The sequence below is a fragment of the Cavia porcellus genome, unplaced genomic scaffold (genome assembly GCF_034190915.1).
Source record: "Cavia porcellus strain 051 isolate PalLab524CR breed Dunkin Hartley unplaced genomic scaffold, mCavPor4.1 scaffold_6, whole genome shotgun sequence".
Lineage (NCBI taxonomy): Eukaryota > Metazoa > Chordata > Mammalia > Rodentia > Caviidae > Cavia > Cavia porcellus.
The window spans coordinates 1,798,747-1,941,401 of record NW_026947489.1 but is presented as its reverse complement, the minus strand read 5'-3'; the positions used below and the strand labels follow the sequence as shown (position 1 = coordinate 1,941,401).

At 48.9% G+C, this 142,655-nt stretch overlaps 2 protein-coding genes and 1 long non-coding RNA gene across 10 annotated transcripts; 2 read left to right on the top strand and 1 right to left on the bottom strand.

Annotated features, from left to right (window-relative positions):
* The first annotated feature begins 4,087 nt into the window (after positions 1-4,087).
* Positions 4,088-43,137, top strand: Nipa2 (NIPA magnesium transporter 2). 7 transcript variants are annotated; one of them, XM_063249805.1, is made up of 9 exons: positions 4,088-4,229; positions 10,923-11,040; positions 12,023-12,172; positions 17,166-17,335; positions 31,375-31,610; positions 33,142-33,279; positions 38,914-39,004; positions 40,302-40,462; positions 42,070-43,137. In XM_063249805.1, the coding sequence occupies exons 5-9, from the start codon at positions 31,472-31,474 to the stop codon at positions 42,702-42,704; spliced, it is 1,164 nt and encodes a 387-aa protein (XP_063105875.1). In that variant the 5' UTR covers positions 4,088-4,229; positions 10,923-11,040; positions 12,023-12,172; positions 17,166-17,335; positions 31,375-31,471; the 3' UTR covers positions 42,705-43,137. The 7 variants fall into 7 exon arrangements, with proteins under 7 accessions (XP_063105875.1, XP_063105877.1, XP_063105873.1 ...); XM_063249807.1 differs by lacking the exon at positions 17,166-17,335 and having other exon boundaries at positions 33,142-33,198; XM_063249803.1 differs by lacking the exon at positions 17,166-17,335.
* A 1,923-nt stretch (positions 43,138-45,060) lies between these two features.
* On the bottom strand, positions 45,061-124,654 carry Cyfip1 (cytoplasmic FMR1 interacting protein 1). 2 transcript variants are annotated; one of them, XM_063249799.1, is made up of 31 exons: positions 124,526-124,654; positions 95,333-95,450; positions 94,518-94,607; positions 93,448-93,525; positions 93,143-93,244; positions 92,014-92,195; positions 89,980-90,076; positions 89,768-89,896; positions 89,378-89,482; positions 87,545-87,636; positions 85,926-86,043; positions 80,368-80,490; positions 79,770-79,895; positions 74,006-74,172; positions 71,668-71,815; positions 70,405-70,558; positions 68,564-68,720; positions 66,113-66,209; positions 65,004-65,080; positions 64,790-64,898; positions 63,135-63,254; positions 59,011-59,210; positions 55,998-56,085; positions 52,626-52,769; positions 51,477-51,567; positions 49,969-50,099; positions 49,509-49,581; positions 48,885-48,979; positions 48,046-48,284; positions 47,508-47,655; positions 45,061-45,774 (listed from the first exon to the last, which is right to left on the bottom strand). In XM_063249799.1, exons 2-31 carry the CDS (start codon positions 95,447-95,449, stop codon positions 45,610-45,612), a joined length of 3,762 nt encoding a protein of 1,253 aa, XP_063105869.1. In that variant the 5' UTR covers position 95,450; positions 124,526-124,654; the 3' UTR covers positions 45,061-45,609. The 2 variants fall into 2 exon arrangements, with proteins under 2 accessions (XP_063105869.1, XP_003461129.1); XM_003461081.4 differs by lacking the exons at positions 70,405-70,558; positions 124,526-124,654 and adding an exon at positions 70,840-70,987.
* LOC134476343 (uncharacterized) lies at positions 124,624-133,100 on the top strand. Its single transcript, XR_010047888.1, has 2 exons — positions 124,624-124,751; positions 130,781-133,100. It is a non-coding gene; the product is annotated as an uncharacterized LOC134476343 (long non-coding RNA).
* The last annotated feature ends 9,555 nt before the right edge of the window (positions 133,101-142,655 follow it).

Genomic DNA, 142,655 nt, shown 5'->3' with positions numbered 1-142,655 from the left:
TCTGGCCCATTAAGCTATTTCTGCCCTCCTTACCTTCTCTATTGTTAAGCAACCGTTAATCTGCAATCACTATCCATTAGCTTCCATTTCTCAGACTTTTACATAAATGAAATTATATAAATCATTAGTATACATGCTTTGTGTTTGGCTTCTGTCACTTAAAATTATTTTGAGATTCAGCTGTGCTGTGTGTATCCACCACGCATTCCACTTTTGTTTGTTTTGTTTTCTGAGACAGGGTTGCACTATGTACAGTAACTCAAGCTGACCTCGAACTCACTGTATCTTAGGCTGGCCTTGAACTCGTGGTGCCACACACCTACCTCTCCACTTTATTCTTCAGCGGTGTTCTATTACACGGGTGTTCCAACACCAACCGTCTGTTCAGGCACTCTTAGATATCTGGCTTGCTTCCAGTTTTTTGGCTATTGCAAAGAGCTGCTGTGGAGCGTTCACTTACTAATGTTTTTGTGTTTATGTGCTTTCATTTCTCTTAAGTACTTGGGAGAACTCTCAGGTGATATGACTGGAGTATGTTTTAACTTTTTAAGGAACTACAGGCCTGTTTTCCAAGGAAGTTATGTCATTTTATAACTCCATCAGTAGTGCATGAGAAAAAATTCAAGTTTTAAGAGTTTGAAAGTATCTAGTGGTCACTGCATGAATAGTCGTGGTGTGAAAAATCATGTGCTGGAGAAATGACTTGGTTATTTAAGGAGCCTACATGATATTAAGAAGGGATATACGTACAGTAATACCTTGGTTCATGAATGCTTCTGTTTGCAAACAGTTCAATTCTCAAACAAAAGCTGTTCAAATTTTGCTTGTGTTCACAAATTCCCATCAGGTGACAAACACACCTGTGGCCACTTTCCCCAAAATCATAAAACAAGTCAAGCTTGTGAACTGAGGTACCACTATCTAACCAGTTGGTCTAAACACATATACAAAGCATTGCACAGTGTGATAGTGTCAGCTCAGAGGTCAGATAATGAACGTGAGAGTCTATGATAATGAGACGGTGCGTTAAAGGTGCAGGGTTCTAGCCAGGATGATCAGGACCCTGCATAAAAGAGCTGTAAGTAAATTCATTAGTTAGGTTTTAACTTCAATTCTAAGCATCATTGTTCATCTGAAGCACTGTTTTCACTGTGGTCTGCCCCCAAGGTGTCTGCTGGCCTCTTCATCAGTTTCAGTTATTGCTGCCTGCCATCATTTATTTCTCATGCACCTTTGGGTCAGTGGGCAGCTCTACTGACTTATACCACATCAGCCCAATCCTTGCAAGATCCCAGTTTTGGGCCAGCCAGCCAGCTGTAAGGAGGGCAGCCTTGCTCCTGACCTCACCACACAGGTCCACTTTTCCTGGCTGCATCTCATCATGGTTTAGGCTGAGAACTGCCAGGAGTTATTGATCATGCTCATTCCAAGGGCAATGCAGATTCAAAGTATGGAGCAGAAGTGATGTCACTGCAGGATGTGTGGGTGTGGACGGAAGATCAGATCCAGTCTGCATTTACCCACTACATCCTCGAAGACCACCCTGGCATCATGTGTCAATGTTTAATGTTACTTCTTATCTGACAATATCTTCTGACTAGAATTTGGCTAAGACCAAAGTAAGCAAAAGAGGTCTGTCCTCTGATCCAGTTCTAAGATGCATGGTTGTCTGGTGACCAACCTCACAGCAGGGTAAGTTTTAGTTTTTAAATTTTGTTTATTGGGTTTGTTTGTTTTGAGACACAGTCTGTGTAGTCCAGGCACACCTCGAACTTGCAGCTATCCTCCTGCCTCAGCCTCCAGAGTGATGACGGGATTACAGGCATGGGCCACCAGCCCTGGCTTCCAGATTGAAATTTTAAATTAGTAGCTGCACAGTGACCTGTACTAAAAGCACAGTTGTGTATGCAGTCTGAAATACAAAAGGCAAGAGTGTGAAACAGGGCAGCTACATTTCCTGCCCATCCTTCCTCCCTATGTTGGGATACTGGGAATAGAACCCGGGGTCTGGTGCTAAAACAAGTGCTTTGCCATTATGCTACATTCTTAGATCTTTAAAAAAATTTTGTTTTCGGGGCTGGAGGTTTAGCTCAGCGGCATAAGCACCTGCCTTGGAAGCAGGCAGTTGTGAGTTCGATCCCCGGTACCGATAAAAAGGAAACTCCGGCGCTTATGCCGCTGAGCTAAATCCCCAGCCCGACCTTTAAAAATTTTTTAAAAATATTTTGAGACAGGCCTTACTAAATTTCCCTGGCTGTACTGTAATTTTTTTTTTTTTTTTTTTTTTTTTTACAGTTCTAGGTTCCAGTCAATATGCCTCCCAGCTGTAGACATGGTTTAAATTGCTAAATTGGGCAAGCTGTGCTCAAACTTGTGATCTTCCTGCCTCAGCCTCTCAGAATGCTGCTAGGATCACAGGCTTAAACTACCACTTGTGAATTTGGTATTCCCTTGCCACAGGTTCCCTAGTCCACAGCTGTAAATAGAGACAGCTAGGATTACAGGTGTATGCCATCATGCCTAAGTATTTTGTTTGAGCAAGCATAGAATTCAGGTAAGGGAGATCGTCATCACAGATGGTTTGTTGTGTTTTTGTGTTATGTCACATCCCAATACCATATCCAAGAGACCTGGAATGAAGGCATCATTGATTTCCAGCAGTCTAATGCCTACTAAGTGCTCTTCCCTACTTATGAATGAAGTTGTCTGTCTTGGAGGAAATGGGTGCGTATGTGATCCTGGGAATTTCTCCATTGCAGAGGGCGGCTAGGAGATAGTCTAACAGTGGTTTTCCTACTCATCTCCTAAAAATAATTCAGCTGTTGTTGGAGCCGTTGAAGCTGAATACCCGTGCAGGGCTGTGGCGTGACTCGGGCATGGCAGAACTGAGAACGAGGAGACCTCAGGGGGCAAGAGAGGAGACCTCAGGGGGCAAGATAGGCCCCAGCTGAGGCCACCTAGAGACTTCCGGGATAGTTTTCCTTAATTAGCATCGTCTGTTGCTCTGAGGGGTCCTTGAACCCCTCCCGAGATCCTGTTCAGGTTTCCTGGGTTTTCCACTCAACTCCTAGCTTGTTCTGATTAAATACAGGCTGCAAGGATATAATCCTTGCAGTGGACTTTAGTCCTCCTGGAGCCCTAAAAATCATGCCATGTGCTTGTCTCATTCCTTTGGGCACCTGTCTGGGGAATTGGGGATCTAGGCACAGACCCTAACAGGCTGTTACCAGACTGGCTTTTCCTAAATCGCCAACTTGGACACAAGTTTGGTTTTTGTTGTTTTCAGTATTAGAGTGAAACTCGGGGTAACGCTACCACTAAGCTACAGTCCTAGATGGGGTCTCGCTAAATGGCCCAAGCTGGTCTCCATCATTCTGACTCCGCCTCCCCTGAAGCTGGGGTTAGTGGTGTATGCCACCAGTCGGCTGGCCTACCCACTTCCCCGGACCCTGAGTTGGGTATGCAACACCCCTACATCTCAGCCAGCTCCCCGTGCAATGCAGCTTCAAGTCGAGAGCTCCCCTAGGGCTTCCCTTTTTTTTTTTTTTTTTGTCTTTTTCTTTTTTATCGGTACCAGGGATCGAACTCACAACTGCCTGCTTGCAAGGCAGGTGCTTATGCCGCTGAGCTAAATCCCCAGCCCCTGGGCTTCCCATTTTAAGCAAGTCCTGCGTAAGACTCGATTCTGATCCCGAATCCGGCAACCGGCCGGAGACAAACATCGCCAGCTGCCCCGCTGGCTTCGGGGACCCAGCCCTCAGGACCTCACGCGAAAGAACCGGAAGCGGCGCGCGCCGGGGGCGGGGCCTGGCGGGCCGCCCGGCGCGCAGCGGCTTGCGTCATCCGGTCGCGCCCAGTCTCCGGGCGTCGTACGGGTCCCGGCAGTGGCGGCCGGAGGTCTTCCGGGAAGGCTCGTCTCGGCGCGCCCATGGCGGTGTGCCCGGCAGCGGCCCCGAATGCTGGCTCTTCCCGCTGGACGGCGAAGAAGGCGGCGGCCCCGCGAGCGCAGGCTGGCGCAGCCCGAGTGGGGGTGTGAGTCGCGGCCTGCGGCGGGCGAGACCGGCTCTCACTTCGGCCCGGAAGGGCCCCTGCGCGCAGCGCTCCCGGCGCGGCGGCCGGGCCGAGACGGCCGGCGAGGGCCGAGACGGGGCCCGGCGGGGCTCGCGGGCGGCCCGGGCTGCGCCGCCGGCGCTGCGGAGCGGGCTCCTCTGCCTCGAGGACTCTCGAAGGTGCGGTCAGTCAGGTGTAACGTTTTGAACTTGACAGTGTTCACTCTTAACTTCTGTAGAACGAGTCTTTAATTCCTCTTCATGCAGCGCAAAACTCAGTTTAGTTTCGCTTGTGCTTCTATTATTATTGTTACTCTTTTTTACTAGAATGTTAGCACACTTGATACAGGACTGCATCTTAAGTTCTGTTTCTCTGAGTTCTGTGTAGCTTGTGCCGGGTTAGCACTTTCCCCCCGACACCTGCCTCCGTCTCCTGTTCCTTTTCCCGTTCTAAAAAGATCTCCCTGCCTCCTAGTAGGCGCCTTTTATTTTGATGTTTATTTCTACTTTGGGATTCTCATATAAGAGAAACCATGCTATAAAACTTATGTGTCTGACTTATTTTATTTAATAATGTCAAGGTGTTCCCATTTACCAACAGAAGACTTCTTTATTCTGTATCTCAGAGGAATGGTACCCGGTATATGAATACTGTATTTTCTTTATCCATTCATCTGTTGTTGAGCATGCAGGCTGTTTCTAGGATTTAGTTGCTATGAATTGTACATCTATAAACATACGCATGCAAGTTTCACGGCAATTTGATACCTTTATCTGGGTTGGGAAGATATCCGAAACGGAAATATCTGAGTCGTATGGGATTTGTGTTTTTAGTTTTTTGAGGAATCTCTAAGGTGCTCGTTTGCCTTCCCACCAACAATGTAGAATGTCCCCCCTCTCTTGGAGCCTCTCCAGCATTCATTTGATTTCTGGATGATGGCCATTCTTTCTGGAATAAGATGGTATCAGTGTTGTTTTAATTTGCTTTTTGCTAATAGCCCGTCAAGAGTAACATTTTTTTCCTTATTGGCCACCTGTGGTTCTTTTGAGAAGTGCTATTCATTTCTGGTGCCCAGTTTTTTGATTGGGTCTTTTATTTTGAGGTTTTTAATTCAATTAGTGCTTTTATGAGGAAATATGAGGGTTGAGATCTTTCGTTCTAGTCAGTGGTTTGTGAGAGCATTACGTTGTGCTCTACTGAGCAGGTTGCTAGTACAACGAGGATGGAGGCTGTAACCATCGTTTAAAAAATACTGAGTAATTTTGCACAGTCTTGTCACCTACTTCTGTATTTTTTTCCTTTCCAGGCTGGAGGTACTCTGCCAGGGTTTAAAACTTTAAGTGGGAGTAAAGGGTAGTTTTTATGAGGAACTGAGAATGAATAAATCGTCTCTGTGTTTGAAAAGAGAGACCATGTTATATTTACATGTGGATTAAAATTTTAATTTGTAACTAATGTAAAGTTAGGGTTGGAGATTAAATTGTGTTGTATTTATAAGTACAGATTTTAAAATAATTAGCCAAATGACAAGGTGAAACAAATTAAACCTAATTTTAGATAGCAGTAAAAATCAAGCAGAACTCCTTAAGATTTGTTGTTGAGCACCTGTGTGTGTGTGTGTTTTTGTACTGGAAACTGAATCTAGGACTGTTGCACTGAGTTACATCCCAGTCTTTGTTTTGTGGCATAAATACCTGCCCAGCAAGCACAAGTTGAGAGTTCAATCCCTGGTGCCACCAAAAAAAAAAAAAAAAAAAAAAAATCCCAATTGAGATAGGATTTTACTGAGTCCCTAAACTACCCAGCATAGGCTTGAATTTGTGATTCTCTTGCCTCAGCCTTCAGCGTGCTGCGAATGCCAGAGGTATAGTCTTTTCACTCACTTTCAGAGTGGCCCGCTGCACCTTACCTTACCCCTGGGAGATTCAGTTTTGCTAACTGTGAAGTAGGAATGAAACCTTCTGGTTATTGTGTAGAGTAAAAATGAAGTATGAAGCTGGACAAGATGGTGTACACCTGTAATCCCAGCACTCAAGAGACTGAGGCAGGAGGATAGCCTAGAGTTCAAGGCCAGTCTGAATTGCATAGTAGAAACCCTGTCTCAAAAATAAAACAAAGATGTATTAAAATTACTAGAACTGAGTGGGGCAGAAGGTACTGGAACTCAACAGCCTAAGCAGATTTATTGGTAAACCTGGGAGGGACCTCTTTATTGGAGCAGAACTGAGAAAATGTCTCTTAGAGGCAGAAAGGCTCTTTTTGTGGTGTTTTTTGGCCGGCTTTTGAGGTTGTGTGTCTCCTCTGTGGTCTGCTGGCACCTCCTCTGGAACTGCTCTTGACCTAAATAAAATGCAGCCTACATTCCTCTAAGGTGGACAGTGGGCTTATTCCAACTGGCAGTGTCCCTGTCTAAGCTCTGTGAGGTACAGTTGGCCATTATTACTAGGGAGATAAAATAGTAAAAGAAAATTTAATTAGCTTTCTGTTATATAAAAAGATTTAGTCATATTTAAAGCACCTGATTGATTATATTGTTTTTCCATAGGTCCGTTTTACATTCCAGTTTATTGGGTTGGTGTGTTGTGCCAGTTGGTGGTGATGGTGGGAAAATGGAGATGTAAGTCAGAGGCTACAAAGTAGCAGATATGTAGGCTAAGAGGAGGGATCTAACTGTAAGGTGACACTAATGAAATGATAGGAGGATTTTTTATTAAGTAGATTTTAGCTATTGTCATTACAATGGTGGATACATTGTGTGCACTTTAGAAGTTTAAGTGACTCAGTGAGGACCTGGTGCTCACTTTGTGAACACTTCAGCCTGTTCCAGGCCCACAAGGAGATGATGTGAGTGCTGCACCCCTGGAGGCTGGCAGCCTGTGTACAGCACAAGAGGGGAAAAGAGGCCTGCCCTCCCCTTTTTGCTCTTGCTACTTTTCCTGTCTTCTGCCACCTTGAACTGCTGGCCCTGTGCCATGCCACCTGCTTGGAGCCAGCTCACTAATGACTGAACCTCTACAAACTCTGAGCTGAAGAAATCTCCTGTAGTATCATATTGCAAACCTCAATATACACAATAAAACTTTTTTTACATTAAATTTTATTGGTGCATTTTAGATATATACATATAGCGATCACATTTATCATAGAGAATTTGTATCTGTGCATGATACAATTTGTTTTTTTAAAACTTTTTAAAGTCCCTACTTGACACTGGGAGATGAAAGTTCTGTCTTTGTATAAGATGAGAACATTTTCCTCATTAAGCTTTCCTGCATATCTAATTATACTTGTTTTATGTGGATAAACCCAAAAGAAAATAGACATTCCTTGCATGATGGCCTAGTCATTGGTTGGTAAATGAGAAATTGTATATAGAATGTATATTATAATAGTTAGAACAAAGAAATGGTCACATGAAGCTCCACTTTGATGACTTTTATTCACATAGCTGTTACATGCAGTAGTGTGATGCATAACATAAAACCACAGTAGTGTATAGTAAAACTAGTAAAAATTACAGTATTATATAAACAAGGTGTACGGTACCAAAAAAAGACGTTGAGGCTATCACCAGTACATACAGAACTGAACCAAAATAAAAGAGGGATGGTATGACTGACTGGTGGGTCCGACCAAACAGTGCCCTTTGGTCGTAACTTCAAATGGTAGTTAAACAGGTTGCGAAATAAGGAGTGTCTGTACTTCGATGGTGGGGATGAAAAGTTATAACCTGGCCAATAAATGGGTTGTAGGTCCTTTTCATGTCTTGTGGACTTGTGTGCAGTCTGTAGGGCCCTTCAGATGGTCTGATAGTCACTTGCCTGTCCTACTGTGGTATTCCATGTGACAGCTCACACAAGGTCAGCCGTGCTGGCATTTCTTTTCCTTGGAAAAAATGCACACCTCACATCTTGGAGCCTTAGCACTTGTATTTCTTGCTGCTTTGTTTTTTACCGTCTCTCTCAGGTCTTAGCTCAGCCTTGCCTCCTCAGCAGGCCTCAGCCTTCCAATTTCCCGGTGCCCTTAACATGCATTATTTTCAGCATGGTGTTGAGCACTTTGCATTGCCTTTATTTTGTTTCTTGTCTCATCTTTCGTCCAGCCGTGGACAGAGTGTTGGTCTGTGCCATTTAGTGCTGTCCCCGTGCACCTAAATAATAGTCCATCCTCAGTCCGTCTCTACTGGTTGAGTAAAGCAGATTGGTAAGCTAGTTCATAGGAGCCGCGAGAAAGGGGTGAGTGTGTGTGTGAGGGCTGGGATGGGAATTAGAAGGTAGGTGTCCAGAAAGAGGTGCAGGTGGGAGGGTGGCGAATGTGGTGCCTTTGGGCCTGGACTCTTTACAGTGGAAGAAATGCAGAGGAGGGAGAGTGGGCGGAAGCTCGGGTGGAAGTGTGTCGCCCTCTCGACCTCGGGAGGACCTGGGGCGAGGGCAGTGTACTGTTGAGGAGTTTGGGTTTTTTGCTGTAAACCTGGAGTCCTAATCCTAAATTTTTGTTTTTTGGTGCTAGGGACTGAACCCAAGGGCCTACCTAACTTATGCTAAACATAATATATTTTCCTACTGAGCTACGCTCCTGGCCTCTAAATTTTTAAGCAAAAAATGAGATTGTCAGAGGTGTCCTTTCCCTTTCCCGTTCCCGTTCCCGTTCCCGTTCCCGTTCCCATTCCGTTCCTTTCCTTTCCTTTCCTTTCTGTTCCGTTCCTTTCCTTTCCTGGTTTTTTGAAACAGGGTCTCACTATGCAGTTGGCCTTGAACTCACGTTGTAGTCCAGGCAGGCCATGAACACACAATGATCTGCCTCAGCCTCATGAATGCTGGGATTCCAGGCCTACACCACTATACTCAGCTTTCTCTTTTTGTAATAGCCAATAATTTTATTTCAAGATAGGTTATTGGTGCTTTAATACGTTAACATAATAGGGCTCTCAGAGATGTGTTTCGTACCATAGGCTGGCAGCAGTTTGTGTCTGAGCTGGGTGAGGGTCAGGAGGTCGGGATGTGGTCATGCAGAGAAATGTGAGGCTGTGTTTTAAGACAGTCCATCAGCCATTGCTGGCACTGCTGTTTGCTTTGGGTGATGAGAATGGTAAGCCATTGTTAGAGCAGACAGGGCAGAAACCCAGCCCCGCTGGAAGCCTGATTTGAGCTGCCAGTTCTCTTGGTCCCACCTCTGGAGACTCCGGGGGAAAGGCAGAGGCTGGAGGCGAGACCAAGGCTGGGTCCTCAGTTGTGCTTCCCGCCCCTGCATGACACATTGCTTCATGCCTCTGTGCCTGTTCTCATCAGATGCCCATCCATGTATCTTTCCAAGGCCCGTGTAGGTAAGATGTCAGAAGGACTGTGACAGGGTTAAACGTGTGCAGATCCCCGACTTAATGCCCTACTGTGCGATGCGATGCTGTGGGATTGAGGTGTGCCGTTTGGACCAAGGGCCTTTTTCCCTTTGGTGCAGTTCTGTCCATCTTGTTGATAGAGCTTCAGTGTCCCTTTTTGTACAGTACCCCTTGTTTATACAGGACTCATTTTTGCTAACTGTACTGTGCAGTACACTACTGCAGTTTTATGTTCTGTGAAACATTACAGTGCTGCATGTAAGAGTTGTGGAAATAAAAGCACAGTCATCCAGTTGGAATTTCCTTTGACCGTGTGTTCAGAATTGTGTGCATACTACTATGCGTGCCCTTCCTCAGTCAGTGACTGAGTCAGCCAACGACCTGGCCGGAGGAACCTAAGTTGGTTGTTAAACCAGGAATGTCTGTACGTGTGGCAGGGCATGGTGGTGCAGACTTGTGATCCTGTCACCCTGGGAGGCTGAGGCAGGAGGTCTGTAAACTGAAGCCCAGGCCGTGTGACTTGGTGACTTAGATCCAGTCTCAAAAATAAACTCTCAGTGTAGGATTTTTCTCATGGCATCAGCTGGCCTTAGAAACAACATGGGGACAGCTAGGGATACTTGTCCAAAATCTATGAGGAAACCGTTCTGGAAGTGCTTCAAATAAAAAGCTAATTTCATGCATGTTAATGAGACTAATACTTAGAACGCAGAACCTTTCTACCCTAGTATAGTTTCTTTCTGTGCTTGGTGTTACCTTGAGCTAGATGTGGACAGTCTTGCTTTGGGGACTGTCTACTGATTTTGTCCTGGGCTTCCTTTTCTCTTCAGCACTGAAGGAAGTGTTTTAAAAACTTCCATGAAAGTTGGATGTGGCAGAGTATGCCTGTAATCCCAGGCGTCTGGGAGGCTGAGGCAGGAGGGTCACAAGTTTGAATCCATTCTGGGCAACTTTGTGAGAGAGATCCTGTCTCAGAATAAAAATTTAAAAAGGTTTGGAGCTCCCACCAGTGAAGACGTTCAGTTGTTACAATTTTGCTAACTTTGATGATTGTGTTGCTCACTGTTAGTCATTTTGCAGAGAGAGCCTGAGGATAGGTTTTCCTGTTAGAATATTCCATTTTAAACCTGCTCCTTAGGGTACCCATTCTCCACGTTACAGAAGAACATGAATCAAGTACATCAGTTTGCATTTTGAGTCTTTAGCATTGTTTAAGATTTGAATAGGTTATTTTGAGAATTTCTAGTCCGCATCTGTGGAATCTTTGAGAGCAGGGAACGTTGCCCATCTCAGAACTCCAGTGCCTGGCCCATGACAGCTGTTCCCGGTGTTGGCTGTGCTGATGGCAGCAGGCAGACAGCAGTTACAGGCTCTGAGACATTGCTCTTCGGGTCCTCTCAGAAGTAAGGTGGGCAGGGTAGCAGGTGGACCGTCGTCTTGGTTCAGGAACTTTTTTGAAGTGAAATTGAGCAAGTTTTCTTGTTCAGCTGTCTGTTTGCTTTATGGATAATCCTTACAAATACAAATCTCTGTGCAGACTCCCGGCTGTGATCAACCTTCGGTTCCAGAGGGGAAGCAAACTGTTACCAGATCTCAGGACGGCGAAGCAGAGCGTTCCTCTCTGAGCAGTCCCACCGATGCCCTGTTTTCAGACTGTAAGTCCCCAGGGGGATCATTCCTGTTCTTTGTTTAGTGGCTGGAGCCTGCCTTACAATTCGAAGGCTTGCAGATTTGCTACTGTATTTGTGTACCCAGACCTCTACCTGACCCTTACCCCTACCACCGCATAGGTTCTGCATGGACAAACTGCAAGTCATCTTAGTTCTATTTTATTAGTATGTATCCGCGGTACATAGCACTTTCATCGTGGGGAATTGGTGCATACACGGAACACATCTTAATTCCTTTACTTCAGCTTTCCTTCCCCTCCCTCCATAACTTTAACTTTAGAAAGCTTACATGAAACTTGCTTCCATAAATGAGTGTTTTCATGGAGGGGAAGCCACCATGAAGAACCACAGTGACTGTAAGGATCTCTTATGATAGTTCTCTCTGAAGACTGAACAGGAATTGAGAGTGAAACGTTTGAAGCTGCCTGACTTCAGTGGCCGAAGAGCAGGTAGTCAGGAGTCGGCACCACCTGCTCTGGCTCTGTCCGGCCGAGTGCAGAGCACCCCGGGTCCTGAGGCGCAGGCAAGGCCGACCTGTCATGGGAGTGGGGAGAAGGCCGTGGGTGGGCACAGTGGTGACACTGAGCTGCTGGCTGTCAGGAGGCTTGCTGGGAAATGAAGTGAGCGGGAGAGAGGTGGCCTGCCCTGGGTTCTCAAGGCTACATACACTGTGATGATAACTCAGCCAGTCCAAAAAAGGCCTTCTTTCTACTTTGTATGTTTGAAATTTTCTGTAGTAATAGATTTTTAAAAAGAGGAAACAAGGAAATAGGTTTTGAGTACCATCCAAAAACTAACTGCGGAAAATATTCATTTGTGAAATTTTGTAAAGTTAGGAACAGTTAATTTTCATTGACCTTAGAATAAAATTAACAAAAATCTGTTATGTACATTTGTTGCTATTTGTTTTTTGAGGTAGGTCTCACTTCTGTAGATTAAACTGATCTTTTTTTTTTTTTTGTACCAGGGGTTGAACCCGACTGCACGATTGCAAGGCAGGCGCTTATGCCACTGAGCTCAATCCCCAGTTAAGCTGATCTTGAGCTCAGAATCCCAGGCTGGCCTCGTACTCTCAGGGACCCTCCCGCCTCTGCTTCCTGAGTGCTGTGATTTACAGGTGTGTGCCACTATAACAAGTTGCTGTTCTTATTTGGATTTTGGTTGGTTGGTTTTATGAGCAGGGTCTTTTTTTTTTTTTTTTTTTTTTTAGTACCAGGGATCATACTCATGACCTCATACTTGCCAGGCAGGCACTTATACCAGCTAGCTTTGAACTCGCTGTAGCTCAGTCTGGTCTCAAACTCAGTGATTCTCCTGCCTCAGCCTTCTGGTGCTGGAATTGCAGGCCTGTGTCTCCACACCCAGCGTGTATGCATTGTTTTGGTCACCGCTTCGTGGCGTGACACTGACAATGGGAAGGTAGGATGGATAGCAGTTTCTTAGTCACCTCTATTCAGCAGGGGAACGGAAACACTGCTCAGGAGAGAGTGTGAAGAGCCAGCAGCCCTGGGGTGCTGTGTCTCTGCGTCTTGAGGAAGATGTGATGACAGCTCCCAAGCTGGCAGGACATGATGGACACAGGGGCCATCACATGGCGCCCGCTGGTGCAGCAGGCGTTGCTTGGTGTCAGGGTCTTAGCATTGGGAGCAGAGCAGAGAGGCCATTCGCTCGGAGTATGCTGGCCGGCAGAAGTCGGGCAGCAGGCAGTGCGTGTACCTAGCTGGGGCTCAGTGAAAGCGCGGGCTGTTACTTGGTATAAGCAGTTAGGGAGTCGTGTGTCCGTTTCTGAAAGTCAGGCACATGTGAGTAAAGACTGAAATTGGATTTGTGGCGCTGTTGTTATTCACTATACTGGAAATAGATTTATAGATAAAACAGTATTGTTTTTGCAAATGATAGTATTTTATTTTGTGGATTCTAGAACATTTGACTGCAATGGCTCTGTTTTTAAACTTCATTAGTCTATATTTGCAGTACCTGATTACATTGCTGGTGGGGAGTTGGTGCATGTTTGTAACACAGCATATCTTAATTCTTGTTTTGTCCCCTTTGTCTTCCTTCTCTTCCTGTTCCCCTTCCTGTTTGGAAAAGATTATTTGCCTTTTATTTTGCTCTTTACCCATATCTTGGGTTTCTCATACAGAAGAAATTATGTTTAACATCTTCCTGCTGGCTTGAACAGCTGGTCATACAGTATATGGGTGCCTGTTCCATTGGGTGACTTTTTAATTTTATTACATAGCAGTGGTTCAAGACATGTGGCAGTGAGACATATGAATTACAATCCTATCCTGAACATGTTAAACTTGTGTGTCTGATTTTTTTCACTTAACACTATGTTCTCAAGGTACATCCATTTACCAACAAATAACTCAAGTTTATCCCTACAGCAGAGTAGTTCTCTGTTGTGTATAAATATATAGTGCATTTCATTTGTCCCTGTGATTGTTTGCTTGTTTGCTTTTGGAGACAGGTTCTCACGAGGTAGTGCAGGCTGACCTTGAACTTGCTCTTGTGGCCTGAGGTGCTCTTAAACTCAGCAGTCCTTCTGTCTCGGCCTCCCTCCTGAGTGCTGGGATGCAGACGTGTGCCGCCCTGCCTTGCTCCATTTGTCTGGTCATGGGTGTGTAGGCTGCTTCCAAGATCCAGCTATAATGAATTGTGCTGCTATAAACATGGGTGTGCATGGATCACTGAGTGACATTTTAACTCTTTCAGGAATAGTCCTGAAAGGGGAATAGCTGAGCCAACTGGAATTTACAGTTTTTGTTGTCTGAGGAATTGCCACCCGCACAGTGACTTTACTAGTTTACATTCCCAGCAGCATGTAGAAGGGCCCCCTCCGCAGTCTCCCTAGCATTTAATTAGATGATTGCTTGATGGTGGCTGTTCTTTCCGGGGTAAGGTGGAGTCTCAGTGTTGTTTCACTTTGCATTTCTCTTAGCCAGCAGTGTTGAGCCTGTTTTCATGTATTTATTAGCCTTTTGTACTTCTCTCTCTGAAAAATGTCTGGTCATTTTAGTTGCCTATTTTTTGTTTGGGTCTTTTATTTTGGGGGAGATCTAGTTTTTTGAGTTCTTTTGTGATAGTAGCTAGCAAACATAATTTCCCCATTCTGTAGGTTGCGTCCTTTCCCCGTTGGTTGTTTCTTTTGCTGTGCAGAATCTTTTCAGTTTGTTCTCATTTGTGGACTCTTGTTACTACCTTCTCTTTTTTTTATCTTTTTGAGACGGGGTGTCACTATACAGTTCAGGCTGGCCTTGAGCTCACTTTGTAGCTCAGGCTGGTCTCAAACTCTGAGTGATCCTCCTGCCTCAGCCTCCCGAGTGCTGGGATCACAGCGTGCATCACCACCCAGCTGCTTGTGTTACCTTTTGTGCCACTGGGGTTCTGTTCTGAAAGTCCTTGCCTGCGCTTCTGTCTTTAAGGGTTTTATCTGTGTTAGCTTCCAGATTTATCTGTTGCTGTTGTAACATTTAGATCATTCATTCATTTTGATATTAGTGTAGTACATGGTGAGATACATGGATCTAGACTTAATCTTGTGTGTGTGTATACCCAGATTTCCAAATACCGTTTAGTAAAGAGGCTGTTTTTCCTCCAATGTGTTTTTGATCCCTTTGTCAAAATCAGATAGTTGAATGTATGTGTTTGGGGTCATTTCTGCTTCCTCTGTTCTTTTTCATTGGTTCTTATTTCTGTTTATATGCTGCTATGTTTTTGTCACTGTAGCTGTAACATAACTTCAGACCTGGGATTGTGATGCCTCCTGCCTTGCTAGGGTTATCTGGAATTGCTTTAGCTATTAATGGGTAGCATTGTTATTTGTATTTCATGATTTGGGATTGAACCCAGAGCCCTTACACTGAGCTACAAGCTACATCCCCCAGTTTTTTTTTTTTTTTTTTTTGGTACTGGGGATTGAGCTCACGACCTCACACCTGCCAGGCAGGCGCTTACACCGCTGAGCTAAATCCCCAGCCTTCCCCAGATTTTTTTTTTTTTTTTTTTTTTTTTGGTACTGGGGATTGAGCTCACGACCTCACACCTGCCAGGCAGGCGCTTACACCGCTGAGCTAAATCCCCAGCCTTCCCCAGATTTTTTTATTTTGTATTTTTTTCAAAGAAAATGATTTTTATTGGTATATAATGATCACATTAATCATAGGGAATTTGTACCTATTTGATATAACTGATTCTTTCCTTTTTTTCTTGCCATCCCTCTACCCTCTCTCCAACCCGTCTTTCCCTCTTTACCTACAAAAGCTTTGTTTTTATTTTATGTTTCTTTTTTTTTAATCGGTATGGGGATTGAACTCATGACCGCCTGCTTGCAGGGCAGGTGCTTGTGCCATTGAGCTAAATCCCCAGCCCCTTATTTTATGTTTTGAGACAGGGTCTTGCTATGTTGCTCAGACCCATGATACTCTGCCTCAGCCTCCCAGAAAGCTGAGATGCAGTTGTATGCCACCGTCCCTGACTGGGGCTTTATTCTTTAGGCCCAGTTACACACAGCTCCATTCACAACAAACATATATGAAGACACATTTTGAGGCTGCCAGACAGCAGGTGCACAGACTGAAGTGGGAGGCCGTGTGCAAGAGCTCAGGGGCAAGGGAGGCTCGTGCACGTACACAGGAGAACTGGCCACGCAGGGTGTGCAGAGCCAGTGTAAGTGCTTGTTTGTGTTCTAATGTTGCCGTGTCTAGAGATGGCTGTCTGCTCCCACCTCATTCATGCATTGTCCTGGCTCCTCTGTCCCTGCCTGGGTTTCCATTCCTTTAACTCCTATCTCAGGGATGCTGGAGTTACGATGCAGCTAGCATCTGGGAACTAAAAAGGCAATACTTCAGACTACTTAGCTTGTCTTGCCTCCCTTTCTTTTCCCCTTTGCTCTGCTCTCTTCTCTTTCCATGTCTTCATCATCCAATTTTACCTGCGATTTCTGTTCTCTGCATACAGGTTTTTGTTTTTGAGAAATTATGACAGAATTTTCTTTTTCCTCTGTGCTGGCAGTTGAATCCAGTACCTTCACGTGGCAGGCAAGTGCCTCACTGACCAGTTTCCAGCGCCTGTGGGGGGCACGTTACACTCACTGTAGAAGGCCTGTTGAGACACAGTGGAGACCGTAGGGGCATCTGGAAATAAGCGCATATAGTGTGTGCACGGGCTGGCCTAACAGGGATGGTGCTGCTCTGTGTGTTTCCCTCTTGTGGTCAGTGGGCTCCCAAGGTGTTCTGGTCCTGTAGTGAGGGTGGGCTACAGAGGAGCAAACAGAAGTAGCAGGGGCCTCTTCAGGTCCACACTCAAAACTGGCACTGTGCTGCGTTAACCTGCCTCCCAATGACCTGAGCAAGGTGATGCCAAGTCCCAGATCAGTACGGTGAGGAAGAATAGTCTCACTGAAGTGTGTGAGAATCGTGATGAACCTCAGGGGCACATCAAGCACTGGCCATTCTTGTTTGAAGTGGTAGTAACTCAGAAAAGTGATCACACTGTTATTATGGTAGTGCATTGTGACTCCTTACTTGTCTTTTGTCTGACTTCCTGTTAAAGCCTAAAAGCTGTCACCTGTTAGAACTTTGTGCTTGGGATCAAACTCAGGGCCTCACATGTGCAAGGCAAGCTCTCTACCACTAAAGTGATACCTAGCCAGACAGTGCTCTCGCCATTGTATGCAGTGCGCTCAGCGTGATGTGTGCATCTGGTAAATGCCGCCTGCGGGAACAGAGGCAGTAGCTGCAGGGATTAGCAGATAGGCAGCTGCATTGCTTCCGTTAGGGACCAGGGCCTCGGAACCTGAAGACTGGAAGATCTTTGCTAGTCAGTGAAGGTGGGTTAGGTGGGTTAGTGGGGATCCTGCAGGTTGGTTCTGGGATTCAGTGGTTAGTGTAGGACCAGAGATCCCGAAATGTAGCCCCATGTGGTACTACACATCTGTTACCCCAGCGTTCTGAGGAATGGAGGAAGGACGGCAAGTTTAAGCCCATCTGGCCAGTTTTAGCAGTTTACTGAGACTGTGTCTCAAATGAAAACTTTAAAAGGCCCTTTTTGTTAAATGTTATTTTTTTCTCTGCTTTCCACACTCTGTTTTGTTCACTTGTCCACAGAGTTCATGAGGTGGCCCATGAAGAAAAGAGAAAGCAATGCAATCTGTGGTAGACTTCTGTTCCTGTCATGTTTTGTCTCATGGTCCTCGTGGTCACTAAAGTTCAGCAGGACCACATACCCTGTGACCCAGGAGATGTTGGTACTACAATTGGCTTCCTCTTTCAACAAAGTATGTGAAATCTGTCATCTCAACACATCTCCAGATAGGCTAAACAAATAAATTACCATAGGTTTATGTCCATATATATTTCTAATTAGAAAATATATGCATGAGAAATATTTGAATTTCTCTATGTAAATTATTCAATAGAGGTACTTCAGTGCATTTGATAAATGTATGATAAGCTAGATTAATATTCTTCCCTGAGTATTCTCAGCAAAGTTTTATTCTTTTATTTTTATTTTTTTGACGCTTAAACCCAGAGCCTTTTGCTCTGGGCTAGGTCCCCAGCCTTCTTATTTATTTATTTACACTGAGCCCCCTTCCCCTTATCTTTCTGTGTATTTCAGGCCGGCCTCCAACTTGAGATCCTCCTGCCTTAGCCTCCTGATTTTCAGGATTATACCTTCACACTTGGCTAGCAGTAATATGGACTATCAGCTCAGATTGAAAACATTTAAACAAAAAATGTAGAGCTATTGCCTATCATGTGCAAGGCCCTGGGTTTGATCCCCAGAATAAAAATAATAAAATACAGAACTAGATTTTATAAAATCAAGTTTTGTTGTTGTTGCTTTTTGTTACCCGGAATTAAACTCACAGCCTCATGCTTGCCAGGCAGGCTCCGTGCCACTGAGATGTATCCCTGACTCTATTTTTTTGTTTTCTTTGACGCTAACAGATTTTTTTTTTTTATTAGTACACGTTTGTAGTACAAAATATTTTCATTGTGGGTAGTTGGTACCTATAAATGTGCATCTTAATTCTTTTTATGTCCCTCCCATCTCTTGTCCTCTTCCCATTTGCAAAAGACCTATCTTTCCTGCTCCTTATGGTCTGTCATTCATGTGTGTGTGTGAAGGAGTGGGGGTAGGTAGAGGAGGGGAGAGACTGGGGAATTGATTGTATATGATTCCAACAAAAATCTAGTGTCAAATGGAACAACATCTAGAAACCTGAAGCATCTAGTAAAGCTGTTCTTTCAAAAAACCAAGTTCTAGTGGTAATAATTTGAATGTTTAATATTTACAGAGTGCTTAACATGAGGCAGACACTGTTCTGCAAACATATTTGTAGATTCCATAATAAAACAAAAATTTCTGCCCTCTTGGAGCTTATATTCCAGTAAAAGATACACATAATAAATAAATGCTTAGTCAAATCACATTACGGTAAGCGCTATGTATATATAGAAACAAGTGTATGCATGTATAGAAACAGGATTGATGAAGTTTAGTCAAGGTAGGCTTGGAGCAGCGTGACGGTTAAGCCTGTCAACCTGATTGGCTTGGGAACCACCTAGGAGGATAGTCAAGCACACTTCTGGGTGTGTCATGGAGATGTGACCTTGAAAACTGGTCCCTGCCCTCTACTGTTCTTTTTTCCTGGTGCTTTGCTTCCCAGTTGCCATGAACTAAGCAGTTTCGCCTGACTCTGCCCTTTGCCGTGACATTCCTGCCTTGGAGCCAGCGTCCCATGAGCTTAATCCTCTGAGGCTGAGCCAAAGAAACCTCTCCTCATAAAGTTGTGGGTCTCAGGTATTTTATCCAACAATAGGAAAGTGACTAATGTAGAATATTGGTGGTTCAGAAATAAGGTTGTTGCTGTAAGTATGACATAGGAGAGAAACACCCAACCTACTAAATGTCTGGTATGAGTTCGCGTTCTCTAAAATTGAAGAATGAATTTTAGGAACAGTGGAGCTTAAGAGTAGAATATATTTATTGAGAGAAAGAAAGCTTCTGACCGAGAGACACAAGGGATTCTGAGTGGGTCGCTAAGAGTACTGCCTTTTTTAGGGATTTTTATAGAGCAAAACTACAGGTCCAAGGTGAGGAAAAATGGGTACTTGCAAGTTGGGCATGACATGGGACAGAAGTGTGGTCAACCACGAAGATCACGAGTAAAATTGCTCAGGTAAAATTGGTTAAAGTGGGATCAAATGGGGAGGTGAGTCACCAGCAAGTGGTCATGAATACAGAGCAGGTCTTTTTTTTTTTTTTTTTTAAAGAGGGTAAGATTGAAACATAACAAAACAGATCATAAGGAAACAATTTTAAGAAACAACAGATTTCAAAGCAAGTCCACTGGAGATCTTCACTGTCTTATTGTCTCTAGTTTTCTTCCAAATAGTTGTCCCCATCTTCATACACACTGAATACATACTGAACATTATAGAACTAATCTAATCACAACAGGATGCTGAAGACTTTTTAGGTCTTCTAAGACCTGACATTGGGGAAGTCAATAATGACTACCATAATGTCTCTCATTCTCTTCGTACGGTAGCTGTCCTTATCTTTACGTATGCTGAAATTGAACATAACAGACTAGACTAATACTACTCTGAACAGTGAATAATAGTATTGCTAGATTTTATATCATAATGCTACAGAATTTGTCGATGTCCGCTCCCGGCCGGCAGGAAGGACACACGACAAAGTCTGGCAGTGGACAACCTTTTCTTTTATTTTCCTTCTCCGTACAGCCTGCCCTGGGATCGCTCCCAGCCGAAGCCTCCTTTGGTCCGCTCCCCGCGGCTCCTTTTGGGCTTCTACTTCCGGGCTTCTTCTTCCCCCCCAGGGGTGGCACCAGTATATATACGGATACAGTGTCCAATCATGTTAAAGTAAGCAAGGCAAGCTGATTGGCTAACATCATCAGTTGCCAGGCAGACTATATTGTTGAGCGGGTTGTTTACGCGGTAAGCAGGAAACTAACGTACTCGATGGGAGGGGTAATCTACCTCAGGCTTCACTCTTTACTACAGGCCTCACGTCCGCCAAGTGAGGCGACCGGGCTCGGGGCTGCGGCTCCCAACATCTCCCCCTTTTTAATTTTTTTTATAAATGTGCGCATCGTAGCCCTTTCTGGACTGGGTGCAGAGGCTTATGCCCTATGCGTAGGCCCACCGTAGGTCCTTGGCTTAGACCCTGGTCGGCCGTCCCATGGTCTGCCAAGGCCCTGAGGCCCTCGTCCTTTTTCTAGGGCCAGGCACAAACTGGACGGAACCTGGATGCACACAAGCTTGCACTCATTTCCTCTCCGTAAAGAAATCCCCTCGGAGAGAAATTTAGACCTGGGCAGCATCTAACAGTCCAGCGGCTTACGTGCAGGATGGGGTAGGGCCTGGCTTAGGTTGAGTCGCACCGGGGGAGTACGCTCTTACCCGTCATTGACTCTCCTACCCAGCTATGTCATAATTTTTTAGAGGAGGAGTGTGGGAAGCTCACCACCCCTAGACTCGGTCGTAGGCTAGGCGAGCGAGCCATGCATATGCCTGAGGATCTTCTTGTCCATTTCGGGCTACCGCTATTTCTATTCATCTTGTTGGTTGGTCTGTGATGGATCTCCGGTAGGGCAGGTCTGATCTTCAGTCGAGGGCTTTGTCGCCCGTGTCAGTCTCTCCGGTACCCACAGTGGTTTTCGTCTCGATTCCTGTGGGAAAACACAAACCGCGCCTCGGTTCCAGCTGACCACTGGATCCGGGCCCATCCATTGTCCTGTCAGGACATCTTTCCACTTCACCCACCCTTTATGGTTGGGGGAAGGGTTGCAGTGCTCCACAGCTGGGGAGCGATTATCATTATTTAAATTTAAAAAATTGTGTGTGAATAGTGCCATGGATAATCGTGCCTTTGGGGCCAGGCCTTGGCCTACTCCCCCTTTTTGTTTTTGTAAAATTTCTTTGAGGCTTCTATGAGCCCTCTCAATGATTCCTTGACCTTGGGGATTGTATGGGATACCATGTTTTAATTGAACCTCCATCATTTTGCAGAACTCATTGAAGGCTTTGCCTATATAGGCTGGTCCATTATCAGTTTTTAATATTTTTGGTTTGCCCCATGCGGCCCAAGCCGCCAGGCAATGATTGATCACATTAGACACTTTTTCACCTGTTTCTGCTGTTGCGAATATGACGTGAGAACAGGTGTCTGTGGAAACATGAACATATTTAAGAGTCCCAAACTCCTGTATATGTGTGATGTCCATCTGCCAAACATCACCAGGGATCAAACCTCGAGGGTTTACTCCCATCGGTATGGCAGGTTTGTATGTGGCACAGGAGTCACATAGTCGCACGATATCTCGTGCATCTGCTCTGGAAACATGGAAATGGTTTGCTAGTGTCCTGGCATTGACATGAAACTTATCATGGAAGGCACGGGCTCGCTCGATTGGTGTTAGTAAGGTAAAAATCCATAACGGGCGAGTGGCAGTGTCAGCAGCCGCATTCCCCTGTGCCATAGGCCCTGGCAGGGATGTATGTGCTCTTATGTGGGTGGTGAAGACCTTATGGTGTCTGTTCTGAAGCAATGTCTGGATAGACAGGAACAGTCCAGCCACTGTGGAAGTGGATCTAATTAAACCGGCAGTCTCAAGCACTTGCATAGCATTGACCACATACCTAGAATCGGAGACAATATTAATGGCTTCTGAGAACCGTTCAAGAATCATTTTAACGATCTGCAGTTCCACCACCTGAGGCTGATCAGGTTCAAATTGTATGGTAACCGGGGGCTTGCCTAGGATCACATAGGCGCCTATCCCCGTCTTGGAGCCATCTGTGTATATTGTAGTTGCTGGGACTAATGGCTCAGAGGCAGTAACCTTTGGAAAAATTATAGGGTGCTGAGTGACAAATGACAAGATAGGGTCTTTAGGGTATTGATTGTTTATATCCCCATGGAAAACACATCTCAGAATGGCCCATGTATCTATGCAGGCAGCCAGGGTCTTGATCTGGCTGGCGGTATAGGGTACTCGGATGGCTTGTGGTCCTGAGCCAAAATGTTGGACAGCTCTATCATGCGCTTCAAGGGCCAATGAAGCGACTGCCTCCGGGTAATGCTCTATGACTTTTGCCGGTGAGACCTTAGGGTGTATCCACAGTAATGGTCCTTTCTGCCAAATCACCGCTGTGGGCTGTAGACTAGTCTGTAGCAAACAGACATCAAAGGGTCGCCCTGGTTCAATTCTGTGTAAGGTAGCCCCACCTAAGGCTTTTTCCACTCTCTGTAAGGCAGCTCTTGCCTCAGGAGTGAGCCTCCTGTGGGAGGCTATATCTGGGTCTCCCTTCAGAAGGTCGAACAGGGATTTGAGATCTGAATTTGGTATATGTAAATATGGCCTAATCCAATTAATGTCTCCCAATAGTTTTTGCATGTCATTTAGGGTCCTAACGCCATCCGTCCTAATGGTGACCTTCTGTATAAGTCTGGAGGCGACACTGAGGTCCACACCTGCTGACCCAGGGGTGGCCCTTGTTGAAGGCTGCCATCCTGAGCTGTCCTGTCTCTGGGGCGGGGGCCCGCCTGTGAAGGGGGCCCCCTCTGGCCGTTTTTTGGCCCTCTAGCATCTCGTCCACAAATACGGTTGCCCTGAGCATCAAAGACCGACCTACACTCCTCAGCTTTGTGTGATCCCCTCTTGCATCGCCCACAAACATATGGTTCTTCATTCCTAGGGCGAGGCCTAGCATCTGCATTGTTTGGGCAATGACGTTTAATGTGTCCTGGCTCCCCGCAGGCAAAACACCCTTTAGCCTTACATTCCCCTTCTAACCCGCGAGGTCCCCTCTGCTGTACAGCCGCGGCCAGGAGAGCAGCCACTCCCGAGTTGGAGAGCGGCCCCCCTATCTCTCTGCATATCCTAATCCAGGCGTTGAGGTCCTTGTTCTTATGAGGAGCTATCGCTGCCTTGCACTCCTTTGTACATTGCTCGAAAATCAGCTGCCTTACCAGCGGTCGAGCCACTCCCGGATCAGAAAATATCTTATCGGCAGCATCTTGCATTCGGGCCACAAAGTCAACAAATGGCTCTGTGGTACCCTGAATTATTTTTGAAAGACACAAGGAGGCTGTTCCGGCACCACTTACCTGCTTCCAGGCGCGGAGCCCTATGGCATTGATTTGTTCATAGACAGCGCCGGGGAACTGAGTCTGATCATCAGCGTGCCGACCTTCTCCCATAAGCATTTCTTTGTTCCACCCCCGGTTTCCCCGATTGGCGTTTCTCTCAGCCTGCTCTGCAGAGAACTCTGCGTACCAGGCTCGCCAATCCAGGTAACTGCCCGAGGGCAGACACGCCTTTGCCAGCTGAATCCAGTCCGCGGGGGTGAGGGGCCCAGAAGACAGATTCTCTAGCATGGCAATGGTGTAAGGCGCAGTCGGCCCAAAGGTTGTAACTGCATTTTTAAGTTCTCTAATCTGCTTTATCTCAAAAGGCTCCCATGCATTGCGTCCCTGGCCCATAGCTACTTGTACAGGAAATATCCCGTAGGGGCCACTATCTATCCCAGGTGGATGTACCTCATGAGACAAGCGTCCCCCCTGCCAAAGCCGCCTGTAAAAATACCGACCCGCCGGCGGCGGAGCATAAGACGGCGGCCGTGATTGGGCGGAAAATGGGGGCCCGTGCATCACTTCCTGTTCTGGCGAAAGGGGAGGGAGCTCCCAGGCGGCCGCCTCGTGGCAAGGGATCGCCTCCCTCTCGCGCCGGGGAGCGCTCAGGAGCTCTCTACTCCTCCGCAGACCAGGTTGAGCAGAGCGCAATTCGCGGCGCAACGCTGGAAAAGAACCCTGTGACTCCTTATCGAGCGACTTAGGCTCCTGACAGCTGGTCTCTTTGGCCTCCTTGCCATTCAACTTTCCCTCGTCCTAGGAGTCAGACGACTCCGAGGCTAGAGCCCCGTCCTCCTCCTTAGCATCTTTGTTCCCCTTGACGGGCCCCTCTCGGGAGCTCCCTGACTGGGCCTGCTCAAATACCCTGCGTACTTTTGTAAGCTCTTGAGAGCTTTCTCCACAACCACCCTCGCTCTTAGTGTTGCTACCTAGCATGTTTCCCATTTTTTAATATGTTACTCACCGCGTGAGGCCCAAGGAATCCGCCACTTACGCGTGAGCCTGAGGGGAGTCTAAAAGCCCTGTAGGTGCGCGCCACCCAGAGCCCAGGCTTATCCCCAACTCACCTGTCTCGCAGCTCTGTACTGGAGCGTTGTCCGCTGTCACGTCTCGGGGGTGATCAGTCCCCGGGCGGGCCTCCAAATGTCGATGTCCGCTCCCGGCCGGCAGGAAGGACACACGACAAAGTCTGGCAGTGGACAACCTTTTCTTTTATTTTCCTTCTCCGTACAGCCTGCCCTGGGATCGCTCCCAGCCGAAGCCTCCTTTGGTCCGCTCCCCGCGGCTCCTTTTGGGCTTCTACTTCTGGGCTTCTTCTCCCCCCCCAGGGGTGGCACCAGTATATATACGGATACAGTGTCCAATCATGTTAAAGTAAGCAAGGCAAGCTGATTGGCTAACATCATCAGTTGCCAGGCAGACTATATTGTTGAGCGGGTTGTTTACGCGGTAAGCAGGAAACTAACGTACTCGATGGGAGGGGTAATCTACCTCAGGCTTCACTCTTTACTACAGGCCTCACGTCCGCCAAGTGAGGCGACCGGGGTCGGGGCTGCGGCTCCCAACAAGAATTAGCACTGGATTTCTTAGTGTCTCCTCTTCTTTAGAGTATCATTTCATTACATCATGCATTATATAATCTGTTCCTGTAAATTGTTTAGAAATTCTCCCCATATGTGAATCTCTACATGTATACCTATCCTTCCTGTATTATAGGGGAAAAACAGATCAAAACAAGGCAACAAAACAAATTTGTAATGAAATGAAACATGAAATGAAAAAGACATATAAAGTCATAATATTAGGTGATCTACAGTAGTTACTATGCTTTCTTTTGTTATTTTCAGTAGAATTGTTCACATCATCAGACATAATATAATTGAACATAGCATTATATAGCTATTTTAATAAAAACACAATTTTGGAGACATTGTAGGACTTCGAAAGCAGTTAATAATCAAACTAGAATGAGTATCTTATTACATCTTGTCATCTTCAGAGTGGTTGCCTCTACTCTTAGACTTGATACTATCAAGCATACCAAATTCGAATAAAATCAGTCCAAACAAAACAGCAGTCTAACAAATCAGCTTCAAATAAAATCAGTCGTACTAAGGCAATGTAAATAATACAGGGTTTCAGTTTAAGTTAATAGGAAATTGAGGATAGTTACCATGGTATAACCTGCTATTTTAGGGATAGCTGTCTGTGCCCTCAAATCTAGTATGAGTGGACAAACCGGAACAAAATAAAATCAAACTAAACAGAATAATAAGTCTACTGTTGACTTTTAAATTCTGATACACTATTAACAATGTCCTCTGCTTTCCTTTATTAGACAGTTCCTCCCTTTTCCCTTTCTCAGGGTGCTTTGTATATTTTGGGTCTCACTAGCTCCTTTAGTTTTTAGAGTAGAGGTTCAACCTGTTATCTATCTGAGTGTTGCTGAACCTTTTTACCCCTGAGCTTGATCTTGAGCTGTACTCCTTTACCTACTAAAGCCACAAGGCTTTCCTTCCTTCCAGCTGTGTAGTTCTGCACTGCACAAAAGTGTCATAACTTTCCAACCTATCTGCGGCTGCTGGATGAGTTGTCCCTATTTCTCTCTGGTTCCCTGTCACATACAGCATCATTTTCTGATCTTTGACTTTCAGTTTATTAACCCTCTTTCAAGTTGAGTGTATCTCCTATTCAGAGCTTCTCAATGGATCCTGCCTCCTAATCTACTCTGCCTGTGTTTCTTTTTTGTTAGTGTATCAAGGATATCTATATTAAAGGTAATAGTTTACCATCTCTGCCTCATCTCTGCTGTTATTCATTTTACTCCTTCATTCCACTGTCTGCCCTGTTATTGAGGCTTCTCTGCCTCAATAGAATCCTGATATTTGCTGGAATCCTGATATTTTTTCCTGTCTCTCTCTGGAAAGTCAGTATTTTTTGTAGGGTTGGTTTGGTGCCCATGAACTCCCACATTTCCTCCTTGTCTTGGAAACATCTAATTTCTCCATTAATTTTGAGAGAGAGTTTTGCAGGGCACATCAATCTGGGTTGGAGGTTATTTTCTTTCAGGGCTTGGACTATTTCTCCCTGGGCTCTTCTCGATTTGAGAGTTTGTGTTGATAAGTCTGTCTTTATTTTGATGAGTTTTCCTTTGTAGGTGATCTGCTTTTTTTTGAGACAGGCTCTCACTGTGCAGTTCAGGCTACCCTTGAGCTCACTTTGTAGCCCAGGCTGGTCTCGAACTCACAACAATTCTCCTGCCTCAGCCTCCCAGTGCTGGGATTACAGGCATGAGCCACCACGGCCAGCTTAATCTGCTTCTTTTCTCTGACTGCTTTTAATATTCTATTCTTGTGGATTTCTGGGATCTTGATTATTACATGTCTGGGTGTAGATCTGTTTTGGTTGTAGTTGGTTGGAGTTCTGTGTGCCTCATTTATCTGGATATCCTTTCCTTTTCCTAGGCTTGGGAAGTTTCCTTAATTATTTCGGTGAATAGTCTTTGTAATTCATTTGTGGTTACTCCTGCTTTTTTGCTCACGTTTTTTATTCTTAAGTTATAGATCCTCTTGTCGTCTTCTAGCCTTTGTATTGTTACTTCCTGGTTCCTCATTATTTTTAAGAGATCTTTTCTTTCATGATCACACATTGCAAATCTATCTTCAAATTTTAAAGGGCTAACTTTAGTTTCTGTCAAGGCATTTTGCCAGCTTTCAATGGAGTTAATTTCCTGGTAATCCCTTTGGATCTATTTCATGTATTCTAGATTTTGTTTATATTCTTCACCAAAGGTTTCTCTTCCTTTTCTGGGTTCCTCCATACTTCCATCTGTGTTTTCTTGGGAGGGGCTTAGCATTTCTTTAATCTTTTTCTATCTTGCCTCACTTAGATTAGAATATCAGCCTTAAGTTCATCTGTGAGGTCACAAAGGCATTTCTTTATGTCCGCTGATGTTTGGCTAATGTTGCATGATTGCTGCCCTGGTTCTCTTCTGTATTTACCTCTCCTGGGCTTATTTTCCCAGGGTCAGCGGCAGGAGTGTCTCTAGTCATGTTTCTGATCTCTTCAGACAGGTGTACGATGGAGGTTTCAGGCCCTCTCCGTATTGCTTATGGTTTTTCCCAAGTGTGCTGACTGGGGTTTTGCTGCCCTCTCCAGTTTGCTGTTATCTGAGGTGCATGCAGGGACTGTGGGCTAACCACTTTTCTCTAAATCAGTCAACTGGCGAGTGCCTTCGGCAACTTAGGCTGTGCTGTGGTGGTTGTCACAGGATCCTGACCGTTTCATCCTTGGCTATTGGGTCCCAACCAGGGGCGTGGCTCAGCCCAAGCAGATCCCACCAGTCCTCTCTGGGCCAGGGGCTGCTTAACAGGGCCTTTGCCTGTAGGGTTTGGGTTAGTAGCTCTTGGCTTCCTCAAGGTGATCAAAGGTCTCAACATGATACCCAATAGAATGTCAATCCCTGATGTTATCCTTAGGATGTGGCTACATTTGTTTCATCCTTTGTCTTTGTTTTGAGGTCTGGCCCACAGTAGGGAGTGTTTAAGTGTTTGTTTCCCCCTCATAATTGCAAGGTATCTAGTCTTGTGCACTGGCCTAGCCACATCTGACTGCCTATGATATTCTGTCTCAGCTGCCTATAACAAGTATACTTGGTGCTGTGCTTCTCAGAAGCCTTTTGAACTTGTGGCTGAGTTTGGAAATATTTGAGGACATGAGTCAGAGGAACACTGGGATACTTTAAGCAAAGCCCAATGGCTGCTTCTAGCCAGAGTGCTAGACCAGAATGTTAATAAGAATGTAGGGAGTTAATGCTGTGCTCCTGAGGTTTCAGACAGGAGCAAGGATTCTTGAAGATTTGTATGAACAGTCATACACATTATACTCTCTCATCAGAAAAAAAATTGGTCTATATTTTGTTCATGTCCTGAGGAGGCTGAGTTTGAGGGTGATAGAGCAATTGATCTGGTAGTCGAAATTTCAAAGCAGCCCAATGTTTAGGCAGTGTTATGAGTGCTGCTGACTACTTTTTGCCAGATCTGTAAGTGAAAACTGGATGCAAAAAAGCAGAGCTGAAATATCTGGAAAAGGTGGGTTGGAAAAAAAACCAGGTGTAAAGTTGGGGCCAAAGGACGTATGTTACCTGAAGAGATTAGCACAGTTAAAAAGCAATCAAGTACTTTGAACTGAGTCAAGAAGAAACATGCCTTGAGAGCATGTCAGGAATTAGCTGGACCCCACTTGTTGCCAGCTCAGCAGTATAAAGTGTAAACCTTTCACTTAAGATGGATTCTTCCGGATGAATTGGATATGAAGGTAACAGGATCAAGGATGATGAGACTGAAGGAGAAGGAAGTTTGGGAGAAAAGATGAAGAATTTAGGTTTGGATGTATTGAATTTGGGCTTTTTTTTTTTTTCTTTTTCGTTTTTATCGGTACCAGGGATCGAACTCACGACCACATACTTGCAAGGCAAGCGCTTATGCCGCTGAACTAAATCCCCAGTCCCTTCAATTTGAGCTTTAATTAGATTTCTAGAAATCAAGCAGGCAGTTGTATGAGACCACCTAAGTGAAAATGCTTATGAATTCTATTCATATCTAAGACTTTATTTATTTGTTTTTGTCTTTTTGAGACAGGATCTCACTATGCAATTCAGACTGGCCTTGAGCTCACTTTGTAGCCCAGGCTGGTCTCGAACTCATAACAATCCTCCTGCCCCAGCCTCCTGAGTGCTGGGACTGTAGGCATGTGCCACCATGCTTGGGTAAAAATTTTTTTTAATGAAACAAAATTTCAAAACAAGATAATTAGAGGGTAACAGTGGTAGTCCATTTTATATTGTTATCTTTAACTTAGTTACTCAAAGTACAAGATACCTTCATTTACTTATCCAAGTAATATTAGCACAAACCTTTCTTATCAATGAAATAAGAGAGACTGGTAGTATAACCATTTTATATATTTATATTATATATAAAATTTCTTTAAGCTTCTCACACTGGGGAGACAATATGTTTACACATGCAAGTCTGATTTATTTCATATGAGTATGGGCCTGAGTTGCATGCATTTACCTATAAAAGTCTCCAGTTTATCCTTCTTTACAGCTGAGTAGTACTCCATTGTATAAAAGGACTGCATCTCTCCTTCAGTTATTGCTAGTTTTATGTTTTTGTGAACAAGCAGTTTCATAAACAGAAATAGCTTTGTGTTTTGTTTTTTATTAGGTATGGAATGCTGCATCTGTATAGATGCTACCAAAATAATCATGAACATGCTAAAAGATTTAGGTTGTACAAGTTATACTTTTAAAAACCATATGCAGAGGATTTGGGTAAAAGTTGAAAAGTGACTTAGGCCAGGGATACAGGTCAGCAGCACAGCACCTGCATGGCAACTATCAGGTTGTGAGTTCAATTCCTGGCACCAAAAAAACAAAGCAACTCTGGATTTGTACTGAGTGAGCATGAGCATGAGGTGGGGCACAGGGCTGTGACCAGCTTGCAGAATGATGAAGCGTGAAGTCACAGTCCCCTTGAGATGGACACTGGTGAGGGATGGTGGGGTTCTACTGCACTCTGCTGTATGAGACAACTGTGATTCTTTTCTTTTCTTTTTTTTTTTTTTGGTCCTGGGGATTGAACTCATGACCTCATGCTTGCCCGACAGGCACTTGTACCACTGAGCTAAATCCCTGGTATAGTGTGATTCTTTTTTGATGAGTCTTCCTTTTCCATTTGACCCTGAGGGGACAGAGCTGTTTTAAGTCTGTTGGATCTTGATCTCTCTAGAACAGTAACATATTGCCAAAATATCTGTAAAAACGGGGTTGTTTTTTCTTTGAGTTATTGCCTTAAGTATCTTTTTGATCTGTGGGATCCCTAAAAGCCATGGCTCACTGACTCCCTGCTCTGAAGGTCTCTGCTGCTGCATTTTTTTTTTTTTTTGTCTTTTTCCTTTTTATTGGTACCGGGGATCGAACTCACGACTGCCTGCTTGCAAGGCAGGCCTTATGCCACTGAGCTAAATCCCCAGCCCCTGCTGCTGCATTTTTACTGTTAATGGTTTTGTTGCAGCTTTGCAGGGTGGAGGAGTCTGGGAACAGTAGCACTCCACCATGCTCACTTGGTGAAAAGATGTGGTTTGTTTCTGGTTCACACCACACCAGCTTCTAGGTCATCTGGCTGAACGTTGTCACAAAGTAAAAATATTTCATTTGCGCGAGACCCCCCTACTTGCTTGCATGACAGATCCTTAATTCTCCAGTACTTGGGGCACAGTTGTCATAAATTGGGTTAGAGGCAACAGGACGCAGCACATTGTTAAACCATCATGTTCACCAGGAAGAAAAAGTTATAAACAGTGTCATCACATTGAGGGCCCAACCTTCAGCATCATGCAGCTGCTTTTACTTCTTTTTTCTTTCTTTTCTGTTTTTTTGGTACCAGGGGTTGAACGCATGAGCGCACGCTTTCAAGGCAGGTGCTTATGCCTCTGAGCTCAATCCCTGACCCTTCCTTTTTCTTTACACTTCGAAAACCAAATTTTGAAACCACAAAGGTCTGTGTTCCTGTCCAAATTCTGCTTTTAGCCATCTCAGCATTCTGCAACTAATTGATGTGGGTGAGATTTATATGGGTCATTTGCTGCTAATGTAACTCCCTTTTCCGGAGCAGTTCCTAATGTGGTTGTGTGCGGTGGTTGTCTGTGCTGTGCCACCCTGGAATGCTTCCTGCTGGTCGCCTTCACATTTGTATCTAGAATTTGTATCCCTGCTGCCTGGCTTGTTCAGTTACTGCTCTGTTGGGCTATACCCACCCGCCAAGGCCGTGGCTGCTCTCCTGGCTGTCTAGCCCGCGCCTCCCGTCAGCTGTCCATCAGCAGGTTGACGGCCTCTGCTGGCAGGATCCCCAGTCCTGACCACCCCTGAAGCTCCCTCCTCTCGCAGCCTACACTCTGCTGGGTTTGGGGCTCGCACTTTCCCACCCCCTGCAATAGCAAGAATCTGTCTCAAGGGAAAAAACCTTATCGTCAGTCACAGTAATATTTTTCCTTTTAAAAGAGAAATGAAGTAAAATTTTGAATTGCATCTAAGCTGTGACAGTCATTCTATAAAAATATTATTTTATTTTGTGTTTCTAGATTCGAAGATGACATCAAACTCTCTGTAGATGCCAGCAGTTGCTGTGTTCTGTGATCATCAGTGTGATCCCCAGGAACTTCTTACGTAACAAACGAAATGAGCCCGGGGCGTGGAAAGTATGACTTTTACATTGGTTTGGGGCTGGCTATGACCTCCAGCATTTTCATTGGAGGGAGTTTCATTCTGAAGAAGAAGGGCCTTCTGCGCCTTGCCCGGAAGGGCTCCATGAGAGCAGGTAGGTGTGCTTGCCTTCTGTGCTCTGAAAGGACGTCCGTGTGAGCTCCGTGCTTGGGTCCTTGAAGGAAGGCCGCCTGTGTGCTTCTTGGGAGTGCACTGGAACCTTTGGACGATGCAAGTGTTATAAATGTTTATAGACACATAATCTATATTGAGAAGGATAAAAAGGTGTCAGGAGTTACGGCTCAGTCCTCATGTTACAACCAAAGTGGGAGCAGCTAGCAGTGCCACATTAGCATCCAGATGTGTCTTTCAGTTTCTCCTGTGCACAGAGGGTTGCTGAAGAGAACCGCAGTCTTACTGAAGCTTTCAGTGTGACGGGGTGATTCCGTTCTCCCGCCTCTGCCTCGTCCTCGGCCTGATGGGAACCTCACGAGTAGGCCCACGTGGCAGTACACATGATTGCTTTCTCTCTTCTCTGCCATCTCTGTGCTCAGACCTGATTCACCGGCGTTAAAACACACGACAGCAGACACTGTTGGCATTTACTGGACAGAGGAGGAAGTTTTTTGTGTTTTGTTTTGTTTTGTTGGTACTGGGGATGAAACTTGGGACCTTGGGCTTGCCAGGCAGGGGCTTATGCCATTGAGCTAAATCCCGGGCCCAGAGTAAAGACTTGTGTTTGCCAATTCTTCATTATTGACCCTGAGTCCTTCCTCCTTGTCCTTACAGCCTGTGCTTGTGAAGGATTCATTCACTTAGTTGTTTTCTTTTGGACAGTGCTTCAGGTGTAGACTGTCTTCTGACTTTATTCACGCGGCCACTTTAAGGCAAGCCACAGAAGACGAAGCCCAGTGTGCTGGCAGCTCCCGAGGCTGAGCTGAGCACCTCTCTGCCTTGCTGGGGCTGCAGTCTCTGTGTCAAGGGCTGTGCACACCCAGGCTTACCTGGGCACACTGACTCATTTGCTGCTACTGTTTAAAAGTTTTTTATTTTTTGCGTACAGGTATTGAAGCCAGGGGCCTTCACAATGAGCTGTATCCCCAGCTCTTTTATTTGTATGTGGAGAAAGAGTCTTGCTAAGTCACTGTGTAGCCCGGCCAGGCTCAGACTTTTGATCTTCCTGTCTCAGTCTTCTGGAGAGCTTGGGCTACTTTTTATTGGTTCATTTTCTTTACATTGAACTTGAGTTCATAAACTAAAAGGAGGAAATAAAAGCTAAATATAAGGATCGAGTTCTGTTTCTCAAGAATATAATACATTGTTAACACTCATGGTCCTCACATCCCCTTTTCTTTTTTTTTTTTTTTTTGTCTTTTTCCTTTTTATCGGTACTGGGGATCGAACTCACGACTGCCTGCTTGTAAGGCAGGCGCTTATGCCGCTGAGCTAAATCCCCAGCCCCCCTCACATCCCTTTTCTAAGGCAATCATAAAAGTAATATCTAAGAAATTGCATTATAGAATCATGTAGATATCTTTATTTATAAGTCAACATGTTAAATATTTTAAGATTTGTCATTGCTAATAGTGGTTGTAATTAACATGAGCCTGATCTTCCAAAGAAGTGAAACGTTTCTTTATCCACAGGTCAAGGTGGCCATGCGTATCTTAAAGAATGGTTGTGGTGGGCTGGACTGCTGTCAAGTATGTATGGAGAACATTCCAAGAGACTATTAGAGCTGTGTGTTAAAGTATTTGCAGATGATGTTGTAGCTTGCAATACTAGTAGGTTTTAAACTACTGGGAACTCTTGTTTTAATGAGTAAAACTGAAAATATCTTTAAACCTGAGAAAGTAACTCAGCAGTTTAATAGCTTGATTTGGATGACAAGACTTTGTTTCACCCACCTGGTAAAGCTATGTTTGATATAGTTGTGCATTTTTTAAAAATTCAGCTTTGCTTAAGAAGTTAATTTTGGACCGGGGATTTGGCTCAGTAGCACAGCGCCTGCCTGGCAAGCATGAAGTCCTGAATTCAATTCCTGGGACCCACCCCCGCAAAAAAGTTAATTCTGGGCCTTGTGTTGTAGTATAGTGATACGGTGTTTGCCTAGCATGTGCAAGAACCAGAGTTTGACTTCCCAGTACAACACAAAATGAAAAGAAGAAACAGGTAATTTTTTTTTTAATTTTAAAGAGGATAAAACCAAGGAAAATAAAAGAGAATAAACCAATAGAAATAAACCAGTATAAGTGATATAGGACTTCAAAACCTTATGAAATCAACAATAGTTACCATAACTTCAAAATAGCTACAGATACCTTCAGACATGGAATAGAAACATAAAAACAAAACAATGAAAGCAATAAAGAAATTCAAAACAAGCCAATAGTAAATCCAAAATGGCTACCATAATATGTCTTGCTCTTTTAAATACTGAAAAAGGTAATTTTAAAAATGAAGGCTCAAAGAAAAACGTGATTTTTTCAGTTCTTCCCTCTGTATATTTGATAAGACTGTCTATGCTATTTTGATGATTACTTTAAAAAGGCTTGTGGAAAAAGTTGTTCTTGAATACTGAATCTTGACTGTTCAGCAGATGTGTGTTGATGTCCTTTATTTTGGTGGTGGTGCTGTTGCTGCTGGAGTATTGACCCCAAGGCCTTGTGTACGCTCGCCAGGACCTGTGCCACTGAGCCGCATCCCAGCCCATATTGATCGGCCCGTGGACTTGGTGGTGTTCTAGGGCCGGGAGGGAAAAAGACCTACAAAATCCCTGCCCATTTGAAACGTACATTGTAGGTGGGAGGCAGATGGCAAACAGGTTATTGTGTGCATGTGTGCGTGGGAGGAAATGCTAAGCTGAAGGAGTAAGGGTGGGACAGAAAATCTAAAATGAAGGCTAGGTGGGTTTAACATTTTAAATAGGCAAGTCTTGCTTACTTAAGATAGTGTGGTAAATCCCTGACTTTGGAACACTGAAGTTGTGAACTTCCATAGGGGTACTGTATTGGACTCCCTTTCCAGGGCATGGACAAATCTGACTCACGAATGTTCTCCTTGAGCAGAACTCGTAAGTTGAAGACTTACAGTACCTGAGTAAAAGATATCAGGGACACGAGGAATCTGTCCGTATGAATATGCGGGTAGAACAACATTTGAAACAAGAGGATGATGACTGTGAAGCCAGTGGAAGGGACTGTGTCTCAGTGGTTAGCGTGTGACAGGTGGCCCCACCGTGGTTCCTGCCTCCTGCGTTTCAGAGCATAGTGCGGTCCCTCCGAGTTGTTGCTGGCCCAGAGTGGCAACAGGAGACCTGGGGAATGAGGGTGTGTGCCTTCCGAGACCGAATCACCAGAGGCATGGGGGCCGGAGGAGTCCTACGGGGTGACCACCCCCTGCCAGCCCAGCTTCTGATGGCTGCAGCTCTCTCACGGGTGACGGACCCTGACTTCCAAAGTCTTGACCCACAGACACTGTGAGAGTGAAGTTACTGGCATTCTTTCCCTTTCAAAAACATTGGCGTCTCTTTGCTGTACATAATGAACACAGCTATGATGGTCGCTGGTGTGTGTACAAATAGCATCTTGATCCTTTTACTCCCCCCCTCCCCGTTCTGTCCTGTCCCCCTCATCCCCAGGCCCCTCTCCATCCCCGCACAGTCATTTAAAACTGCCAATTTTAGGTGGTTTTTTCCTGTGACATTAGAATACTGAGACTTCAGAAAACATTAAAGAGGAAATGAAAGCAGTAAGAGCGAGGCGGGGGAGCAGGACTTGAGTTCAGAGAAGCCGCGAAGGCTCTGTAGGAGGCAGCAAGGGTTTTAACTTTATGTTACATGGGAAGCTGCTGGAAGCTTGGCTGAGCACAGTGCCATGGTCTGATGCAGGCTTTCACGGGCTCTGCTGTGTTGAGGTGCACACTGGAGGCAGAAGCAGTTATGGAGCTGTTAGAGTAATTGGGTAAGCGGGGAAAGCATGGACCACAAAGTGGTGAAGAGTGCTAATGTGTTTTCAAGGTGGAGCTGAGGAGATGTGCTCACTGATGAGAGGATAGGGAGTGAAAGAGAAGGGCCAAGGAAGACCTGGAAACGTTGGACCAGGAACTGAAGGCTGTTAACCGGCTGATAAAACTGCAGGCAGGACCTACGGGGGGAAGGAGGGTATCAGGTTGGGTGTGCATCTGTTAGAGGGTGATGCTCCTACGAACTGTCCAAGCAGAGCCACAAAGAATCTGATCATTAGGTCTGGAATCTGCCACGTGGTGCAGGCTGGAGAGACCAGTTAGTGAATCACTGTTCGTATTTAAAGTCACAAGCCTGGGTAAGATCATGTAAGAAATGAGAGCGGGTGGAATAAGCAGCCAGGATGAGACCACACAGAGCCAGATCCCTTTAGAGTTCAGAAAGAGGCAGCGAAGCGCAGCCAGGGTCCCAGGAGGAGTCTGAGAGCCTGGGCTCCCAGGAGCCAGGGCGGAGAGTTTGAGGGGGCAGAGCACTGTGTGTCACAGAGCAGGTTCCGTGTGCATCAGAAGGTGACACGGAGCTGGGTGTGGTGGTGCACACTTACTCTGTAATCCCGGCTACTCGGGAGGCTGAGACGAGCCTCACCTCTGTAGGAACTGTGCCACCACACATGGCTTTTGCAGTCTAGTCTTACCAATGAATATATATGAGGAAATAACCCAAATAAAATACATTGTGAGCAAGTGAGATTTATTCTAGGAATGCACAGTTAGCGCAGATTTAGGGAGCTGATCTTGTCGTTTATCATGTTAACAAATTTCACTTTTTTGAGACAGGGTCTCACAATACGTGTAGTTCACATTGGCCTCACCTCAGACTCATAGTGACCCTCCTGCCGTGGCCTCCTGAGTGTTGGGTTTACGGGAATGCACTACTACACCTGGCCTTTTAGTTTTTTAAATGGGTATCTTCCTCATGTTTTCTTGTTTATAATTAACTATTTGTAATTTTAAAATTGTATGCAGGTGGTATTATTTGAAGATTTCATTTTTTAACTTACTAATTTACGGCTAGGCTTAGCATGTTGATTTTGTATTCAATAACACTGCCAAATCTTTGTGTGTAGTTCATCTGTGTATTCTCTGGAGTTTTTATACCCACAAGTCTGTGATCTGGCTAACAGTTTGCATACCTTCCCACGCCTGCGCCTTCCACCCTTGTCTGGTCGTGCTGGCCAGACCCTGATAAAACACTGTGTAAAGAATAGGGTTCATTTGCTTATTCCCAGCTCCAAGGCAAGCCTGCAAGGTGTCTCTGTTGCAGTGTCACTGTGATTGTCTTGGGATTTGTTAGAAACCCTTTGTACTATTAGGTAGCTTAAATTACTTACTTACAATGGCTTTTCTGTCATGAACAGTTGTATTTTAGTGGAATGATCGTATAATGTATTATAAAGTTGACATATGTTTCATACTACCTTACACATCAGTGTCACCCATTCAAAGCTAGATTGTTTTATGGTAGGTAATAAAACTGACTTTTATAAAAAAATTCGTAAGTCCAAAATGCACAGAGGTGAAAGACCCTGCTATGTAGGCTCAGACTTACTCAGAACTACACTGACTAAACTAGTCTGCCTCTTTGCCGAGATAGAGAAATGAAGAATAGCACGAAGAATGATGAAACGGACCCACAAACGCATTAAGAAACTCTTTTCACCTGGGCGTGGTGGCACACGCCTGTAATCCCAGCACTCGGGAGATGAGGCAGGAAGATGGTTGCAAGTTTGGGACCAGCCCAGGCTACAGAGTGAGTTTGAGACCAGCCCAAACTGCCTAGCAAGACTCTGTCTCAAAAAGACAAAAGAAGAAAAAAAAAAAACTCTTCAGTGGTGTTGGAATATCCCATAGGGAAAAGAAGAAAGTTAGTTACGCTCTGCACATAAAGTCAGATTCAGACAGTCCGAAAGCCTAAATGTAAAAGGCAAGAACCTAGAGAATTTAGCAAGTAAAAAATGCAGAAAAATAATTTAAAAATAGTTATAGATATAGTCAGCGTCAGACGGTCCGTAAGTCTAAATGTGAAAGGGAGGAACGTAGAGAATTTAGTTAGTAAAAAGTGCAGAAAAATATTTTAAAAATAGTTGTAGAAAACACTAACTGCAGAAGGAAATATTTTAAGATGTGACATTGAAATTAAGAATTTATGATCCCAGGCCGTGGTGATACATACCTGTGATCCCAGCACTCAGGAGGCTGAGGCAGAGTTTGTGCCCAGCCTGGACTACATAGAGAGTTGAAGGCCAGCCTCAGCTACATGGTGAGACCCTGTCTCAACAATAAAACACCCAAGGGGGAGGAGAAAGAATTGATGATCCCGAGCTGGGTATAGCACTGTATGCTTGGGAAGCTGGGGCAGAAGGATTATGATTTCACGGCCAGCCTGCACAGCATAGTGAGTTTGAGGCTAGCCTGGGGAACATAGTGGGAATTTGTCTCAGAAAAGAATTTATGTCCTCAGCATTGTAAAAGAAAAATACAGAAATCCCCCAAACCTTATTTTGATCTTGAGTTTATTACGTCTGAAAAAATAATTGGTATGTGTTAATGAAGAAAAGGTTCCTACCTAAAGCATAAAGAATTGCCTTAATAAGAGAAAACGAACAAGCTAGTAGACCTGCAGGGTTGGTCCCTCCCTTTTTGAGGCAGTCTTACTGTTTGGGTAAAAGCGGCACCTGCGTCTCTGAGCTGTGGCCATGGCTCCCACGGCCTCCTGGCTGCTGCCGCCTGGCTGCTCCAGTGGGAGCCACCCTGGTGCCAGTGGGGTTCACCTCCACCCCTCACATTTCCTCTGACACTCGCTTTGCAGAAGGGCGCCTCCCCCCTCAGCGTGCTTTCCCTCCTCTGGCTAAAGCTTTCTTAATGGCACTTTAAACTATTTGACATATGTATTTGATCTTTCCTCACTAAAATGTAAATTTGAGAGTTGTTTTTCTCCTCCCCACAGTTTGTGATCCTACTTATACCTTGTAAGTTGAGTTTATTTGAAAAGAGCCAGTGATAGATGTCATACAAACTATCAGTTCCCTAAACAAATGTAATTATTACATATCACACACATTAACACATCTTGAAAAGGAGGGCCACTGGAAAAGACTTACTGATACCTTTGTATCAGTTTTGGCTTCTTTTAATTGATTTGTGTATGTGTGTAGGATATAAATATCTACTTAATTTTTTGAAGAAAACACCATCAAGTAAACATAAATTCAGTGTTTTCAATTAAGATTATGTTTGTGTTGATTCCGATAGACTTTTGGATACTCAATGCTGATAATTCACAGAACTGTGATCCTTATTAATAGGAGAAAATACAGAACTTGATATGTAAGTTGCATACATGCAGACATTTCCAGAATCAAACACTTCCTGAGATTCTGTTGTGCATCTCGCAGTGGGAGCTGGAGAGGTGGCCAACTTCGCTGCGTATGCCTTTGCCCCAGCCACGCTGGTGACCCCGCTGGGAGCGCTCAGCGTCCTCGTAAGGTAAGGACACACTTGTGTGCAGGAGCAGTCGGGAGTGTTTTGCTACGGAAAGCAGCCTCAGTGTGGTTAACGCGTGAGTGTAGTTGTGTCTCAGCAGCCTTCGGGACCTTTGTTTACACTTAGCGCTGTGTTCCGCGCAGGCAAGCTGCTGATCAGTGGGGAGGGTGTTCTTTGGCTTATGGGTGGCTCTGATGTTTGGAGACTCCAGTTGCCCTTTCTCATCTTCTGTCGTCCGTCTGTGCACATTTTGGTGAGGGTTGCGTGGCCCTGCCTGCCCGGGGAGGTCGCTTACAGCAGCATTCAGTTCGGTCGTCTTCAGTATTTAAACAACAAGCCCATTTGGAGATCCATTTGGGCCACTGTTCTGAAAGGCTATTGACTATGTAGTCAATGCTTTTTTTCAAGGAAGTACATACAAAATAAGATCATGATCTTTATTATTCCCTCATTTTAAATACAAATTGATTCTGTATTTTTTTCTTGGCTTAGATAAAGCTGTTACTAAAACAGGTGTTACAGTGGACCCTCGAGTTGTGACCGGTCTAACAACTTGAGTAATGAGTGGAATTTGAGATTCAACTTACGACCAAAGTCTTGAGTTGTAACCCAGATGCCAGCCGCTGTGCTTCCAGATGGTCTCAGACACAGATGTAACCCTCAGAAAGTTCTGGAAGGAACATTATAGCACCCTTCCTGTTTGGGCCTCACCGAGAAACCCCAGGCCACCGTCCCTAGGAGCACTGAGACCCACTTGTGTAAGGAGAGAGACTGGGAAGGCTCTGAGGACAAACTTGAGTCACAGTATGCTTGGGGACTGAGTTCAAGCCGAGAGTCCACTGCACTGAGCTCATAACTTAGGGAAATCAATAATTAAATGCCCTCACAGCATCTAGTTTCTTCTGTTCTGAACTCAGTACTTGTAAATAACAGGATAATTAAGAGGCAAATTGTATAATTACATTAAATGGGCATGAAATGGGTTGCATCCACTTATAGGGAAAGGCTGAACAATTTTTAGGCATTGGTTTGGATATAGATTTCTAATTAGGACATAAGTAAGTAGGACATATTGTAAGTTTCTTGGAAGGAAAGATGGTAAATATATAGGGTTGGTACCTGATGAAGCAGGTGACTCATTTTATTGTCTAATGTACATTTTATTTTGCCAGAAAGTTAGAATCTTCATAATCACAGTGGTTAGTGTGGGTTTAGTAATATAAACTGTGAGTGCTGATGCTCGTAAGTGGAGGCAGCAGCTGCTTATAAAGTTCTCAGTCCTCTTTCTTTTCCATTTTAGTGCCATTCTTTCTTCATACTTTCTCAATGAAAGACTCAATCTTCATGGGAAAATTGGGTGTTTGCTGAGTATTCTAGGATCTACAGTGATGGTCATCCACGCTCCAAAAGAGGAGGAGATAGAGACCTTGAATGAAATGTCACACAAGTTAGGTGATCCAGGTAAGAAAACTGTACTTTTTGAGATGGAGTCTTGCTGTATAGTTCAGGCCGGCCTCAAATTTGAGATAATTTTCCTGCCTCTGCTTCCTGAGTGCTGGGATTATAGGTGAGTGCCACCATGCTCAGCTGTGTTTTACTTTAATCAGAACCTTACGTGAACACAGGGACCGTTGTACAGAGCCTGTTATGGAAAATAAAGCGTTGCTGTGGGCCTCTCTCCAGCTCCTTGCTTCTTTTGTTCTTTAAGCCTTGTGCTCTGCATAATGCGTGTGTCATGTTGCCGCTGCTTCCTTGGTTGTAGTCATTATCTGCTGCGTCTTAACTACTGCGTCTGCTGCGCTTGCTTGTTTCTTTGTCATTACATAATTTTTGTTCTCACCTTAGCCGTATTGTGCTCACTTTCCTACTGTGACTGCCATCGTTTCTTTATTTTGTGTTGCTATTAAGAAATCAGATCAGCAGCTGATTCTTTGATCTGATACCTGTGACCCATGTTGTGACTTTGGAAGCGTTTGGGGCCTTTTTTTAGTGTCTGGCATCTAGCCTTTCCCACTGACGTGCCTACATGTGGGTCCACTTTCTCTGTTGTACCAGATACTTACTCAGTATCTTTAATTTGAAAATTGATGTCTTAATCTGGGGAACTGAATTGAATTGCCTTTCTCGATATTCTTTTGTTTTCTCTTACTGATTTTTTTCTTTGCTTTTCTTTCTTGCTTTCTTTATTTTTGGTGGTACTGGGGATTGAAAGCAGGGCCTCTGCCCTGCGTGGCAGCCCCAGCACCACCATCCGCACAAGTGGTCAGTCACCAAGGCGCCCAGGCGTGGCTCAGAGTTACAGTTCTCCTGCCTTGGACTCCCAGACTGCTGGGGCTATGGGTGGACCGCTGCGCGCAGCCCGACTCTGTATCAGTTGAGCATCCAGAACTAGGTTTTCTTTTTGCCTTTTTTGTTTGCTGCTAGGGCTTGAACCGAGGGCTTTGTGCATACTGGGCAAGTAGTCTGCCACTGAGCTACATCTCCAGCCCATTTATTTTATATCGTTTTCCTCTCATTTTTACAATTTTGCCTTTATCTTCCGTCTTTTGGGAGCCTTGCTATTGTCTGGCCTGTTTTTTTTTTTTAGTCTTACATTTGTATTTTATTTATTTATTTTAGGGTAGTGGGAGTCAGAAACAGGGCCTTGTGCTAGGCTGTGCCTTACCACTGAGCTGTATTCCTAGCCCTTTGTACTTTTAGATGGGTGCTTGCTAAGTTGTCCAGACTGGCCATAAACTGGGATCTTACTGTCTTAGTCTCCTTAGGATTTCTTTCCTTTGTTTTGTTTTTTTCAGATAAGGTTTCCCCATATAGCTATTTCAGGCTGGTCTTTTTAACTGTGTAGTCCAGGCTGGCTTTAAATTCATAGCAGTCCTCCTCCTCAGGCTGCTAAGGGCTGAGATTGTAGGCTTGCTCCATGATTTCTGTGGCAGGAAATGTGAAGTAATTTTTATTGTGGGGCGTACTTTTTGTACTCCTTGTCTAGATCACTGTATTTTTTTGCTTGGATCATCTATGTTGACAAACATCTCACCAAATGTTTGATGGAGGTAACTCCTTTCCTCCAGGCTTTGTGGTCTTTGCAACACTCGTGGTCATCGTGTCCTTGATCCTCATCTTCGTGGTGGGGCCTCGCCACGGGCAGACCAACATCCTGGTGTACATTACCATCTGCTCCGTGATTGGTGCCTTCTCAGTCTCCTGCGTGAAGGGCCTGGGCATCGCCATCAAGGAGCTGGTGGCGGGCAGGCCTGTGCTGCAGCACCCGCTGGCCTGGGTCCTGCTGCTGAGCCTGGTGGTCTGCGTGAGTACTCAGATCAACTACCTGAACCGGGCGCTGGACATATTCAACACGTCCATCGTGACGCCCATCTACTATGTGTTCTTCACCACCTCGGTTTTAACCTGCTCGGCCATTCTCTTTAAGGAGTGGCAGGACATGCCCACAGACGATGTCATCGGAACGCTGAGTGGCTTCTTCACCATCATTGTGGGGATATTCTTGTTGCATGCCTTTAAAGACGTCAGCTTTAGTCTAGCAAGTCTGCCCATATCTTTTCGCAAAGATGAAAAAGCAGCGAATGGCAATCTCTCTAATATGTATGAAGTCCTTAATAACAACGAAGAAAGCTTACCTTGTGGCGCTGAACAGCACCCTGGTGAAAATATCTCCCGGAGAAATGGGAGCCTGACCGCTTTTTAAGAAGGACGTGATTTTAAAGGGTTAGTCTGCAGCTCTGTGACAGTGCCGATTTTGAATATCAGAACGTGTCTGGAAAAGCAGTGTCCTCGACGTTCTCTAAAGACAATCTTTTTTAAGGTTTCACTAATTTGGACCAAGAAATTACTTTTCCTATATTTAAACAATGGTAGCTTACTAAAATGACCTTAGTACACAGCCAGTTTCTATTAACATTGTATTATTGTAGAGGCATTTTACATTTTGATTCTTTCTTCAAAATCTAAATGCATTAATGACAGTTTGAGGTCTATAGAAATGCTTTATTTTTTCATTGGTGATGAAAGTCTGAAGTGTACACTTGTCATCCCTACCCCTCCCTTTCTGGCCACATCAGGCCTTTTGATTGTAAAAAAGAGCAAAATTATCCCAATACATTATCCTGTGACTTACGTTACCTGTAGAGTCGACTCTTGCTTGATGAATTAGTGTAAGTTTCAAGTATTACTTTAAGGGAACCCTTCATTTTTAAATGAAAGTTCTTCATGAAACATGAGGCTAGGGAACCAAGTGGAGGAGCACTTCCTTGGCCCCTAGAGTCTGGTTTTGTGGCCGTTTCCTGTGTGCGTCTGAGGCTGCCTTGGCGGCTCAGTCAGAAGTATGGCCTGCCCGGCAGGGTCGCCCCCTTCACATCGGGCTCGGTGACTCTCCGGTCAGAATCCCATGGTGCCTTCACTGCCCCTTTACAGCAACTCTTGTACCTTTCAGTATATTTTTATGAGTTATATTGTCACTGAGACCTTTTAGCAACTGGGAAATAAAATCAGGAGCCTGGGATGATTAAGATAATCCATGTTAAAATAAAGAATTCAAACAAAGTTCTTATAGAAGCCCAAATGCTGAAGTATAAGTATCATTTCTGTACCTTAAGAGTTCATTTGGACATCATACATTTTGTTCATTTAGAAAATGTTTATGAAAATCTTCAAATGTTTAAAAAAAAGAGCGTAATGAACTGTATTGCAGCTTCAAAATCTGTCTACTACAGCCATTCACTGGCCTTCAGAAACACATCTAGTGACAGCGTCCTGACCTGGGCAGCAGGAGCAGAGGCCGCCTGTCGCCGTCTGCGCCTCCCGCTCACGCACCTGCCCTCTGCACCACCCGGCCCGAAATGCGCGCAGGACCGAGCGTGGGTGGAGCTGCGCTCCGAGATGGGCCTCACACACGGGCTTCCCAGCCAGCCAGAGTCTTTGAAATCTTTTTCCAGGTGCTGTTGGTGCTCTGAGGAGTGTGTCAGAAACCTTTTCTGCCAGCTCCCTCCCAGATAATGTTCCGGTGCTAAGGCCGAGCAGGCTTTTGGCGGGCCAGGTGAGCACGCACACACAGCCCTGCCGGCAGCTCTCCGCGCGTCCTCATATTGCAGGCTCCTCACTCACCAGCTTCCGTCCTGGGTCTCTCTTCTGCTTTGTACATACAATCAACTTTCACCCCCTTGGGGAGGGCAGTGCCCTTACAGAGAATGCATAACTGCTGCTAACAGATTCTCTATATTATCTAACACTATATTTGTAGCTGGGTTTGGGGGCAGGTACGGGGGATCTAACTTGCGACCTTGCACTTGCCAGGCAGGCGCTTATGCAAGTGAGCAAAAATCCCGGCCCCCTTCCTGTGTATTTTACTTGGCATGCCACTACCTTGGTAACCTAATCAATAATGAAAATAACTTTCGTTCTGTTTGCAGAGGGTGAACATAGACCCCACCCCAAATCTATAGCTGAATGCTGGCCTTAGAGTCATCAGTTCCTCCCGATGGTGCTGCAGAATGGTGCATTATCCTGTCTGCTATCCTTGAAGCCCCGCACTTTGATGTTCCCTAGCCCAGTAGTGCAGTTTCTGTTTGAGGCAGTCTCTTGATGCTGGCCGGGACTATATATACCACACAGCTGCACCTGGCACTGAATTCTTAGCCATCTTCATCTGTTTCTGTAATTCTAGTAAGTACAACAGGCTGACATGTTAGCTGTGACAGATCGAGTGGGCCAGCCCCAGCCACCTAAGACAGTTTGCTTGGTAGTGGGGGAGGAGAACTGGGAGACGCTGGGACAGGACTTTGGTTCCTCAGTTAGTCTTCCCACACGCCAGCCTCTAGGCCGTGGAAGGACACAGCAGCACTGCTCAGTGTCCTCCGTGTCCAGAGTGCAGCGGCCACATACCTGAGTCTGAGGCTCACTGGTCTGCATGGAAGTCACATGTCTGTGGTGGTGAACCCGACGTGTCCCGGGCCTGTCCCACCTCAGCCTCATGGAGGCCACTTCGATTATGGCATGAACCTGTCTGTGCCAGCCAAGAAAAGTAGCAATAAATAAATGCACACAAATAGGTTTCATTAGTTTTATTTCTCTAACCTGTACGCCTCAAAATTAGATTTCATCATACTTGAATTTAGTGGGAACCAAAGAATCAGGTTCACTATCTTCCAAAACACTGGCACAAAAGAGGGACAATGACTTAGAAAATTGTTTATAAAAGACCAGAAAAATCCCTATACTACTGCTAAACAGTCATGGAGTTAATGGTACTTGGCATAGGATTTTAATACAATTAAAAGGCATTAAGTTTATTAGGGGAAGAAAATGAGTGAACTTAACTGTGTCACATGGTGTAGCCAGTTGCTGGGAAATTCTATAGGAAACCTGAGAATAATTCTGCAAGAACATGGCAACACTTGGCAGCCAGTATTCTCAGACTTCCTCATTACCAAAAGCATATACAATTTTAGTCTAGAAAAATAATTTTATAAAATAAACTTTTAGATCAGAAGTACCCCCTTGAACAAGTAGAGATACTGAAAAGTAGTCCCTAGAACCCACTAAGCAGTTTCAGAAAGAGCATGGGCCATCAGGCGCCCCACAGGGCGGCCTGCGCCTCAGCTGCTGGCCAGAGACTGATGGATGGGTGGCTGGAAGCAGCGCACGTGCTCCACCGGGGTGCTCTCCCCGTCACCCGCCTTCAGGTACTTGTCCAGGATGGTGATGATCTCGTCGTTGAGGATCTGGAACTTGCGAATCCTCTCAACCATCTTCTTCAAAGGCTGTAACAGGTCAGGGCATTGTATTATTAACCCTTACACAGGTACTTTGTGACTCAAAATGTTAAGATTTTCATATTTTCTCAGAGAAACTACATCGGACTATACAGGAGTATGGTATTTTAAATGCTGCTACTGTAACAGTGAATACAGTTTCAGTTTAAATACATTTCTCTGCTCCACAAGTAGCTTTGCAAACTCTAACAAGCATATTCACTCCACAAATATCCACGGAGCAAGGATCTGCTGTATGCTCAACGCTGGGACTACAAAGACGAAGACGGTGTGCTCAGTAGGGAAAGACCAGGAAGCCAGCAATGCTAACTAGACATCCGGAGGGCAACGCTGTGGGAAGGTTTGGCCGGCCTTCCTGTTGTGATAGGTCTGGCTGAAGAACAGCATTAAAACACAAACTTTTACAACCACTGGTGGTGGGTCCCATGAAGGCGGTAAGGCGGAAAACAGCAGTGCTGGGATGGGATGAGACAGGCCGGGCCAAAGCTGGCCCCCTTGGATGAGGCTAACGTGGTCCCAGGCTGGCACCAGCCCACGGCAGTGAGGCAGGAGCAAGGCAAATCTTGGGAGGAAACTCATCTGAAGTAAGTTCTTTTGAGGAAATACTAGAATTCAAAGACTTAAATTCTCAGTTACAACCAAGATTGGAAGAACTAAGTTGAAAAAAATGAACACACAATTTTTGGGTTAGAAAGCAGATTAGGTAGAGCTCAAGTAAGTTACCTGCAGACACAGATGAAGAAGGAGCTCTGGAAGCAGTGAAAGCTAAGAAGATGGCACATGGCGGCCACAGCAGCCCTGAGACGCGCACAGCCGTGCCCTCCCTGCCTCACGGAACATGCTTGGTAGATGTGCTGAGGTTGTCACCGGAAGTCAGGAAGAGAAGGCCTCCTGGACCGCCCAGCAGGACCCACCCTCACCCCAGGGTAGAGGGAAAGACGGCACTGGGGGATGCTGGAAGCTGAGGGGGCCTGGCCCACCATACCGCGTGAAAGGCAAAAGAGACCACGGGGCTGGCAGCCAGCAGCAAGTGGGGACCTTGTTCCTACAAGTACAAGGATCCGAAATCAGCCACCTTGCTCCACAAGGGTGAAGCCGAGTCTTGCTGAGGCTCCAGGGCAGATGCAGCACCACCGCCGGGCGCACGGTGGCTTGTGAGGGTGAGTGGACCGGCCAGGTGCAGTGCAATTCAGAGTGAGTCTCGCTGGCGTTCCCACCACTGAGCCCCTGCTGATGCTACGGCCGCGCAGTGAGAGAGCTGATGGCAGGGGAGAGTCGCAGGGCTAGCGTCTAACCAGAGTCCCAAACCACAGAAACAGAAGGCAGGTGACAGGATTCCTGGAGACCATTTCAGACTACCAGGAGCGGTATTTTCTACTGTTCAGCTCTAAGCAGTCCAAGGTGACAGAAGACAAAGAATTTACAATAATCTGTGCACAAGGCAAGTCGGGCTGAGCACGCTGAGGAAAAAAGAAAACGGCAGGGCTGTTTGTTTGTTTGTTTGTTTTGGTGCCAGAATTGAACTTTGGACCTTGTGCTTGCCAGGCAGGCGCTTGTGCCACTGAGCTATATCCCTGGCTGTTTTGTTTTTTAAACTGCCAAAATGTCACTTGCCAGTTATGTTTAGGTTCACTTGAGTGATGGAAACCTTTCAGTTGGTAAAACCTTACTGTCACAGTGAAAGATACCCACCCGTGAACCTCTTAGCCAGGGGAACATACCACGTTTTTGATGATCTCATCCTTGCCATCATGCTTCTGTACTTTGAGGAGATGGTAGCAGAAATCCAGCACTGCAAAGCGCCGCTGCTGCCCGAGCAGCACGATGATCATGCAGCCGGCCCAGTGCAGCCCATCGCCAAAACACTGCCTAAGAGCAAGAGCACACAGCGTTCACACGGACACTCAGGAGAACGTCCTGCAGGCCCTCCCACTGCCATCCACAGCCTGAAGCAGCACCCTGAGCAGGTGATTTGTGGGCTTTGGTAGTTTCTGAGCTCGGGCATGCTGCTTCCTACTTTTGTAAGTCCACAGGGGCAGAATGACATTATGGACCCCCTGCCCAGAAACGTGCAGCCCCGATCTGTGTTCAGGGGTTCCAGGATGCTACTCCTAGGTCCTCTCCTTGGTGTCAAGGAAGAAGCCCCACTTTCTGTGGCACTGAAGCAGCTTGGTGCGTGTCTGATCCCTTCCCAGGATCTCAGCCCTACTTCTGTGTCCGTTCCCCCGACCTGCCCTCCCCAGCACACCACACACTTACTCCACCGTGAACTCATGCGTCCCCACGGGAATGCAGTACACGAACTGCATGGCACTCCACAGCCTGTGGAACTCCACGCACTCATCCACGTGCATGACCCCGTTGCTAGGGAGAGGCCCACGCCAGATGGGGTCATCCAGAAAGGTCCGGATCCGTGTCAAGATGACCTCGAACATAGACAGGCCACAGCAGAGGCGCTCCTTGGTCAACAAGTCCCCCTCCCTTGCGATTGCAATTTGCTGCAGAAAGCACAACCAGGCATGGCACTGTTTATGACTGTCCCGAGAGTACTTCCCTGACAGAAGAGGATGCGTGGAAGCAAGCAACAAAGATGAGCAGTCTTCTGTACTGCTAGTGACTTTGCCCTTGGGCACACCTGGCAGTGTGCGGAGACAGTTTTGGGCTTCAGTGTGGCTGGACCTACTGTCATCTGACAGGCTGAGCTCAGGGATGCCACTCTACAGCCTGCAGTGCAGAGAACGCCGCCTTCAAGATGGCAGCGTGCGGAGGCTGAGAACAGGAAAGCAGCATGAGCAGGCATGAAGCACAGAACCTGCCCTGAGGCCTTGCTGCTTCTCCCCTTTCTTCTGCTTTAAGAGAAGCCCTTTCAAAGAACGGGTGGACTGCGACAGATGATGTTTGCTGTGTCGGTGTGCGCTGCCAGGTGAGGTGAGGCGCTCGTTGCGGTGCACACACCCGAGAGGTCTCTGATGCATCCCCCTTCAGCTGGGGGTCGCTGCCCACCTGACCCCAGGGTGGCTGCCCGACTGCCCATCCCCACTGCAGGCCCACGGGGGACGCCTGGCTCGCGGCCGGGCAGTACAGCACATTTCACCTACCTGTGGGGTCCCCAGCCTCTCGATCAGGGGGACGAGATGTAGCGGGGCATACTTGGATTCCAGCCTTTTCATTTTAGCATCGAGCCTCTCCCCCTCTGCAGTGGGAAAAACACTGTATTATGCTTTCCAAGAAACAACATGAAAATTTTGCTACAAAGATTGTTAATGTGGCTATAGAGTCTCTTTGGGAGGAAATTTTGCAGAACAAATTTGATCTTTCAATTTGAACAGACAGATTTGCTTAAGGAAATGTTTCCGTTTGTGGGTCTGCCTTCACCTGGGACTGGTACAAGCTCTCCTACTCAAAAGAGCCCAGACAGACGAAGCCCAGCAGAACTGATCTGTTAAATACTCGTGTTTCAAACTCGCTGAAACTTTGAAGTGAGCTATAGCAGAAGAGTGCAGCGAGGCTCCTCACCACTCGGCTGCTGAGACAGCAGTCAGCCCCTGGCCGCGGCGCTCCATCTGCTCGCCTGCCGTCATCGGGAAGCAAATGAGGCTCATTTCTTTCAGTTTGAACAAACTGCCCCTGGGGCCCAAGTGTGGCTGAAGGCCCTGACGTCACCCCGCAGAAGCAGCACCCCGCCAAGGGCTGCTGGACTCTAGGGAGGGGAGAAGGCTCACCTTTCACGTGGACGCGCGGCAGGATGTTCTGGAAAGGGGCTGCATGCAGCAGGTCACACACTTCCTCTAAAGACTGCGGCGGAGAAAGGAAGCGGCGTTAGGAAGTGCTGAGAAGCCTGCTGGAGACAGGGACACTTGCACCCACGTGAAAGCAGCACGCTTCAGGCCTGTCTTTCGAATACATGACTGCCCTAGTGAAGTCTCAGGCCGCAAAAACAGGTGCTTTAAGCAGTAATATTGCAACAATCTCCCAGAGTAGCCTAGAAAAACCCTGAAACAGTGTGACTTTTTTTGTTTCTCAAATGCAGGGAACAAATTTCAAGTAAGTAGCCATGAGGGGAAAATGGTATTTTACAGCCTTGCTTCTCAGGGCCTGCACAGAAACCTCCCCAGCAAGACGCTTCCCACCCCCTGGTGGGCACCATCTTAGCACAATGGGAGAACGAGGCCAGGCACTCACCAGGCTCTGCTCGATCAGCAAGCAGAAGAGCACAGCGTTGCCCACCTCCCGCAGGTTCTGGAAGCACACAGTCTTCAGCTCCGCATACTCCACAATGTCCTTCAGCTGGTGGTGGAAGAACTCCAGGATGCCTGTGGGCGAAAGCAAGCGGGGTGGTGGGAGCTGGAGGCGCAGTGCCCTGGCATCCCGGGATGTGTACCGACGATGGGGACGGCACAGCATCCAGTCCTGCGCTGCCCTCACAGCCCTGTGCCCAGGTGATGGGGACCACTTCCTATGCAACCCCACGGCTTCAGAAAGGCGACAGCAGCAGTCACTACAGTGCAGCTGTGCAGCTGCAGCAGAGGCGGACGGGAATTGGGCAGGTTCACCACACCTTGCAGGCCCTGAGACGAATACCCCCATCAGCCGCAGCCGCCACCACACTTGAGGAAAGCTGCACCCTCTCCCCCTGCTTCCAGAGAAAGGCAGAGCTTCCCCAGTGCCCAGGCAGCATAACACAACGCAAAAATGCAGGCTGAAGATAGGAAAGACTTCCAGTACTCCTGATGTATTCATTCATGGCAAAGCCAGGCAAAAGCCAACAGGATGATTCCAAAATGCACATAAAGGTGGAAGACCTCAGAGAGGCCACATCACCCTAGAGAGAAGAAAGTTGGAGATGAAACCCACTTCAGTGGAGGCCACTCTTCAAGGCCCGCTCTGCCCATGTGCCAAGACATCCCTTCCTCACCACAGCCCGTGCCCCTGCTGCTGCTGCTGCCATGGCACCTGCCAGGTGCCAGTGTGGCCGTCTCACTGCTTGAAGACCTCTAGCAGGAGGGGACAGTGTTCCCTGTGCTGAAAAGTCCCTGAATGGCCTCCTCTACTATGCTCAGAGCTCTGGTCGTGTCATTTTACTGCCCAACATCATCATTTCGCTTCCCGATGTGCTGAAATTGGGTTCTTCTAAGCGAGGGCTGGCCACAGTACACTTAATTTCCTTCACTGGGCCTCACTGCTCCTCAGACACCAGTGGCTGTGTCCAGGTGCCGGGCCGCACCGGTGGGCTGCCTATAGGTCAGTCTTCATCTGTCACACACATGTGGGCACACGTCTCCAAAGACAAGGCCAGCGTTCAGCTGTGCAACTTACAGAAGAAACTGTCTCGACAGAGACAAAAGCCAGCCTTAACTGAAGGAGGGTCCCCAGCTCAGACTGATCGTGAAACAGTACTCTTTGAAACCATCAGAGCTGTGCAGTTAGAGAGCCCAGCAGCAGCAGTTCACGTGCAGTGACCACACAGCTGGACAAGGGCCTTTGTGCATCTTCCCCACCCACGCTTTGTGGGGGGAGCAGGTAGTTGTTACTCAGGATCTGGTTTAGGGTCTTTCTCTCCTCCTATCCAGGGAAGACCAACCTGTTGTTCCCAACAGTGTCCAGCTTGCTTTCGTTTGCTGTGCCTGAGCGCTGAGCTGCCCTTGCGGCAACACCACCATGAGCGCCACAGCCCAGGCCCCCAGACTCACCGGGAGAGCCGTACTCATGCCGGGGCAGGCGGCAGATCTTGGGCATCACTTCCATCAGCGTCTTCACATACTGCAGGATCGTGCCCTGGAGCTGGGGAGACAAGGGCGGTATTGGCTGCAGCATGCACTGTGCACACGTGCCTGTCACAGAAGGCACAGCAGTGAGCATCTGCAGCACTGCTCCGTCAGGGGAATAAAATGCCACTGGGCAAAACAGTGGCCAGGTGTCTTGATGTGGCTGACCACATTGACACTGCAAATCACAGTGCCCACCGGAGACACAGGCACCGAGGGTGCAAGGAAAAGGGCAGGAGAGCTGAGCCACTGACACCAAGAATGCCCGCAGCCCAGGGACCCCAGGTCTCACAGGAAAGTGCAGTGCCTGGGCTCTTCTTCTGGGTCTAGTACAGCTTTAGGGCTGGGCTCTGTCACCTCCGTGCTCAGCCACGGGCCAGGAATCCCGGCACCTTCCGACTGCCACCCATGTGCAGGCAGAATTTCCTGCTGGGATCCTGCCTGGGGAGGGTCTAGGACCAATGACCAAACTCTCCTATGTCCTAATTATTTTATTTTCTTTGTATGTATTCTGGGAATCGAACTCAGGATCTCAGTCATGCTTGCCAGGCAGGTACCACTGAGCTAAATCCCCATCCCTTCTAATTAATTTCAATCCTGATCTGTGCGGTTGTAGATTTAACTTGCAGTTCTGTTAGCCTTTAGTTTGTCTCCCTTTAAGTGCACGGTTATCTCACTTCCTTGATAGATTGCCACTCAATTCAGACCCCCACAAATGTGTTTTCAAGCTTTCTCTTGATGACTGGTTCAATCATGGGACAGAAGACAGACACTGTTTTGATAATTAAAAATGCCTCCTGTAAATCAGTTAAAATAACCTGGATCCACTCTGGCTGTTTTTAAATGACAGGGTCAAGCTGGCTCCAAACTCCTGGGCTCAAGTGATTGCCCCATTTTAATCTCCTAAGTAGCTGGAATCACAGATCCAGGTCATAGGTGTGGTGGGTCTACTTTCATGAATCGGGAAAAAGGGGGGAGAAATGAAAGTATCAGAAGCATGGAAAACTAAACAGAATCATGCATCTGTTCAGGGACCAGCCTGGCGGCTCTGGTCCAGGGCCTGCGGGAACTCACCAGGCTCTTGACGACCTTCAGCAGCTCTTCCATGACCACGGCAATGCCCTGGTAGCCGAGCAGCCGGCAGATGACTTGAAAGTGTGGCGGCCCCACAAAGTTCCGGTAGCTGCCATAAATGCTGGAGTAGGCTAGGTTCAAAGCCTGGGGAGCAAGGTCAGAGTGTTCAGCAAGGCCCCCACACACGCGCGCACACATGCACGCACAACAGCAAGATGCTCTCAACACAGCACCCGGGTAAAAGACCCAGTGACTTTTGTTGTAAGATACACTGCCCTTACAGGCATGGAGGTCTCCAGCCAGGAAAAGCAAACTTGCTGGAGCAGATCCTGTCGGGGTAGTGCAGCTGGGGAGAGCAGCACCTCGGCAGGGAGGGAGGGTAGTGCGGGCAGTGTGCATGGAGGGGCCTCTGTGCTCCTGTAGGGGTGCAGGTGCTAAAGGAGCGTTCAGTGCTATGAGCTTCCCTCTCCACGCTTCCGTAGCCACATCTCAGACATTTTAATGTTATTTTGTATTTTCATTCAGTTGGCTGTATTTTGTGATCTCCCCTGAGACTACTGCTTTGCCCATAGTTTATGGAGAAGTGTGCTAATTTTCAAGTGTTTGGAGAGTTTTTAATCTTTCTTTTGTTAAGTGGCTTCCAGTTTGAGTTCAGTGAGGTTAGGGAACACTACGATTTCAGTGCTTTCAGTTTTGCGCAAGTCTCCTAGATGGGCCGGGCCGGGCTGTGGCTGTGGTGGTGTCCGCGGCTGTCTGCAGGGACGGCGCTGGCTCGGAGTGGGCCGCTGAGCACAGTCGGTCAGACCCCGTCGCTGCGCTGTGAGGTCCAGCTCTGCCCTGCTGTTGCCAATTCTGCGATTGCTTCCGTCAGCTACTAAACGGGGAGCGGCGTCCTCGGCTGGAGGTGTTCACTTGTCCTTTCATGTCTGTCTGCTCGGGTGTCCAGTACAGAAGCCCCGTGGGCCAGCCTCTGTCTTTGGACTGTATTTAGATTCCATCTGTCTATCCATCTGTGTATCACAGTAGTAGAGACGGCCCTCAGCGGCTTCACACTGAGTTGCATAACCAGCCCATTTTTATTTTGAGACAAGGTCTTATTAAGTTACTCAGTCTGGTGTCAAATTTGTGATCCTCCTGCCTCAGTCTCCCAGAATGCTGGGATTATAGGTACAAACCACAACACTGGGCTTTGACTGTTTAATACATTTATGTGTAACATAATCATTGATATGTTAGAGCCCAAGCCTACTACTCTTTTCCTTTGTTTGCTGTCTGTTTTGTCTTTATGAGTACATTTGCAGTAAACCCTCAATTTAGGCACATGTGTGTTGCAGACTTTCACAGGTGTGCTGTAGAAGACTCACTGTCGGATACCCAGGAGTCCCACTTGGGAACATTCTCCTGGAACCTACTTGTTCGTGAGTCAGGAACTGCCTATGCGTTCGTGTGCGTGAGCTGGTACACGTGCAGCCCCGCATCCTCTCCCACTCGCCTCCCTCCATCTCTCACTCATTCCTTCTGCCTTCGCGTGGGCTGTCAGTGTCCAGAACTCCGAGAGCGCCCTGCACACACCGCACAAGCCCGGGGAGGACGGTGCAAGTCTGAGCTGGGCTCCTCTAGATGCCATCGGTGCCTCTTTTCCCCGTGGGACTCTGCTTGGTTCTTTTGCTCTAGTAAAGTGTAACCATGAGCACAGATGACTGAGTCTTTCTAGGATATCACAGGATTTGTAGGTGGTCGTGACCAGCTGAAGCCCCGAGGCAGAGCCTGAGTGTCAGCTGATCATGAAAATATGGTGACTGTGATCCTGCCACGCCTGCGCAGTCCGGTGCCAGCTCCAACTGTGTGTGGTCAGACTCGGAAGAGACAAGCCGACCTGGGCTCAGACACTCGCTGCCATCCTGACCTCAGAGCTCCACGTCTGAGTCCTACATGCTGAGGTTCTGAGTAAGATGTTTGTCAATAAAGGGGGAGTTCAATGCAGGAAGAAAACAAAAGCGCGGGAGACACACCGAGGAATGCCACAAGCTCGGTTCACAGGAGAACCTCATTCCCAGGGCTGCCCTGGCCAGCCTGGCCTCCTCCTCCTCAGCAGCAGTTCCTGGCTTCACCGCAGGCAGAGCCAGCCACCAAGTGAGGGGTCAACAAGCGCCACACGCAGAACACTGAAGACTCAGGAGCAAAGCACAGCCCAGCGCAAGCAGCCAGGTGGCAGGGACTCTGCCTGATAGCCACAGGATGGGGTCCCTACCCTACAAGGCCACCGTTCAATTAAGGAATGAGGTGGGGTCTTCACCTGCGGGCTGGGCCAGCCTTCCAGGAGCAGGGGGAGCACACGCCAGCACTGTTCGTGGTGTGCGGAGCCAGCACCCGGCACCCCTCACTATGGAGCACTTCCTTCTTTCCTTCCTTCCTCCTGGACCCTAAGGGTGCAGGGCACACAGCCGTCCCACGGTGCCCCGTGGGCCAGGCCAGGCCGCTGCCAACAGTGCAGGGTTCCCACAGCCCTTGCCACACCCCTCCCTGTCAGCTCCCATTCCACACCTGTAAATGTGGCTGAGTAGTTTGGTTGTGTTGATTAGGAGTCAGGATAAGCAAAGATGTCTGTGCATGTTCAGTTCAGACAGGTTTTCCCCTAAATATTTCTGAGCCCTGACTAGCTGAGCACAAGTGCTCAGTAACCCCATCGGGCAGCTGCCGAGTTTCATCAGGTGCTCAGGACCAGAGGCTGCTGGCCACATGGGGAAGTCAGGACCCCCCCCAGACCCTCTGGACTCTGCCGTGCGTTTTCTTAGGCCCACGTTTTTAAGCCTGTAAACCTCCTGCCAGTCTCACTTGTTTCAATGGCAGGAGCGAGACAGGCACACTGCAGTACCTACGACAAGGCCACAGCTACGGAAACACTACAAACCAGTTCCAAAGGATACTTTTTTCCAGTTGTGTCCCCCCCCCCCCCCACTTTTCTTGTCTCTTTGAGACAGCATCTCACTGTGCAATGTAGGCTGGCCTTAAACTCACTCTGTAGCCCGAGCTGGCCTGGAACTCGCAGTGACCCTCCTGTCTTGGCCTCCCCAGTGTCACTGTGCTAGTTTGTATTTTAAATTACTGCCATGTTTCAGAAAGATGTTAATCAAATGGAAGAAAGCATAGCTCTAAAAATATGACACATTTAAGTCACTGCACCCAAACTGATTTAAATTAAATTCCAAGCCAGCACAGTGTCTGCTGTCCCTGCTACCGAGAAGGCTGCGGCAGGGGGACCACCTGAGACCAGCAGTTTGAGACCAGTGTGGGCAACTCTATAAGTTTCAAAGTATACCTCATTATGATCATGTAGAATGTACACCAAAAAATCTAACAAAAAGAGCCTACCTTGGATCCATGTAAGTACTGGGGCTGTGCATTAGGTTGTTTATCTCTTTGAAATTCCTGAGAAAATGGTAACACTGTCCGAACAAACCTAAGCAAGAAAGACGAAGCAGAAAAGAGAACAAGAACTTTAACGCTGGCTCTTCAAATTCACAACTTCCAGCACCCATTATTAGAACTTCCCCCAGCTAACTGGAGTCTTCACCAGCTGCCATAGATCAAGAGCCGTCACATGGACTTGACACCAACTCCCCGAAACACAGAAACTGTGTCCACAGTTCAGGAGCCACAGCAAGAGCCCGGGGGCCCATGAACTCGGTCTGCACACTTGGGGAGAGGCTGCCCCGTGGGCACCAGAATCACATGAGCCCCGCACAGCCCTGCAGGAGCCTGCCAGGTGTGAGAGGTGGGGATGACAATGAGACCACCATCCCAGCCACCCTTGTCACCAGCTCTGGGTTAACAGGGAAGAATAAGCAAACTTGGTCAAGAAATTCCAGCTCGATGGTGGATCAGGGCATTTTAAATCGAGTGATAAACTGTCAAGCAGAACTACCAAGACCAGCAAGCCATGTCATCTCAGCAGGGTCTCGTCACACACGGGCAGACACACAAGGCTGGGTGTGGGTGCACACACTGGGATCCCAGTGTCTGGAAGAAGGACTTAGTTCCAGGCCAGCCGGGCAGCTCAGTGCCGTAGACCCTGTCAGGGGAGGCAAGGAGAGGCGAACGGGAGGACGTTCACACCACGAGAACCACGCAGCATCGGCACACTGCCAGGGTCAAGCAGAAGCACAAGAGGAGCCTGGAACCCCCATGGTCAGAAGGCAGGGCGTGTCCAGAATGACAAAGAGGCTGCTGCCCAGAATGAGACCGCTTTGAGTTCAAAAATCTACTAAAGCCATTCGCCGGTCACAGCCTGAGTTGGAACCCCTGATCCCTGCTGATCAGAAACAGACTGATAAAAGTGCTAACACGTACACCAGACTGCCAACAGGTGTCTGTGGGGGCAATAAAGAAGTTAGGGACCCCTGCTGCCTCCGGAGTGTGAGGCAGGAAACAGGAGAGTGGAGTGGGGGGGGGGGGTAAGAAAGAATGAAAATATGTCACATGTCTGTCACCAGACATGTCCAAATTCTGCTCTGCAGACACGTACTGAAAAAGATCTGAGCGTGGTGGTGTACACTGTAACCCTAGCACTTGGGAGGCTGAGGCAGCAGGACCACCAAGAGTTTGAGGTGAGCGTGGGCTACACAGTCTGGAAAGCATGCTGAGACTGTCTCCAAAGACAAACCCACCACCCCCAGACTCACGGGAGTTCAGTCACTAGAGCGACACCTGATTCAGGTACACGTCACTCACAGGTGCTGAGACTACGGAGTGAGACTTACACAGGCACCGCTCAAAGTCCCAGATCATTCCCTACATCTCGCTCACAGAGCTCCAAAGGGAAACGGTGCCTCAGCGCTGGGAAGCCAGGCCGCCCTCCCTTCCCCGGGGTGTGGGGCTCCACCGTCCCTCGGGACACAGCCTCCTGTGGCCGTGCTCTAGCCGGAGCCCTGCCGATCCCAAGGAGAGCCTGCTCTGGCAGCTCCGGGCCTTTCTCGGCGAGTCGCAGCCACTTGGCGGACTACAGTGTGCCAGTGGAGACGGCACATGGGCCCAGCCGTAACAAAGTCCTGTCTTGTCCCAAGAGGCTCTCAGAAACCCCACAGGCCTGGAATCCAGTCCTGGGGCACGCTGCTTTGCACAAGATTCCACACGTACAGCTCCACAGCCACCGCTCAGCACCCCTGTGGTAGCGAGCGCCGTCTGCTCCAGCCTCTCACACAGAACTCAGGCAGGCGCTCCTTCCGCGGGCCCACCCAGGGGCCCCTCCAGGTCCTCACCGCTCCTGACAGGACGCAGTGACAGGAGAGAGCTGTGTGCGTACTGGGTACAGGAGTCTGCTTTGAGTATCTCTGACCCATGGTTGATTGAATCCATGGATACGGAAGGCCAAGTGCGCGCCAGGAACTCCAGAAGGAAGACGTTTTCACAAGGGAAACTCCTCCAACCCCTTCTACGTAGCTATCTGATAACTGTGCAGCGTTATTTCAAGAATAAACATAATCTTCAGCTTTTTAACAACTTAGTACGTTTCGGAAAGACAGGCACCTCAAAGGTGAATTAAACGGGGATGAACCACCTCCAATTTCGGTTTTGGGGACCACGTATGGCCAGGCCCCAAAGCCTGAGCTAGGGCAGTGCCTGGGCTCCTTTACTTGCAGCTCCAAAGCCAGGTGTGTGCCCACTGCCTCTGCCCAGAGTGGGCACCACACCGCCGTGGAGCCATGAGAAGGGTTGTGCGGCAAATGGCCTTTAACAACTCACCTGCCCAAACCAGACCCACTTCCTGTGTGAAACACAACCACATGTCAGGGTTCCTAGAATAGAGGCAGCTGCGCCAGTGCTGGGGCTGCAGGACAGCACCCCGGCTCCCTCCTAGCTTGGGCTGTTTCTGCAGTGGCATGCCACTGACCAGCACTGGAGCCGGCTTGGTGCACAGAGAGATTTGCCCCAGCCGGGCAGGTCACTCAGGGCGCACCAGTCACACTCCTTACTCAGGCCCCATTCTGACAGGCAGCCATCGAGCCCTCAAACCAGCCACTTCACATCCTCTGACACAGCAGTGAGATGGTAGGAAGTGGGGCAGCCAGCTAAGGGACTGTCCACACACGGCCTTCTGGGCTGGAAACAGCACAGCTCAGAACCAGTCCTGGGAGCCCTTACCAGCGAGCACCACAAAACAGTCTGGAGCTCTAGGCCTGACCCTGTCCCACAGCTGCCACGTGCAAAGCCAAGACCACCTGCCCAAAGCCAGTCCAGGGCTGCACTTGTAAACAAAAGAAACGGGGAGGGTGTGCATGTCATAGACAGGGAAGCCTGTGGCATGCAGCCCAGGGAAGCAGACCCGGGACACTCCCAGGCGGGCACTTGGGGAGGTGTGGATGCGCCCCGCAGCTTCCACGCTCACCGGTTGGTGGAGCCATTGTAGCAGTAGTTGGGCAGGAAGTCGTAGTTGAGCTCCCAGAAGACGTGCAGGGTGATCCTTCCATAGGGCGCCGACACATTGTGGTTGGCTTCCCGAAACATGGCATCAAAGCTGTCCAGGGTCAGGTACCTGCTCAGCAGCTTGTGGGTCATGCGGTTGATTTCCAAGAGGCCATCTAGCTCCTGTAGGGTCACAGAGATGGTATGAGGGCCAAAGCAGGCCTGGCAGGAAGGCGGCATTGAGTCCTGGGGGACCCAGCACTGGGGAGGACGCGGGCCCAGAACACAAGGTGTGGGCTCCGCACAGCAAGAACCTGAAGCAGGTTCTCACCGTGTCCTCCCCAACCCTGCCCCAGGCTGCCAAATGTCCCCACCCCCTCTGCCCTCCTGCCATCTCACAGAGTCTGTGGATGTGGGTGTGTCATCTCCTGCCACCACCACTTCACATCGAGCAGGCCAAGCCCTAGGGCCGTCCACCCCCGCAGCACCACATTTGTCACAGATCCAGACCAAATCCCATTTTGGGAACGCGCAGGGCTTGGGGGTAACTGGGCAGTGGAGCATTGGCCTAGAATGCACAAGGCCATAGTTCACTGCCAGGAAAGCACAGGCTAGGTGACAGAGGTGACAAGCATGCACACACATGGCCCTGGGAATGCTCACATGGACAGCCGCCCCCACCATGGCTCATTTTCCAAGGTTCCAGCTGCCCTCAGTGGATCACAGTCTGGAGACACTAAGTGGAGTGTCCCGGAAGTGCACAGGCCGTAAGTGTGGAATAACTTTTATTGCACAACATCGCTCTATTTTATTTTCAGTTATTATCTCTTACTGCACCTAATACGTAAGTATCATAGGTAAATACAACATGATTGAAATAATTTCTCCTAGTTCTTTTCCTTTTTCTGTTGTAATTTTGAATAAAATCACATGTATGGCTTGCATTAACTTTCTATTATACATCACTGATCTGGGTCAGAGCCCCAACAATAATTTGCATCAAAACCGTACTTGGCCAGTTACAACTGAAGTGCACAGCCCACATTCTGCTGGTAAAGGGCAGGGTCCGGCCGAGTCCCGCCCACCGAGGAGCAGCGGAAAAGCACTTTCACCCCACACGTGCAGGGTAAGCGGGTGCTGGGAGAGCTCTGCGCAGCAGGGCCCCTCAGGGCTCCCTGTCCTCACAGAGGTCACCCCACAGCTAGGAACCACTCCCAGCGGCTCTATGGGAGGACTGGCTACAAAGCCTGTGACACGCTTCCTTTCCCTGAGAGCTGGCCAAGGACCGAGGACAGTTAGGTTGTCTTCCCAGATTCCTCTGCAAGACAGAGAGCCTTGTTCTTCTCCTTAAGGTCTGACACCTCACTGCAGTATTTCTGGATGTCAGCCATGTGGACAGTTTCCCAGACCTGGGCATCTGTGCTGGATGGACCGCGCGGAGATGTCATCTGACTTGCACAAGGTCCTCATCCCAAGTGGAAAAGAAAATGCGTGGGTACCACACCTGCACGGTCAGAGCCCAGCGTGCCTGAGACAGATGCTCGCACCGGCCAACAGATGGACGCAAGGCTGATTTGGTAACAAGGGCTCAACAGCTCATGATCTGCTGAACACATACTCCAGAGCAGAATGGATGTGTATGTTTCTGCCCCTCCATGTTGTCAAGAAACTGAGTTCCGTCACCAGGACTCGGGAACCATGTGTGCTTTGAAGCTGTCTTCTATTTTATCAATATGGTCTCCAGATAAAAAATAGCATCTTTGTTCTCGTCAGTTGAGAACGTCATGAAATGCACGCTGATCTTCATTACCTTCTGTATCGTTTTCTCTCACACCTTGTTTCTCAGCCTTAGCTGACTTAAAAATATCATCTTCGTTCCTCTGTATCTCTCTAAATTAATTTCTGAGATCATTTTTGTTTTTAAAATTTACATGAGTTCCATCATGTTCAGAACTGCTGTCTCTCTTGTTTCTAGATTTTGCTGTTCTCTCATAGCAAACACACTTTTATCTTTAGGGCCAGGACTTGAACGCAGGGCCTCTCTCAAGCAAAAGCACTGTATCACTGACCTACAACCCTGTCTCTTCTTCCCCTTTCTGAGCAAGGTCTCGCTAAAGTGAGTAGGCTGGCCTCAAACTTGCAGTCCTCCTGCCTCAGCTTCCCACGTGCCTGAAACTGCAGGTGTGTATCACCAAGCCTGGCTGCGGCTGCCACTTTCTTAATTTCTTTTTAGCTCGTTCTGAAAGATTAGATTACGACTGCCATTCAGGGCCACCTTGCACACAACCTTTCACGGTCCACAGTGATGTCGCTGCGCACCGACAGCCTCCTTTGGTGCTCTGAGGAGGAGCGGCCGTGACCACGGTAAATGGGACCCGTCCCCATGCGTGCTGTGCTCACTTTCACATGCAGTGGTACCGAGGTGGGCGCTCCTGAGAATGGGCTTCCCTTTCTGTCAGTACCAGGCAGCTCATTTCAGGCATGCACACTGTGACGGCCTGGCTACTGGAAGGGATCCCGAAGGCTCACACATCAAAGGGGCGTCCGCAGCGCAGCAGCTCACGGAGTGGGGCCTGGAAAGCAGCCGGACTACGAGGGCCGTGGCTCTAGGGCGGATCACCCCACGATAGGGTCCTGAGTGGATGGCATTATTGGGAAGTGATAGAAACTTAGAATGTGGCCTAATTAAAGCTGCAGGTCACAGGGCGCGGAGACCCGCTCTTGTCCCTGGGTTCTTCCTCCCTGGCTGTCTCTCCACTTCCTGGCTGCCACAAGGTAAATACTTCCCCGTCACATCCTGTGCCATAATGTGCTGCTTCACCACGGGGCAGAAACAAAGCCCAGGGCCCACAGCTGGACACCTCTGAGACCAGGAGGCAAAATAAGCCTTTGCTCCAAGCTGGCTGTCTCAGGGTGTGGGGGATGAGGTGTCACTTTGTAGGCCCAACCCCCTCTAACGTGCAATTTACAATAGCCGCCCTGGTATGCGAGAAGGAGGTAGAATAGGAATGCCTGTTCTCAGTGAGCCCCTCACCCTCTGGAATCCATACTGTGAGCTGGCTTTGTTTTGCAGAAGTCTTGAGGAAGTGGCTGGCCACCCTTTGTGACACTAACAGCAGACAAATTAACAACATTCTTGAGCTAATGAATTTCTTCCTGGGCTAGAGAAGTTATGAGAACTGGTTGTGATTATTTACTTCACTTAGATAGTTTTAGAATAAACATTGTAGTCTGTCACGTTGTAGCTTGCCACAAAGAATGCCTTTTCACTACTTAATTATCTGGGCTCTGTGAACTGATCGGGTTTACTATATATGAATCCTAAAATAAAGATTGTGCGTGCAGTGCAGTGTAACGCGGTGCAGACAGTAAAGGTGTCTCTCCTGTCTTTCTTTTCCGAACACTGTACCCCCCGTGTCCCGATCAGGCGTGTGTGCGTGTTTACCTTGCCCGGAGTTCAGAGTGCTCTAAGACACTCACGACATCAGGGTTTTTCTTTTGTTTGGTTTTTGAAGCAGCGTCCGTCTCACTATGTAGCTCAGCCAGGCTTTGAACTCATGTAGCTCAGGCTGGCCCTAACTCCCAGAATTCCTCCTGCCTTAGCCTCTTGAGTACTGTGATTCCATGCCTGGCCTTTCTCAGGTATTTTGTTAGTGACAAAAAGCTGATAAATATATGTATCTTTTTGTGATTATTATAATAAAGAGTTAAAAACTTTTTTTTTTTTTGTCTTTTTCGTTTTTATCGGTACCAGGGATCGAACTCACGACTGCCTGCTTGCAAGGCAGGCACTTATGCTGCTGAGCTAAATCCCCCCCAGCCCCAAGTTAAAAACTTTTATCAACTAGTTTTCACTATTTCTAAAATATAAGCATGTTGCTGAATTAAGTAATGTGCTATCTTTCACCTTAGCTGCACCTCATTTGAGACTAGGATTATTTACCCTGAAGTTAATCAAAGTTGCTGGTAATAAGAGTAGATGCTAAAAGATACTGAAGACATGCCAAGTTCAGTTAGTGTCTGTCTTTTATTATTTACACAAAAATGAGAACCTGTTAGTTCGATTTATCAGTCAGACGAGAAATTAAAATTAGTTCTCGTACTTACAACTATCGATGTCAAGTCCTCACTTTCAAATCGTCCGATTGCCAGTTCCAGAGACTTATACACGGCTGCAGACACGCGCTGTGTGATCAGGCGATTGAGGTCTATGGATCGGCCGAGGAGCTGGGGGAGAGGAGGACATAGGAAGGAACACACGTGAAAATCTTAGGGACACAAAGCAAATCACCACCAAAATGTTCCCTAGGAAACCTACATCAAAAGATAGCACAAAATATTTAAAAATACAACAACTTATAGGACAACATGGTAGAAGTATTTTACGGGAAATTGTATACACAGGTGTCAAAACCAAGTATTTTATCTTCTTGGAACTGAAATTCTGCAAGCCAAAGCCTTTGAAAGGTCTTCTGTAGAACCCTCTGTACCGAGTTACCACTGCAGGCACAGGCAGAGGCCCGCAGCCACGCCGGAACCCTGGGAAGTTGCCTGGTGATTCTGTTGTGATAACCTGTGTAACAGTGTTCGAGACTCGGCTCTCCCTGCGGAGTGGCCTGGGCATGGCTGCGTTTCTCAGGTTTTTGCTGTTCAGTGAGTAAACATTCTCCTCTCTCTCCCAGGAACACATACAGCTCAGTATCATTAAACAACATAAAAACAGCAAAAGGCCAGGGATTTAGCTCAGCTGGATAAGCACCTGCCTGGCAAGTGCAAGGTTGTGAGTTCAATCCCCAGTACCCCAAAAACAAACAAAAAACAACAACAGCAAAGCCCTGGTGAGAGATGTCAAAAACTGTGCAGTGGTTCTCTAACGACTGGGAGTCAGTGGAATTTTCCACGTTTCACACATTTTTCGGTGGATGTGAATGAAGTCGTCGTCACTTGGCTGCTGTGCACCAGAAGACACTGACATGAACTAAGAGGGCTGTGGTGTCACCAAGTGGTCCCCTCCCGTTTTGGTTGTGGTGTTCGAACCCAGGCCTCACACATGTTAAGCAGGCACTCTACCACTGAGCCATCCCCCTACCACGGGGGGACCACCGTGGAAATGAGAGTCTGAAGTGGACCAAATCATTGCTCTGCAGTGTACATCGCCATCTGTTGCTTTCTGAAAACAACCCAAGCACTGTCTGCCTTTAAGTTCTTCGCTCCGGCCAGAGAAAGCTCATCCCTGATGCTCTGGCTGGCCACTGTTCCCCTTGCATTCCTTTTGAGCTCTGGGTCCTGGAGTCCTGGAGAAGGCCTGCCCCTCTCCAGCCATTCCTGCTTCCCGGAGCCGGCCAGCGTGTTAAAGAAAGCTGCAAGCCTGCCTCTGCACTGCGGTTATCACACAGAAGCTCTCTACGAGTTTAAGATCTGAAAGTTCAAGATGGTGGAGTAATGTGTGCCTGTAGCCCGAAGGGTAGGCAGGAGGATCACTTCAGCCAGGAGCTCTTGACCCATGTGAACAACAGGGCAAGACTCCATCCCATTAAAAAACTGGGTTCAGCTGGGCGTGGTGGCTCACGCCTATAATCCTAGCACTCCGGAGGCTGAGGCAGGAGGATCGTTGTGAGTTCGAGACCAGCCTGGGCTATGAAGTGAGCTCAAGGCCAGCCTGAACTGCACAGAAAAAAAAAAAAACTGGGTTCAATCCCCAGTGTTTTTTAAAAAAAAAGCAGACAAGCCCCAGCCTGTGCAGTGCTGCGTGGCCACCTCACCTGGACATGCCTCTGCTTCAGCAGCGTCTCGTAGCGGTTCGAGGGTGGCAGGTGGATGGTGGCTCCCTGATTCTTGCATTCAGATCGTAACCGTTTATCAAGCAGCAAACTGGTAACAGAAAGAAGATGGTATTTTTGACACACTGAATTTTTATGGAAACTTTGGGCCGAATCACACAAGATTTAGCATCAGAGTCACAAACCAGACACCCACCTTCCAGCCATAACCTTGTAATATGCAAATATCTGGTCCGCAAGCTTGTAAACGAACTGATCAAAGCACAGATTCACCTGCAGGGGGGGAAATCACACAGAAGATTTCAGCTCCCTAAGCAGTGGCAAAGGACACAACGCGAGAGTAAGGTCTTTTATGGTAACGAACTGAGGCTCTTATTAGAATACAGTAAATGAATACTACTGTCCACTATTAGCACTTTAAATAAATTACAGTGTGGCCACGAGTGACCCCTACCCACCTTTCACTAGAAAACTATACTAGCACTGCCTTTGCTGAGCGACCAGAAACACCCCACCCCACCCCCGCCTCACAAATGCAGGGAGACAGGAAGAAGTCTCTCCGGACACACTCTGAGGGGTCAGATGGGCGTGGCCTCCCGCTGGCGTGCTCCTGCCCAGCTGTTTCACAGGAGATGCCCTTGGACAGGGAGGGCATCTCCACGTTTCCCTGGAACAGGACCTCTGCTGCAGAGGCGGCTAGCTAACCCTTCCACTGCAACTACGCAGGGGAGAGGTGGGCCCCAGACCCGGGGGCCCAGCCGATGGGGCTGCCCACTCACAAGAAACTCAGCCCCTGGCCACCTGCTTTAGTGGTGGCTGGGACTCCGAAAGTCTCCAAAGAAACTGCCTTGCAGTTTTCATGAGGAGGCAGAGGTCCAGATGCATGAAGCGATTTGTCGAGGCTAAGTGTCCTCGAATTTTAAGCTAGAGAGTAAGCTGACCTGGTAACACTGCTTGTGGGAACATGTCTTCCCGAAATATCAGATGCAAATAAAAAAGTACAGGATGTGAGTTCAGCAAGTGCTATTTATATCAACCACAGGTGTGAAGAAACTAAAGAAATAAAATAGGGCTTGGCTTGGTGCACAGATCGTGTTCCTGTGGAAGGACAGAGGACAGCAGACACAGACGTCGCCTGCAGTCTGGTGACAGCCCATGTGGTGGGATGTGCCATGAGCGGGGGCTGGAGGCAGCAGCTCGGCAAGGCCTGCTCCTGGGTTTAAAAAAGGCCTCGTTCTCTCAATACTCAGAGGCAAGGAAATGTGATTACAGACACTCAGAAGGGACACAGGTGCCGAGCCTCACCTCTGCCTCGATCTCGTCGTAGAGAAACTGCTTGTTGAACCGGGTGAGTGCGTAGTGGGCGCTGTCGTTGTACAGGTCCAGGGAATAGAGCACGTACCTGCGGAGGGTGTGCGGAGTCACTCCCAGCCCCACAACCTGCGGCAGCCACGGCCGCCTCCTCACGGGAAACTTAGCTCCCATGCGAGGAAAAACCACTCTATCTCAAAGGCATCTGTGTCTCATGGAACCACCCCGGCCACCCCCACCCCACCTCCAACACCGGCAGACGACACCGGAGGCGGCCACAGTCCCACTTTTCACAAGTGTGCAGTATGTTCTGAACCACAAAACTAAGTTTGGAGCATCTGTCACACCTAGAATGACCTAGTTAACAATAATGGCGTGGGTATTTCAGGACAGCCTGAGCTGTGGGGTGTAGCACACACGAGGCCCTGGATCTGATCTCCAGCACTGCAGAAACCCCCGCAGAAACAAAGCAGTACAGCTAACAGCAGCAGCCCCGCAGGGGGTGGTCTTCCAGCGGTCTCCCTAAAGGAGGGAGGTGGTGAGGAGCACCACAGCTGAGCCCCTCTGACCGCTCCGCAACACGTCCCTGGGCTGAAATAGCTGCACACACGTCCCATTACTACACACCAATTCTAACGGTGAATGTGAAGCCGGGGGTTCAGCTCAGGGCATAAGCGCCTGCCTGGCAAGTACGAGGTCATGAATTCAATCCCCAGTACCAACAAACAAACACCAAGAGAGACAGAGAGAGAGAGAGAGAGAGAGAGAGAGAGAGGAAGGAGTGAATTTCAAAGAGAAGTTGTTTTATTTTAATAACGGACAGTCAAAAACCACGCCTTCCCATGAGCCAGCAGCAGCCGTGCCTAACTGGAGAAGAATCAAAAAGCCAAACCACACACACACACACCCGTAAGCAACTGGCTGAGACCATGCAACTGAAGTAAAAACAAATTGACCTAGTGCTTGCTGGCCTGACCGACCCCGCAGGCCGGAAGCTGGTGCAGCGACACGCAGGCAGGCAGCTGTGCAAGCAGCTGTGCAGGGCCGCCTGTCTTGGTGTTGGAATCCAGTGTTTGTTCCATTTTACGGTTGTGTTTTGTTCCTGTATCTGGTAACCTGAGCAATTATTCTGAAGATAACAATACGCAAAATAACAACCACTGTTAGGCTCCTGTCAGCTTGTTTTGAAAGCTTGTATTGCTGCTGCTGTTCTGCTACTGTTTCACCTTTCTTTTTGTTGGTTTTTTTTTTCAGTTTGTTGGCTTCTTGATTTTTCTGGGTTTTTTTTTTTCTCTTTATAGTTAAAAAAAAGACATTTCTCAAAAGACATGTAAATGTCTAATACACAACAATGTCCTCAGTATTTTGAAACAAGAATGCCATGCCATCTCATCCCACTTAGAACGTCTACAGTCAGAAAGACAACAAGTGCTGGCGGAGGTGCAGAGAGCTCGGCTTAGGATTGTAAGTCAGCACGGCCAGCACGGAAACCGGGACAGCAGTTCCTCGGGAAAGGGGGAGAATTTTATTTTATTACAGCCACAGTAACTGGGGTGAGATAGGTTACTGTAGTTTGGAAATGCTGAGCATATTCGCATGTACTTCTTGGCCATTTGTATATCTTGTTTTAAGAACATTTATTCACATTACTTCCAATTTTAATCAGATTCCTTGTTTCTTAATTTTGCTGCTAGTTTGTTTTTGTTTTTGTTTTTTAGTTCTTTAAGTATTCAAAGGAAGAATTCCTATTCTAACATTAAATTTTTTAGCAGTAACTTGTCTAACTGGAGATGGTTTGACAGTCTTGGATGTTCTGGGCCAAGGCCGGAAGCCCACCTGCCCTTGTCTGTGCCTGGGCCAGCAGCAGCCAGAAGCTGGGAAGGGGCCGTGGGAGCAGACAGACCCTGAAGGACGGCCGCCGAGGGCCCGAGCTGCCCACACTGTCCCAGCGTGGCACCAAGTGGGAGGCAAGGACCCTGCCCAACACTCAGGGCTCCAGGGACCACTGATGGTCCTTGGTTGTTCACACCACACCCCTTTTTATATGGCTTTCTGTCCACAGGCATTCTGTTTTACAAGACTGACTCCATAGTCCCGACTCAGAATTCTGACCCCAAAGCGAAGCTGATCAATAGATACTTCTTCCTCAGTTTCCCTGATCTGAGGGAGCAGGCCAGTTGGGGTGTCTGGGCCCCATGACTCAGGTGCTCCAAAGGTGTGGGCTCAGCTCAGCTCAGCACCCTGGACCAGCTTCACCAGCACAGCCTCACCCAGCACCATGCAAGGGACGCGCTCGCCCAGTTTCACTGCCTGAGCTCCTGACTTCAGTCCGAAGCCAAGAAACGGAGACTGTTCACCTCTGCAGCCCTGCTCGGGGAACATGATTTCCAGTGCAAAGCCGAACACGGTCCCGGCCCCTGCACCAGCACTCTCAGAGACACTCACTCCATCATCGAGGCCTCCTTGGTCTCCAAGATGTGGTCAGTCAGGATCCAGGGCATGGACATCTCGATGGGGAACTGAATCCTCCTGCCCATGGTCAGCTCCAGGAAGAACTCTCGGAACCACAGCTGAGAGAGGTCACAGCACTGCTGCAGAGTTTCTTGAGGATTCAAAGAGCACCGTGTTAATGCAGAAAAAAATCCAGCAGACAGCACGAGTGGGGCTGAGTGTGAGGTACCATGACCCCACACTCAGCCCCGACACACACACACACACACACACACACACACACACACACACACACACAGCATGGACACAAGCAGGGTGGGGCTGCCAGGAGCCTTTCACTGGACGGGGACAGCACGGTGTGGCCCTGCGCACTGTGAGTAGTCAGCACCCTCCTGCCTGCCACAGGCACCGCGCCAGCCCGCCGCTGGGGACCAGGGGTAGGGGATCTTTTTGGGTGGCAATGAAAACAGCACTACAGGTTGAGCATTCCTAATGTGAAAATCAGAAATTCAAAGCACGCTGAATCTGAAGCACCAACTTGCCACGTGCTGCGATACCACGCAGCTGAACTCAGGCGCAGGTGGGCTGGCATCAGAGCGCAGGTGCGCCAAAAGCAAGGCGCTGTCCGTGTTGCTGAAGGACAGGCCACACTCCAGGGACTGCACTGTTAGGTGACTTTGCTGCTGTGCTTACACAATCCAAGGTGGCTCATGGGGGTGCAGATCTACAGTCCCAGCACTTGCAAGGCTGAGGCAGAAGAATCGGCCCAAGCTCAGGGTCAGCCTGAACTACGCCTCTCACTGACTAACTGTCACCGCACAGTGCAGCGTCACCTTGGCCGGGGTCAAAAAGCATGTGTGGGACCTCAATGAGGGTGTATGAACACGCTCAGAACTAGACGGTCATGGTGCTGGCCTTGCTGCTCTGTGGCAGCCGGCGGTTCTGCACACAAGAAAAGCCACTCAACTGTGCATTTAAGTGGACTTTATACCGTGTAAAATGCACCTCAGCAGAGCTGTAAAAACACAGACCAAATGAATTTTTCTCACTGTTGTTGTTACAGCTCCCACTGTGTATGCAGGCCTCCAACACCCAGAGAAAAAGCCAGAGTGCAAACATTTTTTCCCTCAAGCATTTCAGATAAGGGATACTCAACCTGTACTTACTTTTACTTAGGGTAAAAAGCAATGTTCAGGACTTAGCGTTACATGAACATTCAGTGGCGGTCTAATTAATGAAAACCTAGGCAGATTTAAAACAATTATCTGTCCTTTCACAGGCCTGAGGGCAAAAGCATTCTATCCCATTGCCTGGGGACCCCGCCAACTCAGAGAAGCCTCCGCTCTGAGAGGAAGAGCCAATGGGACAGCTTCAGGCAGCTGCAGGCGACACCTGGGGGCAAGGCACACCCACTGTGGCAGATGGCTGGGTGTCACCAAGCAGGGCTCGCTTGGCTCAGGGCACGTGCTGGGTCCCTGTCACTGCCCGCAAGGGCCTTTCTGCTATTTGTCAATGCCCGGTTCTCCGCCCAGGTGACGGATCACACTGGCTGTGCTCCTGAACCCCTGTGGGTTGCTGAAAGACTTTCACACTGCTGGGCCAGCCACGGCCCCAGGGCCCTCTTCCTGGTAAGGCCACGCCCCCCAAGCCATGGCAGAGCCAAGGACAGTGAGGCCAGCACGGCGGCCTCGAGACACCCAGCCACCAGGAAGGTTAGGACTCGGCACTGCCTGGGCGCGTGGGGACCAGGCGGGGTGTCAGGCAGGGAAGCGGTCTAGTCGTGTTAGCGGTGTTAGAACATGCCGGGCCGGACTCTGGTCAGCACCGTCTCTTACCACTGAAATTTATCAAGTGAGTGTAGAAGAAGGACTCTCGGTGGAACTTTTCTATGTCCAATATGGTGGGCCCCTCAAGGCTACTTCTCAAGGTTTTCTTGGAACCACTTTTATCTGCAATGAGGGACTCTAGCATGGTTCTCACCATGTAAAGCTGTATTATCCAAGGAGACATTTGTAGGGGAGAAAATACACATGGTACATTAGTTATGCCAAACGCAGAGACACCACAAGAGGGGCACTGCTCCAGGACACCCTGCGAGCCGGGCCTCAAGCCCCACGCCCGAGCGCTCGGCACCCGTGGCCAGTCAGGGCGGGGGGCCTGGCACTCATCTAAGTGGCCACACGGCTGCTGCCTGGGGAGAAGAACCACCTGCCTGGAGCAGTTCACCTCTGTGCCATGAACATCAACAAGAAAAACAAACGATGTCTTACCACCAAAGGTTAAAAGAGGCGGATAGGTGTACGACTGCCTCAGAAACGCGTTTACCACATGCAAGAGCCTTTCCATGCCCAGAGACTTGAGCTGCCGGAGCAGCTCGGCAGAGCTCAAGGACTCGGCCATGGTGCGCACCAGGTAGAGCTAGACACAGACAGACAGGGAGGGAGAGGCAGGAGAGAGCCGTTAGTCACACGGTGCCCACGCCCACAAGGGGACACAAGGAGGGATGCACAGGACAGCGCCCAGGAGGGCGGGGCTCCTCTCATGGCCCCTGGACGGCCATGCCCCACGAATGGGCCAAGGGCCTTCTCCCCAGTGCCCAGGCTCCCTACAGACCCAGCTGCATGCTTTGCTGGTGACTCTGGAGAAGACAGAAAGAAGAGACTACAAAGCCTTCATGGAGAGAGTCCCAGGTCCCACAGAAAAGCAGAGGAGCACGTGACACCAGGTATGAGGGCCGAGGAGAGGGCTTCCGAGAGGCCTGGGCACACGAAGAGCACGAGGAGAGCAGGGAGACCGAGACACACGAAGGCAGTGTTCAGGCTCCCACGCTCCGCCTAGGAATGTCCACTGCAGACTCAACATCGAACCACAACTACACATGTAAGCACTTATTGAGAAACAGTCAGACTTCACCGCACTGGGGACAGAGGCGGGAAGGAGGTCATTCGCTCCTAGAACTGGACAGACAGACCAGAGACCAGGGCTGTCTTGGTTAACGTCCAGAGTTACGTGGGCGTGCCGGGCATTTCACGCCTGCCTCGCTGGCCCACTGCCCACCCAGATGGATCTGGCCCCAGAGACGGGCGGGGGACAAGAACCTGTGTGCTCGAGGGTCCCACAGCACGGCGTGGCACTTTGATGTCGAAGCCGCTCTTGGGGTCTTTCTCTCCCCGAAGGGCAGGGTCATTGAAGGGCTCGTGTCCAGTCTCCCAGTCACACACGGTCTTCCTGATGGCCTGCAGGACACTGAACAGCCCCATCAAGTTCACACCAGGGCCTCCCGTGATCACAGTGCCCCTCACCTCAGAGACAGCTGCCAGGCAGCCGCTGCGCCCGCGCCCACCAGCTCCTCCGAGTACAGTGAGGGACGGTGGCAGTCCCGTGCACGGGGAGATTTTTAAAACACAGAGCTCCTGGAAGCATTACTATTCTCAGAAAACTTAGCTTCACTACAGTTCGCATTGGTTCCCAGAACCCTCGCCAGGCAGCCCCAGCCCAAGCCGAGGACTGAGAGACCTCGGGGCCCAGCCCAGTGGCCTTCCCTCAGCCCATCGGCCCTGCCATTTCCTCTGAAGGCAAAGTACCCATAGAATCCCGGAGACCAGGCATGTTCAGACAGGGCCCCACCATGTGGAGACCCCTGGGGGTGGCACCTGAGGACCAGAGGTGTCTTGTGCTGGGCCTGATCACCCTATGGGGAAAATTGTGGCTGAAACCCAAGGGACTGACTTGACTCTTAGGCCACACGCTCCCAGGCTCCGTAGCTGGGGTCTGCTCTTTATCAAAGGCAAACGATGTCCTTGATGCTTAGGGTGCCTCAAACAGATCCCCCTGAAAGACCATCCTGCCAAGGCCAACCTGCCCCCAGCCGGACACACAGCTCTGTGCTGTCTGATCACACAAGTGCTGAGCCTCAGGCAGGACAGCAGCAGTGAAGCGTGGCTGAGCCTCAGGTGACAGAAAGCAGCCCACATCCAGCGGCCCTTATCTGAACCACTTGGGATCAGGAGGGTCTTGTTGGTTTTTGGATTTTTAAAACTCTTGAATATTTGCATATATATAATTATCCTGGAAATAGGTTCAGGTCTATACATGAGATTCATTTTATGTTTCACATACACAGCAAGAAGGTAATATAATACAACATTTGAAATGATTTCGTGTATTAAAAATTATACATGAGATAATAGTCAAACCAGAATGGGTTTTGTTTTTTCTTTTTCCTTTTAAATAAAATTTTAAAAAAATTTTTTTTAATTTAAAAAAAAATTATACATGAAAGTGCAGGATGGGGCTGTACAGCTCAGTGGCATAAGCACCTGCCTGGAAAGTGCAAGGTCATGAGTTCCATTCCCAGTACCAAACAAAAGAGAGAAAGAAAGAAAGAGCAATGTCATGGTTTATGTGGGTGGCTCCCAGGCCTCATGCATTTGCATTGTGCATCTGTGATTGGTTCACTGTCCAGGGCTTGGATTGGGGGTGTGAGTGCTACACCCACCTAGGGGGTGGAGCCAGGATGGACTGTAATGGCAGGAAGCAGGTGCCTCGGGCTCTCTTGTTGGTTTCTGCCTTGCTGTTTGCAGCTGCATGAACTGTGGCCCTGCCATGCCACCCTGCCTTGGAGCCAACTGAGTATGGACTGAAACCTCCAAAATCTGTAAGAAATAAACCTTTCCTTTCCCAGCTTTGGGCATCAGGTATGTTGTCTCAGAGACTAGTAAAAAGTAACTATGACAAGCAGGATGGAATTTCCTATTGTAGCATCATCCCTGCACTCAGAGAGTCTTGGATTTCACAGCATTTCCAATGTCAGAATTTTGAATTAGTGTGCTAAATCTGTATAAAAATTTACTAATGCTAGTAAGTACCCTGCTGGGTATCAAATACGTTAGCCATAAGGCTTCAGTCAAGTGCACACATGCACAAACCCTCACTGTACACAGATGCCCTTGAAAGACAACCTTGTCTGAAAGGCTCATGTCAGGAGCAACAGCAGCCCAGACCGTGATCCACTTCCGCTTATCCACGCTGGGCTCTGCTTTTCGTTTTGCCCAAGCTGGCCTGAGGATTATGAGCTGTGTGCCCAGCTCTGTGTTGTATCTTAAAGGTTTTAGGAGAGGCCAGAAGAATAAAAGCTAAGACCCTTAAGATGAGGTATTTGAGAGCGGGTGGCACGTGGGGCGTTGGGGCCTTGGAGGTCAGGTGATCGGAACACCTCCCCTTCCCCCTACCCCATCCCCACCAGCAAGCCCCGTGCTGTGTGCTGATCTAGGAGGCCGCTACTAATGCCTGACAGACTAGCATGGTGTGTGTGGCTGTGGTCCACCCAAAGTGGGGCTGGGGATGGTGGCGGCCCACTGGGCCGACCCGTGCAAGTGTGTCTCCCTCACAGCCTGCACCTGCGATGCGACCCCCAGGCCCCTGGCTGAGGCTGACCTCTGGATGACGTTCTTCTTCTTCCTGATGGCCTGCCGCAGCGGCTCACGGAGAGTGACCTGGGAGAAGTCTTGCAAGGCGGCGTAGACCGTATGCCGGATGGCATGGTTAAACACGCTCTCCATCCTGCCCATCAGCACCTGCAGGCCTTTGATCATGGCGATCACCTGCAGGGACAGGGTTTCCGTGGTGGCGGGCGACGAGAGACAGCGCTTCAGTGCCCAGCAGCTCTCTCCCTGACCTCCTTCCATCCCCCACACGGCTGCCCCTTGGTACAGTTCTCGGGTAGTGGGCTCAGAATTTCTCTAGGGGCACCTGGAGGACAGGAAGGCTTTGATCAGACACAGCCTTACTCACTGGGACACAGCCCTGAAGGACTCCAAAAGGAGAAAAAAGGAAACAGTCTCCTTTTCTTCTAACGCTCTGGGAGGCTGAGGCAAGAAATCAAGGGTGGTGCAGCCTGGGCAGCCTGCTCACCTGCTGAGCCCCTGCCTCACAATCAGAAGGGGCTGGGCCTGTAGCTCAACTCGGAGGACCCAGGCTCAATCCCCAGCACTGCTAAAACAACAAAAAAAGATTCAAGGAAGCAAGATAGTAACTGGAAAACAACAGAAGCCACAGGAGTTTATATGCTAATCCCTCTGGTTAAACAACGATGGCGGCCACATTAAGATGCCTGGAAGACGGCGCAGCAAGGGCTGCTGGGAACTGCCTGCCTAACTCTACAGTCTGCTTCCCGTTTCTTCTTTCTTTCTTTCTTTTTTTGGTGGCACAAGGAACTGAGCCATTGGGTTTGCAGCGGGAGCGTCATTTCTTCTCCAGTGCAGAGCTCTGTGAGGCTAACCCTACCTGTGCAAGGGTCACCTTCCTTTTGAGCAACAGTTTTGGTTTGTTATTGAGCCACAGGACACAGTAAGCATTCCAGCAGGCGTGGCCACGTGTGCAGTGCAACGTTCACTCAGGAAGGCTCGGGCTTCTCTTCAGGAAATGTTTCAAAACAAGAAGCCGATTCGCTGGAACCCTTTAGTAATGCTGTTTTTTGTACCAACACACACTCAAGATTCAAACAATTCAAGCTTTTGCACTGAGCTGCACGCCCCAGCCTATTTTTTTGTTTTGTTTTTGTTTGTTTTGTAATTTTGAAAAAGGATATAAGTTGGTGAATTGCTGATTCGCCTGCCTCAGCCACCCAGACTGCTGAGATTACAGGCAAGCACTGCCACATCTGGCTACATTAGGTTTTCAGTGTGTTTACTTTGGAAACTAAAGGATTTTTGTATTACTCACCTCATGAAAAAAAGAAAAATAAAGAAAAAGCATTGATCACCTGACCTGGCATGAAAAAAGGGGTTACCACAGAGTTTACAAATGCTAACGGGTGAGAACCTCTGTAGCATAGAAACAAGCTCAACGGGACACAGTTGGAAGCAAATCCTCACAGTCAATGGATATCAGCAGGGCGCCAAAACCGCTCAATCAGGAAAGATGACCTTCTCCGCACACAGCCCTCTGCAGTACGTGTGCCCCAGGTTTGCCACCAACAACCAAATGGAATTCACCGAACCAAGGAAGTGAAAGACGTCTACAGTGAAAACCACAGTACTCCGAGAAAGGAGTTTGAAGATGGACGACTCCAAAACATGGAAAGATACCCCTTGTGGGGCTGGGGATTTAGCTGAGCGGCATAAGCGCCTGCTTTGTAAGCAGGCAGTCGTGAGTTCGATCTCGGTACCAATAAAAACGAAAAAGACAAAAAAAAATAAAAAAGGATACCCCCTGTTCCTGGAGACAGAGAACCAGTTTTGTGAAAATGGGCTGCTTCCAAAACTGTCACACAGATTTAACACAATCTCAATCAAAATACACATAGCACATCACACAGAACTAGAGAAAACCATCCTGAAATCCATTTGGAGCCAGAAGAGACCCAGAACAGCAAAAGCAAGCCTGGGCCACAAGAGCAAAGCAGCAGACATCACAATCCCAGACTTCAGGGTGTATTACAAAGCTACAGAGATTAAAACAAAACACATCAGCATGGCCCCAGTCCAAAACAGAAGTGTCAATCACTGAACAGAATGGAGGGCTCACAAACATTCTCAGACACAGTCAGTCACCTTACATTTAATAAAGGGGCCAAAGTCACATGCTGGAGGGAAGACAGCCTTTTCAATAAATAGTGCTTGGGAAACTGGTTACCCACAGGCGCAAGAGTAAATCTAGAACTGTGTCACTCACTAGTAATGAAGTAGAAATGGATCAAAGATCTAAATATTAAAATAGAAATACAACCTACTGGAAGACAGAATATGTAAAACTTTTGAAGACAGAGGCATAGACAGGAACTTTCTGAAAAGAATCCCAAGTGTTAAGAAATACCACCAAGAATCAATAATGAGATCGTATCAAATTAAAAACCTGTACAGCAAAGGAAAAAACCAACAGTGAAGAGACAGCTTACAGAATGGGAAAGGATTTTGCCAGCTACTCCTGGGGCAGAGGACTAATATCTAGAATACAGAACTCAAAAAACAAATCCAAAATAAAAGACCAATCCAAAAATGGGCAAGTGAAAGGAATAGAGCCTTCTCAGGAATAGAAATGCAAGTGGGGAATACACACGTGAAAACCGTCCAGCACTACTGGCCGTTAGAGAAATGCAAATTAAAACACCACTGAGACTCTAGCTTTACTCCAGAAGAACAGCCATCATCAGGAAGTCGGGCACAGGCAGCGCTGGCGGGGCTGCAGGAAGAAGGACCATCTACACTGCTGGTGGGCAGATAGGACTAGTGCAGTCCCCATGGAAACTGGGATAACGGTTCCTCAGGAGAGGAACCTAGAAACGCCACGTGACCCAGCCGCGCCCCCTTCAGTGTCTTCCTGAAAGTGGAACGACGTCATAGCACGTGACACGTGCACACCTGTGCTTATGCCAGCACGATTCCCAACAGCCACGCCTTGGAAGCAGCCTGTGTCCATCAACAGGTGACTGGGTAAAGAAAGGGGGCATCTGGGGTCGAGAATTAGGCTCAGCAGCGTAACACCTGCCTGGCAAGCACGAGGCCTGAATCCAACCCCCAGTGCCAAAAAAAGAAAAGAAAAGAAGAAAGTGTGGCATTTATACCCAACTGCACACTACTCTGCCACGAAGAAAAACAAATCTGAGTTATGGGTAGGAAAAAGGACACACCTTGAGGCCATGTCGTTAATGAAGTAAGTCAGACAAGAGCTTAAAGGTCACATCGCTTCTCTTACATGAGAAACCTAAATTATAAATAAATAGCAAAACAAAAGGCAACAGAAAACAGGTGAAATTTCGCACAAGGGAAGGTGATCTAGAGATGGAGGGCTGGGGGGAGGGGGCGGCGTAAAAAAGATCTACAACTCCTCAAGGTGAATGTGATGTGCTGGAATAATTTTAAAAGACCCGGACATGGTGCATCATGCTGTAATCCCAGCACTTTGGAGGCTGAGGCAGGAGGATCATTGTAGGTTCAAGACCAGCCTGGGCTACAAAGTGAGCTCAAGGCCAGCCTGAACTGCATAGAGAGACCCTGTCTCAAAAAAGACAAAAAATTAAAAAAAAACAAAAACAAAAAGGATGCACAGGATGAAAGAAAATATGGGATGTCAAATGCCTATGATGAACTCTCATGCAGAATACCCAAATAACTTTCACAGTGCAGTAATTAGAAGAATGCCATTTTAGGGGTGGGGATATAGCTCAGAGGCATAGTCACCTGCCTGGCAAGTGCAAGGTCTTGAATTCAACCAGGTATCAAAACAAAACAATGCCATTTTACAAGTGGATAAGGCATGTGTGTAGACTTTTCTCCAAAGAATATGCAAAATGATCAATATTCACAGAAAAGCAGGCCTAACACATTAGCTGCTAGAAATACACAAATCAAAACCACAGTGAGGCAGTTCGCCACAACCCCCGACCGGCTGTGAGCACCAGGAGGACGTGGGTGGGGCACTGCGGACAGGCGTGAGCTCGGGAGCCCGCCCAGGGGCAGATCCGGGCACTGCAGAGAACAGAAGATGAAAGGGGACAAAGGGAGGAAACAGGTGAAATGGCGCCGCTGCTTCGGAAAATCACCCGTGATCAGCAACTCCTCAGTGCGTCACCAACAGAAACAGAAACCTGTACGTGTAAATACACAGTATTCACGGCTCACAACGATGAAAAGATGGAAACAACTACCACACTCATCCTCTGATAGACAAATAAATGGCCCTGGGCATCCACGGCAGCAAAAGGAACAAAAGACCCAACGCGCGGGCCCCTTAACGTCCTTACGCTGCGTGAAAGCTGCTGACCACGAGGGCCACACGCTGCAGGGCCCGCCGACAGGCAGATGCAGGGAGAAGGCTTGAGGCGAAGGGAAGGCCGGCCTGGCTGGGTGGGGACGACCAAGAGGCGCAGAGATGCTTTCATGAGACGAGGACAAGGTGCCGAGTTTGACTTCAATATACAGCTCTGCGAATTCCCAAAGCACTGAATTCTACATCGACACAGGTCGGTGGTACGGTACATGGCAAGAGCAGGAGATTGTACTACAAAAATTTTACATCAGAAAGTTAGAAAATGCAAACAAGGCCATTTGCGGACCAGGGTTAGAGAGAACAAAGGACACATCAGCGAGCAAACTCGGCCTGGGAACCAGCGCCCTGGGCCGGCCACTGCTGGACTGGACCAGCTGGACCCCAGCCGCTTCCAGCGCGCAGGCTGGCAAACAGGAGTACCAACCCCGTCCCCACCCATCCCTCCTGCGGCCGGCTCATGCGGAGAATCAGTGTGCCACAGCCAGGGAGGGGAAACGAATTGGGAGCCTGTGGTGCTGTGGTGTTTCACTGACCCTGCAGCTCTAGGCCAGTGTCCTGATCACGGGTTCAGAGGACAGCGGTACACAGTGCGGCATCTGGGGTGGGGATCTCCTTCTGAGGGCTAAGCCGTGGTTGATTCCCTATGGTCCTGTTTGGAAGCCCTCTATCATTTCTGTTGTTTGGTTGGGTTGGGTTTTATTCTCTTTTGTTTTGTTTATGTTGAATCTGACGGCAGGATTTATTATGGTAGCCATTTTGCATTTGCTGTTGGCTGGTTTGAAGTCCTTTATTGCATTCATTGTCTTGTCTTTATTGTTTCCATTCTATTGTGTTGTTTGATTTTTACTATGCCGAAGTTATCTGCAGCTATTTTGAAGACATCAAAAGGCATTATGGTAACTACTGTTGATTTTGTAACGTTTTTAAGCCTGTATCTCTCACACAGGTTTGTTTTTATTGGTTTTATTGTTTTATCCTCTTTAAAATAAATTTTTAAAAGATTTAGAAAGAAAATGCAGTCCTCCTGCCTCAGCCTCCCAACTGCCCACATTGAGAGTGTGTGGCACCAGGACCAGCTAAGGGACTCCTGAGTCAGCTGTGCCACATACCACAGTGTCCTGGGAAGCCCGGAGGCGGCGGCTTCTGGTGCATTCAGACGGCACGTGAAAGGCGGACTAGGAAAGCACCAGGAGGCGCCGTCAGGACCTCGGGAACACAAAGGTGCCCTACACCCCCAGACGGCGCGGGCTGAGGGCCCCGAGAACCGCGTCCCTCGGGAGGCGGAGGCCGGGATGGCGCGCAGCAGAGCGCACCCAAGGGCGGCAGGACACGCGCACAGCCTCCTCTCGGGGGCGGCCACCCGAGTCCCCACGCGCCCCCAGACGACAGAGCGAGGCGGGGCCACAGGAGCCAGGAAGGCAGGCGCGCTCACCTCGACCAGCGCGAACTTCTCCTCGCTGGTGTAGTTGTAGCGGGTGGCGCGCTCGTACTCCTCGGCGTTGTCCGGGCAGTCCTTGTTGGAGTACTTGTCGGTCGGGTGCACGAGCTTCCAGGAGTACTGGTGCGGACAGACAGGGCGACCTCGCTACCACGAACCGAGCCGTCGGGGGCGGCGACGTGGCCTCCGCCCACCTCCCTAGGGCAGACGCGCTGCCGCCCAGTTTCAGGTTCAGGTAGAGGCCTGGACACGGGGTGCAGGATGCCCAGACTAGGCATCCCATCACCACTTAAAAAGAATCTGTCTCTCACATGTTCTGGCATTTTCCCATTAGGTAATTTTTCTCTGACCAAAATAAACCCCCAAAGGGAAAAATTACTCAGATCTTCAGATGGACCAGAAGCAATTTCACTAACATTAAAAGATACTGAGATATTTAAAACTGAGAATTAAAAAATAAAACCATTACACCAGCTGACCGAAATTACTACAAAAGCGTAGACCTCACTTTGCCATGCCCTGGGTGCATAGCCAGCCGGGGTGCCGGGCGTGCGGCTGCCTGGCCCTGGTCGCCCCGGGGACCAGCACCTACCACCTCCATCACGTGCGCGCTCCACTGAGACAGCAGCTGCAGACCCTGCAGCGCCAGGTCGAACAGCTTCCGGTACTCTGCGTCTGTCTTCTGGGCGTCCTGGCGTCCTGACCCCGTTACCACCTAGGCACACAGGCTGGCATCAGGCAGAAAACCACAGACACAGTCACCCTCCCGCCCAGCGCCCCACCCCAGTGATCCACCCAGAGTCACACACGGCAGAATCCAAAATGGGAAACAGGTCTGCGTGTGTAACTGACCAGTGAGTGCTGAAAACACCCAGGGTCACAGGGAAAAGATCCAAACAACCAGGTAGCATTTCAGGCCCACTAGAGCAGGTGAGACCGAAAGGGAAGAGGATAAAGGCAGACAGCAACGCGTGCTGGGGATGTGGGGAAACCAGAGCACGCGTGCCGCTGTCAGAACCAGCGCTCTGGGAACGGCCAGCAGGTCCTCTGCGGGAGACCCAGCAGCTCGCTCCTAGGAAGGGGCTGGCACAGGCTAACCCGACGTGCTTCGATCGTCCACCAGCGGGTACACACTGCAGACAGATCACTATTCACCCAGAAAAGAACGGAGAAACCACAAGACTTTAACACGGCAAGGCCTTTCCAGGTCTGCATGATTTCACCATGTAAGTTATGCCGTATGTGAATTATGCCTCCAAAAACCTGTCAAAAAGCACTCTGAGCAAAGGGTTCAGAGACCTTAGGAGATGTATCTTAGCTGGGCGAGCTGACACATGCTTATAATCCCAGCATTGGGAGGCTGAGGCAGGAGGATAGCTGTGCATTCAAGGCCAGCCTGGGCTACACAGTGAGCCCTTGGCTCAACAAGGCCAAAACAAAACAAATTACCCTAAGAAGAATTAAGATGCGTAATGCACATGTACCAACTCTCCAGAGGAATATGATTACATACTGCAAACGTGCTAATAAAAATGTTTTAAAAAGCAATGAGCAAAAAAATAAATAAAATCACCAGGAAACGCACACTGTGAAACACTTACGGACGATTGCAGCCCCTGCGGGCCGAGCCTGTCCCACCGGCTCAGTGTGCAGTCACCCACATCCTGCCTTGTGGAAGGGGTGCGACACATGACTCCTGCACGGCAGGCTGTGCTGCCTGCTGGAGTCAGGCAAGGCAATGCCTCTCGAGGGGAGACAGCCAGAGAGGACTCGTATTTGTCACGCAGGGAACAGAGGTGCTGCCTGACCCATAACGGGGGGCCAACGAGCAGAGCTTTCTCCATTCGTGTCCCTGTCTGCCTGAGAGCCTTGAGGAGCCACCTAGTTCTAAACCCGGACCAAGATCTCAGAGCGCTCCCAGCTGCTCCTTGTACACACAGCCGTCACTGCACTCTGGTCCTGACTCGCTGCCGGCCCACCAAGAGGTCACACCCTCCCTGAGGACGTCACCACCTTCCTGTCCACCCCACGAGCGGAGGAGGTGAAAGAGTGAGCAGTCAGACAGGGTCGCAGCAAACCTGGCGCAGAGGAGCGAGGGCTGAGAAGGCCTCCTACAGAGGAAAGGCCAGGGCCACTTCTCCCGGGGGACGTCCTCTGCCACCAACCCACAGGCTCCGGCCACCTCTGTCTTCTGACTTTCCTTCCTGTACCCTTCCTTGCCAGGTGTGCTGGTGCACACCTGTTATTCCAGCACACAGAAGGCTGAGGCAGGAGGACTGCTGCAAGTCTAAGGCCAGCCTGGGCTGCAAAGTGAGTTCAGTGCCAGCCTGACTGCAGCGGGTCCCTCTCTCAAAAAACAAAAGAATGCAAAGGAAGTGCCCATTCCTTCCCCAGTGTCCTCCCTTTTCCACTCCTAGCTGCTTGAAGCCAGAGTAAGGACCAGTGAATGTCACTTAATGATTTTTTGTCTTTAAGAATTCTTTTTTTGGACTTCCGGGAGAACATGGCGGACAGATAACAGCAACTACCGGAGGCTCTCTGAAAAACTAGGCTCAGAAGCCAGGTATGGTGCGGACTAAAGAGACATAAGCAGGTGGAGTTATGATCTGCTGACTCAGGAACGAACTCGGCTGAGAGAAACCAACTTGGAATGCAGTCCTGGTGCTAAAACAGGAACAGAAAAGCCTCGCTGCTGAGGCTGGACCCCGCGCCATTGGAAGCCGCAATTTGGGTTACCCGCCGCGGTGGCTGGCTGCCTCCACAGCGGCTCGGCAAGGAGAGAGACGCGCGGAAACTCTGAGAACAGGAGTCTGCGAACGGAGTTGAAAACAGGACAGGCAGGGAGGCCTGTACTGACTTGTGGCGAGGTGAGTGAGAGAAACTGACGCTCCACCACAGTTTGACTCCAGCGGACTTTCTGGGCCTGAGCAGTCCTGCGGGAGCAGGGCTCGGTGGCGATTCCAGCCACACATCCCCCTCTCGGGCGGGATTGGTGAAAAGTGCCTGGCCTGCGTGACGCTGCCGGCGGACCCCGTAGGCTGGCCCAACCCAGATCCCAGAGCCTGATGGAGGCCGGGAGGGGCGGAACCCAAGATCTGGTCCAACCCAGATCCCAGAGCCTGACGGAGGCTGCCTGGTGCGCAGCGGTGAGTGGGAACACCTAACGGGCGCAATTCGATCAGGCTGTGGCTGACAGGGAGAGAGGCTGGGCCTCTCATATAAGCTTGCATATATAAGGAACAGAGAATATGGGAAGAGGCAGCAACAAGAAAGGCTCCTCGGCCCCCAATTCTGAGAAACAGGCAATAGCGGACACCGCACCAATAGACATTAAGTGCCATATAGAAAGCCTCATAGACCAATTCAGGAATGAAGTTATCAACGACCTGAAGCTAGAAGTATGCAAAATAGTTAGAGAAATGCTAAGCACCACCCAAGAAAAAACAGATGGTGGAATGGAAGAACAGAAAAAGAGGGGAGAATTGTTTCATGGAGAAAACAGGGAAAGCATAGAATACGTGAAGCAGGTTCAAAGGGACTACCAAGAAACTAAAAAGTCTATCGAAAACTGGCATAACAGCTTGAAAGAAACTAAGGACAGACTATCTGAACTGGAGGGCAGACTTGTAATATGGGAGAATGAAATGAAAAACTTCTTTAAAATAACAAAGAAACAAACAGCAACAATACAAAGACAAGAATATGATAAGAGGATCCATAACTTAAGGATTAAGAACATAAAAGAAGAAGTAGGGACACAAACAAGTGAACTACAAAAGCTACTCACAGAAATAATCCAGGAGAATTTTCCTAATTTGGCAAAAGGTAAAGATACTCAGATGTATGAGGCATACAGGACCCCAGCTACCTACAACCTAAACAGAGCAACACCCAGGCATATAATAATAAAAATTCCAGAAATTCAATACAAGAACAGAATATTAAAAGCTGTCAGAGACAAGAAACAGACCACTTACAAGGGAACACCCATCAGAATTATAGCAGATTTCTCTGCACAAACCATCAAATCACGAAGAGCATGGGGGGAAATAATTCAAGCTTTGAAAGATAATAATTTCCAGCCAAGATTGAGATATCCTGCACAACTGTCCCTGGAAATTGATGGAAAAACAAGGTGCTTCCAGGATAAAGAGGAACTGGGGGAATTTGCAACCACCAATTCAACTCTACAGAGAGTATTGCAGGATATTCTAAAAAAAGAAAAACACAAAGAATCCAGAAATAGTGGAGGCCACAACGAACGGAGCAGAGAACAAAATGAAGAAGACAAACTGACAGCTACTGACAGAGTAAGAGCTCAACAGAAATGAGGCAGAGAAGATTGGATGATAGGAACAGCTATTTTGGAGAAAATGACATCTTAATAGGTAATACTGATTTAGTATCATCTTGTTTTGAAGTCTCATCTAGCTTTTGTCCTTCTGTCTCCAATGGTCTAAATAGGTTGTATCTTACTGGATTTTATTATGTACGATAGTATAAGCAAAAACCTTTTAAAGACAAGGAGATTATACAGAAACCATTGTTCATTTTCTGTTAGTCGATTCTAAATACTCTGTAATGCTGTCATTCTCTTAAATGGTTTTACACTGTTTTGATATACTTAATGCTACAGTATACAAAGTTGTACTCAAGGATTTCAAGGAAAGAGACAATATGGTAACTACTTTTAGGTCGGGATTATCTGGTAGTGAAACACTATTCTGCTTAAGTGGTTATGTTTTGATCTGTGCTGTTTCGTTGTTATGCCCTCTTTTATCTCAATCTCCACTCCATTATTTACTTTTTTATTTTTATCCTTTTAATTAAAGGAAAAAAAATAGCAGGATATATTATAGTAACCCACTTTGACTTTCCATTACCTCGATTTAAAGCCCTGTATTACTCTCACCATCTGGTTTTTAACTGATGTTCCCCTATTCTGTTTTGCTGGATAGTATCAGGTTCGAAAATTTAGGCATCAGCTGTGAAGATAATGAGATTCATTATAACACCCATTCTCGTTGACTTTTATCTACTTTTGAAGACCTACAATGTCTCCAATGTTTTGGTTTTGTCGGTTTTATTCTTTACTGTTTTGTTCAATTGTATTATAACTAACGATATAGGCAATTTTATTAGAGATAGCGGGAGGCATTATGGTAACCATTGTTGATCACCTTGTATTATGTTTTCGCATTATCTATTATGTCCACCCTTTTGACTTGACCGATTCTGTTCTGTTATGTCACATTTGGTTTTACTCCCTTCCAAAAAAGTAATAAGAACCGTGGGCGCAATGAAACCCAAAATGTGTAATAGTCATTGTACAAAAGAGAGGAAAAGAAAGTGCTCTAAACTATATAACTGCATGTATATTTAAGTGTATAAGATAGAAAATGATATCACAGAGTTCTATTGGATCATTGAACAGAACTGTTTGCAGTATCATTGATGGAATGTCCACTTTACAAGCTTTAATTTTGTGACTTGAACAATTATTTCTAAGATGACAATATGTAATCCATTAACTAGTGATTTCCTACTGTTCTTTTTTTTTTCTGCAAATCTGTATAACTTGTACCCTTTCTCTGCTTTTTTTTTTTTTCTTTTCTCCTTAAAATTAAAAAAAAAAAAAAAAGAATTCTTTTTTTAGGGGCTGGGGATTTAGCTCAGCGGCATAAGCGCCTGCCTTGTAAGTAAGTGTGTGGTTGTGAGTTTGATCCCCGGTACCGATAAAAAAGAAAAAGACAAAAAAATAGAATTCTTTTTTTTTTTTAAATTATGACACCAGGGATTGAACCCAGGGCTTTGCACATGTCAGACAAGTGCATTACCAAGGAGCTACATCTGTACAGCATTGTCCAAAAGAAAAGCTGCACTTTGTACAGCTGAATAGACACCAAATTGCTAACTTCACTGTCTCACCAACTGTAATGGGTACTTTTAAAAAACATTCACATTTGGGAGCAAATTATGTCTTTGGGGGGGCGGTGGGTTACTGGGGATCGAACTCACAACCTTGCACTTGCAAGACAGATATGCCACTGAACTAAATCCCTGCCCTCTAAACTATGTCTCTAAAAGCAACCCAAGCTAGCATTTAGGTGCACAAGAATCCTGGTGGCCCTGAGCACCAGCAGCCCTTACCTCGCTGTTGCTGTAGCGTGCCAGCTCCGAGATGAAGCGCATGTGGTCCTCGCGGATCTGGATCATCTGCTCACAGATGTTGTACTGAGGGCTGCTGCTGGAGGACGTGCAGGTCCACCTGGGAGGAGGGGAGACAACGCATCATGAGGCGGCACCAGCACAGCACTGGGTATCACAACAGCGCAGTCAAGCTCATTGTGCCTGGCTGTGCAACGCGGACTGCGTACATTTCCAAGATTTAAGTAAAACCGAAGATTGTGACCGGGGACCGCCTGTAGCCTGCGAACATATTTACAGTGGTAACACATCCCAGTTCGTGAGTTTCATTCTTTCCAAGATTCACAGTCTGTTCTGTGATTATGAAATGATCACGGAAACAATAAGCTCATGAACCAGAATCGTGACAGCATTAGGTTCATGAACCAGGGTGACCACTGCACTCGCTGGCCTTTGCAGAAGAGATCTGCTGACCCTGGATGCAGTTTTGCCAAAATTATGGCTGCATGGTGACCACAGGCTGGCTGCAGCTATAAGTGGTCATCAGAAGATATGCAGAGACTCAGTGCCGTGTGGGTCCACGGTGGAGCGCGCTCTGCCGAGCGTGGCAGTGCACACCCCACATCCCTGACCTGGGAGGTGGAGGCCGGTTTGGGCTACACAGTGAGTTCAACCAGCTGGATACATAGTGAGAGCCTGTCCCACCCCCCAAAAGTACCAGGCATGTGTAATCATCCGTCACAGCCAGCTACAGCTCTCCCACAGCACAGGCTGACCAACTCTGTTTGCATGGGGCCAGAGGTAAACATCTCAGGGCGTGTGGGCCATGCGTCTCTGTCACAGTCACTACCACCATCATCCTGTGGTTTTAAAGAATCCTCTGGGGGCTGGGGATTTAGCTCAGCGGTGTAAGCGCCTGCCTTGCAAGCAGGCAGTCGTGAGTTCAATCCCTGGTACCGATAAAATCGAAAAAGACAAAAAAAAAAAAAAAAAAAAAAAAGAATCCTCTGAAAAGTGCTAAGAGCATTCTGGGCTCTGGGCATCTTCGGGAAGCACAGCTGGGGCGGCTTAGCCTCAGGCCACAGCCCCTGAACTCTGCTCAGCATGCAGACAGCACTCTCTGTTACCGACACAAACAGCCCCACTCCTCAGGGGCGGGTCGTGAAGCATCAGCAGCACAGCTCTGCCCCAGCATTACTTCCGTGTTCTTGACCATGTGTCCACTGCAGTTGCTGGGATGATGAAATTGTCCTAAGTCTGTGCTGTCCACTACGCTGGCCCCTGATCACTGAACATCTGAAATGTCACTGTTCTACTACGAAAATTAAAGACTTAGTTGTACTTTTCTTTCTTTCTTTTTTCTGGTACTGGGGATCGAACTCACCACCTTGTGCTTGTCAGGCAGGCGCTTAAGTCACTGAGCTAAATCCCCAGCCCCAGTTGTACTTTTCAATGAATTTAGAGGTGGACAGCTACATGGAATGAGGGCTACCATACTGGACGTTCAGCTTCAGACTGCTGGGAATGTCAGAAGTGGTTCTCTCGAGATGGACAAGCAGGGCTCAAAGCCTGCCCAGCGAGGACACGTGGCCAGCCCCTCCCGCGCAGGCGACTCCTCCTACCGAGACTTGTTTTCCTCGTAGTGGGCGCTGGTCTTGATGTATCTCGCCAGCTCTATCTGCATGTCCCCAAAGAGTGGCACCACCTGCAGCTGCTGTACTCAAAGAACAACGAAACATTGGATCATCATTTACGTTTGGTCATCAAACACACACGTACAACCACCATGACTCATGCTAGTAGTTACTGCGGGCTGCGTGCACCTCTGCAAACCACGAGGTACTGACATAAAGCAGCTTCTACCTTCACTTGGAAAAGAGCAAACACAACTTCAGAACCAGCACGGAAACTATTCACAGGTGAGCGCTGTCATCCTGCTGCACTCACAGACACTAGAACACCGGCTGCATTTCGGCTACCAGCAACACACAGTGGACCCTGGTTCAGGGACTAACCTCTCTCCATGGTCCTGGACGCAGACTAAATCGGATAGGAACCAAATCAAACTTACCCATAAAGTCAACACTGAACCCAACTACTGAATTCACTGGGTTCTTGTCCAGTTTAAAATCCTGGACAAAATTAAGTCCATGCACTGAAGTGCCACATAATTATAAAATGAAAACTGAAAGAGAAATAAATTTGCAGTAGCATCAAAAATTAAAAATAAAAACATGATAAAAATAAAATACATGAAAGATTAGTGATTAATAGTAATAATAATAATATGCACAAATAAAGCTAACAAAAGATGTGCAAAACTTCAAAACAAAGTATTACGCCAGCCAGGCATGGCGGTGCACACCTGTAATCCCAGTACTTGGGAGGCTGAGGCAGGACTGCTGCAAGGGTGAGGCCAGCCTGGGCTACGTCGTGAGTTCAAGGCCAGCCTGCTCTACACAGTGAGACCTCATCTCAAAAAACCAAAACAAAACAAAAATAAAACTACAGTCCTGAAATTCTAGAGAACGCTCTCACTGAATGGAGTAGGTCTGTTCCTGTGTTAGACGGCTCAGGATTTTGTTTATTTTCTATGGTGATGGGCAGGGAATGCAGGGCGACAACATTAGCAACACTGTGCTGCAGACTTGGGGTTTACTGAGAGGATGTCTGAAATGTTCTCCCGACAAAATAAACAGGAAAGTCGCTCAGTCACAGAGCACTTGCCTAGTATGTGAGGTCCTGGGTTCAAGAGCCAGGACCCCCCAAAAAAGGAAAACGTTGAGCCGTACGGGGGGGGGGGGGGGGACAAGTATCTTAGGACACGCATTTCTGACAAAGAACATGTACCCAGAACCTATGAATAACTACAGATCAACAGGGAAAAGTAAAGACGTGGCACAGCGCTCCTAAAAGGCACGCCACGCTGTCCCGTGAAAAGCAACCAGGGAACATCCAGGGCCATCAGCAACACGCAGCAGTTCAGCTGGCCCAACAGGCACAAGGCTCAAGGGTGCCGCCCCACACAGACGCAGGGCCAGCACAGAGGTGCTCACAGCGGCCACCTGTGGTGAGGCCGCCAGCTGGGAACACAGGACCTGGGAACCAACTTATCTCATCTGCATCTGCTGACAGAGGGCTAAAGCCAGGTCCACAGTGGGCAAAAGCCACCCCAAGCCCATGCCCCTCCACAGCAGTCTGGCTACGTTAAACAGAACCGTGACGTGCAGCTCTAGCCCTCGGAAACCCAAACCCTGCAGCCCAGGCTCCTGTGCAGACGTGGTCATCAAACATCACAGTCTGGGGGAAGCAGCCAGAGGAGCACGAGCGCAGAGGCGCGGCCAAGAGCCCACGGCAGGCTGAGCCGCAGCCCCTCCCGCAGCCCACCGGGCTTCTCCGCAGGGCTCCGAGCTACACACATCAACCAACAATTTATCCTAGAAAAAGGAGCTCACCTTGAAGTACTTGTCAATTTTGGATAAGTTTATTCTCTTCTTGGCATCTAATTTATAGATGTTGCTGACGCTCCCGTCCATCAGGTACAGGCCGAATCCCATGACCTGAAAGCCACACACTGCTTGTGAACACTCAGCCTGTCCTCGTGTCACCCACAGGGTCACCTTGGGCACCAAGGGGCAACCGTGTTTCACTTCCAGCAATCGATCACATCTTTAACAATCTCTGCTAAAAGCAGCTCAGTGCTGAGAAAGCCTGCCCGAGGCCTCGGCACCAGCGCCTTCCCCGGGAAGGACAATTCGCAGGGTGCCGGCCCTGCACGGGCAGGGAAGCCACTCACACGACTGCATGGTCACAGGAGGCAGGGGCCAGCGCCACCGCGCACGCACCTTGAGCAGCATGTGCTTCTCGCTGGGCGTCAGGTACATCCTGCTCTCGTAGCAGTCCACACACAGGTTCACGATGTCCGCCAGGAGCTCCTCGTAGCCCGGAATGACCTCGAGCTGCTGCTGCAGGGACTGGGGAACAGAGGGGCGCATGGGCCGCCTGCCTCCCGCCCACCCGCCCGCCCGCCCACCCGGCACACATTCCCGAGCCTCACCTGCGTGATCTTGTTGTGGTTGGCCAGAAACATGGACAGATTCTGTGACTCCTGGATGGACTGCGGATCTGCCATCTTCCGCAGGAACTGAGCGGCCCTTGGGAGCAGAGACAGTGAACGCCACAATGCACCCACACGCTGCGGGAGCTTTAAAAAGCAAGAGGAAGATGGCGCCTGGACAGAAAGCTGGCCCACAGCAGCCGGTGGGGTGCTCAGGCCCCGGGGCTCCACCCTGGGCCCCGACTCAGGGCCACTCCTGGTCAGCTGCTTTCGCCGCATCCCTGCACGGCAGCCGCCCCTGCACTGGCAGCCGCCCTGCACTGACAGATCCACCCTGGCCACAGAATGCGGGCCTCTGGGCCCCAAGCCTGCCAGGCCCCTGTCCCTCTGGAGACCCCCTGGCCCAGACTCTTCCACGGCTCTCTGCTGGGAGTACTGGGGCCACCACCCCACAAACAAGCAGTGCCTTCCTCAGCCATGCTTTCGGGGGCCCCCAGGCCCAGACTGCCCAGCTGACGCCCTGGTATGGCCCCAGCGTGACGCATGGAACAGACCCTTGCAGGAGACGCAGCTCTCCTGGCAGGAGCCTGCGTCTGTGAGGTCCACAGGGCAGGGAGAGGTGGGCAGCTGTCTGTGCACCCAGCGCGCCCCTCAGGGAGGGCCGTGGGGCGGCCCATGTCCTCTGCACCACTAAACAACTGAGAGTCCACGACTGACTGGCAACACACCTGAAATCACCTCTCCCCTTTCCTCTTCACTCACAAGCCTGAAATTTCAGGGAAGTGGAATGTGCCTTACCTCCCTTGTGTGTGTGGCCAGGTAACCTAGGGCTAACCCAGGAGACAGGATGCCAAAAGCTGTAAGGTGCTCAAAAGTTTACTTTTAAGGTACAATGCAGCTCTTCTTGTCTCTTTCCTCCCTGCTCAATGGAATGCAGAAATGATAGCTGGAGCTCCAGCAGTCAGTTTAGACCATGAGGCAAAACACAAGCAGATTGCAAAGCAGGACAATGGGAGCTGCAGGAGTCTACGCGGTGAAGCTGCCACTCAGCCACAGACCGCCAAACACCAAGGGATGGCCTTGCCTGATTAAATAGTTCCCTCCACTGACCTGAACCCCTGCTGGGGTCCAGGTACGGGGACGGAGGTGACATTGCTGTGAGCCTTCCGTAGGCCCGCCACGGCCACATGGACAGTGGTCCCAATACCTGTGCCAACGAGACGCACAGATACGTACTCCTGGCGCTGACGGCCAGAGGGCACAGGGAGATGGCGAGGGGGCTGGAGCAGCCCTGACCGTGCCTCTGTGCCCGAGGGGTGCCGAGCTGCACTGCCGCACGCTCCCAGTCAGCCGTCCCCCAAGGCTGTGCACACACTACACTTGGAAATAAGGTGCTTCGGCCCCTCTCACCCTGAGCAGCAGGGTCCCCCTGTATGCAGAGCCTGTAAAAAGGCTGATTAGGCTGCTCAGTCACAGCGGGGCGTTGGCACTGGGCCTCGGGGCTGTGCTGGCCCTGCCCCTGCCAGGCCTCTCTCCTCCCGTCGCCCGCTTGGGTCCCACAGTGCTGACGACGGCAGCCTCTTGCCCCAGGCAGTGCTGAGCACGTGCAGCTGGCTCAGGCAGTAAAGGAGCCTCACTGCCCTCCTACTGGGGCCCTCTCTGGACCCTGTGCCTCTCCCAAATCAGTGTAGTGCACAAGACATCGGGTGTGTGACTCCCACACTATGCAAACAAAAGCACAGCTGGATACAAAGTAAAATCCTCTCCCCATTTGATTTGGGGCAGAGATGCCTTCCAGTGGAGGGAACGGTGGTGAGTGCCTCCCGAGTCTCTGGGGTCCCGCAGACACTGGGGCAGGCCACAATGCCGGGGCCCTTGCTCAATGCACAAAACCACCCGACACAGCTTACCAGCTGCCCTTGCACACGATACTTGGGGCACATGTGGGCACGGTGGCACTGCAGAGACGTACCCAGCCACATACCCAGCAGCGCCTCGCTGGTGGGCACCCCACCCGCGCAGGCCACCGCTCACCTCTTGTAGGCTGAGTGGTCGTTCTTCACGCTGCACTTCATGTTCTTCAGCTCGTCCAGCACGGCGAACATGTTGATGAACTTGCCCAGCGTGATGAGGTAGGCCTCCGACACGAAGTCCTTCCTGCGCTCGGCGTGGCACAGGCGCCTGACCTCGCCGCAGAAGCGCTCGATGGCATTCCTCTGGGCGGGCACGGAGTGTGCAGAGGGGCCAGGTTAGGGGCCGTGCAGTCCCCGTCCTGGCCGCAGCCCAATCCCGCGCCCTCACTGCTAAACCTCACCCACACCAGCCTCCAACCTTTGCCACCGGCCAAGAAGCTTCTCGTAAAGCAAGCCCTGTGCCTCCACCCTCTTCGTTCCCAAAGTACACCAGTTCCTGCTGGTCATTCCAGCAAGCTGCTCAGCAAATGCTGCCCCGGGGCCTGTCCTCTGCAGTGACCGCTCACGCCGGCCACTAGCTCTTCTTTTAAGACAAAGGATGGGAAGGCGTGAGTTGTTTCTCCTAAACTAAGACCTCGGTGTTCAGGTTTCCCTGTAGTGTTGGCGCCTTGTTACATAAGTGGGTTTTGGGTTGCAGTTTGGACACTGTCTCTAAAAGGTCCCACCACAGATCAAAGTCTACATACTGCGGCGCTCGGAGGCAGACTACGGAAGTTGTTTCCCTCTTGGCAACTTTTAACATCAAACAAAATTAATCTTAGTCGCATCTCCCTCCTTCCTTCACTCAGGGAAGACTGCAACCGAGACGTCGTGGACGTTTCCAGGGACTTCTTTAAAGAGCCACCACGTCTCCCCAGGGGAACACTTTCTGCCTGATCAAAGGGTCAAAGGAGGACAAGGCCAGACAGCGCCCCAGGAACCGGCAGGGTGAGGCTGAGAGAGAGGCACCACCCCGAAAACCAGACGCAGCCAAGCGCAAGTTGGCATAGAGAGCTGGAACCCCGTGCTTAGGGCTCATAGAGAGCAAGTTTCCACGAAGGAAATGCAAAGCCGCCCTGGGCGGAGAGGGGAAGTGGCACACCACGGCCTGCCCGGTGAGGGACGCTGCTGCCCACGCTCTGAGCCTGCTGCGGTGGCTTTAGCTGGCACGCACTCAACATGAAACCACTGAGATTAGTTTCCTGTGTTACCTGAAAATACATAAAGTTCATCAGCTTCGTGACCTCAGGCTCGAGGACTTCCACAGTTTTCTCATAAATTTCCACTCTATTAGGCTGTTCATTACATTTCACCTGGGATGCAGAAACAAGGTGAAGGGAGGCGGCAGCATTGCGGCCACATCCCATCCCATCTGGGGGCTGCAGGAGGTGGCCGCGGGGGGGGGAGGACTGAGGGGAAGGCGGGGCCAGGCTGGTGGGCGGGGCCGCGGGGTGGGCGTGGTCTGGGCTGGGCAGGCAGGGGCGGGGCCTCGCAGGGCGGGGCATTGCTGGGGCACCTGTGGGATGGCGCGCGAGCAGCTCCTCCAGGTGTACAGCATGACAGCATAGGCTTGGCCTTCCTCCAGCATCTCATTCTGCAAAGCACACAAGACCATAAAGGCGGGAAGGGGACACCACACCAGCTGCTGAAATGCGGAAGGTGCCACAGACTACGGTGTCGCCCTCTCGGGACCCCTCCACGCCAAGGGACCACTGCTGGAAGCCTGAGATGCTGCCACAAGCACCCCACGGCCTCGGCCCTGAAGAGCAGCTTCATGCAGCTGTGCAGCTACCGGCGTGGGGCAGGTGCCTGGGCGGCGCAGCACAGGGGCATGGCAGTCTTAGTCTCTTTCCAGCCCACACCAGGCCTCTGCGCCCAGAGGACCAGGAGCGATCAATCCCACAGCGCCTGCAATCCGGGGGCTGCGGAGTGTCACTGAGTCTAAAACTTCACTTAGGTCCTATTCTTTCCTTCATTTGGTTTCCTTTGGAAAAGATGGTTCAAAAATCACACTGATGTTCGTTAAAATGTCACCTGCCTCTGGCAGCGTTTCTGGGTTGCTTTAAATTAATCACATCCTCTGACCCTGTAACTTTGTGTCTACTAGAAAAATGTTAACCGATTATTCCAAAAAAGGGGAAACTAAGTAAAAGCACAAGAAAAGTTGAATTGCAGATGTTGGCAAAATGGACCACGTGGCCATGAAATGTGCTGTTTTCCTGGCACATTTTCAGGACATGTGACGATGCTGGTGAAATCACTGAGACACGGAAGGATAATAATGCAACTCACTTGGAAAGTGAACTCCCCTGCGGGTGCACCGCGGCCTGTAGGCCAGGCCCCACCCGCCCTGGGAGAGGCCCCTCCAGAGCACGCACACACTCTGCTTTCTCTGCGCCGAAACAGAGCCCCACATTTCCAGGAAAAGCGCACACTCCTTTTACAGCAAGAACGCCAAGCTTGGGCCATGGCGGGCACACCCACCGGTCTTCCTTTTCCTTACTACCCAATAGGAAAACACAGAAGGCTGTGCTTGCTGTCCACCGGTGCCCTCCCCTCCGGGCAGCAAGGGCCCAGCAGCCTTACCATGCTGGAGTGGACAGTCGCCTGCTCAATGTACCGCGCGATGCCAGTGACAAATGCATTTCTGTCTTCAAAGTTAGTGTTGAAGTTTGGCTGAACGGAAGAAGAGAAATGCCACGCCGTGAGGTCAGGGCCCAGCTGTGCCCGGCGGCCACGCCGTAAGGTCAGGGCCCGGCTGTGCCCAGCAGCCACGCCGTGAGGTCAGAGCCCGGCTGTGCCCCCGGCGGCCACGCCGTGAGGTCAGAGCCCGGCTGTGCGCCCGGCGGCCACGCCGTGAGGTCAGGGCCCGGCTGTGCCCAGCAGCCACGCCGTGAGGTCAGGGCCCGGCTGTGCCCCCGGCGGCCACGCCGTGAGGTCAGAGCCCGGCTGTGCGCCCGGCGGCCACGCCGTGAGGTCAGGGCCCGGCTGTGCGCCCGGCGGCCACGCCGTGAGGTCAGGGCCCGGCTGTGCCCAGCAGCCACGCCGTGAGGTCAGAGCCCGGCTGTGCGCCCGGCGGCCACGCCGTGAGGTCAGGGCCCGGCTGTGCCCAGCAGCCACGCCGTGAGGTCAGAGCCCGGCTATGACCCCGGCGGCCACGCCGTGAGGTCAGAGCCCGGCTGTGCCCAGCGGCCACGCCGTGAGGTCAGGGCCCGGCTGTGCCCAGCGGCCACGCCGTGAGGTCAGGGCCCGGCTGTGCCCAGCGGCCACGCCGTGAGGTCAGGGCCCGGCTGTGCACCCGGCGGCCACGCCGTGAGGTCAGGGCCCGGCTGTGCACCCGGCGGCCACGCCGTGAGGTCAGGGCCCAGCTGTGCCAGGCTCTCTGCTGCCTGAGCACCCACCTGGTAGAGCAGTGAGGACGGCAGGGGCTCGATGCACGGTTGCTGGTCAGGCAGAGGCAGCTCCTCCAGGAGGTCAACATTGGACAGCGCGTCCTCCAGCGTCACCTGGGCCGCCATCCTGGGACCGAATGGAACACAAAGTCACTTTCTTTTTTTTTTTTTTTGTCTTTTTCATTTTTATCGGTACCAAGGATCAAACTCACGACCGCCTGCTTGCAAGGCAGGTGCTTATGCCGCTGAGCTAAATCCCCAGCCCCACAAAGTCACTTTCCATGGGAAGCTGTTGGGAGCCGCAGCCCCGAGCCCGGTCGCCTCACTTGGCGGACGTGAGGCCTGTAGTAAAGAGTAAAGCCTGAGGTAGATTACCCCTCCCATCGAGCACGTTAGTTTCCTGCTTACCGCGTAAGCAACCCGCTCAACAATATAGTCTGCCTGGCAACTGATGATGTTAGCCAATCAGCTTGCCTTGCTTACTTTAACATGATTGGACACTGTATCCGTATATATACTGGTGCCACCCCTGGGGGGGAAGAAGAAGCCCGGAAGTAGAAGCCCAGAAGGAGCCGCGGGGAGCGGACCAAAGGAGGCTTCGGCTGGGAGCGATCCCAGGGCAGGCTGTACGGAGAAGGAAAATAAAAGAAAAGGTTGTCCACTGCCAGACTTTGTCGTGTGTCCTTCCTGCCGGCCGGGAGCGGACATCGACATTTGGTGGCCCGCACGGGGACTGATCACCCCCGAGACGTGACAGCGGACAACGCTCCAGTACAGAGCTGCGAGACAGGTGAGTTGGGGATAAGCCTGGGCTCTGGGTGGCGCGCACCTACAGGGCTTTTAGACTCCCCTCAGGCTCACGCGTAAGTGGCGGATTCCTTGGGCCTCACGCGGTGAGTAACATATTAAAAGATGGGAAACATGCTAGGTAGTAACATTAAGAGCGAGGGTGGTTGTGGAGAAAGCTCTCAAGAGCTTACAAAAGTACGCAGGGTATTTGAGCAGGCCCAGTCAGGGAGCTCCCGAGAGGGGCCCGTCAAGGGGAACAAAGATGCTAAGGAGAAGGACGGGGCTCTAGCCTCGGAGTCGTCTGACTCCTAGGACGAGGGAAAGTTGAATGGCAAGGAGGCCAAAGAGACCAGCTGTCAGGAGCCTAAGTCGCTCGATAAGGAGTCGCAGGGTTCTTTCCCAGTAATTCAGGGTACCACAGAGCCATTTGTTGACTTTGTGGCCCGAATGCAAGATGCTGCCGATAAGATATTTTCTGATCCGGGAGTGGCTCGACCGCTGGTAAGGCAGCTGATTTTCGAGCAATGTACAAAGGAGTGCAAGGCAGCGATAGCTCCTCATAAGAACAAGGACCTCAACGCCTGGATTAGGATATGCAGAGAGATAGGGGGGCCGCTCTCCAACTCGGGAGTGGCTGCTCTCCTGGCCGCGGCTGTACAGCAGAGGGGACCTCGCGGGTTAGAAGGGGAATGTAAGGCTAAAGGGTGTTTTGCCTGCGGGGAGCCAGGACACATTAAACGTCATTGCCCAAACAATGCAGATGCTAGGCCTCGCCCTAGGAATGAAGAACCATATGTTTGTGGGCGATGCAAGAGGGGATCACACAAAGCTGAGGAGTGTAGGTCGGTCTTTGATGCTCAGGGCAACCGTATTTGTGGACGAGATGCTAGAGGGCCAAAAAACGGCCAGAGGGGGCCCCCTTCACAGGCGGGCCCCCGCCCCAGAGACAGGACAGCTCAGGATGGCAGCCTTCAACAAGGGCCACCCCTGGGTCAGCAGGTGTGGACCTCAGTGTCGCCTCCAGACTTATACAGAAGGTCACCATTAGGACGGATGGCGTTAGGACCCTAAATGACATGCAAAAACTATTGGGAGACATTAATTGGATTAGGCCATATTTACATATACCAAATTCAGATCTCAAATCCCTGTTCGACCTTCTGAAGGGAGACCCAGATATAGCCTCCCACAGGAGGCTCACTCCTGAGGCAAGAGCTGCCTTACAGAGAGTGGAAAAAGCCTTAGGTGGGGCTACCTTACACAGAATTGAACCAGGGCGACCCTTTGATGTCTGTTTGCTACAGACTAGTCTACAGCCCACAGCGGTGATTTGGCAGAAAGGACCATTACTGTGGATACACCCTAAGGTCTCACCGGCAAAAGTCATAGAGCATTACCCGGAGGCAGTCGCTTCATTGGCCCTTGAAGCGCATGATAGAGCTGTCCAACATTTTGGCTCAGGACCACAAGCCATCCGAGTACCCTATACCGCCAGCCAGATCAAGACCCTGGCTGCCTGCATAGATACATGGGCCATTCTGAGATGTGTTTTCCATGGGGATATAAACAATCAATACCCTAAAGACCCTATCTTGTCATTTGTCACTCAGCACCCTATAATTTTTCCAAAGGTTACTGCCTCTGAGCCATTAGTCCCAGCAACTACAATATACACAGATGGCTCCAAGACGGGGATAGGCGCCTATGTGATCCTAGGCAAGCCCCCGGTTACCATACAATTTGAACCTGATCAGCCTCAGGTGGTGGAACTGCAGATCGTTAAAATGATTCTTGAACGGTTCTCAGAAGCCATTAATATTGTCTCCGATTCTAGGTATGTGGTCAATGCTATGCAAGTGCTTGAGACTGCCGGTTTAATTAGATCCACTTCCACAGTGGCTGGACTGTTCCTGTCTATCCAGACATTGCTTCAGAACAGACACCATAAGGTCTTCACCACCCACATAAGAGCACATACATCCCTGCCAGGGCCTATGGCACAGGGGAATGCGGCTGCTGACACTGCCACTCGCCCGTTATGGATTTTTACCTTACTAACACCAATCGAGCGAGCCCGTGCCTTCCATGATAAGTTTCATGTCAATGCCAGGACACTAGCAAACCATTTCCATGTTTCCAGAGCAGATGCACGAGATATCGTGCGACTATGTGACTCCTGTGCCACATACAAACCTGCCATACCGATGGGAGTAAACCCTCGAGGTTTGATCCCTGGTGATGTTTGGCAGATGGACATCACACATATACAGGAGTTTGGGACTCTTAAATATGTTCATGTTTCCACAGACACCTGTTCTCACGTCATATTCGCAACAGCAGAAACAGGTGAAAAAGTGTCTAATGTGATCAATCATTGCCTGGCGGCTTGGGCCGCATGGGGCAAACCAAAAATATTAAAAACTGATAATGGACCAGCCTATATAGGCAAAGCCTTCAATGAGTTCTGCAAAATGATGGAGGTTCAATTAAAACATGGTATCCCATACAATCCCCAAGGTCAAGGAATCATTGAGAGGGCTCATAGAAGCCTCAAAGAAATTTTACAAAAACAAAAAGGGGGAGTAGGCCAAGGCCTGGCCCCAAAGGCACGATTATCCATGGCACTATTCACACACAATTTTTTAAATTTAAATAATGATAATTGCTCCCCAGCCGTGGAGCACTGCAACCCTTCCCCCAACCATAAAGGGTGGGTGAAGTGGAAAGATGTCCTGACAGGACAATGGATGGGCCCGGATCCAGTGGTCAGCTGGAACCGAGGCGCGGTTTGTGTTTTCCCACAGGAATCGGGACGAGAACCACTGTGGGTACCGGAGAGACTGACACGGGCGACAAAGCCCTCGACTGAAGATCAGACCTGCCCTACCGGAGATCCATCACAGACCAACCAACAAGATGAATAGAAATAGCGGTAGCCCGAAATGGACAAGAAGATCCTCAGGCATATGCATGGCTCGCTCGCCTAGCCTACGACCGAGTCTAGGGGTGGTGAGCTTCCCACACTCCTCCTCTAAAAAATTATGACATAGCTGGGTAGGAGAGTCAATGACGGGTAAGAGCGTACTCCCCCGGTGCGACTCAACCTAAGCCAGGCCCTACCCCATCCTGCACGTAAGCCGCTGGACTGTTAGATGCTGCCCAGGTCTAAATTTCTCTCCGAGGGGATTTCTTTACGGAGAGGAAATGAGTGCAAGCTTGTGTGCATCCAGGTTCCGTCCAGTTTGTGCCTGGCCCTAGAAAAAGGACGAGGGCCTCAGGGCCTTGGCAGACCATGGGACGGCCGACCAGGGTCTAAGCCAAGGACCTACGGTGGGCCTACGCATAGGGCATAAGCCTCTGCACCCAGTCCAGGAAGGGCTACGATGCGCACATTTATAAAAAAAATAAAAAAGGGGGAGATGTTGGGAGCCGCAGCCCCGAGCCCGGTCGCCTCACTTGGCGGACGTGAGGCCTGTAGTAAAGAGTAAAGCCTGAGGTAGATTACCCCTCCCATCGAGCACGTTAGTTTCCTGCTTACCGCGTAAGCAACCCGCTCAACAATATAGTCTGCCTGGCAACTGATGATGTTAGCCAATCAGCTTGCCTTGCTTACTTTAACATGATTGGACACTGTATCCGTATATATACTGGTGCCACCCCTGGGGGGGAAGAAGAAGCCCGGAAGTAGAAGCCCAGAAGGAGCCGCGGGGAGCGGACCAAAGGAGGCTTCGGCTGGGAGCGATCCCAGGGCAGGCTGTACGGAGAAGAAAAATAAAAGAAAAGGTTGTCCACTGCCAGACTTTGTCGTGTGTCCTTCCTGCCGGCCGGGAGCGGACATCGACAGGAAGCCAGACAGGTCTTCTCAGGTGGAGGCCCAAGACTCCCTGGCCTCTTTTGCTTCTCCCAAGGGCCCTGGGTGTGACTGATGCAATCCTGGCTGGCCCTTGGGGTCGGATCAAAGCCACGAGGCAGGAAAAGTTAAACAGATAGGGTACAGGTCCTGAGGGTAACTTAAATTAAAAGGCAGGCCTAAGTGAGCTAACACACCAATGCCTAATGGTTTGCGAGCCACAGAGAGCAGGTCCTTAACCAGAGGGGAGAGACCCTGGAGGAAGCAACGTGCAAATGAAGCAGTGGCATTCCCACATCCAAGGCTTACCTACCACCAGCCGGGCCTGCTCTGTTAGGTACACTAGCAGCAAAGCCGTATAACCCCCAGCCTTCACCTGCACGGGGTACACCTTCAGAATACCCCTCTCTGACCAAGACAGCTTTTCTTTTACTTTTTCTCATAAGCACATGTTTGGCCATTTCTCAACGCTTGCTCTTGCTGTTTGGGCGACTTCAGTCTTCCTTGCCCCAAAACAAGGACCCCAGAGCAAGGGAGGTCCAGTTGGAAGGTGCCCCTCCAGGAGTATGCGGGCCAGGGAGTGTCATGTTCAAGAAGCACAGGCCACCACCTGTGCCACCACTTCCTGCCACCTGCCCACATCCCCCTGTTCACAGCTAGGACTCTCTGCAGGATCTGACAACCCTGCTGTGGGGCTGGGGGAGGGCCAGCGCCTCCTCCAATTGTGCTGGGAATGGAGACAGAAACCACAAGGGCTTTGCTGGGCTGATGGCAGAGGAGCTGCCCAGGCAGGCTGGCAGGACAGGGAGGTGGGGCAGCCCACAGGGACACAGCTACAGTGCACAGAAATGCAGGCAGGTGCCATCCACACACACCCGTGCAGCTCCATGGGTGCAATCCGCACCTGCTCCACACCAGCCCGAGACCTGCAGGGCCACCCCGATGGACACTGGAGACTGTCAGAACTCTACTGCACTCAGAGATGGCTGGGCAGGGGACGAGGGACAAAGAAGCCCAGGTCAGTTTTCCCACCCAGACCCAGGGCTGGCTTGGTGAGTAAGCCTTGGGGCTGCTGGGCTGGAGCTCGGAAGGGAAGCCCCAGGGATCTGGAAAGTCCCCAGGGCTGCGTGAAGGGGAACTTCCAGCCTATCCACACTGCACTGCCCTCACACCAGGGCGGGGCGGGGCCGCAGCTGGCCCAGGGCACAGATCTGACTGGTGCTTCGTACCTGCCTAACTGTGGCGCTAACACTGAGCCGCACGTGCAGGAGGCGGACTGCCTTTAACCCTGTTGCCTGCCTGTCATAATAAGATACCGAAGAGACCCAGGACACCTCTCAGTGTCCCAAATGTCCAGCTGTGATCCAAACCACTCAGCACACGATGACCCAGAGATACTTCAGCTCCTCCAGGAGAGACAATCCACAGATACCAACGCAACACAACGCAGACACTGTGGTTATCTACATCACATTAAGGCAGCTACCATGACATGTCCTACACATAACCGCAACCACGCTCCCAAGTCAGACGGAAAAGCTGAAAATGCAAACAAAAAAAAACAAGAAGAAAGGGCCAGACGGAAACTTCAGAACTAAAGACACAATACGGAAAATCTAAGACCAACAGGAGCTCAAGAGCAGAGGAGAGACAGCCAACTTGAAGAGAAAGCAATATAAATTATCTAATCTGAATTCCAAGGAGAAAAAAAGGAGTGAAAACAAAAACATAAAGTGCCTCGGGGACCTCCGGGGCAGGAGCACAGGTGAGTGTGTGCACAGCGCTGGAGAGGAGCAGACCTCACCGGGAACCCCTAACCGTGGAGGCCCTGCCCGGCATCTCTCATCCCAAACAAACCCGTGCTTGCATCAGCAGCACATACACCACGAGTAAACCCAAGGAGGAACAGCTGGGATGACTGCACTTCCCTCACAGAGCAGGCGGCCGGGGAAGCCATGGCTTCGCGCACGCCAACTGCACACACAGCACCACTGTGCTGCTCCGGCCCAGAGCCCAGCAGCCAGCTCAAAGCAACGGCGGCAGCGAGCGGCAGGACCTCGATCGCCTCTGCGATTCTTTAACAAGGCTCAGCAGAGGAAGCAAACGGACAACACTGTCAGGTGAATGTCCAGTTCATAAAAATACTGAACTAAACCCCAGCTCCTAGGCCAACACAGCTGTAAATATTTATAATTAAATTATATAAGCCTAAGACAGCCGGCATAAAAGGGGGAGCCCAAGCTTTACAGTGCTAACATTTCCACCTTCTCTACAAGTAGTGAAATTGTGCTTCTCATTAGACTGTGGAAGGCCAACTAGCATACTTTGTAATCCTCAGAGCAGCTGCTAAAAGAAGGCTACAGGGAGCAAAGTAGATTAAGTTTTTTTTCTTTTTGAGACAAGGTCTCGCCATGTAGTTCAGGCTGGCCTTGAGCTCAACTTTGTAGCTTAGGCTGCTCTTGAACTCACAGTGATCCTCCTGCTTCAGTCTCCCAGTTTTAAATAGATGATTTAGAAAACATTAAAGTGGGACACCAAAATGTTCAAATACCTAAAAGAAGGTGTGAGGAGGCTGGCGGGCAGCTCCGGGCAGAGCACATACTCAGCCTGCCACAAGCAGCAAAAGCAGGTCAAAAAAGGCAGGAGAGGAAGCAGCAATGAGGAGAACTTGAATAAACAGACCTAAATCCAAACATGTCAACAATGAGATTTAACTATAATCTAAAAAAACAAATTAAAAGACAGACTGTCAGAATGGTAAAAAATATCAACCCTCCCCAGCATGGTGGTACACACCCAAATCCCAGTTACTCTGCAGGCTGAGCAGGAGGGCTGAAGTTCAAAACCAGCCTGGGCAGCTTAGCAAGAGCCGTCTCAAAATCAAACATAAAAAGGGGTTGGAGGCATAGCTCAGTGGCAGAAATCCCGTGGGCCAATCTCAGGTACCACAGACACACAGCTAACAAGACTAAAATCTAAAAACGTACATATTTAAATCCCAGCTCAACTAACTATATCGCATTCATCAGAAATTCACCTCAGACAGGAGGTCAGCTGAAAGCAAAAAGGGAAATTATCAAAAACCAGGCAAGCACAGTCAAAGGACGCTGCCCCTGGAGTTCAGGGACGGGATGTCCCAGAAGGACGGCGGGATCGACTCCCTAGGACAAGCAGCCTGGACGTACCTGCGCCTGGCCACAGTGGTTCTAAGCACATAGGGCAAACCTGCACAACCCACAGCTCCAGCTCAGAAGCGAGCAGTTCCCCTGGGCACGGTCCTAGGCCTCCTCCTCAACCTTGCATCGACCTGCCTGCCTCAGCCTCCTAGTGCTGGGATTACAGGCCGACACCACCACACTTGGCCAGCAGACTTCAAAAGGGGAAATCTACACGTTTCCCCTTCTATCATCACAACTTCCTATCCCACAAGTCAAGAAAACAGCACAGGACAGCAGAGCACACAGCAGCCCTGGAAACCCAGACTGGGTCACCGAGCTGCAGAACTGACTGGGGTTAGAAGCCCTCAGTGCACATGCAGGGGCCTCAAAACTGACGATGCCCCTCCGGGCACAGGATGCGGGGCAGGCCTGGGTAAGAACCGGGCTTGGTGGCGTGGTGCACACCGTAATCCCAGCACTTGGGAGGCTGACGCAGGGGGGCCTGCTGTGAGAACGAGGCTGAAAGAGCCAGACGGCCAGAGAGCGAGCTCCCACTCCACAACTAGGGAGACCCCGCCCCTTACTCAGGCGAGGCTCGCACTGGAGGAGAAAGAGGAAAACAAGCCACCATTACTGCACACATTTTTGACCTTTTTATCATTATTTTGAGATGTACTTCTATTTACAAAATAAATGCAGACTGTGGAAGCATACCACGTGACCACAGGCAGCCCTGGCACCTTGCATTCACCGCACCCTCCGCCCCTCCCTTACCCCCAGAGCCCTTCCTGCTGCCAATCTCGACCATCCAGGCTTGCGTGAGTAACACTGCCACACTTGCAAGGCTGTTCTCGGAATCGGCCCTGTCCTACCATGGTAACTTCCTGGGTACCAGCGGTCAGTGCACACTGGCCAGCGGGGCTAGGAACCAGAAGACCAGAGAGAACAGAATGTGAGCAAGAAAGGGTGCAGCCACAGCTCGGAGCCGGAAGGGGACCACAGGTGGACTCTGGGCCTGGAAGCCAGGTGGAGTCTTCACAGCTGCAGCAGCCAGCTGGCATGCAGCTGGCTTCCCAGCCACAGTGGCACCCGCTCTGAGGACTCCAGGGATGCCAACACAAGCCAGGAACTGAGGACATGGCGAGGTGGGCAGGGGGCCAGGGACACACTGGCTCAGCCCAGATCAACAGGGAGAAGCCATTGGAGGAAGCACCAGAGACTCCTGGACGGGCTGAGTGAGGGCCAGCTCTTGTCACAGGAATGAAGGCGGTGGTCTCTGTATCCGTTAAGGCAAAAACTGCCAGGGCAGCTCAACACTGAGGTTGCAAAATGTGGCGAAGCTGCCGTCTGGAAAATGCAGAACTGAAGGCCTTGGTGCCCGGCCTGCGGGGTGAGTGCTAACCCTAACCAGTAAGGCCTTTCCCAAAGCAGGGCTTCCCCACCAGGGGGTTCCCAGCATTTCCGAACCATTCACCCGCAGTTTACACTGAAGGTGGCTAACCTAGCTGCATAACCCTGCAGCGATCAACTACTAAATGTTTTTGCTAACATGTGCAAGGGCTGAGTTGATTTCTTCCTCCTTTCCATGCAAATAGCACTTCTCAGAAAAGCACTAACTTGCAATGCTTTTGTGCGATCTGTTCACATGTTTAAAAAAACTCGTATCTGGAAGTACAGCCTACTTTTTGACTTGTTCCTTTCTCTCCTATATTTAAATGGCAAGATAGGACAGAGCCACATTAAGGAGGGGCTCCAGCCACCTCGTGGAGACAGCTGGCGTGCGCAGCCTGCAAAAGGCTTTCAGTTAGAACCAAACCAGCGTTTCCAGCACAGTTCTGTACCACGGAACAAAACCACTTTTATGACAAAAGCTTCAAATTTCATTCTCAAAAACAGCAACTCAAAACTGGCTCAAAAGAACTGCTTTATCAACAGGGAAAGAAGTAAGCTGGCTTGGACTGTCACAGTAGGGCAGCACTGAAGTCTGAATGCAGGCCCTGCGGGATCTGGGGTCTGTGAGAGTCACTGTCCACGTGTGATAGGCCTTAACCCTTCACCCTCTGTCTTCAGCCCCTGCAGCTAAAACCAGGTCCCCAAGGAGGAGTGGTCTCTGCCTCCTGGCCCCTCCCGAGTGTCCTCACACTGCCACAAGTAGCCTGGCCACCCCCAAGCAACCCAGACCGCCCCCAACACTCACTTCTGCCACCCTTCTTTCCACATCAGCCTGGGCCACATCACCCCCCCCCCCCGCTCAAACACAGTAGTGAGTGGGGTGGCCCTCTCTCCAAACCTTGTTCCGTGGAACCCTGGGGTACCTCACAAGGCCAAGCAAACACAGCTCTGCCTTCACCTATTTTATATACAGGGAAATCTTCCAAGGACTTGCACGAAAAAGTATTCTAATGCTAAAATAAACAAGTAAACAATCAGGAAAGGAGTCTAGGCTGCTCAGAAGAAAGCTACTCCCTCACATGGGTGCAGGACTGTCCAAAAACAGCAGCATCTAGCTGCCAGGGGCAGCCCCCACTGCAGACCCCACCGTGGGGTCTCTGTGATGCTTGCAGCTCCCTTGTCTCCAAGGGAGCCCCTCAGGCCCAGGCTGACCTGCCCTGAGGCTGACCTGTGTCCCCAGACAGATGTCTGGCTGCACAGGGGCCTCACGGTGGAGTCAGCTGTTTTTCACTACAGCCCTGACCGGGGCCCAGGAAAACGGCAACACGCATTAACTCAGCTTCTCCGTGGTGGACCCTGGGTCACAGAGAATCCGATACACTGTCAAGACAAAGGGAAGGCGGCCGCATCCCAGCGCTGTGTACTCCTCCTCTGTGGCTGCGGGCAACGGGGGAGCAGGTGCCCAGCAAGGAGACGCCACCGACCTCCAGGCAGTCCCAAGCTTTCTCCGCTCACAGCCACAGGTGCTGTGTCTGGAGGGCCACAGAGGCACGCAGGGTCAGCAGAGAGGCCACTATGCCTCCTCTGCACCGGCACAGCTCTCCAGCACCCATGGGCTCCATGCATCCTACCCACTGGAACACTGGCTGAGCTTGAGTGCCACCCCCACCAACAGAGTGAGGAGGAGGCCAAGTACACACCCGTGCACCAGGCGCCAGCGCAGTGACAGCTGGGCATCGAAGCTGCCGTTCTTAGTGGTTCCAACCCTGCTGCTCAGAAGAAAGAGAGCTGCCTCCGTGTCCCGTTGTGACACTGTATGCCAGGCAGCCGTGCATCTGCGGGAACCTGCAGTGAGCCCTGAGAACACGTCCCACAGACAGTGCAGCCCCAAGCGCCTGCTTCCCGCACACAGCCCCTGGGTTCTCCTAGAACAGAGGAAGTTGCAGGGCGAGAACGTGGCTACACAGCTATCACCAACCATCTCCCCCACATACGCAGCACCCACTGCACGCTTTCTTCCTCTGGTCCTTCCCCTACCCAGGAAGCACCCACCTCCCACCCACCGAGGTCTGCCCCCGTCATTCCCTGCCCACAACCTCTTCCCTCTCTTTGGCAGCTACAAGGAATGCCAGACAGCCATGGACCTAGGCCACCTCTTCCCCGGGCTGTCCAAGCTCATCAGTGGCATCCAGCCTGAGGTTGAACAGATGACACTGGCCACTCCTCCATGTCTACCAAAGATCCTGCCGGCAGTACAGGTTTGGGAACACTGGCATCAACTTTGAGATCCTCCCTCAATGCACTGAGTCCCCACACAGCAGGGTGGCCTAGTGACACTGGCACCTCGCAGGGGATCCTTCTACCCCTCGCCCCCTCTCTGTTATGGACCAAAAGGCAGGACACAGAGGAGAAGGGGTTTTCTGGTGACCCAGGATTCCAACCTAACCTTCACAAGAATGACACCCTGGCCATCCAGTCCTGCACAAATGGGACAAAAGCAGGGAGAAGTTCTTTCACTGAGGTCGTGAGAACCTTCCCCAGGCTGACAGGAGCCCAGGCCGTCCAGTGCGTGAGGACCAGGACCCCCTCCAGTGTGGCCACTATTCCACAACAGCCTGACCTCAGCACCAGGCAGAAAAGCTTGGCACAAGTGTATCCGGTCACTTTCCAGGCAGCACACCCTGGGAGGAATCTCAGGTCACACAGCTACCATTGCAGCCGCAGGCAGATTCAGGCCAGGCCCCCACCCCCACCGCTGGGCAGGCAGTGCATCCTGGCCAGGGCACCTCCCTCGGCGCTCAGGAGCCGTCCCCACGCTGAAGTTTAATAACGGAAACAGCATTCACAAGCTATGCGCCTGATGGGGTTTTATCCAGCAAGCAGAGGGGACTCACACAACTCAAAAGTACAAGAGCAAACAATCCAACCTGAAAACGGGAAAAGGACTTAGTTCTCAGAAGAAGACGTACAGTCGGCCAGCAGGTCACGAAACTGTGAGACCCACAAAGCACCAGGGTGTAGTGAGAGTCCAGCATGCCAAAGGGAACGACTGTCATCGGACAGAAACACACACACTGTGAGGACGTGAGGAAAGGGAACCCCTCCACGCAGTTGCTGGGAAACAGACTGGTCCGAAGAGAGAGGCTCCTCAAGAGCTAACCATGAGCCGCCGTGTGATCCAGAGTTTGTTTCTGCTGGGAGCCGTGTACCCGAACGAAGCGTCCAGCAGCTACACGGAGCATTGCACCATCATTCACAGGAAATGCTCGCCCTGCGTACTCTCTTCTGCTGTCGCTGACACTAACTACATTCCTAGACGTGACCAGCTTTTCTCCTTGTATGACCTGCCAGCTGGGACCGCTGCGGGTCTTTCTGCTCGGCGGGCTGCTGCACGCACTGCACCAGCAGTGTCAGAGACACCAGCGTCCCAAGCTGCCGGGACACCTGCGCAGGCCAGGTGCCCCGCGTCCAGTCTGACTTTGCATTTTCTGCTGTTAGGAATTGAACCCAGGGTGTCTGAGCAAGGTCTTATCTTTTTACCACACTGGCTATTTCAGTCTTTCCCTCTGGAATTTCCTCTTTTGCTTCTAAATTTACCAAGCGGGAAGGGCTCTGCCGCCAGGCGCAGAGGAGGAAGCGGTTTCTGACCCAGTCCCCCTCGCAGCACCAGCCAAAGATCGCCCACGTGAAAGGCAGCACTAAAGCGACCCAGAAGGACTCAAGCGCTATCGAGACACACTGTCAGAACTCAGGGGTGGACCCAGGCCTTGAACCAGGCGAGTCCTTCTCCTGCAGGAACCCATTTCACCGGGCCTCAGACAGTAATTCCTGGGAGTCTGATGTGCTCTCAGATCACTGCCACTGCTCACACTTAGTAACATCAAAGACCTGAACCCCTCTGCACACAGGAGGCCGCTCCGGGGTTCCTAGGGCCCTGCCCTGCTCGCCACGCCACCCCTGCTTTCTCTCATCTAAGCTGCATCTCATCAGCACACACTGGCTTTTGGTTTGGTTTGTTTGTTTAAGAGGAGGTCTCACTGTATTGCCCAGACTTAGCTTGAACTTCTTCTTTCTGAGACAAGGTTTCACTAGGATAGCCCAGGCTGGCCCTGAACTCTGTGCAGCCCAGATTGGCCTCCTGGTGATCCTCCTGCATCTGCCTCCCCCAAGTGCTGGGATTATAGACGTGCGCCACCACGCTTGGGTTTGTCTAGAACTTTGAGCCTAGGCAATCCTCCTGCCTCAGCTTCCAGAGTGACTGGAACCACATGTGTGCATTGCCTGACTCCCGTACACATTCCTACAGGTACTTTAGAAGTTCAGTCTTCATAAAGGACCATGCTACGCAACAGCACGTGCATGGCCTGGGCACGGCCTCCGTTCCCGATGAAGGACACGCCCCAGTCAGTGGTCAGCTGGCTTCCAGAAGCAAAGAAGCCACCTCACCTGTCACATCTCTGTGTAGTAAGCACCCAGCCAGCTTGTGGGGGAAGGCAAGTCTCTACAAGGCAAAGGATTAAACTACACAACAAACATTAATGTTCATGATGGCTGTGTGGAGCCTGGGAAGGCCAGGGCATCCCGTCTAAATACACCATGGAGGCAGCTTCTTGATGAGACTAGCAATTAGGTCAGCAGACGGAGTGAAGACACAGGGCCGTCACCTCCGATGAGCTAAAGGTCCTACGAGGAGAGAAGGCTCGAGTCCAACGAGGGGGAAGCCTGCCTCTGCTCGCCTGGGGACTCACAGTGTGTACATGTATGTATCTCTACACTGCACACACCCGGGGTACTGTGTGTACACCGTGTCCTATACATGACGTGTGCTATCCGCAGTGTACAGAAGCACATTTCCACATACATCATCGTTGCCGTTGTTACTGTGGAGAACCCTGATACTCTGGCATAACCACTCCATGCCCTACCATCCAGACAGGTGGAAAACACAACGTGTGTGCCCAAAAACCTTACCAGTGTGGTCTGCAAGGCAGGAACAGAAGTGACTGCACAGCCGGTGAGACACTCAGACACAAGCAAGCTCACACTTACTCCCCATCCTAGAGGAAGCCGACCTCGGGATCCCGGAGGAAGCTGAGCCAGGGAGCCAAGTCCAAGTGTTATTAAAGTTTACTGTTCTGTGGAGATGGACCCTTCCAGGCAGGGTCTGTGGGATCAAAAGAAACTCTTTTAAATGGAACTGCCTGGGAGAGATGAAGCCCAGTGTGCCTGGGCGTTAAACTTCTCCTACAGGTCAATTTAAAAATAACCTGAAGATGGAACAGAAGCAGGCAGCACATCGGAGTCTCTGGAACCTGGAATTACTCAGTTAACTCCGGAGAATGAGAAGACCTCCAGGAATCAAGAAATAGCCACCAGGAAGGCTGAAAATCATAAACAGAAGACAATGTAGAGAAGAAAAAACCCCACAGCAGCCAGGCACAGCTCCCGGGGGAAAGGAAGCCAACTCACCGCAAAGGGACACCCAGAAGGACCGACCAGGAGCACAGCCCCAAGAAAACCCACAACTACTGTGAGCAGATCCAAGCCAGCCTCGGACACCCAAGTTCAAGTCCAGCCTGCACTGGACAGCAAGACTCGTCTCACCCTCTATCCCCAAAAGGCCCCAACAAAAAAAAGCCAAGCCCAGCACCAGCTGGGTTCACTGATGAATTTTACCAGACTTTTAAAGAGCTGACACCAATGCTGCTCAAAGTCCTTCATGAAAAGAGAGGGAAGAAATACTTTCAAATTCATTCTACAGGGCCAGCATCATTCTGATACCCAACCCAGACAAAAACGCAACAAGAAAAACTATGCACCAATACCCTTGATGAACATACACGTGAAAATCTTTAATAAAGCACAAACAACACATTTAAAAGATCACACAACATGATGAAGTTGGTTTGGTTTCAGGCCAGCAAGCCTGGTTTAACAGTTGGAGATCAATATACCACATAAACAGAATTAATGGAAAAAATCAAATGCTACCTCAGTTGACACATAAAAATACCTTTCAAAAAATTCAATATCCCTTCATGATAAAAGTCCTGAAGAAACTCAGTACACCGAATACAGGAAAGACCACATAAGACAAACCCACAGCCACATCACACTGAATGGAGGAAACCGAAAGCATTTCCTCTAAAATCAGAATCCAGGCAAGGACGTCTCCTGCGGCACTGGTATGCAGTACCGTACTTAAAATTCTAGGCGGAGCAAGTGGGCAGGAGAAAGAAAGAAAAAGATACAAATAGGAAAGGAAGAAGGTAAATTATCCTTATTTGCAGATAATGTAATCCTTCACTTAGAAGGCCCAAAAAGCTCCACCCAAAAGATTTTTAGAGCTAATAAGTTAATTTAGCAAAGTAACAGAATATAAAAAGCAACATTAAAAAATCAATAGCTTTTCTATATATCAGTGAGCTAGCTGAGAAGGACACCAGGAAAACAACTTCCTTCATGATAGCTTCAAAATATAAAATACCTGGGGAAGCATCTAACCAAGGGAGGTAGAAAATGTCTACAATGAAACTGTAACACTGCAGAAAGGAATTGAAGACACTAGAGGACAGAAAGACCTCCCTATTCACAGAACAACAAAATTCATATTGCTAATTAAAATGGACACATTACCAAAAATGGTCTACTTATGCAATGCAATCCCCATAAAATGCAGAACTAGAAAAAAATATATGAAGTTCATATGGAAACACAAAACACTCAGAACAGCCAAAGTACCTAAGCGAAAAGAACAACACTGAGGCATCACACTAGCCAATTTCAAATTATACAACAAAGCCATCCTAACAAAAACAGCATGGTAGCAACACAAAAATAGACATACAAACCCAGCTGAGCAGACTACATGACAGACAAATAATTCTCACAACTACAGTCATCCAATTCTTGACAAACGAGTCAAAACTATACACTGAGGAGTCAGCCTCTCTAAAAATGGCACTGGGAAAACTGAGTATGTATATGAGGACCAAAACCGGATCCTGCAGGGAGCCCTTTGAAGCTGGAGATTGATCACAGGTGTGGGGCTAAAGCAAGGCCAGTCCTAAAAACACGAGAGCCCAAAGCGAGCCAGGAAAACCAGCTGTTTCAGCTCCAAGAAGGCAGGGCCCAGGCCAGCCAGGCAGACAAGTTGCTGGGCAGCGGGCTTGAAATGGACAGTCTCCTCCTGAGTGTGTAAACGAACGTGCTGCAGTGGCTGAGCGGTGCCTGCCCTCCCATCAGCAGGGCTCCCCTGACCCCAGCAGTCCGTCCCCCTCTATTTCCTCACCCGTGCCGCCGTCCTTCATGGTCCTCACCCTGGGAATCCCGAGGGCCACGTGGGTGGCACAGGATCCCTCTATCCCATGGCACAGAGATCAACTGAAAATGGATGAAGACTAAGACCTAAAACTGTGAAACAGCTAGAAGAAAACAGGGAAAAGACACGAAGCCACAGTACAGACACCGCTTCCTGGGCAGGAAGTCTAACATGTCCGTAAACAAAGCAAGAACCAACAGGGACACCGCATATCACACTGAAAACCTGCCGCACAGCAAGGGAAAACAGGGTAAGGAGAAAGTGTAGAGAGCGGGCAGAGGTTTTGGTAAGCTACTCTTTTGACAGGATTGATGTCTCAGATATGCAAGGAACAGCAAAAGTTAACACAAGAGACCACGACAGCCTGCGGGTGCAGCAGATATAAATGGAAGGGCAAATGACTGAACAGAGACGTGCAAAGAGGTACATGAAAATGTCTCAAATGCTCAGCTACCGGGAACTCGCAATCAATTTAGAACAACAGAAATTAAAGACATCCGGGGGGACGGGGACATAGCTCAGAGGCACAGCACCTGGCAAACACAAGTCCTGAGTTCGATTCCCAGTACCAAAAAAAAGACATCAACACAAGGTTTGCGTACGCATCTTCATGGCACCCTTACTCATAACAGGCAAATATAATCACAAGCAACGGTTCACTAGCTTGTGGACGGACCAAAAACCAAGTCTTCTTTATCTAGCCCTACAACAGAATGCAATTCAACAATAAAAAGGAATGAATTACTGATACACACTAACAGCTACAAGGAAATTCAAAACATGCTAAATGACACAGGTGAAGACCACACAGTACAATGCTTTCATTTCTGCTAAATGTCCACAGAAGGCCAACTTACTGTCCCAGCAGCAACAGAGGTCACGTGGGTCAGGGGTGAGGCGCGGGGATTAACTGTAAATGGCCACAGAGACCTTGCCAGGGCCAAGAATCTGATGTAAAAGTCGTTATGACAGCTGCATAACTCCAAAGCCTACTTCAAAAATCCACTGCACACTTGAAGTAGGTGAATTTTACAAATTAGGTAGTTATTCCTCAATTACTGGTCTAAAATTTTTGTTCAAAAATCATACTGGAAAAACAGACCCAAGATCAGTGGAACAGATTAGAAGATGCAGAAGCAACTTCAGACACACTCAGCCACCTGATCCTTGACAAAGGTGCCAAATTCATTCCCCGGAGAAAAGACAGCCTCTTTAATAAGTGGCGCTAGAAAAACTGGCTCTACACATGCTGAAGATTAAAACTGGACCCATATCCTTCACCATGCACTAAACTAAATTCAAAACGAATCAAAGATCTAAATATTAAAAGAGAGACACTAAATCAGCTGGAAGATAGAATAGGCAGAACTCTTGAAGATGTTGGTATAGGCAAAGACTTTATGAATAAAATCCTGATCACAAAGGAACTCTCACAAAGAATCAACAACTGGGATCTCACCCTACTGAAAAGCTTTTGCACAGCAAGAGAAACACCAATGGAGTGAAAAAGACAGCCCACAACAGGGGAGAAAATGTTTCCCAGCTGTGCCTCAAAGAATTACTATTGAGAACATATACAGAACTCAAAAAAAATCATACCTCCCACATTTAAAGATCCAGTCCTAAAATGGGCATCTGAGATGAATACACAATTCTCAGATGAAGAAATACAAATGGCAAATAAATATGTGAAAAAATGTTCAACGTCACTGGTCATTCAAGATGCAAATTAAAACTGAGGTTAATCTCACCAAGGAAAGAATGGCTGTTATCAAGAAATCAGTGGGGCCAGGGGTTTAGCTCAGCAGCTTAAGTGCCTGCTTGGCAAATGCGAGGTTGCAAGTTCGATCCCCGGAACCAAAAAAGAAGAAAAAGAAGAAATCAAGCAATAACAAATGCTGGAGAGGCTGTAGGGTAAAAGGAACCCTTCTGCACTGCTGGTGGGAGTGTAGACTGGTACAAAGACCGTGGAAATCAGTGTGCAGCTTCCTCAAAAAACTAAGCCTGGAGGTCCCATTCAACCCAGCTATTCCCCTTCTGGGTATTTTCCCAGAAGAATTAAAAACTACATACCACATGAACATATGTGCAACCACGTTTATAGCAGTACGATTTATAATAGCTAAGTCTTGGAAACAACTCGAACTGCCCATCAACCAAGGAATGGATAAAAAGGATGTGGTCTTTTTATATGGCAGAGTGACGCTCAACCATAAAAAAGGATAAACTGGAGGCTTTCATAGGTAAATGGATGCACATGGAGACCATACTCATCAGGGAAATAAATCAGACTCATGTGTAAACATGAGTCTGTTTCCCTGGAGTGAGTAGCTGAGAGAAAGTAAGATCCAAAATGTTCTCTAGGCCAGCCTGAACTGCACAGAGAGACCCTGTCTCAAAAAAACAAAAAAAAAAAAAAAATTAATCCAAAATGTTCAGCAGACACTGTGGGACTTCCAGGAAGATGACGGTGCGGTAGCACCAAGAACTCAGCTTCTCTGGGAGTCACCCTCCAGACCCTGAACAGAGCATCACGGGGAAGACAAGAAGGAAGTGACACCTAGACCAAAAAGAATCTGAACCGCAAACTGAAGCCCACGAGACAGCAAAAAGAAAAACTTCAACCAAGAAGGCGGCCGCTGGCAGCTCTGGTGCCCTGGGATGGGCTCCCTACCCCAGAGCAGCTGCTGGACCTGGGGACGCGTGGTCACGGCGACAGGGCAGCTGGTGACACAGGGCCGCTGCAGTGGAGGGGCACAGTGGACCTGAGGACGAGGACCCAGTCCTCCCGCAGGGAGGGAGCCACCGGCCTGGAGCCACTTTGGAGCCCAGGACGCTGCGGCTCCCTCCGGCAGCTCCCAGCCGGCTGCAGCCCGGAACCGCCTGGACTGTGTTCTCGCCAGGAAGCCACTGCTGCCCTGCTGGACAGAGGGGCGGGATTCGGGACCCCACCCACAAGCTGGCTACCAGGGAGCCCAGAGAATCCTCCAAGCGCGCTGTGTGTTTTTCTGTTTCTTTTGTTGTTGTTGTTGTTGCTGTTTTTTCTTTTCTTTTTCTCCTTCACCGTTCTTTCTGGGTGTGAAGGGGTCCCTGACCTCTCGTGGCTGCTCTGTTCTTCCTCTGACCTCTTCCGGCTCTCTTTCCCTCCCGGCTTCCGCACCAGCTCCCCAGGTCGGTGTGAACCCCCTTGGTCCTCCAGCCTCACTTTTAATCTCTTTCCCTTCTTCTACTTCTCTATTTTCTCCTTAAATCTATTTTGAATTTTAACCCCAAGGACAAAATCAACACATTACTGACTTATATATTGCGTGTAATTATCTGGTTTGTTTTACATTTTGTCATATAACCACAAATCTAGTTCATATAATTAAAAGTTGTGAATTTAGGGTTAGCTCGGTTTGTTGTTTTCGGATGCTATTGGTACCACTACAGCCAAAACTGACGTGACTGTTCTAAACAGCTGTTGGTCCTGATAATCCATGACTGAGATTAACTAAGAGTCACAGAAAATACTGTGGCACAGTGCCAGAGACAGGGACTGGGCCAAACGAGCAAACTTCTCATCTCCAGCAAACTGAAGAGGTAGGATCTTCCAACAGACTCAAACTCCAAAAACCAGCTACACCTGGAGGAGCCCTCGGAGATGCAATCACCACCCAAGGGTGCTAAATACCACCACTACAGCAACCCACCACAGGCAACTTACTCCAGGAATTAAAATAAAAAATAAAAAAACAAAAGAAATGAGAAGACACTTAAATAAGATACAACCCCAGACATCCAGTTCACCAAGGGCAAACCCAGAGGGCAACGAGAGGGACAACTCGGAAGCCCCCCACCAGGGAAACAAAGCAACTGAACGAGGCTCTGGAAAAATGCAATCAGAAATAATCTCCCAGGTAACTACAGAGGTCACCAAACTGCACACTGTGCTTAGTGATGTTACAGCAGACACAGACCAAAAAAAAATAGACAAGCTTAAACAAATTCTGGAAGCACACTACAGGAAAGAAATGGAATCCATAAAGCAGATTCAGGCCGATATCTAGGAGAATAAAAACCCCACTGAAAGTATTCAAAGCAGATTAGGCCAGTGTGAGGACGGGATCTCAGATACTGAAGACAGGCTTGCAGTTAGGCAGCAGGAAAAGGAGGATTTCTCAGAAATAGCAAGGGACCATGAGAAATCAATCCAGCAGCCGCTAGATGAATAACAATTCAAAGAAGAATAATTCAAGATTAGTTAAGAGTCAATGAACAAGCAGGAAATGCCACAAAAGACATTTAAAAAATGTTCACAGACATGGTGACAGCAAATTTTCCTGGTAGAGAAAAAGAATCTGACACACAGGTCAGTGAGGCATATAGAACTCCAGTTAGCAATCATCAAAACAGTCTACAGCCAGGCATACCAGAGTCAAGATTTCAGAAATTAGCACAAGAATAGAATCCTAAAGGCTGTTAGAGAAAAGAAACAAATCATCTACAAAGGAAGGCCTATCAGAATTACAGCTGACTCCTCAGCACAAACTCTCAAGTCAAGGAGACCTTGGAGTAAAGCACTCTAAGTTCTAAAGGAAAACAACTTTCAAATCAGACTGGTTTGAAACTTGGTTTGAAACTGGTTTGAAACTTTGAAACCAGAGTTGGTACAAATCACAAAACTATCTTTCAAACTTGATGGAGAAATAAGATACTTCCATGACAAAAAAAATCTAAGGAAATTTATGACCTCCAAACCAGTACTCCAAAAATTTCTGAAGAACATTCTAGAAAGAGATAATAAGGACCACAGCTCCATGAACCCTAACAGAAGGAATCCACTGGGGATGACAAACAATTAGAGAGAGAGAGAAAAGGTGGGGAGCCAACAACAGGAAAGTAACATGACAAGGATAAGTCAATACATATCAGTTATAACCATCAATGTTAATGGTCTCAATTCACCAGTCAAAACACACAGACCGGCAGAATGGATCAAGAGGCAAGACCCAACAATATGCTGCATACAAGAAACATTTAATTCAAAAAGAAATTCACAGACTGAAAGTCAAAGGATGGAAGACAATATCCCATGTGACAGGAACCCACAAAAAAGCAGGGTAGCTATTCTATCTGCAGACAAAGTAAATTTCAAGTCAATACTGATTAAGAAAGATAAACAAGGTCATTACATCCTCATAAAGGGACCAATCCAAGAAGACGATAACAGTCACAAATATATATGCACAAATACCAGTGTATCCAACAATATAAAACAATTACTAACAGACATGAAATATTAAGCTCTAATACAACTGTAGTGGGAGACCTTAATACCCTACTGTCACAAAAAGATAAACTAGATAAAAAATGAAATATTAGAACTAAATCAAACCTTTGAACAAATGGACTTAGCAGGTGTCTATAGAGAGTTCCACCCTACATGAGAACACACATTCTTCTCAGCTGCACAGGGGACATTCTCCAAAACAGACCACATACTGGCTCACAGAACATGCTTAAGTAAGTGCAAAGGGATTAAAATTATCCCATGCATACTATCAGGCCACAGTGCAATGAAACTGGAAATCCATGCCAAAGGAAACCACAAGAACGTCATAAACACATGGAAATTAATCAGCACCCTTCGGAACAACCAGTGGGTCACAGAAGAAATTAAAGAAATTAGACAGTTTTTACAGTTAAATGTTACCACATACCAGAACTTGTGGGACACAATGAAAGCAGTCTTAAGAGGGAAATTTATAGCATTATATACCCATATCAGGAAAACAGAGCAAGCACATATAAACAACTTAATGAACTTCGAACTTCTAGAGCAGGCTAAACCAAACGCTCCTACAAGGGAGGAAATTATAAAGATCAGAGCAGAAGGGCTGGGGATATAGCTCAGTGGCTTAAGTGTCTGCCTGGCAAGCGTAAGGTCATGAGTTTGATCCCTGGTACCCCCCAAAAAATAGCAGAAATTAACACACTGGAGTCTAAAAAAAACAATACAATGAATCGAAAAGTTGGTTCTTTGAACAACTAAATAAAATTAATAAACCCTTAGCTAATCTTATCAAAAAGAGAAAAGACTCAAATCCACACAATTAGGAATGAAAAGGGTGAAATCACAACAGACTCTGCAGAAATCCAGAAAACTACGCCTACTTTGAAAACATATTCTACTAAGATGTAAAACACAAAAGAAAGGGACAAATTCCTAGGTACATACGAATTATCAAAGCTAAATCAAGAAGATATAAAGATCCTAAAGAATCCAATATCAATAAATGAAATCAAAGATGTAATTAAAACCCTATCAACAAAGAAAGGCCCAGGCCCTGATGGGTTCACTGCTGAATTAATTCTACATGAAAGTTAGAGAAGACATAACTCCCAAGACTTCTCAAACTTTTAATGAAATTGAAAGGAAAGTAGTACTTCCAAATTCATTCTTGGGAGTAAGCATTGCTCTGATTCTAAAACCAGGGAAGAAACCAACTAAGACAGAGAATTTCAGGCCAGTCTCCCTAAAGAATATTGATGCAAAAATCCTCAACACGATACTGGCAAAAAGATTGCAGCAAATCAGCAAAAAGATTGTACACCATGATCAGGTGGGATTCACCCCAGGGGTGCAGGGATGGTTCAACGTACATAAATCCATAAATGTAATACACCACATTAACAGAGCCAAGGACAAAAATCACATGATTATCTCAATAGATGCAAAAAAAGCTTTTGACTAAGTTCACACCCATTCACGATAAAAACCCTATAGAAAGTTGGAATAGATGGTCTTTATCTCAATATGATAAAAGCTACCTCTGAGAAACCAGCAGCTATCATTATACGAAATGATCAAAAACTGAAAGCTTTCACTCTAAAATCAGGAACAAGACAAGGAGGATTCCACTGTCTTCACTCTTGTCAACACAGTCCTGGAAACTTTAGACAAGGGAAACAAAGGAATAAAGATAGGAAAGAAAAAAGTTAAACTATCATTATTTGCAGATGACATGCTACTCTACTTAGAAGACCCCAAACACTCTCCCAAAAGACCTCTCTCCAGATTTAGTAAGCAAACCCAGTAATATAGCTGGCTACAAAGTCAGCGCACAAAAATTAACAGCCTTCCTGTACATCAATAACAAACTCACAGAGAGAGAAACCAGGGAAACAACAGCTTTTACAGTAGCACCCCCAAAACTTAAATACCTAAGAATCAATCTTATGAATGATGCAAAAGACCCCTACCTTGAAAACTGCAATGCTCTGATAATGGAGAGTGAAGAGGATATTAGAAAATGGAAAGATATCCTTGCTCTTGGGTAGGAAGAACCAATATAATGAAAATGGCCACACTTTCAAAACTGTTATACAGATTTAATGCAATCTCCAATAGCATATCTCAAAGAATTAGAGAAAACAATCCTAAAACTCATCTGAAATCAGAAGAGACCTAGAATAGCAAAGGCAATTCTGGGCAACAAGGATAAGACAGGGGGCATCACAATCCCTGACCTGAAAATATACTGTAAAGTTACTGTGACAAAGCAGTGTGGTACTGCATGGGAAAAAAACAAACAAACAAACAAACAAACAAACAAAAGCAGACCCAAAGATCAGTGGAACAGATTATAAGATGCAGAAGCAACTCCAGACACACTCAGCCACCTGATCCTTGACAAAGGTGCCAAATTCATTCCCTGGAGAAAAGACGGCCTCTTTAATAAGTGGTGCTAGAAAAACTGGCTCTACACATGCTGAAGATTAAAACTGGACCCATATCCTTCACCATGCACTAAGCTACAGTCAGAAGATCTTAATATTGAAACAGAAACATTAACTCTGCTGGAACATAGAGCAGGTAAAACTCTCTAAGATATTGGTGTAGGCAAAGACTTTATGAACAAACCCAATTACACAGAACTATTATAAAAAATCAACAACTGGGATCTCACCCTACTGAAAAGCTTTTGTACAGCAAGAGAAATAACCAACAGTGAAGAGACAACCCATAAAATGTTTGCCAGCTGTTCCTCAGACAAAGGATTACTTTTGAGAACATATAAAGAAGACAAAAAAAAAAAATCAGTCCTCCCAGAGTTAAAGATCCAATCCAAAAATAGGCATCTGAGATAAATACACACTTCTCAGACGAAGAGATACAAACAGTAAATAAACATGTGAAAAAATGTTCAACATCACTGGTTGTTCAAGAGATGCAAATTAAAACAACACTGAGATTCCACCTCACCTCAGAAAGAATGATTAGTATCAAGAAATCAAGCAATAACAAGTGCTGGAGGGGCTGTGGGGGAAATGGAACCCTTGTCCACTGCTGGTGGGAGTGCAGACTGGTGCAACCACTGTGGAAATGAGTGTGGAGACCCCTCAAGAAAACTAGGATTGGAAGTCCCATTTGACCCAGTTATTCCTGTCTGGGTTATCTTCCCAAAAAAATTAAAAACATCATACCGCAGTGATATATGTGCACCATGTTTTTTATAGCAGCACAGCTTGTAACAGCCAGATCGTGGAAATAACCTAAATATGCCCATTGACTGAGGGATGGCTAAAAGAGACATGGATTTCTACAGGATGGAGTACTGCTCAGCCATAAAGAAGGATAAAGAGGAGCCTTTTATAGGTAACTGGATGCAACTTGAAACTATGCTCATTAGTGAAGTAAGACTCACACTTATAAATATTGTATTTTTTCATTAGTATGACAAGCTGAAAACATGTGTATGTGTATAAAAAGCTAAGCTACCGATTTCTCTGAGTTCACTGAAGAGAAAGATTCGTGCGGTGCTAGTGCTGTTTGGACATTGAGTGCAGCTGTCCTGTGCTCTGGGTGAGTGATCCGGGGTGACCGTGTGCAGTGTGTGAACCGCTGTGGCCCCTGACTGACGTGCTTTGAAATTCTGTTGTAGTTCTATACTTGAATAAAATGGATTGGGGAAAAAGATATTGTGAAATGGAAAGAAGCTGTTCAAAAGGAAAAAAAGCTGGATGGGGAAAGGAGAAAAGAAGGAGAAGCAACACACTTGTACTAGTTAAGACAGTCCTGCCGCAGACTTCTCCAGCTCACTGAAGAGGCTGAGTGACACGGTTTGCACAGGGAAACGCTGAGTAGCTAAGTCAACGGTAACAAGCTGCAATGGTCAACCGTCATTACTCTTCTACTATCTTGCTTTGAAAGGGTTTTTTTTCTCTTTAAAATTAAAAAAAAAAAATCACAGTGGCATCTTTAACTGGAACCGAGTTGAAGTCCAGCTCTGTGAAGGCAGCGGACAGCCGTACTGTGCTGCGTTCTGACCACGGCCACAGCGCTCTACTTAAACCCGCCTGGTTACTTTCCTGATCACCCTGAAGTTTAGGGCATAACGAACCTTATGCGTGTTTAATTCAACTTGTGGCTGCTGACTTTTAAGCTGCCAGAATGACTTTTTAACTTCCGTTCTAACTGCGCACCGCCCCAGGCCCTCCAGGCTCTCCCCAGATTCCTGGGCTCCCCGCGCAGATTCCCGCGCCGCCGCTAGGGGCAGTCGGCCGCGGCTTTCCCAGCCCTGCGCCTGCGTTTCTTTGTTGCAGGGACTAACCCGGGCGGGCGCTTGCACGCTTTCCACGTCATTCGCCCACCCTTTCTGGTGGCCTCCGGGCCTAGCTGGGCTTCGGTAGCAGCAACAAGTGTAACTGGGGCCGGGCTCCAGCGCACTCGGAGCAGTTTCTCAAGTTCCGAAACTTCAGGAGGCAGCGCAGCGGCCTCCCCGCGCCGCACTTCTCAGTGTTCTTCCATCTGCACGTCAGAGGCTGCACCTTCCCGCAGGAGGAAAAGGTCCGTGGGCGGCCAGGGGACGCGCCCGCGGCGTGGGCGGCCGCCCGACGCGGACACCAGCACCCGGAGAGCAGCAGGCTGCAGGGGCCCACAGAGCAGCAACCGGGCTGCGGCTGCCCGAGGGCTGTGCGCCGGAACACAGGGGAGAAAGGAGCCCGAGCAGGCCCGCTCCTTCGGTGAATAAGTTTGCTCCGCCCCCTCGTCACACAGCCCGGGTGCTTGGAGGCTTCGGCGCTCAGACCAGATGGCCGCACAGCCTCACATTTTCACCAGCTGCACTGGGTTTTTTTGTGCTGGTGAGACGCAAAGTCAGGACCTCTACCCCTGCACAATCCCCACACCCACAATCTGCTCCTCTACAGGAAAAGTAATTCTGATCTAAGGGGCTTGCAACACAAGAAAATTTAGCTGTTATTTACATACAAATTCACCTTTGCAATGATAAACTTAAGGTGTGCACAGAGATACACAGGCACTGATTAGAATGACGAGAAACAGTACAAACAAGTCGCTTGACAGTGGACAGATCAAGTAATAACCAGCACCTGCAGCATACATCAGACCCCAGGCCGAACTGGGCACTCAGTCCACTCTGGGTTTCCAATGTCCAGATTCGCCTAGTGACTGGTTTCTCAGGACATACTTTGTTGCTAGCGACACACACTTGTCCTATGGCTTCATAAAAAGGAGGGAAACGTGTGCAAATATACCAACAAGTAAAATTTCCAAGATCTTTAACTGAAAATTATGTAACAACACATGATAGTGTACACTCTACAACTGCACTGCACACCAAACTACACCAACAGGAAAGCCTAAGCAGCAAGGGGACATCACTTGGAGTATACAAAATTCTATACTGCCTACATTTTTAATGAGCTGGACTTTGTAAAGTTCCTCCTCACTTAAAAATACATTTTAGAGGCCAGGGATTTAGCTCAGCAGCACAGCACCTGCCTGGCAAGTACATGGTCATGAGTTCGACTCCTAGTACCAATTTTAGCATCTCTTCCAGACTGTATTCGAGAGCTACACCCTCACCTCCTTCACTTAGGGACTAAACAGTGTAAGACTAGAGCTCAAATGCAGACTCCAAGGTTGGTAACGGCCTTGTGGGAAGGTCAGAACAGCAGCCTGGGCAGACCAGAGGCTGACGGAAGTTGAGGATGAAGAGGTGACCACAGGGCCACCAGGAAGGGAATCTGGGAGGCGGCAGAAGGCTTGTGCATCTTGATTGTAGTGGCAACTGTGGGAGCGTGCGCACTGGTCAAACTGGCTACACACCAAAGCATGAATTTTACTACTACATAAACTTTGGATTAAACCCACAGTCAACCTGGTGGCACACACCTGTCATCACAGCACTTCAGGAGGCCAAGGCAGGAGGATCAAAAATCCAAGTCAGCTCGGGCCATTTGGCAACTGGGTGAGAGAGAGTCTGTCTCCAAGTACGAATAAAAAGGGTGGGAATACAGCTCAGCATAAAGACTAGACAAAACCAAACCAAAGCACCGCCCCACAACTTAGAGGACGTATTTTCTCGGAGGGACCCATCAGGACTCGAACATATGTCCCCACAGTTCCCGACTGTGCCTGTGTCACTGTGAGGACGCCCTCAGGAAACCCCGGGAACAGTGAACTCTGCAGAACTGGCAGAATCTTCGGATACCTAACAGTCGTTTCTGCCCTGGCTCCTTGTGTATCTGAGTTGGGACCGGTTCTTCTGGACCTGCTCCTGCAGACCCAGGCTCTCCGTGTCCGCAGGGATGAGGCGCTGGCACTGAAGGTGGGGTGACGGCCTGGCCCGCACGCTGCAGGGCCCGCAGTGCCCAGGAGTCCGGCAGGACAACCCGGAAATCTCTGCCGCTTTCACCACAGATTCTCCTAAGGCACAGAGTCCGAGGACACCAAGACGGCGCCGGGCTCCGAAGCAGAAACTTTGTCGGCCGCGGCACGCAGACGTCCCCTCCGCGGGTGGGACAGTCTGAAGTTCGCAGGCCGCCGAAGCAGCAAGTTTCACGCGCAATCGCGTCCACGCCGAGCAGCCCTCACGGGGTGCCCACCTCGTCCGGGAGCCGCTCTCGGCCGCACAGCACTGCCGACCCCAACTACCCCGGCTCGCTCACGTCCACCGCGCGCCTCCGCGGACCTCACGCGCCCGGGCTGGGGTACACGGCTCGGGCGACCGGGCAGAGCGCACTGTCCACGCACGACCGCGCGGCGCCGCGATGCCCGGCTCCCCGCCCCGGGTCGCGGGCTTCCATCCGGCCACAGCCCCTGCTTTCTCCCGCCGAAACCCAGGCAGGGCCCCGGCCGCGCTTCCCACTCCGCGGGCGTCCGGGAAGGGCTTCCCGCGGCACCACCTCCCTGCGTCCCGCCGCGGGACCCGGAAAAGGCTCTTCTCGGCCGCGACCCCTCCCTCCTCGGCCGCACCAAGCACCCGGCGCGGGGTCCCGCCGCCCGCTCCCCACTTCCCAACAATGCGGGCGGTCCGCACGCGCCCCCTCCGCTCGGCTGTGCCGCGCGCGGGCCGGGCCGGGGTCCGAGGTCGGGGCCGGGCGGAGCCGGCAGGGGTCCTGGGCCGCGGGGGCCGGAAACTCGGGGGTCCGAGTGCCCGGGACCACGCCACGGGGCCAGGGCTTCGCGCGACACGGCCGGGGGCCCAGGACTCGGGCCGGGGCTCGGGCCCGGGAGAGCGGGGCGGCGGCGCAGGGCCGGGATCGGGATCCGGAGCCGGCGCCGGGACCGGGCGCAGGCCGGGGAGCCCGGGAGGCCGCGCGGGGCTGAGGTCGCGGCCGCCGCGCTGGGCCGGGACCCCCGCCCCGAGTCCACGCGCGGGCGCCGTGGGCGCGCTGCTCACCTGCGCGGCGGCGGGTCCGGGCCGGTCCGCGGTGAGTCACCGGGCGGGCCGGAACGCGCGCAGCGGCCTCCGCCCCTTCCTCCCGGCGCCGCTCCCGGCCGGCCCCTTCCTCCCGGCGCCCCTCCCTCCGCGTCCCCTCGGCGGAGGCGCTGGGCTCGGCGGGACCCGCCCGGGAGCCGCACCCACGGCGGCCGGCGGACGCGGCCAGGTGCGCGGCCCGGAGCAGGTGAGGGCCGCCGCGCAGGGCGGGCGGGTCGGGGCGCCGGCCGGTCCCAACGCGGCCCGCAGAGCCGCAGCCGGCGAGGGCTCCTCCCCGTGGGCGCCGCGAGCGGCCGGCAGTCGGCGCGGCAGGAGGTCCGCCCGCTCCGGGAAGCCGCGCGGTGGGTGCCGCAGTGTGGCCGCGGCAGTGCGAGGGCCGCGGGGTCACGCCGCGACCCGCTGGGGAGAGACAAAGGCCGCAGCGGAGGGAGGATCGACGCGCGAGGCCGGCCGCGCGGGGTTCCCGGGGCCGCTTTCCCGAGTCGTCGCGGGCCCGCCACGCTGCTGCCCCGCGGCACGTCCCACTCACGCGTCTCGGGCACGGGTTGCCGTTTTCCTCTGCGGAACTGATGGGCTTTTCACATTGTGGATGGTGGGATAAAACACGATTGATAACTTTAAATTGGATAGAATTGGTGATTTAAAATATTGCAATCCTAGAGAGATTCACAAAAAAGTATAGCTAAAATTGCAAAAAGAAAAAAGAAATTGCAAGAAGACTAAACTACGCGCAATCCAAAAGAAAGGAACAAAAAGGGGTGGAACAAATAGAAACAAAGCGCTTTAGATTTAAATCCGACTGTAGTAGTGATTTCATCAAACGCAGTTCATTAAACACTATGATTAACAGATTGTCACACTGGATAAAAACAATTGGTGTTAGCCCGCCGAGGTGGCACTGTGATCCCAGCGCTGCTGAGGCTGCAGCAAGAGGATCTGAGTTCAAAGCCAACCTGGGCTGCCTAGTGACACCCGGACCCAAAAAAAACCCAAAAAAACCCCCACCAAGCTGTGCTATCCATGTGCCTACCTAGCATTCCAGAGTCCGAGGCAGAAGGATCTCAACTTCAAGACCAGCCTGGATCTTGCCTTAACACACAAATAAATGTGCACCGAGCAAGCAAGGAAAATGTACTGTCACGCACCCATTAATCAGAGGTAGTTGAAGTGGTTATGTTAACGTGAAAGTAGACTTCAAAGCATACCACTGAAAAGGGGAACATGATAAAATGGGTTGACTCATTAAGAAAAAAGTAATGGATATCTATCAGATAAGCTTTGAAATACTTGGAGAAGTGTTGGGGTCTGTGCCTCAACACCCAGTCTCCCAAATGGGTACATGGCAAAGGCCCAAAGGAAGGAGACAAGCAGGGCCCCTAAAGAGATCCTTAGGGCCCCAGGAGGACTAAAATCCTCTGCAGCAAACATAACTCTGCTGGCCGGCTGACCGACTGACCTTGTGCACCCCGTATTTAATCAGAACAGCAAGGAGTTGAGTGGAAAATGCAGGAAACCTAGGCAGGATCTTGAGAGGGGTTCATGGACCCCTCAGAGCAACAGATGATGCTAATTAAGGAAAACTATCCAGAAAGTGTCCAGGTGGCCTCAGCTATGGCCTAATTTGCCCCCTGAGGTCCCCTGGTTCTCAGTTCAGCGGTGCCTGGGCCCGCACATGTATTCAGCTTCAATGGCTCCAAAGGAAAGGATTGAATTAACAGAATAGGAAAATACATACAGTTAAAGGGTCCCACACATTTCTAGCTGTGATGTACAGGACAGGCCAACACAAAAATAAGTAAAGAATAATTTAAAAAGCAATTAAAATGCACAACTACCCAGGCATAAAGAAAGAGAAACTTGGTCAGGTGTGATGGTGGTAGTGGTGGACACACTACAATCCCAGCACTCTGGAGGCTGAGGCAGGAGGGTCACGGTGATTTCCAGACCAGCCTGGGCTACAAATTGAGTTCAAGGCCAGACGGAACTATATAGCGAAACTCTGTCTCAAAAAGATAAAAAGAAAAAAAGATAAAATTAAGCTAAACGTAAGTCATTTATAGGAAAACAAATGGATGTTGAGACTTTAATGCTAAGTAGAATAAATCAGAATAGAAAGTTAAATATTCCTTTTATGAGAAACCCAAAATACAAATAATTTTAAAGTAAAATAAGAAGAAACGAGGCGATAGACTTTGTGAAGGAGGGGATCCCAGAAAGCAGGTGAGGGGTGCCAAGGAGAGGAAGGGACCAAAGAATGGTAACAAAGTGGGCAGGATGTGTGCCAGGTCCTGAAGACGAATGTTGTTATGGATCACAAACATAGAGCATTAAAAATTAAAAAAAAAAGAAAAACCAGTTTGACCTAAACATTATTCCTACAAAACAGGATAGAGAACACACTGTGTGTAACGAAACGTTTTCACTTTCTGAAAGCTGTTGCTGAGGGAAGGTGGTTCTCAGATGTACACTTACACTCATAACACTACAAGCTGCAAGTAAACCAGTGTCGCTCAATTTCAAGTGATTGAAATTGTAAAGAATCTTCTTTGATTAACCACAACATTCAAACAGAAACTAAGAACAAAAAAGATAATTTTTTTTTTTGTCTTTTTCCATTTTATCGGTACCGGGGATCGAACTCACGACTGCCTGCTTATAAGGCAGGCGCTTATGCCGCGGAGCTAAATCCTCAGCCCCAAAAGAAAAATTTTTAAATTCCCCAACAGTTGAGAGGTAGGCAGCATACTTCTAAATATCCCTTCCTTTACAATAAAATAAAAGGCATAATGGAAGTTGAAAGACACGTTGAACTTAACAATAATGAAAAGTACCTTAAATTTGGAAGATGCAGCTATTGGAAACATTTATATATGTAGAATGTATAGTAAAGTCAATCTAAAGTTCTACTTTAATAAAGCTAGAAAAATAACAGCAAATTAAATCCAAAGAAGGTAGCAAAAAACAAAAATCAATAAAGTGAAAAACAGATGATTAACCTAGAAAACCCCTAAACGCTGGCTTTTTAAAAAAAGTAATAAAGTTGTTATATTCAAGTAAGTGTGATTTTAGAAAACAAATCACCAATATCAAAAGCAGGAAAACCAATAGTTTTTTACAGAAAATAAAGGTCATTAAAGAGATTACATGAAAATTTTTGTGGCAATAAATTTAATGCTTTAGAGGAAATAGATCGATTTCTTAAATGCATTACTCTCCAAAACCAACAAGAAAAAATACTAGAAGGGGCGAGGAGTAGAGCTCAGTAGTAGTATACGCCTTGCATGCTTTATACCAAGAAAGCATAAAAAATCTAAGTAGTTCCATATTGGGTAAAGAAAAAAATGGAGCTATAATTAAAAACCTTTCCACAAACAAAAACCTCAAGTCTACATAGCTTCACTGGTGAGCTCGAGCAACCATGTAAACAGAAAAGTCATCTTACAAAGCCACAGTGATTAAAATAGAGGGTTTTGACATGAGGGTACACAAAGAAATGAATGGAACAGAAGAGTAACAAATCCTCCTCCACGGCCAATTGTTTCGTAATAAAGATGTGAGAGGAATTTGTGTTAAAAGCAGTTTTCCTAATGACGCTGAACTAACTAACCGCACGGCAAGGTGGATGGACTGAGTCTCGCTCCTGCAAACACACCATACACAAAAATCGACTTGATGAGCATCGCAGACTTAAATTTGAAAGCTAAAGATACAAGGAATCTAGAAAAAAAACAATCATTTTACAGCCTTGGAGTACAGTAGACCAAGAGTTTTTAGAACACAAAAGGAGTTAGTATCTTTAGGGAAAAAGTGATAAATGGACTTGATTAAAAACTTAAAACTTCTACAAAACAGTGCTAACCCAGCACCCAGGGAGCCAAAGCAGGAGAATGGTGAGTTAGGGGCCAGCCTGGGCTACCGAGGAGACAGTGGCAGGCGAAGGCACAGACAGGACTGTAGCACAGAGGGCTGACGAGAAAGGGGCACCCAGAATATACAAAGAACACCCCAAAGTAAATAAAGGATGGCAACCCAATGGGGACAAGGCACAAGACTTTAATCACTGCAGGAAGAAACTCGGCAGTCGCTGTCTGTCTCGTTTTAAAGGAGGAAAGGTTTATTTGGGCTCCTAATTTGTAGGGTTTTAGCCCCCAGTTGGCTGGCCCACGGCAAGTGGCGAGGCAGAGGGGAACCAGCTCGTGGCTGGGAGGCAGGAAGCAGGCGGGCAGTCTCTTCCAAAGTTAAAGATCCGTGTATCCCGTGACACAGTGACTGTGTTCCTAGGCACTCACCCTACAGAGGTGAAAACCAGGTGGGTGTGCCGGTGCACGCCTGTAATCCCAGCACGCAGGAGGCTGAGGGAAGAGCATCCCTGTGAGTTTGCAGCCTCATGAATTACAGGGAGACATTGTCTCAAAAACACGAAAAAAAGTGAAAACCAGTCTCTGCATAAAGACTTATACACAATATTCTTACTATTCTATTCATAACAGCAAAAGGCTAAAAATAACACAAAGCAGCGTCAGAGAATGGAAAGCAAAGTCTTCACACAATAGTGTACTACTCAGCAAAAAGAAAAAACTACAGTAAGCATTAGGGCTCTGCCTCAGTGTCCCCTCAGGGCCCATGCGGTCACAGGTGGAGCTTTTTAGAGGTGGCTGAATCTAGAGGGTGCGATGCAAGAATTAAGGGTGCCAGGTTCAGTGTGGGTGACTACTAGATCAGCCCACAGAGTAAGACGGTACCATGCAAGGGACAGAAAGTCTCCTTTCTGTTGGTTTGCTGCCTCCTGACCACCGTGAACTGTAGGCCCTCTGCCATGGGGCACCCTGTGTTGGAGCTAAGACCTCCAAAAATTGTAAGCTAAATAAGTCTTTTCTTAAAAAAAAAAAAAAATGGGTCTTCTCTCATTTTGGGTGACAGGTATTTTGTCCCAGTAATGAAAGGAAAGTAACCAGACGGGAACTTGGGAACAGGAGTGGGGTCACTGCAGTGACTGTGCCTGACCATGTGGTTCAGCAGCCTTTGAAAATGGCTGTGGGAAGAGGCTGAAAAGGTTCAGAGATGTCACCTGAAAGAGGAGCCCTGGAATGCCTTAGGCGGCTCTGTAGAGGAGATTCTGGTCAGACCTCAGAGGACCAGAAGGCGGATAGAAAGCCTGCTGGAAAGACCAGACTTGGGAGGTTTCTGCTGGGAGGGACTGCACTGAGTGCTGGACTCCAGATAATGTGTGTTATGGCTGGGCACAAAGTTTGCATTTTGCTCATGTCCAGAGATTTTGCCTGAGACTGAGATTAAGGGCAGCAGACTGATTAATTTGGGAGAAGAAATTTCAAGGAAGTCAAATGTTGAGGTGGTGGCACAGCTACTCTACTATTGGGGGCTTTTAACCAGATTTATGTTGAGAATCAAGAGCAAAGAACCCAGCAGAATGATTTAAACATTGTGAGTTTGGCCAGAAAGGAAGCTCCAGTAAAGCTGTGGACTGCACAGATACAGCAGAGGAGGACTTGACTGCTGAGAAGGAACAGGAGAATAGGAAAGATAGCCTGGGAGCATCACAAGAAGCAGCAGGACTCCATCCTTTGCAGCCTCAAAACTGCAAAAATGAAAGACTTTGCTTTGAGAAAAAAGCCAGAGAGCTCCATGTTCCAGAATGGTAGTGGCCTAGGGGAGCTCTTCCTCAGAATTTGGTTCACAGGCACTGGACCTCTACACCTACAGAGAGGGAAGCCTGGCTACTGCTCCAACTGGCAGCAGACCCTGGCATCATTCACAGAGTGCTGGCTTTAGGTGCATGCAGGATGCAAGAACTGTGCAAGGCTTGCACCCAGACTTCAGAATCGAGGCCATGTGCCCCGAGAGGGCAGTGTGTTAAGCCATGAGTGTGAGGCCAGAGGTGCAGTGGGGTCCCCAGAGGTTTGGAGAAGCCAGGAACGTGGATCATCTGAGGAAAACTGCAAGGAGGGAGCAGAGCGGGCCCAAGAGAGAAACCGGGGAGCTGCCACCACCAGCAGTGCCCAAGCCCGCTGGAGTTTGCTGCTTGCCACGGATGGCTTCAGATGCCAACTGTGGAAGTGGAGGACTTAGTGTTTGCCCTGCTGGAGTTGGAACTTGCTTTGGTTCCATTCCTTTGTGTCCCATTTATACCTTTAGGAATGAAGATGTTTATTGTGCATTGTGTGCTGGAAGTGTTTAATTCTCCTTTTATTTCGACAGGAATTTACAGCTGAGCGCTCGCCTTACATCTCAGAGGAGACTTGGGACTTGGACTTGCCAGGAATGCTGAAACTGTTAGGACTTGGGCAACTCTTACAGATGGACTAAATGCTGTTCGGTTTTTGTTGTTGTTTTTTGTTTGTTTGTTTTTGTGGTGCTAGAGATTGAACCCAGAGCCTTATGCATGCCAGGCAAGAACTCTACCACTGAGCCACATCTCCAGCTCCCAGAATGAATGCCTTTTACATAAAGGAATGTACATGAGTCTTTGGGGCTCAGGGGCAGAATGCTTTGATTTGTGTCTAGTTGTCACCCCAAAGCCTCATGCAGTCATAAGTGGGGCTTTTCAGAGGTGGCTGATTCATGATTGATTCATGGTGCAGTGATGGGATTAAGGTGCTAGGACCAAGCGTGGATATTACTGAATTAGTCCCATGTGCCACCCTGCCTTGGAGCCAGCTGACTTCGGACTGAAGCCTCTACACACTGAAGGGCTAAGTAAACCTTTCCTCCTTTCCCTCTGGAGGTCCAGGTATTTTGTCTCAGCAACAAGAAACCAAAACAAGAAGATAGCAACCCACACCCTGGCTGCTATCAGAGAACCACAGAATTTGTGTCGTGAGGATGTGGACAAACAAACCTTCACACACTATTGATGAGACCATAAATGATCCCACTTCTATGGGGAAAATGTAATTCCTTTAAAAATACAAAGTAGACTCATGACCCAGCTGTTCTACTTCTGTTTACATACTCAGAACTGCAGCAGGGTCTTGATGAGACCCATGTTTACATATCACTCAGGGTGGCTGAAGTGTGGAAGCCAATCAAGAATCCGAAGACATTGCCCATCGTTCGAGGCCAGCCTGGGCTGCATGGTGAGTTCAAGGCCAGCTTGACCTGCACAGCAAGACTGTCTCAAAAGAAACTAATAGATACATACCGGATATGCTGGTGACCAAGAATTTGGATTAAATAACCTCTGCTTTTGGCAAACTAATACCTCATGGTATGGTTGAGTGAGAACAAGACCTACCAAGACAGTAATCTGTCAGAAATCTTGTGTGGGGAGAGAGGTCACTGAAAACGTCATTAGGCAATGGGGAGCACAGGGGCCGGGGTGTCTGTGCAGTGGTGGTTTCCAAAGCGGCTGGCCATTATCTCCTGTGCATCTTTTAAGAACAGAGAAAGCACTTCTTTAAACAAAACAGTAATGAGAGAAGTTAACCAAGGGGAAAAGAAGAGTCCACAGAGCAATGCACAAAGAAAATGTGGCCTGTAGGAAGCAATGTCACAGAGCTGAGAGGCCTCCAGGACAGAAGTCAGGCGTGCTCCTGGGCCCCTAACTCAGAATCTGTCGCCCACTGAACTCGAGGCTCACACTGCTATCTACCCCCACCCTGCCCTGCCCCATCTTACCACACTCAAAGCCCAGAGGGCTCCCCTGGTGTCTCCAAAAACAAGCTGGGTGGAAAGTGAAACTGCAGATCATCACTGAGCAGCAGAGGACAAACCTGGCCCTTAACCTGTTGCCCATTAAAACGCGTTTCGTGTTTTCTTCTGAGGCACTCAGGGACTTACAGCGGCTTTTGCTGAAGCAGTGACCTCCTCGGTGCCCACAGACGTGCAGGGGCGACTGCAGCAGGAGCGAGCTGGCCCTGCCTTGGCTTTGCATTTCTCTCTTTACTGCCTTGCGACTCGGGGGACAGGGAGCATTAATTGTAAGGTTTACTAGCTGTCACCCACCCAACCTCTCATGAAGACCGGCTGGCTTTTAACCCCTGGAGCGAGCACCCAAGGGTCTGCGGTCATTGCCCCAGGTCTGTGGTCACCTTGGATTTCCAACAGAGCCCCGCTGCACCCAGGCTGCCTCTCCTAGGTGCAGCAGCCACCCCTGGGACCCAAGTGTCATCGGGCCGGGAGATGGGTTTCTCCAGAGCTGTGAACCGCGCTGAGAGGACCCTCAGCCACACCTGAGCCTGCCTCGGCGGCCCCCAGTGCTATTTCCTTCTGGAAGGGGCCGAGTGACCTCCCTTTGGCGCCTCAGGCTGAAGTCACACCTTACCTTCTTACCTCCCTTTGTGAAGGCCCAGCCTCACCCCATCAGAACAGCCAAGTTCCCTTTCCTTTTTTTTTGCCTTTTTGAGACAGGGCTTCACCATGCAGTTCAGGCTGGCCTTGGGCTCACTTTACAGCCCAGGCTGGTCTCGAACTCACAGCAATGCTCCTGCCTCAGCCTCCCGAGTACTGGGATTACAAGCATGTGCCACTATGCCCAGCTTCATTTTCTTACTTTTTAATTAAAGCTTTTGCCTATAAATTTGTGCTGTTGTCTCAGTTTTAATTTCTGTTATCACTGAAGCAAGCCAGTGATAACCCTTACAAGACTGAAAGACAGTTCTGATGCATGCTACCTAGATGAACCTTGAGATCATGATCCAAGTAAGATGAGTCATTCATGAAAGAGAAACGTGCACTGTCAGATCCCTCACAGGAGACACCAGAGAGGTCAAATTCACAGACAGGCTAGAATGGTGGTTGCCATGGGCCTGCCAAGGAGGACTGTTAAATAGGTACACAGTTCCAGTCATGAAATAGTTACACAAGGAGCATGCTTGGGTGGGCAGGGAGAGGGGTCAGGTACCCCCCGAGGGGTACGGTGAGGCCCAGGATAGCCCACTTTTCCTGGACAAACTCAAGATGTGCCTTATGGCTACTTCGATGCATAGCTGGTCAGGATGGGTAAGTGGACCTTAACGGACGGCAGAGATGTCCGACCAGTCAGACATTACTGGAGGCTGCAAACCTACCTGGAGGGGTGCTGGTTTCCAGCCTCAGGCAGATCTGCCACCGTGGTGCTCAGTGAGCGTACGGAGACCTGGGCTGCATGGGTGGGCTAAAGGTGACGCCAGGTCAGCTTCGACACCAACAGAAGCAGCAAAACAGGACTGTACAGCGGGAAGACACCTCTGACCACCGTGAAGCTGGGATTCCTGTGATGGCGGCCTTCAGTGTGTGGTGACTGACAGGAGGAAGAGGGAGCACAGCCCCTTCTGTCTGGAGTCACACCTGCTTGCTGTTTGAACTCACGCTGATGCTTTGCCCAGCAGCTGGGTGGGGTTTAGTAGTTTACACACAAGTGAGTTTTTTGTTTTGGTTATGAATTCTTTGGAACTTTAATAATCTAAGACCAAGTCTATTGCGCCAATTAGAGCTTCTGTACACCAACCAGTATCAGTCTTTCCTGATTTGCCTGCTGAAGCTCTTTTATATAAAGCTCTTCACATTCATATAAATGTGCAGAATATGGTACAGCATGTGCTGTTCTTCATGAGATGTGAAAAGCATTTAATTAAACTCAGCTGTTGAGAGTGTGTAGCCAGTTCTGTGTAAATGATGTAGGTTCACATGGGTGCAAAACACATAGACACAGCCATCCACGGCCGTGTCACAGACATGGTCATATGAGTAGAAAATTTAACACAGGCCTTAAACGTGAGTGGACAGGGAGCATTTAGGGATCTTTTTTGCCTCTTTAATTTGTAGCAAATACTGTCACCAGGACCTTCTTTGTCATTATACGTTGCAACTTTTGCTAACTGCACTTGAAAATCTTGTATAAGATTAAATGTATAAAAAGCAAGCTGATAGAAAAACAGTAAGGGAGCATTTTAAAGTGCTGCCCCGAGGCCGGGGATACAGCTCAGCGCTCAGCAGGCACAAGGTCCTGAGTTCGACTTCTGGTACCAAAAAAAAAAAAAAAACTACTAACTGGTTGTTTTTAACTCAAAATGACTTTAATCTTGTTTACACATTTTAGTGCTTCCTGAATTTTGTATATGTATGCTTTCATTTTAAAACAGGAAGATACACTAATTTTTAAAATATTGATACATTCACTTTGATAAGGCACATGTTCATGCTTTTAATCATAGGCAGCCAAAAGGCTGGAATAGGTGTGGCCAAACGTTGGTCGGGCCATCACCGAGAGGCAGGAGCTTGGCTTGGTCTCCTTCCCACCAGATTTCCAAATATTCTCCAAACAGCAGGTGTCTTACTTGCCCACCACCAAGACACAATTCCCAACGCCCACAGCTCTGCGGAGGAGCGGCTCACTGGAGAGGCTTGGCTGGGGCAGGGCGGCAGGGCAGAGGGGAAGCGGATCAGGAAAGGGATGCAGGGATGCAGGGATGCAGGGATGCCGGAAGTGGGGGGGGGTGAGCCCTCCGGCCACGCCCCCTGGCCCTTCCCCTCCAATCAGGCGTCACCTCCCAGGCTCACACTAACCCACTCCAGAAAGCTCTGCTTGAGTGCGTGAGGTCGGGGAGGAAATCTATATATAAACAGCAGTTACTACACATAAAAGGAGAAAGGGCTTGGGTTGGTTTGTTTCCGTTTCTGTTTTTTGAGACAGGGTCTCATTGTGTAGTTTCTTAGGCTGTCCTCAAACTTGCGGTGATCTCCTGTCTGAGCCTCCTGAATACTGGAATTATAGGTAGGTGCTACCATGCCTGACTTAGAAGAATTTTTTTATTTTGTTTTAGAGATTTTTTCCTTTTTCTTTTCTTTTTTTTTTTTTTTTTTTTTTGAGTCAGGGCCTCGGTATGTAGCCCAGGCTGGCCTCAGACTCTCAGTGATCCTCCTGCACCAGCCTCCGGAGTGCTGAGGTTACAAGCATGTACTGCCAGGCCCCGCTTTTTTTTTTTTTTAACGATGAAGTTTTAGTGAGACCTACCCCAATGCTATCTGCACCCCTACTTTGTGGACTGCTCATTTTAAGTACCCTCAAGAGTCTGCTTCCCTGTCTTGAAAAGGAAGCAGAATGTACCTTTTAGGGTGGTTTGAGATCGAAACAGTGTGATGGTGTAACAAACAAGGACCAGCCATGATTATCTGTTAAATTTAAAAATGACCTGGTTTGTTTTTTTTTTGTAGAAGAGTTTATCAAATAAAAAATAAGTATTTTCACCTTACCAAAAAATAAATAAATAAATAAAAAAGTATTCTTGAGCTTGGTTGCACAGAAATGTGAGTGTGCCTATAACTATTGAACTGTGCACTTAAAATGGTTGAGATGGTGATTTTTCTATGTACTTTACCACAATTAAAAATAAACATTTGAGCTGGGCATGGTGGCATACATCTGTAATCTGTACTCTGGAGGCTGAGACAGGAGGATTCCTGCAAGTTTGAGACCAGCCTGGGTGACATACTAAATAGTGAGACTTTGTCTCAAAAAACAAAACAAAACAGGCCCAGGATTTAGCTCAGTGGCATAAGCACCTGCCTGGCAAGTGTGAGGTCATGAGTTCAATTCCTGGTACCAAACAAACAAAAAAAGAAAAAGAAATCGAGCCAGGCTTGACGGTGCATACCTGTCAATCCAGGTACAGTACAGAGGACTCGGAGGTGGGGAGGGAGGGTCAGGAGTTTGAGGTTAGCCTGGCAGTTTAGTGGGGTAACAAATACAGTGGGTGAACCTCAGAATTACTATGCATGTCTCCAAACACAAAATAACATGCTGAGTGAAACAGAATACACTTCACCTCATCACTCTGGGAAGCTGAGGCGGGAGGATCCAAGTTTGAGCCCAGCCTGGGCACCTTAGGGACTTAGTGTCTCAAACATAAGAAAGTGAAAAAGGGCTGGGATGGGTCTGGTGACAGTGCCTGGGGTTCATTCCCGGTGCCACAGAACGCCACACTCCCCCGGCCTGTATGGCTCTATGGCGTGAAGGGCTACGTTAAACGACACAGCCCATGGGAAGGAAGCAGAAGTGTTGACAGGACCGGAAGGGGCCTAAGGCAGCCTGAAGAGGGAGGTGCAGAACATTCCTGGGGACTTAGGGGCTTCCCCGTCATCGGAGGTTTATGGCAGGGAGGTGTTACAGGAACTGGCCTGTGAGCCGCAGGGCTGGGAACCTGGGGTCTGCACAACAGCCGCGACAGAGAGGGGCCCTCGCTCCTGGGCTAGGCTAAAGCTGTGTCCCACAGGAGGCGTCCACCAGGGACACAGTGCCTGCAGACAGTGCCCCCCTAGCCTGCAGAAAGCTCCCGCAGAAGGTGTTCGCGGGGAGCCCTGACTCTGCTCTGAGGGCCTGAAGCACGGACTCTCCCAGCCCCGCGTCCCTCCGCCTGCCTGGCGGAATCTGACGTGGAGGGGATGGTGCTGGGAAGCCAGGCCTTGGGAAGGGACAGAGCCACACAGGCGGAGCCTCAAGCGTGAGATCAGTGCCTCATCCAAAATCGTGACCCAGAGGGCCCTGGCCCCTTGCTTCCTGTGGGCCGCAGAGAGCCTGCTGACGCCTGCGTCCTGGGTTCCAGCGCCAGCCCTCACCGGTTCAGTGTTTCATCTCAGCTGCTGGAGCTGGTTAGGGGAGAAGCCCCGTCTGGGCTAAAACCAGCCTTTGTGGACACAAATTCCTGGGACGGATCACACTAGGCGGTCCTAGCAGGTAACACTGTCCTCACAGGAGAGGCAGAGGGCTGCAGACCAGGCCCCAGGCCCAGAAAGCAAAGGCCACCAGGACTGGAGAGGCGAGGAGGAAATCTGCAGACCTCGCTGGGGGCCCCACCCTACCAACACCTTGACTTTTGGCCTTTTGGCCTCCAGTTTTGAGAGTTGTTTTAGACCATCAACTTTATGGCAATGTGTTAAAGCAGCCTATGAGAACTGCCACAGTGCTTTACATGACACAGGTTTATTACATTACAGCACGGTATTCCTCAAGTTCACCCTGGGCAACACTGCGCCTCAGGAGTTTCCTAGAGGCGGCTCTCTGTCCCCACTCCCTTCCCAGCTTGCAGAGGCGCTGATGCCCTCAGCTCCTGCTCTCTTCATCCATCCTCAAGAGCAGAGCTTATCCCAGCAGGCTGAGGGGCTGAGGCAGGAGGATCGCTGTGAGTTGGAAGCCAGCCTGAACTGCATAGTGAAACTGTCTCAAAAAGACGAAACAAACAGTGTTTAAACCGGGTGTGGTTAGTGCATGCCTGAAATCCCAGCACTCTGGAGCTTGAGGCAGGAGCATTGGCAGGATTCTGAGGCCAGTCCGTGAGTTCAAGGCCAGCCTGAGTCACACAGCAAGACTGTCTCAAAAAATAATGTTTTAAAAAAGACAAACCACTACAGATTCTGCTATAATCCTGAACATCACTGATAACTACTTAGAGAAACTAGTCTCATAAAATGGAAAATTTAGGAGAAATGAATAGATTCCTAGATACATATCAACTACCAAAGTAGAACCAAAAACCAAGAAAATATGAAAATCCTGAATAATCCAATATTGGTCAATGAAATTGAAGAAGTAAAAATTTAATAAAACCCTACCAATTAATAAAGACCTAGATCCTGACAGATTCATGGCCAAATTCAACAATAAATTTTGAGAAGATCTAATGCCAGTGCCCTTCATACTCTTTAATTATCTCACAAGAGAAGCAATATCCCAAAATGATTCCTGGAAGCACACATTACCCTGGTTCCAAAACCAGAAAAAGACCCAACTGAAAAGCAGAACAGCGAGCCAATCTCTTTTTTTTTAATCTTTTTTTTTTTTTTTTTTTTTTGTCTTTTTCCTTTTTATTGGTACCAGGGATCGAACTCACGACTGCCTGCTTGCAAGGCAGGTGCTTATGCCGCTGAGCTAAATCTCCAGCCCCCAAGCCAATCTCTTTAATAAGCATTAATATAAAAATCCCCAACAAGAGGGCCAGGGACTTAGCTCAGCGGCATAAGCACCTGCCTGGCAAGCGGGAGGTCATGAGTTTGATCCCTGGTACCAAAAAAAAAAAATCCCCAACAAGATATTGGCAAACAGAGTGCAGTAAATCACCATGACCAAGAAGTGTTTATTCCAGGAATGGTTCAAAATACACAAGTGAGAAACATACCACATAAACAAAAGCAAGGAAAAACCACACCATCATCTCAGTTGATGCAGAAAAAGCATTGGACAAAACTCAGCATCCATTCATGACACAAAACCTGTAGAAAATATGTGCAGAAAGTCTTTATCTCAATCAGATAAGAGCCATCTATGACAACCCAGTGACCAACATCCTATTGGAGAGAGGCTGCAGGCTTTCTCTTTAAAAGGAACCAGACAAGATGTCTGTGATCTTCAGTGTGGTGCTGGAAACACCAGCCAGAGCAGTCAGGCAAGAGAAAGAGAGAAATGGGATGTGGACAGGAAAGGAAGAAGTCAAATTATCATTATTCATAGAGAACATAATCCTCTACATAGAAGACCTTAAAAACTCCACCAGAAGACTCGGAGAATTAATATGCTAATTCAGTAGTTAGCAGGATATAGAAGTCAACACTCCAAAGTCAGTAGTGTTCCTGTACACCAATAAACTGAGACAGAAATCAGTATAACACCTTCTACACTAGCACAAGAAAAATGAAGTGCACAGGAATTAACCTGAGCAAGGCAGGAAAAGGCGCCCCATGGTAACTACTGTATTACTACACCGAGAAAAAGGGGGCTCTTGGACAGGACACGGAAAGCTGTCCCTTGCTCCAGGACAGGCAGAACTAGCACAGTCAGAGTACCTTCAAAACTATTATACAGATTCAATGCAATCCTGAGCAACACGTGCCTCACAGAACAATAGAAAATAATCCTAAAATTCACATGGAACCAGAAGAGACTTAGAATAGACAAAGCAATTCTGGGCAGTAGGGCAAGGCGGGGGACATCACCATCCTGGACTTCAAGTTATACTACAAAGCTATAGTGGTACAAACAGGATGATGTTGGCAAAACCAACAAAACAAATACAGACCCATGGATCCGTGGAGCGAACAGAAGATGCAGTCACAACTCCCGGCACACTTAACTAGCATATCTTTGATAAAGATTCCAAATTTCTTTGCTGACGGAAACATAATTGCTAACATACAGTGCTGGGGAATAGGCCTGTATTTCTCACCATGCACTAAACTAAAAATAAAGTGGATCACAGATCTACATTTTTTTTTTTTGTATCGGGATTGAACTCAAGACCTCACGCTTGCCAGGCAGGTGGCTTATGCTGCTGAGCTAAATCCTCAGCCACAGATCTAAATATTAAAACAGAGGGTTGGGGGTTTAGCTCAGCAGCATAAGTCCCTGCCTGGCAAGGGCAAGGTTGTCAGTTTGATCCCTGGTATGAAACAAAAATCCAAATAAATATTAGGGGCTGGGGATTTAGCTCAGCAGCATGAGCGCCTGCCTTACAAGAAGGCAGTCGTGAGTTCGAACCCCGGTACCGATAAAAACGGAAAAAGACAAAAAAATAAATAAATAAATATTAAAACAGAAATACTTAGTCTGCTAGAAGACAAAATAGGTAAAACTCTTGAAGACACAGGTGTAAGTAAAGGCTTTCTCAACAGAACCTCGACTGCAGAAGAAATAATACCAAGAATCAAATGGTATCACATCAAATCAAAGAGCTTCTGAACAACAAGGAAACAACCCACCGGGTGAAGACACAACTTACAGAATGGGAAGGAATTCTGCCTTTACTCCTCTGTCAGAGGACTAACATGGAGATTACAGAAAGAAGTACAATCACTAGACTTCCTTCCAATTTAAAGACCCAATCTAAAAACGGGAATCTGCAGTGAATAGACATTTCTCAGATGAAGAAAGGCAAGTGGCCAATAAGTATGCACAAAAATGTTCAACATTGCTGGCCACTTGGAAAACACAGATTAAAACAACAGAGATTCTCATTTCAGAAAGAGTGGCTTTCTAACTTTAGAAACAAATGCTGGAGGGGCCGCACCCAGAGGCTGAGCAAGGAACGCTTCTTTGTTGTGAGCTGGCGTGCAGCCTGGTGCAACCACTGTGGAAACGGTATGGAGACTGATGGGAAAACTAAGCAGAAATGCTCCCTGCCCAGGTTCTCCCGTCTAGGTAGCTCCCTGAGAGAGTTCTCACAGTGATGTGTACGGATGCACGCTTTCCTGTGCTCACAGCAACCAACTCGTAACAGCTAAATCCTGGAAGCAGCCTGTTGTCCATCCAGAGGCCAGCGGATAGAGAGCGTATTAGCACACAATAGAGTGGTGCTTTGCATAAAGAAGGACAAACTGGGGTCACTGCTGAGAAAACTGGTGGACCTGGAGACCAGCGTGTTGAGTGAAGTAAACCAGGCACACAAACGTGAACATGACCTGGCTTCTCTAGAAACCTAATACATAGATAGACTGCAAGTGAAGACAGTGGCGGGCAGAGACACAGACAGACAGAAGCCCCGAGACCCAGCGCAGCCGATTTGTCTAGAAGTGTGTCTCGACTTAGTGCAGTTATTTTATACAGTTTATGTTTTTTGACCTGTTAGCCTGGTGATTAACCTGTGTTTAAAGAAATGAACTTGACGAAGGTTTGTAAAATAAACATCAGGGCTGGGGTTTAGCTCAGCAGTGCAAGTGCCTGCTTGGCAAACGCGAGGTCGTGAGTTTGATCCCCAGGATCACACACATAAAAATAAGTAAGTAAAACAGATAAATCAAAATGACACAGACTGAAATCAGCAATGGTTAATATAATGCCTCTTGTTGTCTTCAAAATAGCTGCAGATATTTTCAGATGCAGTAAAAATCAAACAGAACAGAAGAGAACCAATAAAAACGAAACAATGAATGCAGTAAAGGACTTCAGAACAAGACATAGTAAATCCAAAATGGCTACCATGCTATATGGTGCTGTCTTTAAACAGCTGCCATGCCATGGGATACAACAAAATCAAACAAAACCCAACCCACCAAAACAACAAAAATGATACAGGACTTCAAAACAAGACAGTAGGGAATCAACCATGGCTGCCACCTCAGAAGGAGACCCCCAGATGCCGCACTGCGTACTGCTGTCCCCTGAGCCCGTGAGCAGACCTGGCCCAGACCTGCAAGGTCAGCGCAACACCAAACACAAGCATGGCACCGCAGGTCGCCTCCGTGCCCCCTGCGGCCTGTGTCCCTCGGGTCAGCCCGTCCTCACTAGGGCCGGGGAGGGCCTGGCTCTGTGCGTCTCAGCCCCTGCCCTGGAAGGGTGGGCTCGGGTCCCTCTGGTGGCAGCTGGCAGCTGCGCATGGCGCTGACTCACAGGGGACAAGGCTGGGGTCAAGCTGACGCCGTCGCTGCTGGGCAGAGGACCCCCCGCGTTTTCCGGGCCCCCCTTTCACGGCCTCTCCCCCCCACTCACAGAGCTGTTTCATTTATCCTTCCCTCGTTTTCCTTTGCCGGCCTTCCCTTCCTCTCCCTAGCTGTTTTCCTCTGTAATATTCTTATTTCGCAATACCCACTGTGCACGTCTGCTCTTACTTACATCTTCAGTTTCTTACTCCAGAGGATAATGAAATATTTCACACGTGTGTCCAGTGCATTTCACTTATGGTCATGGTCTCAAGGTCCATCCATGTAGCCATGAAGGTCTCCATTTTATCTTTCTTTATAGCTGAGTAATACTCCACTACATAGAAACCCACCTTTTTACTCATTTACTGGTTGATGGGCACTTGAGCTGATTCCAAGATTTGACTGTTTCAGCCATGCTGCTATAAACATGGGTGCACATGTATCACTCTCGTGTGATGTTTAATTCTTCTGGGAAGATGCTCTGCATACTTGAGTCAAAGGTGGCCACTACCCCAGCTTTTTGAGGAACCTCCACACTGATGTCCACGCTGGCTGCACCAGTCTGCACTCCCCCAGCCGCAGAGAAGCTTCCTTTCCCCCCAGCCTTTATCATCAGTCTCCCTGACACCGGCCATTCTTTCTGGAGACGGAATCTCAGGGTCTTAATTTGCACCTCTGGAATGGTGAGTGATGTTGCACATTTTTCTTACACCTATCTGCCATGTCTACTTCCTCTGAGAAGTGTGCA

Coding starts and splice junctions, on each gene's coding strand:
- Nipa2 (XM_063249804.1), top strand. CDS start 31,472: ATGAGCCCGGGGCGTGGAAAGTATGACTTTTACATTGGTTTGGGGCTG. Junction 33,280..38,913: donor TGTTGTAGCTTGCAATACTA/GTAGGTTTTAAA, acceptor TGCATCTCGCAG/TGGGAGCTGGAGAGGTGGCC. Junction 40,463..42,069: donor ACACAAGTTAGGTGATCCAG/GTAAGAAAACTG, acceptor CCTTTCCTCCAG/GCTTTGTGGTCTTTGCAACA.
- Cyfip1 (XM_063249799.1), bottom strand. CDS start 95,449: ATGGCGGCCCAGGTGACGCTGGAGGACGCGCTGTCCAATGTTGACCTC. Junction 86,044..87,544: donor TACGAGGAAAACAAGTCTCG/GTAGGAGGAGTC, acceptor CCCTCCTCCCAG/GTGGACCTGCACGTCCTCCA. Junction 70,559..71,667: donor TGGGACCCTCGAGCACACAG/GTTCTTGTCCCC, acceptor TGGATAATACAG/CTTTACATGGTGAGAACCAT.